At 40.1% G+C, this 111831-nt stretch overlaps 2 protein-coding genes and 1 pseudogene across 12 annotated transcripts; 1 reads left to right on the top strand and 2 right to left on the bottom strand.

The window, feature by feature from the left end:
• Window positions 1-1152: 1152 nt before the first annotated feature.
• Exd1 (exonuclease 3'-5' domain containing 1) lies at window positions 1153-59800 on the bottom strand. Of its 11 annotated transcripts, none has more exons than XM_063250263.1 (12): window positions 59654-59800; window positions 56933-57180; window positions 49434-49502; window positions 44967-45024; window positions 43873-44000; window positions 39640-39698; window positions 22008-22094; window positions 11261-11365; window positions 11098-11178; window positions 8038-8181; window positions 6752-6943; window positions 1153-2783 (listed from the first exon to the last, which is right to left on the bottom strand). In XM_063250263.1, exons 2-12 carry the CDS (start codon window positions 57063-57065, stop codon window positions 2124-2126), a joined length of 1716 nt encoding a protein of 571 aa, XP_063106333.1. In that variant the 5' UTR covers window positions 57066-57180; window positions 59654-59800; the 3' UTR covers window positions 1153-2123. The 11 variants fall into 11 exon arrangements, with proteins under 11 accessions (XP_063106333.1, XP_063106334.1, XP_003475751.1 ...); XM_063250264.1 differs by having other exon boundaries at window positions 56933-57118; XM_003475703.4 differs by having other exon boundaries at window positions 59386-59751.
• Window positions 3953-4465, bottom strand: LOC106028841 (large ribosomal subunit protein eL21-like; annotated as a pseudogene).
• A 146-nt stretch (window positions 59801-59946) lies between the features above and the next one.
• On the top strand, window positions 59947-102058 carry Chp1 (calcineurin like EF-hand protein 1). The gene is made up of 7 exons (XM_003475704.5): window positions 59947-60194; window positions 73176-73248; window positions 83704-83784; window positions 87438-87565; window positions 93562-93623; window positions 100006-100128; window positions 100258-102058. Exons 1-7 carry the CDS (start codon window positions 60128-60130, stop codon window positions 100309-100311), a joined length of 588 nt encoding a protein of 195 aa, XP_003475752.1. The 5' UTR covers window positions 59947-60127; the 3' UTR covers window positions 100312-102058.
• The last annotated feature ends 9773 nt before the right edge of the window (window positions 102059-111831 follow it).

Below are 111831 nucleotides of genomic sequence, written 5' to 3'. Positions count from 1 at the left end.
TACATTTTCAGCCTATTTTTATTTTTTATTTTGTGACAGTTTTTCTGGGCTGGGCTCAAATTTTGCAATCCTCCTATCTCAGCCTCCCATAGTGCTGAGATTACAGGTGTGTACCATCAGCCCCAGCTGAAAAATTCTTTTGATATGAAAATGCTCACATTTTGAATTGTACACACACACACACACTAAATGGTAACTTAACAGTTCCACTGATGCAGATGTACTGGTGGTACACTAATCCTAGCATTCAGGAGGCTCAGAGTTGGAGGCCAGCCTGGGCCACACAGTGAGTTCAAGGTCAGCCTGTCTTTAAAAAAAAAGTTCCACAAGATGCTAAATCAGGGGGCTGGGGATTTAGCTCAGCGGCATAAGTACCTGCCTTGCAAGCAGGCGGTTGTGAGTTCGATCCCCGGTACCGATAAAAATAAAAAGACAAAAAAAAAAAGATGCTAAATGAATGTTAAGAATTCATGCCCTTCCTAGAGTAAAACTGTATAAAGCACATTCTGAGCTCAACCTGAAAATACATTTCCCTAAGACTTCCCAGCAACCAACTTAGCCCCAGGTGTCTTTCTATACAGTAGATAACACAACTTTGAGACTCAGTCAACTGCTGTCAGGCCTTCTTTACTTCTTTGGTTGCTTGTTTTCTTTTGGAGCTAGGGGCTCTGTTATATAGCATAGACTGGCCTCGGACTTAATGCTCACCACCATTCCTAGCTGGGCCTGCCTGCATCTTTTGTTGTGTGCTTGGTTTTGTTTTTTCTTTTTCTTTCCTTTTTTTTTGAGACAGGATCTCACAATGCAACTCAAGCTGGCCTTGAACTCTTAGCAATCCCCCTGCCTCAGCCTCCCAGAGTGCTGGGATTACAGGAATGAATGCATCACTACGCCCAGCTTTGCCTACAATATTCTTAAACACAGATTGGACCCGGGTTCTGGAAAGGGAGGGTGATTCTTTAGCAGTATTTAGGACAGAAATGGCTGGTGCAGATAAGGATGTCCCTAACCACTGACTGTCCCTCAGTTTCCCCTAAGTAAGATTCTGTAACAGAGTCAAATGACAGATTTCTAAACTGGATTCTAGACACAGAAATCTAGACATATTCCAAATCTTCCTGTCAGGCCAATTAAGAAAATTAAGAAATCAAATAATGTTCAAACAGCTTTATTGGTTATAATTACACAAAAGAATGTGGGCAATTTGTAAATACACACTATGAACAAGGCTCAATACAAGTTGCCTCTTTTTTGGTCAGGGGTAAGGAGCAGGGCTGTTGATTGAATCCAGAGCCTTCACACTGAGCTACATCCCCAACCCTTTTTTTTTTTATTTTGAGACAGGCTCTTGCTAAATTGCCCCATCCTGGGCTTGAACTTGCCAGCCTCTTTCTCTCCCTGGGTACTGGGATTATAGGTGTATGCCTCCACACCTTTCTTTTATCCTAAGAACATGTATTAACTCCGAACCAATATAATGAAGTCCATTTTCAAGCTTACATAATAGGTATAATAAAAAGGAGTCCAGAGTCCTTGTTTTGTTAGTGAAATGGACTAAAAAAAAGACACATCTAACTGAAATAAATTTGAGGTACTGATTCCTGTAACATTAGCTATTGTTTTATGACTTGAGACAGACAAAACACTCAAAATTAAAGCATAAAGTTAGTATTTCTAAGGAGAAAATTACTAGTAACACTTTAGGTGCCAATTTTTTCAACTTAGGGATAACCAAGAGTCTTATGGACTCCCTGAAAGGCAACCTAAAAGCCAAAATCAGAACAAAAATTTAAAATTATAGATTCTCCCTGACATTAAGCCCTAATTTTTTCCCTCCTTAAAAACTTCCAAACCCAAATTTTGAGATATACTTTAATCTGGCCATTGGAAACATTTCTGGCACTGTGACATAATCAGAAACTTTATTCTTCCCTTATTAATGTGTTAATTTCCATCCTAATGCATGTACCATGACAGCAGGAATAAAGAAGAGGATGTAATTTTCTCTGAAGCCTGCAACTGAGGCAGAACTACACCCATGACATGAGACATTTTAGCACTGAGTAAACCCTGGATGACAGTGGAAATGTGGACCTTCTCTGGTCTCAAGCAAACTGCAAACCCTAAGGCAAATTCAGAGGTGGATTTATCCACAAGTCGATCTTCTCCAAGGCTGGACAGGGCGGGAGTGTGGAAACCCCAGTGTTCCTGAATGGATGACAGGTATCATTTGGTGACATTCTGGTTTCCTGAAGAGGAGAAGGAGATACTGAAACATCTGCTTTTGTGGACAATGAATATTCCTTTTCTTTGAGAACCAATAACTGTTCTCTCTCTTCTTTTAGAGGAAAACTTTTCTGAAACTCATGCTTGGGCAACATATAGTGTTCTTTCTGAGTTGTTCTCCCATCTTCTGATCCTTTGTGCTCAGGGCAAATAAGTCTGTTACTGAAACTGTCACTGGCTTCTCCTTTTTGTATAAAAGGTAGATATTGAGACTTTACTGTTGTTTTAAATTCTCCTTTTGGAATATTCCCATCCTCATGAAATTCATGGGATGTCAAACTTGGAGCTTTTTCTTTTCTAGAATCTTTACAATACAAGAAGCCTCTGACTTTTTCCCCTTTTCCCACTGTCACTGTCTCTGATTTCTTTGGGTTCAGCACAGTTCTTATCAGGAGTCCTTGTGCATTCATCCTATATTCTTTCACAGCTTTCTCTCTGCGCTGCTTCTGGAAGTCTTTGAGTTGAAGCAATTCTTCTGGCAGCTCCATACATGTAGGCTAAGAAAAGAAAAAGAACACAGGTTGATAATAACTTGTGAATATGCTACTTAAAAATTACTTCTATTATACCTAATGAGAGTTGGCAATCAAATGTCTAGTCAAATGTGATCATACAGCACCCTCTAGTGTATTCAACAACTGTACTATTTCTCAAGTGATTTAAATATCTTGAATCCAGTTGTGTATGTGTAACAATTGCACAGGAAAATTGTGTGTGTGTGTGTGTGTGTGTGTGTGTGTGTGTGTGTGTGTGTAAAGTGATTACACAGGAAAAGTAAGTCTCCCAACCTCGTCCCATTTGCCTTAGCAGGTACACTCTGTGCAATGTTGTTTCTTAGCAAGCACACCTATAATCCTGGTATCTGGTGGCCAAGGCAAAGGATCACTACAAGTTCAAGGTCAGCTTGGGCTACATAATGAGTTCAAGACCTACCTAAACTACATAGTGAGATCCTGTCTCAATTGCCTTATTAAATGTTTATATTTGCTAATCTGGGTTTACATTATTTTTTCAATTTTTAATTTTGATAACAAAATGTACCTAAAAACATTCTATACAAATGGTTAAAAACTGTTATATATTCACCATCATTTCTAATTTTTTAACTAAAAAAATTTTTGAGAGTGCCATTAATGGCTTTCTTTTTGATGCTTTAAACAATTTATTTAACCAAAATGGACTTCCATTTATTTAACTGAAGTGACTTCCATTTTATTTTGACACATCTTTTCCCCATTGGATCCTCAAGCCAATATAAATATTTCATAAATATTTGGCTATTTGGGATACACCTACACAATACCTCAGCAGTATCTTTAGCAAGAAAAACACTACAGAGTAAAGACCTGACACAATTAACTAGGTAGAATGAAAAGCTGCTCCAAAAATTTGTTTCTGAAGTAGAATAGAGGCACCACACCTGCCCAATTAAGAAAACCATCCTTACAATACAGGATGATTTTTCTTTTTGGGTTTTTTTTTTTTTTTTTGTCTTTTTCATTTTTATCGGTACCAGGGATCGAACTCACAACTGCCTGCTTACAAAGCAGGCGCTCATGCCGCTAAGCTAAATCCCCAGCCCCTACAGGATGATTTTTCATCCCTAAGCAGGGCCCAGAACACTTAGCCACCATTAGGTGCTGAATGGCAGAGCTCCCTCCCCAGCTTATGCCATGAGTTCATAATAGTGAATGAGTTGTGGCAACTCAGGCTCCTTCCCATTGGTCCTCACAAAGTGCGCTTCTCTGGGTGGGGCGGGCTGGCACTCTAGTTGAATCCAGGGGTACCTTTCTCTTTGGCTTCCTTCTTTTTCTGATCATTTTCCTTGACACGTTTCAGGAAGCTATCACTCTTTGAGTGTTTAATATGCTCAATACGCACATTAATCCTCTTGGCCAGGATCTTGCCCTTAACTTGCTCGTTTACAACAATGCCAACAGCATGCTGGGTGACATTGTAGACTCTTCCTGTTTTGCCATGATAACATTTGTGTGGCATTCCTTTTTGTACAGTACCCATTCCCTTGATGTCTACAATATCACCCTTTTTGTAGATTCGCATGTATGTGGCCAAAGGAACAACTCCATGTTTTCTAAAAGGCCTAGAGAACATATACCGGGTTCCCCTCCTCTTTCCCTTTGTGCTCGTCATTTTGGCAAAAACTGGAAGATGGCAGTTCTGGCTGAAAGGATTAATGGCAATTTTTTTTTTGTCTTTCCTTTTTATCGGTACCGGGGATCGAACTCAGGACTGCCTGCTTGTAAGGCAGGCGCTTATGCCTGCTGAGCTAAATCTCCAGCCCAAGGATTAATGGCATTTTTAAGGGCTGTATGGATATATAATAACTTACTCAACAAAACCCTTCTTGATGGGTATTTGTGGATATTTGATTTACTTGTAGTGTTTTGTCATGATATAAATGCTGAAATAAAGAATACAGTACATAAATAAAAGTCCACTTTGTTACACAGGGCAAGTAATTTAGTGATTTTTCTAATATGGCTTTACCTTCTGATTTCTAGGTCTGTGTGTATGTGTATGTGTGTGTGTGTATGTGTATGTGTATGTGTATGTGTGTGTGTGTGTGTGTGTGTGTATGTGTGTGTATGTGTGTGTGTGTGTGTGTGTGTGTGTGTGTGTGTGCGCGCTGGGGACTGAACCCAGCACCTATGCACTGAGATGTAGCTTCAGATCCTTTTGTTGTTGTTGTTTTGAGACATAGTCTCACATATTTGCTAAGTTGCCCAGTCCAGGCTCAAATTTGCAATGCTCTCACCTCTGCCTCCCAGAGTCAGAATGCTGTGTTTATAGGTGTGCTTCACTTTTAACATATCACAAAACAACATTGCCAGTGAGGTACCAGGTCTCACCGTGTTGCCTAGGCTGGCTTTAAACAGCGCTCAAGAGATCTTCCTGCCTTAGATTACTGAATAGCGAGCGCTACAGACACATGGCACAACACTAGGTCTTCTACAGCCTCGAAATATTTTCTTGTTACATAAAAAAACTATCTAGTGGGCATGGTGGTACATGGCTATAATCCCAGCACTCGGGAGGTTGAGAGAAGATCATTGTGAGTTTGAGGCCAGCCTGTGCCAGAGTAAATTTAAGGCTAGTTAAAAGTACATAGCTAGACGCTGTCTCAAAAAAAAAAAAAAAAAAAAAAGCCTTCTGTGTCATGGAAATTTAACTTTTGTGGTGCTGGAGAATGAACTCAAGGCCTTACATATGCTAAGCAAATACCACTAAGCTACATCCTCAGATTCTTTTTTTAAATCTTTCATTATTATATACTGGATAACCCTGGAAACTTACATTATATTTTTGGTCAGAAAACAGGAAAGCTGCCATCTCTTTGCCACATCTATAACAAATTTTTTAAACTTAAAAAAAAATTTATTAGAACACGTTTGCAATACAATCATCTTGGAGAACGGTGACATGTATATACTACAGCTTGTTTCTTTTTTTTTAATTACTTTTCCTCTTCTAATTCCTCCATTCCAATTTTCATTCTTGTTGATTTTATTAATCTTAGTTCATGTTGCATCATATAATGTTTACATTCACTGAGGTCATTAGGTTCTCGTAGATGGTGAATCTTTATTCTATTTATTTCCCTTTCCCTCTTCCTCCACCCTCACCCTTGTTCCCTTGGATCACTTCCCTATTGCAAGAGATCTGTCTTCTTGTCCCTTTCAATCCATCTCTTTATTAATCTCTTTGTACATTGTTTCTTATTCAAATAAGAAACAACATGGCCTTTAAGCTTGTGTGTCCAGTTTATTTCACTCAACATTATATTCTAGGTGATGCATTTTTCTACAAATGTCTCAAATTTGTCACTCTTTATAGCCAAGAGTATTCTCCTGTATATAGATACCAGATTTTCTTTATTCAATAATCTGTTGATGGATATACAGGCTTCTTGCAAGATCTATCTATTATGAATTGTGCTGCTACAAACATTGGCATGCATGTTTCAATGTAGTATTTCTTAAGTTCTTTAGGGAAAATTCCTAAAAGGGGAGGTTCACTTGTTCATGTTCTACAGTTCAATAAATTTGCATATTGGTTTGCATAATGGTTGTACTACTTTACATTTATACCAATAGTGAGGAAAAGTTTTTTACTACAGCCATGCCAGCATTTGTTATTGTTTGATTTTTTTAATGATGGTCATTCTTTGAACCCCTTTTATAATTGTAGAGGCCAAAAGTAACTTGTATTAATCTCACGATGTCTCAATAAATTTAGTATTAAAATATAAACAGTTTTTCTTTTCCTGGTGTATACATTTTTTGGTGGACTTTCACTTATGTGTGTTGTCACACATATATACACATGTGACATATGTATATGTGTGCCCCAAGAAAGTTGGTGAGGTTGTGAAAAATGAGTGTTACTGTACCCCGCCAGGAGAGGCAGAAACCAGCAAAAGAGGTCCTGAGACAGCCACACCTACCTCTGTGCCCACAAGCTGGTCTGCAGAGCCTTCTCGGCAGGTGTTTAGGTAGCTGCCCACTAGCATGGTGAGGTCAGACATCATCTCATCCAGAAGCACTGTGCGAAGAGGAAGCAGGTATGTTGCTTGCAGGGCCAAGATTTTCAGTAAAGAGGGTGGAAGAGGTCGGGTGAACCACACTTCTGGATTTTCCTAGACACACCAAAATATTTTTTTTCCAGTATTGGAAAATGAACCCGGGGCTTCACACATGCTATGCAAGCACTCTACCACTGAGCTGCATCCCTGGACCTTTTTAAATTTTGTATTTGTTTTATGATAGACTCTTGCTAAATTGCTTAGCTAGTTTCTGATTTGTGATCCTCCTGCTTCATCCTCCCAAGTAACTGAGATCACAGGCATGCATCACCCCACACTGGCCCAGAGAGTAGCTTTAAAACACTAATTCTTACATTATTATTACTTTAAATTTATAAGTAGTCTTCTCAGCAAACACACACACACACACACACACACACACACACACAATTACAATGTGTGGATGAAACAAGAGAAAGAGGGGGTAGGGGGTCAATCTAGATTTAGCATTTAAAATTAGAGGCAGCAGCCAGGTGTAGTAGCATGTGCCTGTAATCCCAGAACTCAGGAGGCTGGGGCAGGAAGACAATGATGAACTTAAGGCCAGCCTGAGTGAATTCAAAGCCAGTATGAATGGCATAGAGGCCCTGTCTCTAAAAAAAAAAAAAAAAAAAATCAAACAAATAAAAGAAAGTTGAAGGCAACAGACTTACATATATGACCAAGTTTGTAGACAATACAGTCATATCTCAAGTTAGGAACTAAATATATTTTTTTCTTGTTTTATTTTTGAGACAGGGTCTATGCAGTTCAGGCTGGCCTTGAACTCTCAAAGATTCTTCTGTCTCAGCCTTCTATACTGGGATTACAGGTGTGCACCACCATGCCTGGCAATAAAATTTATAACTCTTTGGGAGAAATAAATGGGATGGCTTTGGTTTCATCTCATTAATCCGAAGTATCACAAAATTTCTCCTTGTCCCAACATAGAAATTTTATTTCAGAATACTTTTTAGTTGATTATTCGCAAATCTGGATCCTAGCTTTTCACTTGAAACCACAAATTGTTCCTATCTGGCACAACTAAGATTTTGTTGATTCTTATATGCTTACATGGAAGCTATCTTTTCTTTACATAACAGGCTATTAATTCTGTTTAGGAAACACTTGAAAAAATTATTGTGAAATTAGACATCATCAACACTCACCTGAATCAATTTTTGTCTGTCTTCTAGAAAGGAGAGGTGTTTAGGGGCTACATTAAGGTGTCTTATTAAACTTTCCTGTAAAGTACTGATGCAATTTGGAAGAAAGCCACCAGTTTCTATGGAAAACTGAAAGACATCTGCTACCTGTGATAATGAAAAAAGAAACACTAGCTAATCAAATATATACAGAAAACAGCTGCGTATGGTAGCACACACCTGTAATCCTAGCACTTGAGAGGCTCAAGTAGGAGGATCACAAGTTTGGGATCAATTTGGGCTACATAGTGAGTTCAAAGCTAGCCTAAACTACATAATAAGACTGTGTCTCGAACCTCTCCCTTCCCCAAAAAATATGTATTTGTCATTGAATAAATAGAAAGAATATTTTTAAAAATGTCTTTATAGATCATTTCTCTCAAGGATCAATATGATAGACCATGCCAAGTTGTTCAGACAACTCATTTTGAAAACAAAATTTTTAAAGTAATGAAATAACCCAACATATTTGTGTCTACTTCTTTTCTACTTCTTTTGCCTGCTAAGTTACTTATTATACTTTAAGGTCTTTGGAGACTAGGAAAGGAAAATAAAATTCAATAATTATTGTACAATTTGTAAGCAATTCTGGTAAAGTTTTGGTAAGGAAAGCTAATTGTTAGGAGGTTTTTTTTTGGCACAGTTGAGACACAAAGGCAAATAAGAAAAAACTTCTATTGCCAGAGCAGGAGAGCTGCAGGCTGCCAGGACCCCCATACAGGGGAAGCTAGGGAACAGCTTTTATAAAGTTGGGCTGAGGGCAGAAACTGGATTGTGGTGTCAGGAGAGGATTGGAGGATCTTTGGTTCAAGCATGAAAAAAGAGCAGGAAGTTCATTTTGGGATTAGAAGAACACAGAAGTTTGCTTTGGCTGGCCCTGAGGTTATAGGCACCATGTTGGATCACAGCCATGGTGAGCCTAGCAGAGTCCTATATGGGTAGAACCCATCATTAATAAAATAAAAAGTACAGGAATTATTTAAATATGGTAGACTGTATAATGACCCCCCCCCCAAGAAACCCATATCCAAATCCCTGAAACCCTTAATGTTAACTGATATAGAAACCAAAGAAATAAAGATACTGTTATGACTCGTGTCTTAAAAGTGCTCCAAAAGCCTTCTGCAGTCACACGTGGGGCTTTTCAGAGGTACCTGGATCTGCAGTATGTGATGCTAGAATCAAGGGTGTGTGATTACCCACAGTCCACAGACTGGTTTATCACAGTTTGGGTAGGAATAAGGGTGCCCCATCCTGCATGTAAATACTATCCACAATGAGGGCTGGTAGTCTAGAGGGAATGTAAGGCACAGAAAGAGAGATGTTGCCTGTCACTTGCTTCTTGCTGCTTTTGCTTTTTGCCTTCCATTAACTGTTTCTCTTCTGTGATGCCACCCTGCCTTGGAGTCAGCCAATTATGAACTGAAACCTCTAAAAACTGTGAGCCAAAAGAAACCTTTCCTCCTTTAACATTGGGTGTTGGGTATTTTGTCTCAGCAATGAGAAAAATAACCAAGACAGACATATGCAGATGAGGAAATTATAAATTTTAAGAAAACTGTAGCATCAAGACACAAGGTTATCCAAGGTTACAATGCCCTTTTCACTCTTATACATATTCCCCTCCCCCCAGACTTCTCACCCCTAAATCATTGTATCTTAAAGACACAGTAAAACCCAATGAATGTAATCATTATGTATGGTACACATGTATTAATAAAGTAAACATTTTTAAAAGATACAGGAATCAGGGGGCTGGAGATTTAGCTCAGCGGCATAAGCACCTGCCTTGGAAGCAGGCGGTCGTGAGTTCAATCCCCGGTACCAACAAAAAGAAAAAGACAGGAAAAAAAAAAGACACAGGAATCAATAAATTTAGCCTGTTTTATTCTAATACTTCTAAACCCATAAATCCCAAGGACTGTTTTGGTTACTTTCCTCCTTGTTGAGATAAAATACCCAACACCCAAAGATAAAGGAGAAAAGGTTTATTTAGCTCACAGTTTGTAGAGGATTCAATCTATAGCCAGCTGGCTCCAAGGCAGGGTGACTTGGCAGAAGTGCATCAAAGAAGAGAAACAGTTCTAGTGACAGAAGACAGCAAAGGCAAGCCACAGAAGGAAGAGAGAGAAAGGAGGGATAAGCCCCTTTCTGTCCCCTTACACTGTATGCAAGCTACCCACCCTAGGGTGGGTGTAACACTCATATCCATAATCCCAGCATTGGATTGTGAATGGATCACAAACTCCAGATTCAGCTACTTCTGAAAAAGCTCCATCTAAAAGTGCATGAGGCTTTAGAGAGTTATCTAGACACAAACCATAACATACTTTCACTATGAAATAAACACTACTAGTGATATTAATTTGGTACAATATCTGCTAACAAATACATACAAATGGGTATGCATTTAAAAATGTTTTCATGCTTACAATGCCATATCAATAGATATTAATAAAGAAAATATAAAACTCACTCTTACTTCTATTAAAAAACAAAATTTCGTAACAAAATAATTAGAGGATAACAATAGTTAATACATTGCATATTTAAATCTTTTTTTTTTTTTTTTTTTGAGAGAGGGTCTCATTATGTAGTTTGGCTGGCCTTGAACTCAATATGTAGTCCAGGTTGGCCTGGAATTCACTGCTATCCTCTTGCTTCAGCTTCCTTAGTGCTGGGATTACAGGTGTACACCACCAGGCTTGGTTATATATCATAGTTTTAAAAGAACTGTTACTGGCTGTGGTGTGCACATCTATAATCACAGCACCAAGGAGGTTAAGGCACGAGGTTTGCTGTAAATTTCCCAGCCTTCCAAGTGCTGGGATTTACAGATGTGTGCCACCATGCCTGGCTCCTAAACAACTTTAACTAGCTTTTCTGCAGTTTTTCTTTATACTTTACCAAATGTTCTTACACCTTGTATGAACATGAGAAGTGGGCAGGAGGGAGACACACAGATTTCCAACACCTACAGAAGCTCCAAGCACTAGTTTGAATCCAGTGTTCCCCTTCATGTACCTGTGTGTCAAAGACATTATTCAGCATGATCCCATACTGATGAAAGAGGCAATCAGAAAGCCAGCGACAGTCATGGATAACCTAAGAAATCAGAAGATGAAGACAGAGTAATTAGGACCTCGCTGCTAATCTTACTACTAGTAGAACCTGCTTATATACTTACCTTTAAGATTCTTTTGTCTTCAAATATCATCTGAAGTCCATTGTTGAAAGCTCGACTTCCCAGAAGGAAAATGTCAAATAAGTAAACTCGGCTATTTGTGGCCACCTATGATAAATCATTTCATAGTGTAAGGAACAACGGAAGAAAAGAATCTGAGGATCAAGAATACAAGAGATTGGATAAAATATTTAACATCTGCATTGTTAAATAAACAGACATTCAGTGATTCTTAGAGAAAGCAGGTTTAAATTAAGTAAAAAAGACACAGTTGGGCTAGGATGTAACTCAATGGTAGAACTCTTGCCTAGCATACATGAAGCCCTGGATTAATCCCTAGCACTGTAAAAATAAAATAAAACAAAAGACATTATCATTATGGTTTTCAAAAAGAAAGCAAAAGATAAACTGGTTAATTAGGCTTTTTTTTTTTTGGTATGGGAATCAAACTCAGGACCTTGTGATTGCCAGTCAGGCACTTATGCCGCTCAGCTAGGTGTATCCCCAGCTACTAGGCTTTCACTATTGACCTCCCTACTTTAATTAGTTTTCTGAGCCTTGTCCATGGTTTTCTAACAGTGATATTCTGAAATAGTATTTGGCCTTCCTCTGGGTTTCCTGACATAAACGCTCTAAAATCCTTGATATCTTCACAGTGCTGTGTCCATTAGGGTAGCAAGATGAATGGTAACTGGACACTTCTAGACAGCTTTTGAATGCAGTTGAGCTTGGTCACAAGAAAAAGCAAGGCAAAACTAGAACAGTAACACATTTAGCTCCTGGGGGTGGAAAGGAGCTAGAGATTAGATTTATCATCAACTGTGTCTGCCTAACAAAGCCTACATAAAAACCCAAAAGGGCTGAGTTTGGTGGGTTCCTGGAAAGCTAAGCATGTGGCAGCTCCTGGAGGATAACATGTTCCTTCTCCAGCCCTCTGCTCTATGCCATCTCTTCCACTGGCCTGGTCATTTGCGTTCACAATATTGTTTATATTATTTGAGTAATTATAAGTGTTTCTAAGTTCTGTGAGATGTTCTAGCAAAAAAATTATATATGTTATATATATATATATATATAAAACATACATATGACATATATACATAACATATATATATCTCATACCCAGCAATTTTTTTTTTTTTTTTTTTTTGGAGACAGGGTCTCACTCAGGCAGGACTCAAACTTGGAGTCCTCCTGAATAGCTAGGATTACAGGCATGGGCCTTCCCACCCAGTCGCTCTAGAAAATTAATTGTATTTAAGGAAGGGGTCATAGGAGCCCCAAATTATAACCAGTCAGTCAGAAGCACAGGTTACATACAACCTGTGCTCGACTAGCGTTTAAAGTAGAGGCATTCAAATAGGACTGAGGCAATTATTAATTCTGTGAAGTACAAAGAAGTTGCTCAAGAAAAAAATTTCTAGTGACAACCATGTGGGACAGCAGGAGAATCAAGAAGCCAACCCATACCTTCCCATGAGCCCTGGCACACAGGGTGGGAGACAAGAAGAATAACATTGCACCCTACCCCCAACCAGCCTTTGCCATAAGCAACTGGCTGATTTGGAGGAACTCAGGCTGAGATAATAGCAAAAAGTAAAAATAACAACAACAGCAACAACAACAAATTAATGCTTGTATTGTTTGAGTTTGCAAGTCTAAAGCTGGTAATCTGAGTATCTATTTGGAAGATAACAATATGCATTATAGCAACTATGGAAGAGTTCCTTCTGTCTTGTTTTTGAAATCAAATGTTCTATTTTATTGTTTTGTTTTATTCCTGTATTTAGTAACCTGAGCAACTATTTTGAGATGACAAAATGTGATATAACAACCATTGTTAAATTCCGGTCATCTTGTTTTAAAATCTTTTTTTTTTTTTTTTTGTCTTTTTTCCTTTTTATCGGTACCGGGAATCGAATTCACGACTGAGTTTGCAAGGCAGGCGCTTATGCCGCTGAGCTAAATCCCCAGCCCCTTGTTTTAAAATCTTATATTGCTATTTTTTTTTTCATTGTTCTTGTTGCTTTGCTTTTGTTGTTGTTTTGGCTTGTTTGCTTCTTAATTTTTCTGGGTTTTTTTTCCCTCTCTTTAAAATTAAAAAAAATAAGACTTCTGTGAAGATGGTAGAGTGGTAAGCACCAGAGAAAAGAGTTTCTCTAAGAATCAGCATCCAGGGGCTGGGCATTTAGCTCAGCGGCATAAGCGCCTGCTTTGCAAGCAGGGAGCCGTGAGTTCGATCGCCTGTCTTGCAAGCATGGTTGTAACTTCAATCCCTGGTACCAAAAAAAAAAAAAAAAAAAGTAAGAACCACCATCCAGATTCTGGAATATCGCTTTGTGAGGAAAACAGGAAGAAAGAATACGAAGTGTGAATTAAAGCCCACAGAGACAGTAAAAAGAAAAACTTGAATGAAGAAGAAGGCAGTAGCCAGCAACACCTTCACCCTGAGAATAGGACTCACTACACAAGAGGAGCTGTTTGAACCTGGGGACGCACAGTCACGGTCATGGGTGAAGGCTGGCAACACTGGAGGCCTCTGCAGAGAGACACAGCAGTGGAAGGGAACAGCAGACCTGGAGGACTGCACTGGCAGAAAGTGAGGCAGAGGATTTAGTCCTCCCACAGGGAGAAAGAACAGTTAGCCAGGAGCGATTTTGGAGATGGGCCAGATAAGCGCAGAACTGCTACTGGCTTCATCCAGCCGCTCCTAGCTGGGCACAGATCCATGGAAATTGCTTGGACTGCAGCAAGCCCAGTGAGCCTGGTCTCAGGGCAGGCATTCTGAGATTATCCACTACTCTGCCATAAACCAAGCGCTGGCTTGTGGAACAGATGGGCAAGATTCGGGACTGTCTCCATGGGTTCTCTGCTAGTGAAACCAGAGAGAATCTTGGAAGTGGACTATTTGTTTTTCTTGTTCTTGTTCTTTTTCTTTTTGTTGTTGCTGGTTTTTGTGGGGTTTTTTCTTTTCTCTTTTTCCTTTATGGTTTATATATGAGTGTGAAGGTGGTTCCTAGCCTCTTTGTGGGTGTGGTTCTATTTTGTTCTTCCTTTTGATCTCTTCCATCTTTCTTTTCCTTCAGTCTTTTACACCACTTTCCCAAAGTTGGCATGATCCCCCTTTGTCCTCTAACCTTACTTCTAATATTTCTCTTCTTTCACTTCTCTATTTTCTCCTTAACCCATTTTAAATTTTTACTACAAAGGCAAAATTGACACATCTGGACTTACATATTGCATATAACAATATCTGGCTTGTTTTACATTTTTTATATAATTACAAATCTAGTTCATATGGTTAAAAGTTGCAAATTAAGCTTAGCTCAGTTTGTTGTTATCTAGGCTGTGTTTGATGCTATTGGTACCACTATACCCAAAATGGATATAATTGTTCTAAATAGCTGTTGCTCTTGATAATCCATGACTGAGATTGACTAAGGGTCACAGAAAATACTATGGCACAGTGCCAGAGAACCAGGGACTAGGCCAACAAGCAACAACTTCTCACCTCCAACAAACTGAAGATCTTCCAACAGACTCAAAACCCAAAAACTACCTATACCTGGAGGATACTTCAGAGAAACAATCATCATTTAAGGGTCCTAAATACCACCAATAAAGCAACCCATCACAGGCAACTTACAAATATCATCCCCCGAACTGAACTAAATAAAAGAGAGAAAATAAAATAAGTAGACTCTTAAGCAAAATGCAGCCTCAGACATCCAGCTCACTAAAGGCAAATCCAGGGGAAAATCAGGTGGAAATCAAAGGCCCTCCCACCAAGTCTCTCTGAAGTGGTAACAACAAAGCAATTGAATGAGACTCTGGAAAAAATTAAATCAGCAATAATCTCTCAAGATAATTACAGAGATAACCAAAATACACCATGCTTAATGACATTAGAGTATATGGAGACAAAAAAATTAGACGAACTTAAGAAAATTATGTAAGTTCAGCACAGGAAAGAAATGGAATCCATAAAGCAAATTCAAGCAGATACCCAGAACACTAAAAACTCCATCGAAAGAACTGGAAGCAGATGAGGCCAATGTGAAGACAGGATCTCAGATATTGGAAGACAGGTTTGCAGTTAGTAACCAGAAAAAGATTTCTCAAAAATAGCAAGAGACCCTGAGAAATCAGTAGCTGCTAGAGGAGACAAAGAATAATTTAAGATTAGAGTCAATAAACAAGCAGGATGTATCATAACTGACTTTTAAAAAATGTTCATGACAGAAAACTTCCCTGGTAGAGAAAAAGAATTTGAGAGTCAGGTAAGTGAGGCATACAGAACTCCATTAGCAATGATCAAAAAAATCTACAGCCAGGCATATCATAGTCAAAATTCCAGAAATTCAACATAGAATTTTTAAAGCTGATAGAGAAAAGAAACAAATCAACTATAAAGGAAAGCCCATCAGAATCACAGCTGACTTCTTAGCATAAACTCTCAAGTCAAGAGAAGTTGGAGTGAAGTACTCCAAGTTCTAAAGAAAAACAACTTGCAACCCAGATTGATGTATCCTGCAAAACTATCTTTTACAATTGATAGAGAAATAAGATACTTCCATGACAAAAGACACCTGAGGAAGTTCATAACCACAAAACCAGCGCTCCAAATGTTCTGAAGGTCATTCTAGAGAGATAATAAAGACTACAGCTCCATGAACCTTATCAGAAGGAATCCTCCAGGTAAGGCAAACTAATAGAGAGAGGGGGGAAACAGGAAGAGTCAACAACAGGAAAATAACATGACAAGGATAAGTCAATAAATATCAGTTATAACCATTAATGTTAATGGTCTCAATTCATCAGTCAAAAGACACAGACTGGCATAATGGATCAAGAAGACCCAACAATATATTGCATACAAGAAACACATTTAATTCAAAAATTCATAGACTAAAAGTCAAAGGATGGTAAACAATACTCCATGTGACAGGAATCCAGAAAAAATGCAGGGGTAGCTATTGTATTTGCAGAGAAACTGAATATCAAGCCAAAACTGATTAAGAGAGATTTTTAAAAAAAAAAGGGGTCACTACATCATCATAAATGGAACTATCCCAGAGGAAGAGATAATCATAAACATCTATGAAGCAAATACCAGTGCACTCAGCTATATAAAACAAGTACCAACAGACATGAAAAATCAAATAAGCCTTAATACACTTTCATTGGGAGACCTCAATAACCCACTGTCACAAAAAGATAGATCAACTAGATAAAAAATCAATAATGAAATATTAGAAGTCAAACTTTTGAAAAAATGGACCTAGTAGATGTCTATTGTGTTCCACGCCACATCATCAGAACATACATTCTTCTCAGCTGCACTTAAGACACTCTCCAAAACAGATCATAACTAGCTGATAGATCATGCTTAATAAATGCAAAGGAACTGAAATTATCCCATGCATACCATCAGACCACAGTGCAATGAAACTGGAAATCCATGCCAAAAGAAACTACAAGGACATCATAAACACATGGAAATTAAATAGGACCCTTCTGAACAATCGATAGGTTACAGATGAAATTAAAGAAGAAATTAGACAGTTTTACAGTTGAATGATTACAACATACTGGAACTTATGGGACACAATGAAAGCAGTCTTAAGAGGGAAATTTATAGTAGTAAATATCTATGTCAAGAAAACAGAGCAAGCACATATAAACAACTTAATACTAAACTTCTAACTTCTAGAAGGGATGCGCAGGGATGGTTCAATATACATAAATCCATAAATGTAATACATCATATTAACAGAGCCAAGGACAAAAATCATACAATAATCTCAATAGATGCAGGAAAACCTTTTGACCAAGTCCAGCACTCATTCATGATAAAAAAAAAAACCCTACAGAAAATTGGAATACATGGTTTATCTCAATCTGATAAAGCCCATCTATGACAAACGAACAGCCAACATCATACTAAAAGGACAAAAACTGAAAGCTTTCTTTCTAAAATCAGAAACAAGGCAAGGATGCCCACTGTCTCTACTCTTATTTAACATAGTCCTGGAAACTTTATCTGGAGCAATTAGACAAGCGAAAGAAATAAAAAGAATAAAGATAGGAAAGGAAGAAGCTAACTTATTGTTATTTTCAGATTACATGATAATCTACTTAGAAAACTCCACCAAAAAAAAAAAAACTCCACAAACTCCACCAAGACTTCTAGATTTAATAAGCAAATTCAGTAATGTAGCTGATTGCAAAGTCAACATTCAAAAATCAGTAACCTTACTGTACACAAATAACTCACTGAGACAATCAGGGAAACAATACCTTTCACAATAGCATCTTAAAAAATGAAATACATAGGAATCAATCTAACAGTACTCTGAAAAAGGATATTGAAGAGGATATTAGAAAATGGAAAGTGCAAATTTTCTGCTACAATCACACTGTCAGTAACACTGACAGTGCTTGATATGAATTGTGCATGATATGTGGAAAATACTACAGAGTATGCACATGAATTATCATTGATCCAGGTGACTCTGATAGCCTTAGAGACAGACTGATAAAAATTAAACTATGCAAAATTTTTCTTCAATAAAACTCACCACCACAAACATCTGCTTGGCAAGCACAAGGTCCTGAGATCAATTCTCAGTACCAAAAAAAAAAAAAAAAAACCCTCACCAGAGCTAGCAGCGTTCATGATCTCTTTTCTCATGCTCTCTCTGTTTCTTTCTTTTACCATTGACAGTCTTGCTGTGTAAATTCAGACTGACTATGTAATTCGTGGCAATCCTCCTGTCTCTGCCTTTCAAGTGCTGCGATTACAGGTGTGCACCACTACACCCAGAAGAGTTTATTTTATTTATTTAAGGTTTAACTGCAATTGGCACTTTAAGATAAATAAGTGGGTTTTAGGTTGCAGTTTGGGCACTCATCTCTAAACTTCACCATCCCTGACCTAAAGCTACCCAGACCTACACTGGTATTAATATGAAGTCCACCCTTGTGCTTTGACAGACAAAAGTTTTGGTTCATTTTAAATAATTTGTATTTGTGCTAACTTAATCTAGTCATCTAAAAGCTAAAATTTGCAGAGTACTCTAAGTGCAGGTGTTATGGTAGATACATTGTGTCAATTTGAGAAGTTTAGCAGTTTAACTGAGAGATTCAGCAGGGAGCCAGGACCCTTATGAGGTAAATATTCTCATTCTGTGCAAGAGGAGGGCAAGGAGATTTTGTGAGTGCTACATTTGCCCTGGGGGGAGAAGGGTGGCCTGCATACAATATAAGGGAGGAAAAAAGTCTTGCTCTTCCCCCTCCTTTTGCTCTGGCTGTTTTTGCTTGCTACTGCCTTGAAGTGTTGCCCCTGTGCTAAGCCACCCTGCCTTGGAGCCAGCCGATTATGGACTGAAACCACATTGAGCTAAATAAACCTTTCCTTCCTTCATTTTGGATGTGGGATAACCAAGTCAGCAGGAAACAAGAGGTCATATAATCCTTTAGCAAAACTAGGCTTCAACACCTCCATTCCCTTTCTTTGGAGAAGTTACACATTCCAGGAGGAGGAGTTGAAGAAAGCAAACTACCAGCCCTACAAAAAATACCATGGTCACACCAAGGCAGTGCTCAACTCAAGCACAGGAAACAAGGGTTGAAGATGCACTGCTGCTGTGGGGTTTGACCCAAAGGTGTTTGCTAATCCCCCAGCTAAGCCAGGCTCACTAGAAACTTCACATACTCAGGCCCTCACCTGACAGTTAAAATGGTGAAGGAGAGACCTGTGGCACACAGCTACCACCTCAGGAGGACACAGAAGAAACTACAAGTACCTCTATTGAGACAGGACAGAGCTGGGAAAGACCTCTGGCAGTCTCTGAGCAGGCAGTGACAGTTACAAAGGTAAACCTATCAGGACCTCCTTCCTTTTGAAAAGAACAAAGAACAATGGGCATTCCAAACAAGTTACAGAAAAATGACACTGGGGGGACAAAAAGAAGACAATTAAAATAATTATCAGCCAAGTTACACTACAAAGCTACAGTAACAAAACAGCAAGGCACTGGCACATATACAGACATGTAGACCAGGAACAGAACAGGAGACATAGAAACAATTCCACACACCTACAGGAATTTGATTTTTGAAAAATATATCCTTAAGAAATGGTTCTGGGCATGGTGGTGCATGTCTCTGTAAGCCCAGCACTCAGAAAGTTGAGGCAGGAGATCACCATAAGTTAGAGGACAGCCTGGGCTAGTGAGTCCAAGACTAGCCTGAATGGCATAGTGGAACCCTGTCACAAAAAGACAAAAAAGAAAGAAAAGAAGAAAAGGTGCTGGAAAAAATGAATATCCTCATGCAGAAGAATAAAATTAGATCCCTCTCTCATCCTCTACTAAAATCAAATCAAAATGGATCAAAGACCTAGATACAAATTGAGAAACTTCAGCTGAGTGTGGTAGTGTGCACTTGTACTTCCAGCACTCAGAGAGCTGAGGCAGGAGATCACCACAAATTTGAGGCCAGCCTGGGCTACAAAGTGAGTTCAAGGCCAACATGAATTACAGAGCGAGACTGAGTCAGAAAACAAAACAAAACAAACAAACCACTTTGATGCTGCTGGAAGATAATGTAGAGGAAACAGCTGGGGACATAGGCATGGACAGGCTTTTCAAACAGAACTCCAATAGTACAAAAAATAATATGAAACAGCCAAGAAAATAAAAATCAACAATCCAAGCATGGTGGCACGTGCCTATAATCCTACCACTCTGGGAGGCTGAGACAAGAGGATTGCAAATTTAACCATGACTGGGCAAAATAAGTGGTTTAGTGAGACTTTGTCTCAAAATAAAAATTTTACAAAGAGCCAAGGATGCAACTCAGCGGCAAAGACTTTGAGTTCAACACCCAGTACTATATTTTAAAAGATCAACAAATGGAACTGTATCAAATTAAAAGGCTACTAATTAAAAAATGAAAAAGAAAAAAATAAAAAACTTCTGTAAAGGAAAGGAAACAACAGAAAGAAAAGACAACCTACAAAAATGGGGGGGGGGGAATGTCAGCCACTTTTTTGTAGTACTATGGATTGAAGCCAGCACCTTTCCCCTGAGCTATTATATTTCCATCCTTTTTGAAATTTTCATTCTGAGACAGTCTTTTTATTTTTATTTTTGAACCAGGAGTTGAACTCTTGTCCTCATGCTTGCCATGCAGTCACTGGGCCACTGAGCTATATGCCTGGCCCTTAAGACAAGGTCTGTCTTGTTCATTAAGTCTCTCTAAATGACTTTGACTTGTGATCCTCTTGCCTCAGTCTCCCACAATGCAAGGATTACAGGCATGTGCCACCATACCTAGTTTGCCAGCTACTGTTGAGACAGAGAACTAATATCTAGGATAACTCAAAAAAAGTAATCTTCCAAAACCAAAGGACTCACAAAAAAAATGGGCAAGTGAACTGAGTAGACACTTCTCAAAAGAAGAAAAACAAGCTTGGTATGGGGAATACACAAGTAGTCCTAACACATGAGAGACTAAGGCAGGAGGTTCACAAGTTCGAGTTCTTACTGGGGCAACTTAATAAGACCCTGTCTCAAAAATTCCAAATTTTAAAAAGGTCTGAAAATGTAGCTGAATGATAGAGCAATTCTAGGTTATTTCCAATACTACCTCCCCTACAAAGTACAAATGGCCAATACATTCATAATCCCAGCACTCTGGGAGACAAAGGCAGGACTATCACAAAGTCCTGAGCCTGGCTTGGAAAATTTAGCCAGACCATGTGCTAAGGATGTAGCTCAACCCTTGGGTTCATTGCTTAGTACAAAAAAAAGTTCAATATATTTAGCCATAAGGGAAATGCAAATCAAAACAATTTTGTGATTTCATCTTATTTCAGAATGGCCATAATCAAGAATAAAAAAGCAATTAATGCTGATGGGGATATAGGCTAAAAGGAACCTTGACATTATTGCTGAGAATGTAAATTAGAAGTACTACTATGAAAATCAATATGCCATGCAAACTAAAAACAGAAATTCCATATGAGCCAGCTATATCTCTTTTGAGCATATTTCAAAAGAATTAAAAATAATACATTACAGTAATACATGCATATCCAGGCTTAGAGTAGTGCAATTTGCAATAGCTAAGCTTGAAAACAGCCTAATGCCTGTCAACAGATGAATGGATAAAGAAAATGTGGTCCATATATAATATTATTTAACCATAAAGAATGCAATCAGGTCATTTACAGGAAAATGGATGAAACCTGAGATTATCATGTTAAGCAAAATAAGTAAGACACAGAAAATTAAATATTGCATGGCTTCTCTTATATAAGAAACCAAAAACATAAATAAATAAGTGAATAAAATCATGGAGCACTCTCCCAGCACTTGGGAGACTGAGGCAGGAGAATTGCCATGAGTTCAAGACCAGCATGGGCTAACAAAGTGAGTTCAAGGTCAGCCTGAACTACATAGCAAGATGCTGTTTCAAAACAAAAGCAGAAAAAGATAAGAAAAAGTGGGGAAGATGCTAGGAAGCAACAAGGTAGACTTTGTGAGCTAGAGAAGACACTGGGGAGGGGAGAGGTGAGGGCATGGAAGGAAGAGGAACAAAAATGATGCCACTATGTTACATTCATGCACCAATTAGTCCCCCTAGAAAGACATCCCTATTCTCTACTGAAAATGGATACTCATAAAATGTTTCAATCACTTGAAAACATTTCTAAAGAAAAAAATGTTTAAGAATCTCTTACCTGAAGCCAACAGAGTTTCCCATGGCGACACACATTAGCCCCTTCTGCAGCCACACTCAGGACACTTTGCTTCTTGATATGGAGCATCTGGTAAGAAGAAAGACGCTGCTGGGGACACCTGGGGCATCCTAATGCCACTAACAGCACAATAGACAGAAAGCTGCTTCTCCCACACATAGGAATCACTCCTGAACACCTGATTCCTTTTCTTATTTTAGCAAAAGTTCCACAGGCAGAAGATAAGTCACTCAGACCCCAAATGCTGTTGAGAGTTAAAAACTAAGCCACTTTTGTTACTGCTGATGCTACCAAGAAAGAATTTTGGTCTTAAGGACAAGATAATGAATGCAGCTGGGTGTGGCACACACCTGTAATCCTGGCACTCAGGAGTTTGAGGCAGGAAAATTGCTGAGACTTCTAGGCCAGCCTAGGATAAATAGTGAGATGCTGTCTCAAAAAAAAAAAAAAGATCCCTTACAGATCTGTGGCCCTAACACAGGGCAATATACTACATCTGAAATAAACACAATACCTACTGTTAAGAAAGATATAAACAGTCAGGTGCGATGGTGCATGCCTGTAATCCCAACACTCAAGAGGCTGAAGCAAGAGGATCACTGCAAGTTTGAGACCAGCCTGGGTTACAAACCGAGTTCAAGGCCAGCCTGAACTGCATTGTGAGACTCTGTCTCAAAAAGACAAAAAAAAAAGACAGAAATGAGCAACAGATACCTTATTCCTCAGCTTCATTGAATTACTCAAAACCGAAACAGTGATATACTCTTGCCCTTTAGTTATCCATGACTTTATCCCTTTTCAAAATCTCATAAAATTCTAAAAGCCTTAAATGGGGCTGGGGATTTAGCTCATCGGCATAAGTGCCTGTCTTTCAAGTGCGTGGTGGTGAGTTAGATCCCCAGTACTGATTAAAAAAAATTAAAATCCTTAAATAGTTACATGACTCCATTTTACAGGTAAGTAGATAAGTTACTCAAGAATAGAAGAGTATAGTAATTTTATACAGAGACAACATCTTCCTTGAGAAAATATAAAATGTTCTACATTCTTCACCAGTAGTAAGGAAAGGGCTAGGTTTGGAGGCACACGTGTATAATTCCAGTACTCCTGAGCTGAAGCAATTACTGAGCCTGAGCAATTTAGAGGCTTAGCAAGACCCTATCTGAAGATAAATAAAATGTTTTAAAGGCTGGGTATGTAGCTTAGAAGGCCCTGAGTTCAATCCCCCAGCACCAACGGGTGGGGGAGAAACAAACAAAAAATAATAATGAAAGTGGGGACTCAGTTTCATTAAAGCTATAGAACTGGGAATTAAAACTGTTGTAACCTGGCTAAGACATCGCAATCCTGTTCTGTCAGCATCATTACCCTGACCTCTGTTTCAACTTTTGTTTCTTGTGAATTATCCCCTTCCAGAACAGCAATTTGGTCCTGAAACTGGCTGGCCCTTAGGTTGTAAAACATTTGCTGACCACTAATTGTAAAACACTCGGTCCCAGGACCAATGGCCCTGATTGTAAAACATTTAGCAAAGTGTCCTGAGTGTGGCTGCAGAAGGAGCTAACCCTTTTTGTATACGCTCCCTCCCCTTTTTTTCTTCTTTGAGCTTTTTTCTTTTAAAAATCCCCTGTAACCTAACCTGGTTACACAGCTCTGTAGATTTCAACGCAGGTTGTGTTGCTGGGTACCAGCTAAAATAAAGCACTTCTTTTTAAAGACGTCTTGCCCCATTTTTTTGAACACCTTGGGGCCTCGTCTTTGGGGTACAATACTTGGGGGCCTGCCCAGGATATTTTGAGGACCCTTCCCCAAATTATTTACAGATGGCTTAATATCTGTAAGTATGCTATTTAATTTGGGGCTTTTTGCCCATTTGGGTGCGTACATTTGTAGCAGATGAGCCAGGTGCTCCTTCTGAACCAGAAAGGGACGCTTCCTGGGGACTTTTTGCCCATTTGAATTTGTCTTTGTTACTAACTTTGGGGGCTCTCTGCCCATTTGAATGTGTCTTTGTTACTAACTTAGGGGCTCATTGCCCATTTGAACTTGTCTGTTACAGGCTCCATGTGGCTTATTGGATTCAACAGTTATAATGAAAATTGTTTCCCTTTAGGTCACCGGACTGTGGACAGAAAAGTCTTCCTGTGCGTGTTCAGTGTTTACCTTGTCTTTTGTGGTGCCTTGTCTTGTGTTTTTGTGTTTGACCAGTTATTAATAACTATGGGCCAGGTAACATCATCAGTGTCTTTATCTCCTTTAACCCTGGTCCTTAATCATTTTGGAAACTTAAGGATCGTGCCCTGGGGATACGGAGAACCCATACACCCTGGGAAACTCCGAGTATTTTCTGTGAACTTGAATGGTCCACGAGGGTTCCTAACTGGCCCCTTCGGGTCGTCTTGATTTGTCCATAGCTCAAGCCATCTTCGGTCCCCTGACCAACCCAGATCAAGTTGTGTACATTCAGGTTTGGATTGACCTCATTCATGACCTCCCCCTAAGCTTAAAAAATTTGTTAAGGCTTTCAACTGCACCAGGACAGGTCCTGTTTGCCAAGGGGAAAACCATACCTCTGAAGAGACTAGAGAGAAAAAATAAAAAAAGGGGGGGGTGAGTGTTCCCGCTGTAAAAAGCCATTTTATCTGGGAGCAAAACATGGGGCAAAAGGTTTCAGCGGAGGAGCAAAGGTATTTACAACTGCTCCAAAGCCTGCTTAAACGCTCAGGGGCTCTTGTGCCAAAGAAAGACTTAACAACAATGTTAAAAGAGGTAACCAAATATAATCCATGGTTTCCTCAAACAGGCACTATAGAGATAGATGTTTGGAAAAAAGTTGGAAAAAATATTAAAAAGAGCCCACAGGGCAGGAAAAATCATTTCCCCTGAGATGTTCTCAACTTGGAATCTGGTCAGTTTAAAGTCTGTTAAAAGAATGATTGGAACACAGAAGGAAGAGAGCTCCCTACTGAGGCATCTGCCACCAAAAAACAATCCCTAGAGGGATTGTCTCAGCAGGAGCCCAAGCCTTTATAAAAAATATCTCATAGGGCTCTATCCAGGAACTTACAGGTAGTGGGGGAAGAGGCAGCCACAAAAGGGAGCAAATAATACTCTCCCTGCTTGCTTCCCAGTTGGAATTGTAACAGATGCTAATGACCAGGAGTATTTTATTCATAAGCCTTTTAAAATACAACTGCTAAAAATCTTAAACAAAATGCAGGATTAGACCTTCCTGCTGCTCGCAGTCACTCTTACTGGAGGTGACAAGCCCACCTCAATTTCCACAGGAATTTGGTGTCCCCACCCACCTGAAGGAACACTTGGTCTTGTGCTGGGAAAGACTATCTAAATTTAGAAGAAATAACTATTGTGCCTAGTGTGAATGATGGTGATTATAGAGATAAAATACAAGCTCTTTCATGTGCTATGCACATCTGGGTTTTTGAACAGGGAGACTATGTAGCACAGTTGATTCTGTTACTGAAAGGGTTTTGGCCCAGGCAGGACACTACAGCCAATAAAGCCAAGGAGCTCTATTTCCCCCACCCCTAGGAATCTACCTCTGGCGCCAAACTAGTGCCAATGGGCTACCTGTGCATCCCTAATGCCCCCTTAGGTTTCACCCCAAACCGTGGCTACTTATGTGCCTCACTCCATGTGTTCCACAGAGAGATCGTCGACCCCAGGGTGGAGATGCCGCGCCCCAGGGGATCAGGGATGTCTCTCCCCGCATTCTCAAAATAAAGGTCATTTATATTTCATACTTCTTTTCTTTTCAGCCGCCGCCGGTCCTCCACAGTTCTATCAGTTACCTATAGAAAAACCTTCTTTCGTTATGTATAGACAGCTCAGGAGGGAACAAGACCCTCAGAACAAAACTACAAAAAAGAGAAATTTGCTTTACACAGGAAGTGACTAAAACAGGCCTATGTGTTTTATAAAAATTAATGAAAAATACCTTTGAGGGTCTGATAGATACTGGTGGGGATGTGTCTGTAATTGCTTTAGAACAATGGCCTGCCACGTGGCTGACTCAAAGGGCCCCCACATCCCTTATCAGACCGGGGACCCCTCAGCATGTTTTATAGAGTGCCTCACCTTTGCCTTATGAGGGACCAGACCAACAAAGGGTTTCTTTTTACCTTATATGGCACTTATTCCAGTTAAGTTGTGGGGAAGAGATTTATTACAAAAGTGAAGGGGCTGGGGATTTAGCTCAGTGGCATAAGCACCTGCCTTGGAAGCAGGCAGTCGTGAGTTCGATCCCTGGTACCGGTAAAAACGAAAAAGACTAAAAAAAAAAAAAACAAAAAAACAAAAGTGAAAATTAGTGCTGACTAGTGATTCTGATTTTAAAGCCGAACAAACAAGTTCCGATTTGGAAACTGAACCAATAGATTCAAATCCTAAAATTTTTTTTAAAAATTAATTATTAAAATGGGGTATCAAAAAGACAAAGGACTAAGAAGAAAACTTACAGGGAATCAAAGAGCCTGTTAAGATTATACCTAAAGATGGGGCTGGGGATTTAGTTCAGCAGAATAAGCACCTGCCTTGCAGTTGTGTGGTCGTGAGTTTGATCCCCAGTACCAATAAAAAGAAAGAAAGAAAGAAAAAGACAAAAAAAAAAAAGATTTTACCTAAAGATGACAGGCAAGGTATTGGATATCAGCATGCTTTTGACAAGGGCCATTGATGCTTCTCCCCTCAAAATAGCTCTGCCTTTATAATTGAAAACTAAAGGAACCTTTTTGGGTAGATCAATGACCCCTTAAAAAGGAGAAGTTAACGCAGTTACACAAATTAAAGAGTAGGGGCTGGGGATTTAGCTCAGTGGCATAAGCACCTGCCTTGCAAGTAGGCAGTTGTGACTTCGATCCCTGGTACCAATAAAAACAAAAAAGAACAAAAAAAAAGAGAAAAAGATGAGTAAAAAAAAAAAAGAGTAATTACAACAAGGCCATTTAGAAAGCTCAGTTAGCCCTTGGAATACTCCTGTCTTTGTTATTCCAAAGAAGTTATGCAAATGGAGGTTGTTACAGGATTAAAGAGCTGTAAATGCCTGCTTACTTCCTATACGGGCTCTACAGCCAACACTGCCAGATCCAACTGCAGTTCTTAGAGACTGGCCTCTCATCATAATTGATTTAAACGACTGTTTAACATTCTTATTTTTCCCAAGGATAGACCGAGTTTTGCCTTTTCCAGGCTTAATTTAAATGTTAAAAGATCCATACAGCTAATAACGTCGAAGCGAGGTTATGCTTGTGTCTTAACAGGTGAAAGATCCACAAGATATACACAGCATTGGTGGGAGACACAACCAATCAGCCAGAAAATCGGTTTCCAGCTCCCCCAAGAGACCAGGAGAAAAGACAAGTGATTCAATAAAATGATATTTAAGCAACAATCCATGAAGCTAGAGATATAGTCACCAAAAGGAGAATTCCACCAACCCTTGAAAATCTTTTGGTTACCTTAATGGCCCTGTTGGCAATATCTGTATATATTACACCTGTCTCAGAAGAAGAGTCATGGACTTATGTCCCTAATCCACCTTTTTCTAAGGCTCCCCAAGGCCTCATTTCTCTCATGGCCTTTTCATGGCCTTTTTCACTCATCACCCCACTTGAGATGACTGTCAGTAGCTGTTACAGGTACTGTTTACCATGGAGGAGAGGGAGTGCATTTGCACCTTGAGACAAAAATCTTCAAGATCCAGATAGAAATCCATCCTTCGATCCGGAACACCTGAACCATGTTTATCCCACCCCATTGGAGTCCTAACAGGACTGGAGGTAAGGAGGGCTCTCCAGCGGTATTGCCAGTTGTTTTAAAAGCCCTTAAGGGTGCCACCAGAAAACCCACCAATTTGTCCAAGGTTTCAGAGGTAAGATAATTGGTTAATGAGTCTCCCTTGAGGTTTCTGGAAAGAGTGCAAGAGGCCTATTGCATTAATACACGCATAGATCCAGTAGCACCTAAAGATGCAAAGGCCATTAATATTGCCTTTGTAACCCAGTCAGCCCCAAATATTAAGCGAAAACTGCAGAAGCTTGAGGGATTTGAGGGAATGCCCCTTAGCCCGTTACTAGAGATTGCTCAGAAGGTATTTGACAACTGTGAAGATTCAAAAGATCAGAAGTTGGCAAAAGTATTAGAGATTCTGACTGAGAAAGTTACCAAGCCAGATATAAAGTGTCGCCTGCCCCTAGATAAAAATCAATATGCTTATTGCAAAGAAAAGGGGCATTGGCAAAAGGAATGTCCCAAGCTCTTCTGTGGGCCTTAGATGAGCTGGGCTATAAGGTCTCTGCTAAAAAGGCCCAACTATGCCAAAAACATTTGACCTACTTAGATTACCAAGTCCATAAAGGAAAGTGGACTCTTTCCTCCTAGCAGACACAAGCCATCCAACAGATTCCAGGCCCTGTAACTAAAAAAGCAGTTGTGAAAATTTCTAGGAGCCATGGGGTATTATAGGCTTTAGATTATTAATTTTGCTGAGATAGCTCAGCCTCTTTCTGACTCATTAAGGGGAGCCACTCAGGAACCTCTAGAGTGGACAGATTCTCAAGACCAGGCTTTTAAACAGCTGAACCTGGCCTTAACTGAGGCCTTGGCACTACCAGACCTACAAAAACCTTTTTCTCTCTATGTTGATGAGCGGAGAGGGATAGCAAAATGAGTACTGACCCATAGGTCTGCAGAGGAGGAGCTGGGCAGATCTGGGGTGCCCTCACTGGCCTCTCTGCGTGTCTGGAGGACTCTGGATATCTGCGCCCAGACTGCTGGAGTTCCCTCAGGCTTCCAGGTGCAGTGAAGGGGAGAGGTGGGTTTGAGGCTTCCACATCAGCCTCCCCATTCCGGCTTCACTTGGAGACCTGCTGAGCTCCCCATAGGTGGGCTGGCCCACACTACCAGCCTAGCCCAGCCTGTTTAGCTGCCGCGCCTGGCCATTGGTCTGCAGAGGAGGAGCTGGGCAGATTTGGGGTGCCTGCATCGGCCTCTCCATGTGTCTGGAGGACTGTGGATATCTCTGCAACCAGGGAGGGTCCACAGGTTCCTAAAGCACTGCGGCCTGTGGTGAGTACCCTAACCCGGCTGCGATTGAAGAACTGTGGAGCTTCCAAGGGGCAGGTGGGCGCACAGTGTCCCTGAGGCCCAGCTTGTCTGGAACTGCGGAGTTCTGAGCAGGCAGAGGAGGGCCACTGGTTCTGTAGGCCTAATGGCTTGGGGTAGCGCGGCGCCAGAGTCTCAGTAGCGCCAAACATAGAAGGGGATTTTCAACAGATCCTGAGGAAGCTTTCAAATAACACTTGAAACACAGAAATATAGGAAAATGACAAAACGAAAGACCAAATTACAACCTCAAACCTCCAGCCCATCTCAAGAAACCCTAGGAGCGATGTATATAGAAGAAAATATATCCCATCCACCTCATGTATCGGACACAATAGCCACTGAAATTGACAAGCAACTCCAGGAAGCTTTAAAGAAATTCAAACTCGAAATAATCTCCCAGATAAAAGAAGAAATGATAAAAGAAATGAAAGAGATTCTAAATATATCTAAAGAAAACACAGATAAAAAATTGGAGGAACTAAACAAAAAGATAGAATCCCTAGACGAGCAATATAAGAAACAAACAGAATACATAATGCAGATGCACAGAGATATACAGGAAATAAAAAACTCCACTGAAAGTTGTAAAAACCGCCTTAATGAAAGTGAAGATAGAATTTCAGACCTTGAAGACAGGATTGCAGCTAGTGAACAGGAAAGGAAAGATCTTTTGAAAATAACAAGGAACCAGGAAACAACAATTCAACAACTGCAAGACGATGCAAAGAAGAATAACATAAGAATGATAGGGATTAATGAAAGAGAGGGAGACAACATGAAGGATGTCAGGAGGATATTTAGAGAAGTAATAGCTGAAAATTTCCCAAGCATGAGATCAGAAACTGACATCAGGATCAGTGAAGCATATAGAACTCCAAACAGTCATAACCAAAATAAAACTACACCCAGACATATAATAATCACCATCCCAGAAATCCAACACAAGAATAGATTATTAAAAGCTGTCAGAGAGAAAAGACAAATCACTTATAAAGGAAAACCTATCAGAATCACAGCAGACTTCTCAGCACAAACGATAAAGTCAAGAAGAGCATGGAGTGAAGTATTCCAGATCCTAAAGCAAAATGATTTCCAACCAAGACTGATATATCCTGCAAAACTATCATTCAAAATAGATGGTGCAATACGATACTTCCATGACAAAGAACAGCTGAAGAACTTCATGAACACCAAACCAACCCTGCAAAAAATATTGAAAGACAGTTTAGATACACAAAGGAAAAAAGCACTAAGCAAAGCAAATAATTAAACAGAACAGAAAGATAAAGATGCAACAGTAGAGAGATAACATTCCTACAATTAACCAGCATTTAACAGTAATAACCATTAATGTAAATGGTCTCAATGCACCAATCAAAAGAAACAGACTAGCAGAATGGATCAAGAAACAAAATCCAACCATATGCTGTTTACAGGAAACCCATCTAACCCAGAAAGATACTCACAGACTGAAAGTCAAAGGATGGAAAACAATTCTTCATGCAGCAGGAATCCAAAAAAAGGCAGGAGTAGCCATTCTGTTTGCAGACAACGTGAACTTTAAACCAACAATGACCATAAAGGACAAAGAAGGTCACTACATACTCGTAAGGGGAAAACTCCAAGAGGAAGAGATAACTATCTTAAATATATACGCACCAAACTCCAGAGCACCCAGTTATATAAAACAATTATTAACAGAAATGAAAACTCAAATTATCAGTAACACAATTGTAACAGGAGACCTTAATACACCACTGACACCAAGGGACAGATCAACCAGACAGAAAATGAGCAAAGAAATAACAGAACTGAATCACACCTGTGAACAAATGGGTTTGATAGACATATACAGAATGTTCCACCCAACAACATCAGAATACACATTCTTCTCAGCAGTACATGGATCATTTTCTAAAATAGACCATATATTAGCTCACAGAACATATTTAAGCAAATGCAAAAGAGTTGAAATCATCCCTTGCATATTATCGGATCATAGCGCTCTGAAATTAGAAATTAATGACAAAGGATACTGCAAAAATTCCGCAAACACATGGAAACTAAATAACACACTCTTGAGTAATCAGTGGGTCACAGAAGAAATTAAAGAAGAAATTAAACAATACCTAAAAGAAAATGAAAATGCAGATACAACTTACCGGAATCTGTGGGATGCAATGAAAGCCGTTCTGAGAGGAAAATTTATTGCACTGAGATCCCACATCAGGAAAACAGAACGAATACAAATAAATAACTTGATGCTACACCTCAAACAGCTAGAAAAAGAAGAGCAAGTCAAGCCCAAAGCCAAAAGAAGAGAGGAAATTATAAAAATCAGAGCAGAAATCAATGCAATAGAGACTAAGAAAACAATCCAAAGAATCAACAAATCAAAGAGTTGGTTCTTTGAAAGAATAAATAAAATCAATAAGCCCCTAGCCAACCTTATTAAAAAAAGGAAAGAAAAAGCTCAAATTCATGCAATAAGAAATGAAAAAGGAGAAATCACTACAGACCCAATAGAAATACAGAGGATCATCAACACCTATTTCGAAAACCTCTACTCTCAAAAGTTTGATAACACAGAAGAAATAGACAGATTCTTAGAAGCATATGAAGTACCAAAGCTAGATCAAGAGGATATAAAACTGTTGAATAACCCAATCTCTGCTAATGAAATTGAGAATGTAATTGGGTCCTTGCCCACCAAGAAGAGCCCAGGCCCAGATGGATTCACTGCAGAATTCTACAAGAAATATAAAGAAGACCTAATGCCGACACTCCTCAAACTATTCAATGAAATTGAAAGGGAAGCAATCCTTCCTAAGTCATTCCTGGAAGCAAATATTACTCTAGTACCAAAACCTGAGAAAGACCCAACTATAAAAGAGAACTATAGACCGATCTCCCTAATGAACACAGATGCAAAAATCATCAATAAAATATTGGCAAATAGGATCCAGCAAATCATCAAGAAGATTATACACCATGACCAAGTGGGATTCATCCCAGGAATGCAAGGATGATTCAACATACGCAAATCAATAAATGTAATCCACCATATCAATAAAGTCAAAAATAAGAATCACATGATCATCTCTATAGATGCAGAAAAAGCCTTCGATAAGGTCCAACACTTATTCATGATAAGAACTTTACAGAAAATTGGAATAAATGGTCTTTACTTCAATATAATAAAGGCCATTTATGACAAACCAACAGCCAGCATCATTCTAAATGGCCAAAAATTGAAAGCCTTTACTTTAAAATCGGGTACAAGACAAGGATGTCCTTTATCACCACTCCTATTTAATATAGTACTGGAAGTACTAGCCAGAGCAATTAGGCAAGAAAGAGAAATAAAAGGGGTAAAGATAGGAAAAGAAGAAGTTAAATTATCATTGTTTGCAGATGACATGATACTCTACATAGAAGACCCCCTAAACTCCATTGAAATACTCTTAGATACAATAAATAAATTCAGTAATGTGGCTGGATACAAAATCAATACTCAGAAATCAATAGCATTCCTATACACGAACAACAAAATTACAGAGAGGGAAATAAAAGAAACTGGACTATTCACATTAGCAAGCAAAAAAATGAAATATTTAGGAATTACTCTTACGAAAGAAGTGAAAGACTTATACAGTGAAAATTATAATACACTGAAAAAGGAAATTGAAGATGATCTCAGAAAATGGAAAGACATCCCTTGCTCATGGATAGGAAGAACAAACATTGTGAAAATGGCCATTCTCCCAAAACTGTTATACAGATTCAATGCAATCCCAATAGAAATACCATCAACATACCTTATAGATCTAGAGAAATCACTCCTAAATTTCATCTGGAACCAGAAGAGACCTAGAATCGCAAAGGCAATTCTAAGCAGCAAAGACAAAGCAGGAGGCTCACAATCCCTGACTTGAAGTTATACTACAAAGCAACAGTAGTAAAATCAACATGGTATTGGAATCAAAACAGAGCTGAAGATCAGTGGAATAGATTAGAAGATACAACCACAACTACGAACACACTCAACCACCTTATTTTTGATAAAGGAGCCAAGCAGGTTCACTGGAAGAACGACAGTCTCTTTAATAAATGGTGCTGGAAAAACTGGCTCTCCATTTGCTGAAAACTAAAGTTAGACCCATGTCTATCACCATGTACTAAATTAAAATCTAAATGGGTCAAAGATCTGAATATTAAAACAGAAACACTAAATCTATTGGAAGACAAAATAGGTAGAAACCTTGGAGACATAGGAGTAGGTAAAGAATTCATGAACAGGACTCAAACCGCACGGGAAATACTTCCCAGAATCAATAACTGGGACCACTTCTTATTAAAAAGTTTCTGCATGTCAAAAGAAATCTCCAGCATAGTGAAAAGAAAACCCACAAACTGGGAAAAGATTTTAGTGAACTCTCTCTCAGACAAGGGCCTCTTGTCTAAAACATATAAAGAATTAAAGAAACTCAGACCTCCGAAATTCAAAGATCCAATCCAAAAATGGGCATCTGAGATGAATATGCAATTCTCAGATGAAGAAATGCAAATGGCAAATAAATACATGAAAAAATGCTCATCATCATTGGTCATTAGAGAAATGCAAATTAAAACCACACTGAGATACCATCTCACTCCTGAAAGAATGGCCAGGATCAAGAAAACCGACAACAAATGCTGGAGAGGCTGTGGGGAAAAAGGAACTCTCCTGCACTGCTGGTGGGAGTGTAGACTGGTACAGCCTTTGTGGAGATCTGTCTGGAGATTTCTCAAAAAGTTGGGACTGGAAATCCCATTTATTCCAGCTATTCCACTTCTAGGCATATTCCCAGAAGAACTGAAAGCATCATACCACAGTGATATATGTGCACCTATGTTTATAGCAGCACAATTTGTAATCGCCAGATCTTGGAAACAACCCAAGTGCCCATCAACTGAGGAATGGATAAAAAAGTTGTGGTATTTCTATACAATGGAGTATTATTCAGCTATAAGAAGGATCACATTGAGATATTTATCAATAAATGGGCGCAGCTTGAGACCATACTCATTAGTGAAATAAATCAATCTCGCATGTGTGAATACCGAATAGTTTCCCTAATGTAAATAATGATTCAAATATATAAAAATATGTGGTAATCATGATTCCCCATTAGGTGGCCTTGAAGCCTTATAAAGTTTTCACTCATCAATTAGAAAGGCTTTATTCTGGGCTTCTTGATATGAAAATATTTGAAGCTAGAGTATATGAAGTTTTATCCAAATATTTCAAGGAAAAAGACACTATGGTAACTACTATTAAGTCAGGTTATAAGGTGGTGAAGTACTAGGTTGTTGAAACAGTCATGCTGTGACCTCTATTGTTATAATGTTATGTCCTGTTTTATCTCAATCTCCCCCTTATTGTTTCAAAAAAATTATTTAGTCATTTCTTATGTTTGTCTTAATTACAGAAAAAATTCAAAAAAATTAGGATATATAAATAGTAACTCTTTTCGATTTCCTATTAACTTGTTTTGAAGTCCTGTAGTACTCCCACGATCTTGTTTTGACTGACTAGACTCTGTTCCATTCTATATGATAGTATCAAGTTTGAAGACATAGGCAACTACTTTGAAGACAATAAGATTCACTAAGATACCCATTCTGGTTTGACTATTGTCTTCTTTGGAAGTCCTGTAATATTTACAATGCCTAAGTTTTATTGGTCTTGTTCTCTACTGTTTTGTCCAACTTTATAATATCTAATAAGATAGACAATTCTTTTCAAGGAAACAAGGGACAACGTTGATAACCATTGTTGATAAACTTGTACTCTGTTCTACACCATGTGCTATGTCTATCCTTGGTATTGACTGACAGCTTTGTTTTGCCATATTTGACTGTATTCTTCCCCCCCCCAAAGAAAGTAATAAGCACTAAGGAGTAATAAAATCCAAGATGTGTAAATTTTGTTGTAAAAAAGAGAGGGAAAAAAAAAGAAAAAGAGCTCTAACGGATATAACAGCAAGTGTGTTTGGGGGTGTTAAATAGCTGACTTTATCAATGTTTTTGGAACATTGAACACAGCTGTTTGCAGTCTCCCTGTTTGAATGTCCACCTTGTGTTCTTTGATACTGTGATTTGAGGAACTATTTTCAAGAAGATAGTGTGTAATCTACTAGCAGGTGATTTCTTACTGTTATGTTTTTTTGTTTTGTTTTGTTTTGTTTTGTTTTGTTTTGTTTTGTTTTGTTTTGTAGTTCTGTATTGCGTGTACCCTTACGCCGCTTTGGTTTGTTTTGTGTTTTTCTCTTTTTCCTCTTAAATAAAAAAAAAATGAGTACTGACCCAGAGTTTGGGACTGGGTCAGTCCCAAAAAAGTCCCTCTTTTGGCAGAGGCCTGTTGCCTATCTTTCCAAGAAGCTTGATAGCGTGGCAGCCGGATGGCCACCTTGTCTATGGGTGATTGCCTCAGTGAACCTCCTGGTAAAGGAGGCTCAAAAGTTGACTTCTGGACAAAAACTCTTTGTCTCCTCCCATTCACTGGAGACCATCATCAAGGCTCCGCCGGAACAGTGGCTGTCCAACTCCCAAGTTATGCACTATCAGGTGTTACTTCTGGATCAAAGAAACAGCAACTTAAAATCTTGCTACTCTGCTGCCTGATGATGACCCTTCCTTGCCCCTGCATGACTGTATTGAGGTTATTGACTACCTCATGGGTCTCTGACTGGACTTGACAGATGAGCTGCTATCCGGAGTTCCATCATACTTCTCCAATGGGAGCAGTTACATCTATCAAGGTCAGTGGGTTGTAGGAGCCACCATTACCACAGACTCTCAGATTCTATGGAAACAAATCTTGGAGCCAAAAACATCAGCCCAACAGACTGAACTCATTGCCATCACTGAGGCCCTCAAGTTGTCAGAAGGTAAAGACATAAACATTTATACTGATAGCAGATATGCATTTGCTACTGCCCATGTTCATGGGGCCATTTATCAAGAACAGGGTCTATTGAATTTTGGGGAGCAAAAGATCAAAAATGCTCCCCAAATTTTAGATTTGTTGGCTACCATTTGAATGCTGAGGAAAGTGGCTATCATCCACTGTAAGGCCCATCAAGTGGGGGATGATCCTGTTATATGGAAACAATCTGGCAGATGCCCACCGCCCAAAAGGTGGCCATAAAATCAGTGAGGATTGAGGTGGCTCCAACATTACTGCTGATTCCACCTGTTCTGTCAGAGCTCATTTACACCCAAAAGAACTTGCATCTGGTGGCTCAAGTTCAAGCAAAGCCTAATATCTCTGGGGACGGGTACCAACTGCCTGATAAGTGAGTCCTCCTCCCTGAGGCGTTGGGATGTGAACTCATCCAACAAACCCATCGGTCCACTCACCTGGGAAGGTCAAAGCTTGCTGTCCTCTTTTAAGATCATTTCTTTGCTCCCCCATTATCAAAGCTTACCCAGTCTGTGAGCCTCAGATGCCCCCAATGTCAATTGGTGAACCCAAAGCGACAGCAACAAATGAAAACCACTTGCTACCGTGGGATCATGCCTGGAGAACACTGGGAAATAGATTTTACAGAGATGGGAAAATCTGGACTTCAAGGGTATAAGAACTTACTAATAATGGTGGAAACTTTCATTGGATGGGTCAAAGCTTTTCCTACTAAGTCTAAATCAGCCCTGATAGTAATTAAAAGGCTCTTATATGAGATCATCCCTTGATTTGGCATCCCCTTATCCATGGGGTCTGACAATGGCTCAGCTTTTATAGCTCAGATGACTCAAAAACTGGCCCAAGCTTTGCAGACTGATTGGAAACTCTATTGTGCTTACCAGCCTCAAAGTTCAGGACAAGCAGAAAGGATGAACCAGACTTTAAAAACAATAATAACTAAGATGGCCTTAGAAACTGGCAAGAACTGGGTAAGTCTCCTTCCTTTTGCCCTCTTGCATGTGCGATGTACCCTCTATGTTGCTGGTATTTCCCCTTTTGAGGCTCTACATGGGAGACCTCCTCCCCTCATCCCTAAGATTTCTAAAGAAAAGTTAGCTGATCTAGCTAACCAAGATCTTATTAAGTCCCTCCAGGCCCTTCAGCCAGCTCTGACTTCCATCCATCAGTTATAACAATAACAACATCCTATGCCTACAGCTCATTCCGAGGACGAATGCCCTGCAGTGGAACCTGGAACACTAGTCCTCATCAGGAGACATCGCCAAGAATCTCTCAAACCACGGGGGAAGGCCCCTACACTGTGGTCCTCAGCACTCCAACCGCCGTCAAAGTCACTGGGAAACCTGCCTGGGTTCATCATTCCCACTTCAAGCAGGTCCTGGCCTCTGACAGCGATCAACCTGCAGATAAGTGGACTGCTATCCCCCCCCAGGGACCCCTTAAAGCTTAAGATTGCCAAATGTACCTAAATTGTCTTGTTCCTATGGGTTCCTTATGGAGACTTCAGGGGCACGTCTCATAATCCTCAGTTTGAAATTTGGAAGATAACTGATTACAATACTGGTGAGATGTTGATAACCAGCGCCACTGTCTATGAGATAATTAAACTAGTTTTGTGTGCTCTGTTAAGTAAGATCCCAGTAAAAATTAGACAAAAGAAGATAAAAACAGGACAGTATGCTATACAGTACGTCCAGCAGATTAAAGGAAGACAAACTGGGCCTTGCAAAAACCTAAACAGTCAAAAAAAGTTACAGTCCATTGGCTAGTATCTCTGCCCCCAGATACAACCACTAGCTACTGACCTTGCCAATACTGGAGTATCTAGAGATTATCATACCTGGAGGTGTTCACAGTCCTTAGAGACAAAATACTTTTGTAGATGTTGGGTGGCAGGATCAATAGTTTTAGGAGTGTCCAGCCTAGTAATTGGAGACCAAAATTTTAGGCACCTGAGTGCACTTATCAACAAAAATCTAGCCACTCTCAGTGACTCTGTCTCCAAGCTAAAAGATTCCTTGAGTTCCCTGGCTGAGATGGTTTTACAAAACCAATGGAGACTAGATTTCCTATTCTTAAAAGAGGGAGGTTTCTGTTTGGCTTTAAGAGAAAACTGCTGCCCGTATGGCAACCATTCTAGGGTCATCAGACAAAACATGGCCAGCTTTAAAAGTGATTGCAAGAACGAGAACAAGCCATGCAGGTCGAACAAAACTAGTTTGAATGTTGGTTTTCTTTTTCCCTTGGTTAACAACTTTGGTAACAACAGTCACAGAGACTTTGTTAATCCTCTGTGTAACTATTGGACCTTGTGTTATAAACAAATTAGTAAACTATGTCAAAGACCAAGTTCAAACTGTTAAATTAATGATTCTAAGGACACAAGGCTACGGACAAATGCCCCTAATTGAAGCCCCTTCCATGAGTCAAAATCACTGGCTAAAATCAGTGAGGAATGTTGTAATCTGGCTAAGGTGCCACTATTCTGTTCTGTAAGCATCATTACCCTGACCTGTGTTTCAACTCTTGTTTCTTGTGAGTTATCCCCTTCCAGAACAGCAATTTGGTCCTGAAATCGGCTGACCCTTAGGTTGTAAAACATTTGCTAACCCCTAATTATAAAACACTCAGTCCCAGGACCAACTGGCCCTGGTTGTAAAACATTTTGCAGAGATTAACTCACTTTTTGTATAAGCTCCCTCCCCTTTTCTTTGAAGTTTCTCCTTTTTAAAACCCCCTGTAACCTAACCTGGTTACATAGCTCTGCAGATTCCAACGCAGGTTGTGTCGCTGGGTACCAGCTAAAATAAAGTGCTTCTTTTTAAAGATGTCTTGCCCCGTTTTTTTGAACAATATCTCGGGGACTCATTTTTGTGGTACAACAAAAACTACACAGTATTTCTATTTTTTCCTTTTTTCTGGTTTGAGACAGTGTCTCATTGTGTAGTTCAGGTTGGCCTTGAACTCCCTGTCATCCTCCTGTGTCAGCCTCTTGAATGCTAGGATTACAATTGTTTGCTACCACACCTGGCTTCCTACCTCTCTTCTTTACTGAAGTGCTGTCATGTCAGTTTTCCTGATGCTCTTCCACACAAGTCCAGAATGCTTTAGCCTCACATCCCTTGCACCTGCTAATTCTGCCTTAAATTCTTCATCTAGATGCACATAGCTATAGTAGCTCTCCTACATTCTTCAAAGCCCTGTTCCAGCGTTAACTCTGCAGAGAAATTTCCTCTGTCCATCTCATATAAAATAGAGCCTCCCTGTCACTCATTATGTATACCTTAATAGTAGTTACTGCTAGTTGATAAACAATTGTTTATTATCTTACATTAGAAACCTAGAACTTTGCCTTGATTATTGTTTTACCCCAGATCTCGGAAAAATGGTTAGCATATAGCAAGCAACCAAAATATTTTGTTAATGAGGAAGGCATCAAAGATCTTATAATAAAAATGATAAGACATAGACATGGCACTTAAAAGAGACAAGTTGGCAGGGACAGAGGAAAATACTTACTGCAGCACCAAACTTCTGCTGGAACTGATCAATGACTGCATATGTCACCTCCTCCTCTTCTGTAAGAAAAGGATAGCATTAAATATGTTTATCTTATTTGGCAGTAGAAGAGCCTGCCCACTAATTTGAGCCATACTCATAAATTTCAATTCTATTGCAAGTCTAATGTCACAAATTCTTTCCTTACCACCTATGCTGGTCTCTCTCAGAGTGAATACTAATTACCATTCTGTTTGTCAGTTGAGAATTAAACAGGGGCCCCACCAACAATAACCTTACAAATGTCTGCTCATTTCCTGCGATAAAACAGTAGTTTCCCTCCTCATAGGTTTATGTCTTGAACATCTCAAGTAATGTATTCAAAAGTAACAGTATAATTCAAGTAACAGTTTAAAATAAATTGCCAGGCACAGTGGTACCCACCTGTAATTCCACCACTCAGGAGGCTGAGACAGGAGGATTGCCACAAGTTCAAGGCCAAATGCGGTCACAAAGTGAGTTTTTAAAGCCATCTTGGACTATACATTGAGACTTTGTCTCCAAAAAACCAACAAAATAAAGGAGTCCTGTAGATAGGCAAATGCCTGTGCTTTTAAAGTCTTCTGGGGGATGTGGTGCCAGGGAGAGAACAAGTCAGCGTCTCCTGAGAATCAACCATGTTGGAACTTGGGGGACCATCCAAGAAAGTGACACGTGATAAGTGACACGAGCCGCAGGTGCGCCAGGGAGAGAATAAGTTAGTGTCTCCCATGAGCCTACTGGCACACAGCCCAGAATCAAACGTGTCTGTGTCTCCTACCCCACTTTAGCAATTGGATGGTTTGGAGGTCACCCAGAGTTGATAGCAACTAAGGTACATAAAGCAACTAACCACTTGCATTGTCTGGTTGATTATGCTGACCTGTGGTCAGAGGTCTGAGCATCTCTTGGGAGGATGACAGTATGCATTACAATTTCCTTCTATTTTGTTTTTGAAGACCAATATTGCTTTCACTGTTTTGCTTTGTTGTGATTAAATGTTTTGCTCTATTTAATATTCACTCTTTATTTTTGGTACTAGAGATCGAACTCATGACTGCATTTCCAAGGCAGATGCTTATGCCACTGAGCTAAATCCCTGGCCCTCAATATTCTCTTTTGATTGGTTTTACAGTGTTCTGTTCTTGGTTTGATTTTTCTATACCTGACTGAATGGAAACTATTGTGAAGATAACAAGATACACTATGGTACCAATTACTGTTATCCTGGTATCCTGCTGTGAAGTTCTGTACCAATTTCACTGCATTGTCTTGACTGGCTTTGTTCTGTATTGTTTTGTTGTATTTTACTATCTTTAAAATAAATAAATAAAAGTAAAGTTTTCTGGGGGTCATGGTTAATTTTTTAAAATTACATAATTTTAAACATCGGATATATATAGGGCAGGGGATGTAGCTCAGAGACACTACATGAATGTCTGGTAAGCATAAGACCCTGAGTTCAATTCCCAGCACAAAAAAAAATTGGATATACAATACAGAGCTCCTCCTTTCTCCTCCTCCTCCTTCTCCTTCTTGCTCTTCTCTTGGTACTGGGGATTGAATCCAGGATCTTACGCTTGTCATTTTATCCCTGACTTTTTTTTTTTTAAGATCAGTACCAGGGATCGAACTCACGACTCCCTGCTTGCAAGGCAGGCGCTTATGCCATTGAGCTAAATCCCCAGCCCCCCCTAACTCCTTTTTAAATTTTATTCTGAAGCTGGGCATGATGACATTTGCCTATAATCCCAGCATTTAGTAGACTGAGGCAAGAGGAAGATCACCATGAGTTCGAGGTCAGCCTGCACTACAGAGTGAGACCTTGTCTCCCCAAAATTTAAAAAATATTTTTTAAAAATTGGGAGGCTGGGGATATAGCTCAGTGGGACAGTGCTTGCCTGGCAAGCTCAAGGTCATGAGTTTGATTCCCCAAAAACAAACAAATTTTAAGCTCAGCGCATAGTACATATCTATACTCCTAGCACTAAGGAGGCTGATGCAGGAAGATAATCTCAAATTCAAAGGCTATGTAATGAGCTCTTCTTTATTTCCCAAATACTCCACTCCATGCTCCTCTTCCTTCATCTCCATGCTCACAGTCTGGGTGACCTCATCTATTTTTAAAGTTTTAAATATCGTCTATAGAGTGACCCCTGAATTTCTTTCTTCATCTCAGACATCTCTCCTTTTATTTGAATTTAAAATTGATCAAAACTGAACTAATCAGCTTCCCAAAACCTTTCCCATGCATAGTCTTTCCCATCTCAGCTTAAAAGCAACTCCATACTTTCAGTGCTCAGCCCAAACCCCCAAAGTGATCCTGAATTCCCTTCTCTTACACCTGCATTCGGCAGCATACACCATGGGCTCCCATCTCCAACACTTCCTATCTGTTCTATGGGTAACACCAGGGGCCAATTCACAGTGCCCACCGAGCCCGGATTATCCCAATAGCTTCTTCATTAGTGTCTGTACTCTTTCCTTTGCCTCATTTTCAATACCCACACAGCACACAGATTGATCTATTTTTTTCTTGGACTATCTTGAGAAGATTGATCTAATTTAAAAAGTCAGATCATGTTATTCCTCTAGGCAAAATCTTGTAGTAGAAAATTGAAGTTAAACAATGTAATTTATATCCAGGTGTGGAGGCACATGCTTGTATTCCCAGTAATCTGAAATGTTCAGATAGGAGAAACTCAGCCTGGAAAACCTGGAAGCTTAGAAAGACTCTGTTTCAAAATAAAAAAAATTAAAAATGCTTGAGGATATAGTTCAGTGTCAAGGTCCTAGGTTCAAATCCTAGTATTGCAAAAAAAAAAAGTATAGTAGGATAAGATATGAAACACTTAGGGATAAATATGACAAAAGATATGAAAGACATATTTTAAGAACTATAAAACATGATAAGAAATAAGAGATTACATGGTATGCCTGCAATCCCAACACTCAGGAGGCTGAGGCAGAAGGATCACCTGGAGTTTAAGGCCAGCCTGGGCTACACAGTGAGTTCAAGGCCAGTCTGAACTTCATAGCAAGACTATTTCAAACAAAAACAATAACAATGGAAAAAAAAAAAAGACAGAGAGATAAGACATGCAGATAGAAAGAAATAAAGACAGAAAAAAGGGCAGGCAGGCTATACCACATGCCCATAATCCCAGCCACACAGGAGGATGAGGTAGTAGGATCACAAATTTGAGGCCAACCTGGTTAACTTGGGGAGACCCTCTCTTGAAATAAAATAAAAAAGCCTGGGGATGAACTCAGTTACAGAGTGATTGCTTAGCATGTACAAGGCCTCAGGTTCAATCCCTGGTACTTCAAAAAAAGGAAAAAAATGGGCAAAAAGTATTAAAAGACACATCATCAAAGATGTTCAGAAGCCAAATTTGCACATAAAGATGACTTAATTATTAGGGAAATACCAATTAAAACTATAAAGAGACACTACTACATATCTATTAGAATGCCTAAAGTTGTTATTTGTTGTTGTTTTTAGCATCAGGAGTTGAACTCAGGACTTTGCACTTACCAGGCAGGTGCCTGTTAAAAGGGTTTATGTTGTTTTTAAACACAAAAACAAGAAGCTCTGCAATGGCTTCTCTTCTCACTTCAGAGTAGACCCATATTCCTTCAAGAGTCTACTCAGTCATCTGTGATCGGCCAGCCAGTTTCCTTGATTGTTTTTCCTGGCAGTTCCTGCCTCAGGGGTTTGTTCTTCCTTTAGCTGAACTTATGCTCCTCCCAGGGCAGCCATGCCACCTTCACAGGGCCAGTCCTAGACATCATAAAATTGTAGAACGGCCTATCCACATCTTATCTTCCTTCTGTTTTTCCCGCTCAATCTTTGTTACTCCAGTACTGTCATATATATTTTATTCATTTATATTACTTGGCATCTAGTTCCTCCTATCACAGTTCCATAGGGGTGGTATCCCCAATATGCATTTGCACATCTAGTAAATGGATCAAGATAATGTGTTTATCTCTTTAAAAAAAAAACACTTAAAAAAAAGTCAGGTCTCACTATGTTGGAAGCAGTCCTTGAACTTGCAGTGATCCTCCTGCCTCAACCTCCCGAGTCCTGGGATTATAGGTGTGTGCTACAATGCCTTGTTCATACAGAATCTTGATTCAGGTTACCCCAACTCCATAGAATCCTAAACCACGAAGACAACAGTCTGCAAAGTTCAGAGTCCCCACACTTACCTAGTGGGTTGTACTTGAGGTCATTCAGCAAAGAGGTAACTGGTGGTTCAGGGGTAGGTGAGGCAGGCTCACATACATTTAGATCTTCATCTTTCATTTTATCTATACTAGCTCTTTCCGTAGTTAGACTATCCTTACCAAAAAACAAAAGCAAACAAGTAAAAACACCACTCAGATGAACTTGTTCTTGGTTATTGGTGCCATATGAAAAATTTGCCACACATTTAGAGTAAAGACTGTCAGATGGGTATGGTGGTACATACCTTTAACTTTAGCACTTGGGAAGCAGGGACAGGAATATTGTTAGGAGTTTGAGGCCAACCTAGGCTATATAATGAGTTCAAGATTAGCCTGAACTATGCAGCAGTCCCTGTCTAAAAAAGAAAACAAAAAAACACATAAAGACTGCACTGGGCATGGTGGTACAATCCCAGCACTCAAAAGGCTGAGGCATGAGGATTGTTATGAATTTGAGGCCAGCCTTGGCTACATACTGAATTCAAAGTCAATCTGATTTACAAAGCATGAGGCTGTCTCAAAAACTGAAAAATTAATTATTTAAAGATTAAAGACTGTGATTCTCCGTGGCTATTCATGCATTGCTGACGTGAGGCTGAAGATGCTATCTAAAGATGGATCCACGGATGACTGAGAGAGGAGGATTGCCACTGAGTCTGAGGCCAGCAGCCTAAACTACATAGTAAGACCATGGCAGGGAGAGAGAGAGAGAGAGAGAAAGAGAGAGAGAGAGAGAGAAAGAGAGAGAGAGAGAGAGAGAGAGAGAGAGAGAGAGAGAGAGAGACAGAGACAGAGACAGAGAGACAGAGAGACAGAGAGACAGAGAGACAGAAGAGAAGAGGACAGAATAGGGGAGGGGAGGGGAGGGGAAAAAAGAGAGAAGGTGGGGAGAGAAAGGAGGGCAGAGTGGGCAAGGGAGGATGGAGAGGTGGATAGACAGATAGGGCAGGGCCCAGGGTTTAGCTCAGTGGCACCAGAACCTGCATGCCAGAAGCTACTGGATTAGAGTTAAGTCTTTCTACCCTGATGTATGCATTTGAGAAAGCCTCAAACTGAAGACAATTATCCCATCATACCTAACAGATGATGTTTTCTCTCTCACAGACCTTTGTTCCACCTCATCCAGTGGTTCCACTAGGAAAAAAAAGATTTTCACCAGTTTACAATCAGAAAGAAATTAATCACCCCACTCTCATATACCAAATTTGACAATGATTACAAAAAATATCTGGAAATGAAATGTTAGTCTACAGGCCTTCATTAGACAGCAATGAATAGGGTAGAAAAAGTATTCACAGTAGTACTGATTCCCAATTTTATGTCCTCAGCTTCTTGGTTCCTCTGTGGGGTTAGGAATCTCTGTTTCCTTAACCCTTTTTCCTCCGTGTGCCCCTGTGGTTGCTTATACCAGTTCTATGGAGAGAGAAGGAGAGAGATAGAGACAGAGACTTTCAGACCTTGATGACAGGTGTGCAGCTTGTGATTGTGAAAGGAAAAATCTCTTAAAAATAATAAGGAACCAGAAAATAACAACAACTGCAAGATGACATAAAGCAAAATAACTTAATAATAATAGGTGTCAGTGAAAAAGCAGGGGTCAACACAAATGACATTAAAATTCTATTTACAAAAGTAATAGCACAAAACTTCCCAAACATGGGGAAAGAACGTAATATACAGATAAATGACACATACAGAACTCCAGCTAGCCATAACCAAAATAAATCTACACCTAGATATATAATAATCAAGATTCTAGAAATTCAACACAAGAACAGAATATTAAAAGCTGTTAGGGAAAAGAAATACATCACCTATAAAGGAAAACCTATCAGAATCATGACACACATCTTAATACAAACCATCTAGCCTAGAAGAGCTTGGCACCAGGGATTTAGCTCAGTGGCATAAGCACCTGTCTGGCAAGCACAAGGTTGTAAATTCAATCTCTGGTACAAAAAAAAAAAAAAAAAAGAAACAAAATGCAAATTCTTTGGGGCTGGGGATTTAGCTCAGTGGCATAAGTGCCTGCCTGGCAAACACAAGGTCATGAGTTCAATCCCCGGTACCAAAAAAAAAAAAGACCTTGGAGTAAAGTATTTCAAGTCCTGAAAGAAAACAACTTCCAGCCCAGATTGATGTACCCTTCATCTTTCAAAATTAATGGAGAAACAAGATACTTCCATGACAAAGAACAACTGAAGGAATTCATGACCACCAAAATAACCTTACAAATACTGAAGGACATTCTAGAGAGAGAGTTAAAAAAAAAAAAACACCATGGTTCCAGGAAAAGCAGCAGAGGGGGATCACCGAGGGGGCAGACAACTTAATGGAGGGGAAAAGTAGGGAGCCAATGGGAGGAAAGCAGCACAACAGAGATAAGCCAGGGCATGTTGACCGTAACCGTTAATGTAAATGGCCTCAATTCACCAATAAAAAGACACACAGGTAGAGTGGATCAGGAGACAAGATCCACCAATATGCTTTATTCAAGAAACATATTTAACTCAAAAGGAAATTCATAGAATGAAAGTCAAAGGAGAGAAAACAATGCTTTATGTGACAAGGAATCAGAAAAAAAAAGTACAGATAGCATGCCTATCAATTGCAGAATGGAAAAGAAAGATACAGCATTTCTGTACAATGGAAAGCTACTCAGCTCTATGGAAAGATAACCTCAAGGCTCTGGTAGGTAAATGGATGTAACTTGAGATGCTTATAGGGGAAATGGTTCAGTCACATGGGTGAACATCATGTTGTCTCCCTAGCATAAAAAACTAAAGGAGTTAGTGGGATCCAAAATGCACAGTAGATGTGAAGGTGAAAGGGGAAGAGATGTCTACAGGGGGAAGGCAATGCCATTGTTAATCTATATCCTTTTTTGTTTGTTTTTTTGTTTTTTATCGGTACCAGAGATTGAACTCACGACCACCTGCTTGCAAGGCAGATGCTTATGCCGCTGAGCTAAATCCCCAGTCCCTATTATCCTGTTTTGAAACCCTTTATTGTTTTCATTGTTCTGTTTAGTTTGGTTTTATTCATTTTCTTTTATTTGATTTTATCATATTTGGTGGCATGGACAGCTATTTCTTTTTTTTTTTTTTTTTTTTTTTTTTTTTTTTTTTTGTCTTTTTACCAGGGATCGAGCTCACAACTTTTTTTTTTTTTTTTTGTCTAATGGACAGCTATTTCAAAAATAACAAAATGCATTATAGTAGTAACCCTTATTGATTTCCAATTATCTTATTTTGAAGATCTGTATTGCTTTACTTGTTTTCTTTTGATTTTTTTTCTTGATTTCTTGTTGGGTTTTTTTTTGTTTGATTTTATTATGCCTGATGGTATAAGCAGCTACTTTGAAGATAACAAGAAGCATTATGGGAGCCACTGTTGTATTCCTACTGTCTTGTTTTGAAGTCCTGTATTGCTTTCATTGTTTTGTTTTGATGGGTTTTGTTCTGTTCTGTTTTGTTTGATTTTATTGTGCCTGATGGTATAGGAAGTTATTTTGAAGATAGCAATAGGTATCATGGTAGCCACTGTTGGTTTCCTTTTATCTTGTTTTGAAGTCAAGTATCACACTCATTGTTTTGTTTTGATTTCCTCTATTCTGTTTTTCTTTCACTTTTATTCTCTTCAAAATAAAAAAAAAGAAAAAGATAAAAGTACAATGAAGACATGTTGATGGAAAAAAAGAGACAGAATAAGGGAGATAGAAAAAAGCTGCGAGAGCCAGGTGGTGGAGGGCCATGCCTGTAATTCTAACACTGTGGGAGGCTGAGAGAGGAGAATCACAAGTTTGAGTCTACTCTGAGCAAATTAGTGATTTACGGAGACTCTGTGTCAAAATAAAAAATAAAAGGGCTGAGGATGTCAGTGGAAAGGCCTTGGGTTTGATCCGAGAGTAGCAGGGGAATGAAGTAATTCTACTTTTACGCCATCTCTAACATTATAAAAAGATGTTCAGGGTACAAAGAACATTTCTCAGTGGCACATTAATTTGGTGACATTTTGCATCCCCTTCTATTTTCTCACAAAGCAATCTTCCTAGCAGTAGGAAACTTTTTTTTTTTTTTTTTGTACTGGGGGTTGAGGGAACTTTTTGTGTATGTGAGAGACTCTCACTATGTACTTCACGCTGGCTTTGAACTAGCTAGGTAGCCCACGATGGCCTGGAACTAGAATCAAGTGATCCTCCTCCCTCAGCCTTCTGTGTACTGGGATTACAGGTGTGTGCCACCATGTTAGGCTACAGAAACTCTTATACACAGGAAGCTTTTCTTCTTTCCTTCACATCTTCCCTTGAGTGGGAATGTCAAGCCCTGAAAGGTCCTAGGAGTTCCACTGCTCTGTCCCTCCACCCTGAACGGATCTTTACTCTTCCCTGATGGACAGGAGGGAGAAGCTTTTGAATTCTTATTTGCAACCCCTACTCTCATCCTCTTTGACTTGTCTGAAGGGCACCGATCAGATGAGCTTATATCACTACTCTATCAAACAACTGGACCTACTCCTGAAAAAATAAGAACACACTGCTTCCTGTAATCTCAAAATCCAAAAAGTTTTGAAAACCAAAATCATCTAAGCCTTCTGGGCAAAACCTGACCTATGTGCCGGGGATTTAGCTCAGCGACATCAGTGCCTGCCTGGCAAGCACAAGGTTGTGAGTTCAATCCCTGTACCAAAAAAAAAAAACAAAAAACCTGACCTAACAAATTATTTATAGTCCTACTTTATTCCACCTTGTATGATTATCCACGTTTCTTCTTGGAAATATGTTGTACTGTAGGGAGTTTCCTGACTCACTTGAGGTGGTACATAACATACACGATATACCCCAGAGGTGGCAAACCAATGCACACATACTGCAGTTAGCACACAGAGCCCTCATGGTCAGCATGTGAACCAAATTGCCCCAGCAGCCAAGTATCAGAAAACAATGCACCTAGGGGTTACACATATTGGAGTAAAAGATGACCTGAGTGCTGCATGTATTTATTTTAAACTAATAAGTATGAGCCAAGGTTTGACAAATTATCAGCATGCATACAATAGCAAAGATCACATTAACTGTGCAAAAGCACACCAAGAGCCAGGTGACCATGCCTATGATCCCAGCACTCAAGCTGAGACAGGACTGCCACGAGTTTGAGTCCACCCTGAGCTACATAATGAGTTTAAGGCCGGCCTGAATTACAGAGTGAGTGTGACCTTGAACTAGTAATGCATCATTTCTGATCCCCATTGCCTGTCTCATGTTCCTGGAGAACTGAACACAAGCAAGTAGCAGGATGCCTGGCTTGGCCTAAGTGCTCAGCGTGGCAACTCTAGGTAATTAGTAAGAAGAAAACTAAGTATATAGTAATGTTTTGTAAGCCAAAAAAGAAAGGAGAGAGTAATACTGCCTAAGGTCGTGCAAGAGGGGTCACTGAGGAAGGATTGTGCAGGATCTCACTGTGTAGTCCAGGCTGGCCTTCAACTCACAGTGATACTCCTACCTTAGCCCCAATATCAGTATTTGGGAAACACAAAATACTTACCATTCACAATCTCATGTCCAAAAAACATCTTCACTCCTGGGATATTCTGGCCTGTCTCCACATTCTTCACTGTCAGAGAAAACAATTTGCTTGGTTAATAAAAACTGTATTTTCCTAAAATTGTAAGAAAACACTACATTTCTTTAAGCTGCCAAAACATGAATTTTTATAAAAATCTCCAAATTATTTTTCCTGAAGAGTCAATAGTAAATTACAAAGCTACAGCCTTGAAATAAGTAATATCAAGAACAAAGTACACCTTGGAAAGTTTCCAGAAAAAATTTTTAAAAGGGGTAGTAGAAGCATGGTACATTTGCAGTTCTTCTAAGGCTATTCTAAGACCTTACATCTAAGGAATACTTAATGTATTTCTATTCCTTTTTACTCCATCTAGTTCCAGAAAAAAAATGAAGACACCTGACTACTCCTGGATCCACTCACTTCATGTCATGTTACACACTCAAAAATATCAGGAACTGTGCAACTCCTGTCTCTTCTAGAAGGGCATTAGGGGAAGTTTAGGTATGTCTATAAATGCGGTCCTTTCTCTAGATGGGAGGAATCATCAAATGTCTTCCAGCAATCTAAGTAACTAAGTTCCATTCTCACATTTTCACAGGATATATTCTGAGGTTAAAGATCACTAATTGCCTGTTCATCAAATCCAAACCAATTACTGCAGTCTTGTCTCATTTGACTCCTGCACGACCTTAAGCAGTATTACTCTCTCCTTTCTTTTTTGGCTTACAAAACATTACTATATACTTAGTTTTCTTCTTACTAATTACCTAGAGTTGCCACGCTGAGCACTTAGGCCAAGCCAGGCATCCTGCTACTTGCTTGCGTTCAGTTCTCCAGGAACATGAGACAGGCAATGGGGATCAGAAATGATGCATTACTAGTTCAAGGTCACACTACTACCAGGAGTAAAAACACAGTTGGGATTTAAACATGGATCTCAGTCTTGTTTTGCAGTGCTGAGGGTAGAATCCAAGTCCTAGGCAAGTGCTGTACCACTACTGAGCTACCTTCCCAGCCCTTTTTATTATTTTAAATTTTGAGACAGAGTATCATTAAGTTGCCTAGGTTACACTTGAATTTGTGAGCCTTCTGTGCTATCCTACCCAGCTGGCTTCCAGATTTTCTCCTTCTAGTCTCCTTTACTGTCTCTACCATCTATTTGCCCCTTACATTTCATGGTTCCTATGGTTATATCTCCCTTTTTCCTTCTTTCTCCTTGAATGATCTTATCCACCTTCTGAAAGTTGTCCCTCAAACCATTATTCCTCCTGAGTGGATTATTCCTCTGAGTTCTACTCACATTTTTAGCTAATAGCTGACTTACTGTAAGACTTTCAAACTGAATCATCTTTACCAACCAAACACTTGCTTGTCTTCCCATTTCTATCAGTGAGGAACAGCACTGTATACCTAATATCCTGAGTCATAAACACAGGAATCATTTTCCACTGTTTTTTGCTTATTACCTTAGTGACCACTAGGTCATTTACCTCATCTGCTAAATTTCATCTTTAGAATCTATCTCTATTATTTGCCATGAATTGGTTCAGATCATATCCCTTCACTGTGTCCCGACTGTCTGAATAATCCCAGTCTCATCTCCCATCTCTAGTTACTATACCTTACTTCTATTCTTCCCTCACGCTGCTGTTATAGTGATGTCATTGCCTACTTTGTCCAAATAGTGCATAAAATTAATAAGAAACTAGAGAGAAATATATTCAACCTCTTTAGGAATTTTCCTTTTTTTTTTTTTTTTTTTTGGTATTGGGGATCAAATTTATGACCTCGCACTTGCTAGGCAGGTGCTATGACGCTGAGCTAAATCCCTGGTCCTTTTAGGAATATTTTTACGGTGTAGCAAAGCTAAATATTACTTCTGTCTATAAAAAGAACAAAAAATGAAGGAAAGATACAACTTTTTAAGAACCCAGTGCTAAGTTGGGCAGGATGGTACACATATACAACCTCAGCACTCTATGAGGTTGGGGCAAGATTGTAAATCTGATTCCAGCCTGGGGAATACAGCAATTTAGTGAGACCCTGTCTCCAGTTTTAAAAAAGGGTGGGGGATATAGTTCAGGGCAAAGGGCCTGGGTTCCAAAATTAGCACAGGGGAAAAAATAATCCAATGCTATATTATTTATTGTAATTCATGCACTACTACTACATTTTCCCAAAAATAAGACCATGTCTGATATTTTTCTCTGAAAGGCTCAATAGGCTTATTTTTGTGTTATCTTTTTCATGTGCTTGCTCTAATTTGTTCATGTATAACAATCCATATTTATTCAAATACAGCCATGTCATTTTCTTCTGGAACATCATCATTTTAACACTCCAAACCCTGAATTCATCTTGAATTTCTTGCAACTCCATTTCCTGCAGAATCCTTGGTCCCAATTTCTCCTGTTCAGCAGCAGAGCTCTCCTTAAATGAGCGATTCCTGCTGTGTTGCCTGCTCCTAGTGCGTTGGCAGCACAGCTGTCAGTGGTTTTATCCCATGCATTCTGCACCCAAGTCACGACCTCTTACAGACTGGGCTTTGCAGACTTCCCATTAAATCGAGTGTTAATTGAAAACTTAAGAGACAGGAGTGGTGACAAAAATGATGACACTTAAGAATGATGGGCCACACAAAAGCAACAAAAACTTGCAGACACCAAAGTTCAGAAAACACTTATTTCACACAAATGCATTAAGTATGTTCATTACAACATACAACATACGGAACTGTGAAGGTTTACATCAGACACAAGTGTGTCCATTTTTATCCAGTGCACCTTACTCCTGCATTCTGTACCTACTGCAGTTGATCATTCAGCAATAAGTCTCCAGTTCATCTATTTACATAGGTGTCCACTTGAGAATTTACAAATACTTTAAGTATTAATGTCAATATTTATTTTTAATTACATATATATTTTTTTAATTCAATAGTCTGTTGTGTGTTGCACCAGACATACTAAATGTATCCATCTGGCTGACAATTTTCACTAGGGCTTATTTTTGGATAAGGCTTAGAAGCATCCTGAAAAATCATGCTAGGGATTATTTTCCAGTAGGTTGAAGAAATACTGTAGTAGCAAACTAAAAAGCTATTAATTCTTTTGAAAGTTATTTACAGATAGGCATCAAAAACATTTAAAACTAGGCATGGTGATGTACTCTGGGAGGTTGAGGCAGGAGGATTACAAATTTAAGCCCAGCCTAAAGACTTATGGAGAACCCTTTCTGGTATTCGTGTGTGTGTGTGTGTGTGTGTGTGTGTGTGTGTACGATATTCGGGGCTGGATCCAATACCTTCACAGTGAACTGTATTTCCAGTTCTAAATTCTTTTAAAATCCTGAGACAGGGTCCAAGTCTTCACACAAGCCAAATTGGGCTCAAACTTACAAGTCCTCCTGCCTCAGCCTCCCAGGGTTCTGGGATTACAGGGGTATACCATTATGCCTGGTTTAAGAAAATTTCAAAAAGCCAGGGATGGTGGTACATGCCTATAATCCCAGCACTTGGGAGGCTGAGGCAGGAGGATCATTCTGAGTTTGAGGTCAGCTTGAACTATGTATCAAAACCCTGTCTCAACCCCCACCATGAAAAAAGATCTTTTTCTTAAAAAATTAAAATACTAGACTAGGGCTGGGGATTTAGCTTAGTGGCATAAGCATCTGCTTAGTAAGCGCAAGGTCATGAGTTCAACCTGGGGTACCAAAAAAAAAAAAATACTAGACTGGAGGATGTAGTTAAGTGGTGGAGTCCTTGCATAACATGCATGAAGCCCTGGGTTTGATCCCCAGGATCATGGAAAAAAAATACTTAAAATATCTATGACTTTTACCTAGTTATTTCCTTTGTAGCAATTATTTCTGAGAAAATAATTATAAGTGCAAGAATTAAAACAGTTTAAAAAGTGGACATGGAGTACATGCCTGGAATCTCAGCATTTGGAAGGATGATGCAGGAGAAACATTGAAAAGTCTGAGGCCAACCTGTACTACACAGAAAGACTCTGTTTCAAAGAACCAAAAAAAAAAAAAAAAAAAAACTGAACTACATAGCAAAAAGCTGTCTCAAAGAACCTAAAAAAAAAAGTGTTTTTAAAATGTTTTGCTTTAAAATATTCAGTCATTGGGGCCAGGGACATAGCTTGGAGGCACAAGCACCTGTCTGGCAAATATAAAGTGCTGAGTTTGATTGTCAGTACCAAAAAATAAATAAATAATAAAGTAAAATACTCATTACATTGAAGATTTAAGTAGAAGAGAATATACATGTTTTGGTTTTGTTTTTGGCAGTGAGGACTGAACCCAGGGAGCAGTGAGCTAGATTCCCAACTCTTTATATATTTTAAGATGGGCTCCTGTGAATTTGTCCATAGTAGTCTTAAACTTAAGTGTTCTCCTGCCACAGCTTTCTAAATACTGTACTGAGATTACAAAGGTATGCTAGCATACCTGGTGAGAATACACTCATCAGATTAACATAATTAGCCTAAAAATAAAGGCTTACAGTGGTGGCACATGCCTATAATCCAGTACTTAGGAGGCTGAGACAGGAGGGTTACTCCAAGTTTGAGGACAGTATGGGCTACACAGTGAGCTCAAAGTCAGCCTTAACTACACAGCAAGACTGTCTCAAAAACCAAAAAAAAGGGGGGGGGGGGCAGGGATTTAGCTTAGTGGCATAAACGCCTGCTTGGCAAGTGCAAGGTCAAGAGTTTGATCCCCAGTACCAAAAATTAATGTTGCCTGTTGCAGTGGTGCCCGCTTGTAGTTCCAGCTATACAGGAGGCTGAGGTGGGAGACTCTCACTAGGCCGGCTTGAGCAATAGCTCAGGACCACTGTTCATACAAATTTTAAAATATAGTATTTATCATACACTTGTCAACTATATAAAATCTATGTAATTAAAGTTTAAACCCAAAAACACCAAACTATCTCACTTGGGCTGAATACTGTAGCAAACAAGCTGCTTATCTACTCAATTTACTCACATGGGCAGCTGGCCCAGTGCCCCCTGCAGATAGCTGGCCTGCTGGACAGGTAAGACATGGTTTCAAGGGGATGGACTAGCTGGAAGGAGCACTCTTCTTCCCAGTTCTTTGTTCTGTAGCCTGTAACTCCATCAGCTGTCACAGGACCTACAGCTTTGAAACTTGTGTATGTGCTAAGAAGAGGGGGAGAAAGATGAAGAGTCTGGGACCCCTGCTGACACTGGGAGCACTGCAGCAGCCCACTTTCTTTTGTATGAGAAATAAACTCATTTGTTTAAGCCATTGCAGTAACTCTCCAGGTTCACTCTAGCAGCTGAGAGGTCTGGTCCTGGCAGAGCATGAAGCTTTGTTGGTGACCAACCTGGAAATTCATGCTTCCCACTTCAGGAGTCTTTCAGATCCTTCCTCTGATTTCAGTGTAGTGTCCAAACCCTAAATATGTGAGGTCCTTCTGCTCTGTTCCCTGTTACATCTCTAGACTCACCTCTCTTAACATCTTCATGTGGAAATCTAAGATTTCTAAAGGTGCCAAGTTTCCAGGTCTCTGCATATTTGGACATTCTATCACTTTTACTCAAAACAATGATCCTTGTAAAATGTGGCTCGAAAGCCCAGCATCACAGGAAAATTTGCTATAAATGCAAACACTTAGGCCCATCCAGACTTGAGAATGAAACTGGAAGCAGGGGCCAGCACAATGTTTAAAGTGTGCTCTTGAGGCCAGGGATTTAGCTCAATGGCTCAAGCCGCTTGTCTGGTAAATGTGAGGTTGTCAGTTCAATCCCTGGTACCCAAAATAAAAATAAAGTGTGCTCCAGGTGATTCTGCTGTACAGGTGGAATTTACTGATCATGTGCTTAAATCAACCTTCCTCTCTGCCACTGTGAATTCCTATGTACCAGGATACAGTTCTCTGTCAATTCCTTTTGGAGTCTCCTCCAGGAGCATCCTCACCCGAGCACTGCCAGATGTAAATGTGCAGGACTCTTTCCAAAGCACCTGACTTCTATCAGAGATGATCAAGGTCTGTTAGACTTACCTATACATTTGTCTCCTTACAAAGTTTTCTGAGACTGACACCATGTTATTCTGATCTGTATTCTTGGTTCCAAGCATAGTATTTGGGGTATACAACAACCAATAACATGTTAATGAATTAATACTGTAAAAGCCTGATGTAGTCCCCAGTCCAATAGCCCATGAAAGCCTATTTTAACTCAAAATATAGCCTAACAGCAAAACTAATCTTTCAAACACCATTATAATTTGTTTCCATTGTAAACTTGAAATTTATCATGCTGCAGTGGTGTAAGTGCCTGCTTGACAAGTGCAAAGTTGTGAGTTCAATCCTCAGTACCCCCCCCCAAAAAAAGAAATTTATCATGAAAGGAAAACAACTACCCAGCAAGTTAAAATTCTAGGTGAGTAGAAACTTTTTTTGGTGGTGGTGGAGAGGTCATTTTGAGACAAGGATTCCCTATGCAGTTCAGGCTGGCCTTAAACTTTTAGCAATCTTCCTGCCTCAGCCTCCTGAGTGCTGGATTACAGGCATGTGCTACTAAGCCCATCAAGAAAGTTTATTTGGAAAAAAAAGAAACTTTATACATTTGAACTTCCAAGGCAATGAACACCTCCATGTGCAGGGAGGCTGGTAGACCAGGGAATAAGTGGAAGGGCTGCATCCCTCCCCAGTATCCTTATGCATCTCTTCCAGTTCTCTGTTCCTCAGTTGTCTCATTTTTTTAAAGTTGATTTGTGACAGGAGCTCACAATGTAGGTCAGGCTGATCTTAAACTATGTACTCCAGGCCAGCTGGCTTCAAACTTGCAGTAATCCTCCTGCTTCAGCCTCCTAAATGCTAGGATTATAGGCAGGCTACAACACCTGGACAGTTGTCTCCTGAGAAACCAGAAATGAAACAAATACCCTGTGACCCATGAAAGATGGTCACTGAAGTGGCAGAGCAAGAGAGTAATACTGCAGCCACCACTTTTCTAGCCACTGAACTGCTCAGCAACTTACCTTAAGAGAAAAATTAACTATCCTTGTGCTTTGCCTATTGAAGCAAAGAGCAATTTTAACAGAGTAATTACTTTTAATTTCAAGACGCATAGGTCGAGAACTTAACAAAAGTACCCAACTGAAAATGTCTACTATCAAGTCAGTAAAAGTAAAGAAATGGGCCAGGTATAGTGGCACACAACTGTAATCCCAGCACTCAGGAGGCTGAGGCAGAAAGATTATGGTTTCAAGGTCAGCCCAGGCTACATAGCAAGACCGTATCTCAATTAAAGAAAGAAAAAGAAATGAGAACCAACCAGCATATGCGGATACACTGCTCTATTACAGAAAACAGTAATTTTCCTGTAACCTTTCCCCTAAAATAGAAATAGCACTCTTTCAATTGCATGAGCCCAAAATCATCACTCACACTGTCATTAGCCTCTTAAAAGAGACAAAAAAGTAGGAAAATTGAACAAGACCTTTCTTCAGGACAACAATCTTATTAGGGTCCACATGCTGGAGCACGCCTTCGAAGACGCCAGAAACTATAGTGAGTTTCACTCTTCTCCACAAAATCTGATTGAGGAAATGGTAGTCACTGCTGGGATCCATGTTCTTTGATTCCAAAAGCAGTTTTCAAATAATCTTCTGTAAACATCCAAACACTTCAAAATTAATAAAAAGATCTGTGATTTGGGGAATATGGTTACTGTCCCTTTCCCCATATCTGTAAGATAAGAATAAAAATACAAATAATTGAGTTTTTTCATCTTTTCAGAATGCTGATGAGAAAAGGTCCACTGCAAGCACCAACTGAAGACAGTTAAGACTTTAGGCAAAACAGACTTAGTTTATCTATAAAATAAGTATAGTATCCCCTCTCTTTCTGTAGCCAAATGTAACAAGCTGAACATTTGGAGGCTTTTTAATGACACGTAAATGTCTTTTTTTTTTGAGACAGGGTCTCATATGCAATTTATGCTGTCCTTAAACTCTGGGTGATTCTACTGCTTCAACCTCCTGAATTCTGGGACTACAGGTGAACATCACTATGCCCAGTCCACGTATGTCATTTTTAATAAGAACGAAAACCACTGAAAACAAAACTGATATTCAGCAAAAATATCTGGCAACACATGCTGCAATAAACAAAATGTTTGGGTTGTAAACGCTCCTGGATCTAGGCTCTTTTGGGTTAATAACATTTCCAGAGTTCAATGCTTTTACTAACAAAATGAAAAGTAACTTAGAACTATAAATTTATGCATTACCAACCGGCCTACCATGTTACTCTGCAAGTAGTATTCCACACCACCCCAACCTCAGCCCTAGAACTAGGTTGTTGTGGTTCCATCAACCAATCCTGTGTAGCCTGACAGATCAACCACCATATACCATACACTCAAATCTTCTTGGGAAGTGAAAATGTAGCATGCTTATGTTAAAAAATTACAAGACAGACACAATGGTGCACATCTGTAATCCCAGCTACTCCAGAGGTTGAGGCATGAGGATCTCAGGTTCAAGGCCAGACTGTGTCTCTCAAAAAATAAAAAAGGCATTGGAAATATAGCTCAGTGATAAATATTTGCCTGTTATTTGTGAGGCCCTGGGTTTAATGCCACGAAAATCAAATCAGTTAATTAATAAGGGCTGGGAATGAAGTGCTGTGAAAAGCAACCCTGCCTGGGGAAGATTACAATCACAGTGCAAGATTTACAAAGAGGTGTTACATTTTTACTTCCTCATAAAAGTAACTATCATTTAGACTTTCTTTAACATCTTTAGCGCTACTGTAATTTAAAAAACTAATCCTTTCTTTTTTAAGTATCTTAGTAAGCAATTTTGTTATTTGGATATTCTTGTACTTAGAGCCCTAGAAAAATGTTTAACTGTGCTTTAAATTGAAAAGCTGCTTGTTTTGCCACACTAGGAAAACCCAACCAGTTAATATTGCAATTTAAGTAAAATATAGTGATGAAATAACTGGAGACTAATTCTACTAGGAAAGTGAAACATTACATAGCTTTTTTTTAATATTATAACCTTAAGTCTATTTTAAGATCAAATGCTTTCACAATTACTTATTACCTGCAACAACTGCAACCTAAACATCAAAGTCAGAGGGTTTAGAGATTTACAACACCTGCCCAAAGTCACCTAATGGAACCTAAATAAAAACATGCCCCTCCTGGAGGATGTCTGTGGTCTAATGTAAGACAAAGCATTGTACAGCCAGAAGGTACAAGAGAAGGAATAACTAGAGCCTGAGAAACTAGTTTGTTCAAGTAAATCCAGGCTGGGGATTTAGCTCAGTGGCATAAGCACCTGCCTTGTAAACAGGTGGTCGTGAGTTCAATACCTGGTACCAATTAAAAAAAAATTTTTTTAATGTCTTCAAGTAAACCCAACGGGAAAAGGGAGGCTTTTTTTTTTTTTTAACAAAAACAAAGAAGGACATAAAACAGGAAAAGCCCCTAATAGATATACTTTCATAGAAACAAAATAGCAGGTGGAAAAATATATTGATTTGAAAAGATGCCCAAGAAAGTTTATAAAATGCCCGAAAAAATACTGGCTCACGTGACAGGGTACTGATTTAACAGGTGGTTGTCAACTTTTTGTTTTTGAGACAGGGTCTCGCTAGATAGTTCAGGCTGTTTTTTTAAAACTCATTTCGTTGTCATGGCTGGCCTGGAACTTGCAGCAATTCTCTTGCCTCAGCCTCCCAAATCCTGGAATTACAGTCGTACGCCACCAAATCCCGTGGTTTTCAATTTTTTCATCAAGATTATGTCAGAATACGTAACAAAATGCAAAATTCCTCATTATTAAGACAAACTCCAAATAACGACGGGGCGGTCTTTCGGGCTGTCACTCTTCTCCACCCGTATTTTGGTAACCCTCCCCCGGAAATTTGGGACGTCCGGACCTTAATTTCAGTCAGAGGACGCGTTCTGTGAACTGAAAGAAGAGCTTCGGTTAGTAGCAAATCTCCGGGCGCTCGGGGCCACCCAGTGGCGGTTATCAAATAACGGTGCGGCGGCGCGCAGGCTACAGGGCGAGCCCGCGGGGCCGAACGTCCAGACGCAACTCCGGAGCAGCCAATCGGCATGCGGGCCCCAGGCCGGCTCCCCAGCGACCCCTGCGGCCAGGCGGAGAGAGCGCTAGCTAGCAGAAGGAGCACGACTTCAGCGTACCGTTCTCCACGCGAAGTTTTGTGTTTTTATTGTTTCTCTCCCACCTGTAGAGTGGGACTCCGGTGTTAGAGTCTGTGACAAGCCGCTTGGCTACGCCATCGGACTGCCAGTCAGCGTGCGGTAAAACTGTGCCTAAATGGAGTTGCCCTTTTAATGGGTAGAGCCACAGTGGCGTTGCTGTTTTAAGGCCGGCGCTAGCCGCGGTTCCGGAGGCGGGGCTGGCGCTGGGCTGGTTGTGTGAGGGGCTGGAGCTCCGCGGGTAGACGTCTGCTCTGGCGCAGGCCGCAGCCTCGCTCCTGATTGGCTGGTCTCTGAGCCGCCTCCCTCACGCACCGCCCCTGGGTTCCCTCCCAGGTCCGCAACGAAGCGCTGCTTTTTCCCTTCTTGACCCCTAGCCCTTTCTTTCCTCTTTCCCTCCCTCCTGCCACCGTCGCTTCTGGCACCGCTGCTCCCGGAGGAGCTCCTGGCACGGTAATGGGGTCTCGGGCCTCCACGTTACTGCGGGACGAAGAGCTCGAGGAGATCAAGAAGGAGACAGGCTGTGAGTTGGGCTTGACGGGTGGGAACGCGGCCCGGCGCCTTTGGCCGGCCTCGGGACCGACCGCAGTTGTCGCCGAGGTCTGGACTTGGGGTGCCTTAGCATTGAGGGGTCTTGGGGCAGCCTCAGGCGTCGGAGACCAAGGGCTGGAAGACCTGTCCATTCTGCTGTAGCTCGCGGTAGCGGGACTGCGGCTCCTGTGGGACTGTCCTTTCCCTAAAGTTGGGAGTCTCCATCCACTCCCTGCCCATGAAAGTCGTCGAACTCCCTGCATCTTCCATCCGACAAATCTTCCTTATGAAGAGACATCTTGACTCATAAGTAAAGCCCAAGTAACGAATTCAGGAACTTTGAATGGGTCTTGCAGAAAACAATCTGTTTCTGTAACGTTTCTAGGCAGGGGCTTAAAACCACTGATAACTGTAAGGAAATCACAAATTCTTGTCACAAACTGGAAAAATAAACTCATAAAGCGAGATCGTAAGGTAGGGATTTGAGAGCCGTGATCCGGTGACTGCAGAGCCTTAGACAGTCAGGGGTCTAAGAAAAAACCAGGGTACTACGACCAACCAACACCGAGCATACTTGCTGTCCTAAATTCACAGATTGATTTTTACTGTCCTACTGCATAAGGCAGTCGCTATTGAAACTGGATGTACTCCAAAAATCTCAGAGTAAATTTGTACTAGAAATTGATTTTTTGTGGTATAATCTCTTCCTAACCAGAACAAAGGAGCAACAGGGCGTTGGAATTGAGACGCTCCATGAAACACCATTATACTTTGAATAACCCTTTACAATGCAGTATATGGTGCAACCTTTTTGATGCATATAGTATTTCCTCACAAATCTTAATGATTTGTCGAGTTAAGAGTTCTGCATGCTATGTCTTTTATGATACTTGTATTTGATAATGACATATCGAATAATTCGGTGGCCCATGAGCAGTACTGCGAAGTCCTAGGGAAGCTACAGAAAGATTCAGGAAGTAGTGACCTCCAATAAATCAAAAGTTATCCTGTGGTTTCTAACAAATTCCACTTTTTTTTCTTTTCCTTTCAAGATAGGGTCTTAATGCGGAGTTCAAACTAGCTTTGAACTCGCTGTGTACTCCAGGCTGGCCTGGAACTGTTCCTGATCCTCCTACCTCAGCCTAGTGTGTATGATTACATTCATCATGGGAATTTGGAACCTGTACATAGTGTCTTAATTCCCTACTCAGTATGTTCGTCTCCTCTTCCTCCTCCCTCCCTCCATTTCTTGGAAGAGATGGTATCTATTCCCACCTCTTATCAGATGGGTTTACTTCCATCATCATTCCCTCATGCAAGAGCATAAGTCTCACACAAGAGCATAAAGACCTTTAGCCATGATGAAGCCACTACCTAAGAAATCCATTTCACAATTTTGAATGAATGTTGGAAAGTGGTTAGCTAATTATAATTTGCAGTACTTGTTTAACCACATAACCTTATGGTCATTTTATCACTCATTCTGACTCCAGGACTAAAAATATAATCAATTTGGAATCAGCAAGCATTTTATTACATTTTGTCACCATGACCTCTGGTCATACTTGTAAATATAATAACTACTTTAGGTCTAGGGTGACACCTGAATTAAAGCATTTGTGCTTAAAATAGAGTCACATAATGAAGTGTAAATCGTACGATGGTGAAAGCTGCTTTTTTCCTCAGATTGAAGGGGGCAGTAATCCCCTTCTGGTATATTTACATTTGACCAAATGAAAGGACCTCCATTCCTATAGAACGCTGGGTTATTTTACCATGAGACTTGTGGACAAACAGAACCAAGTACTTGTAGAAGAGCTGTTTTCCTGATTGGCAGAGTGACTCATGCATGAGGGTGGTTCTCAGCCAGAGTCAATGCAAATGCATGTATGAAGCCCAAAAACCTTGAGAAACAAGGACTTACTGAATTTTTGCAGTCTCTGTGTTCAGTATTTAGTATACTGGGTATTCAGAGCAGATGGTGACAAAAAACACCCACATCCTGCTGGGGAGAAAAACCTGAGAGATTTCTGATTAGCATCATGACATAAGGAAGCTAAAATTCTGTGGCACCCACTTCCATTGGCAAGATTGATTGGGTGGAAGACGAAGGAAAGTCTGTGTGCTGGCCATGTGAAAGACAGGAACTGGGCCTTGGTGTATTGAGAACAGGTTAGATTTGAATAAAGTAACCTAGGGTATTTTGAGAGTGGCTTCCAGAAAGTCACCCCCAACCTGCTGCAAAGTTGCTACTCTACCCTGGGAGTTGAGCCATCAGTTTATCCACTTTGTCCATATCAGAGTTGTTTCTTAAAGCCTTAATTTAGCTTGATACAGAATATTTAGAAAAATTGAAAACAGAGGCTGGGGGATTTAGCTCAGCGGCATAAGCGCCTGCCTTGCAAACAGGCAGTCGTGAGTTCGATCCCTGGTACCGATAAAAAGGAAAAAGACACACACAAAAAAAAGAAAAATTGAAAACAACACATACCTTTAGCGTTGTTTAGACAGGTGAAATTTGTTTTATTTAGGGAACAAGCAGTTGGAAACACAGTAACAACAAATGTTAGACATTTTACTACTCCCTTTATCAATTAGAAAATGTATCATTGAGGAGAACCAACTTTGTATTCATTATGAAAGCTTTGCATTAGAATTGATGATTATATTTAAGTTTCTCATAAATTTATTTGTTTAGAATTCATTTGGTTAGTTGAAGAGCCACTGAATATTTGGCAAAGTACCCCTAGATTACCTATGAGCCTCATTTTCTTTCTTTCTTTTTTTTTTTTTTAATTGGTACCAAGGATTGAACTCACAATCGTCACGCTTGCAAGGCAGGTGCTTTGCAGCTGAGCTAAATACCCAGCCCCATGAGCCTCATTTTTATCATTGGAAAATGAGAATAGTAGTAGTACCTATAGGATTCTTTTTTTTTTTTTTTTTTTTGCTGGTTAAATTGTTCTATTTAATTTTTAAATACATATCCATAGTACATATCCATAGGCTTTTTTTTTTTTTTGCTAGTTAAATTGTTTTATTTTAATTTTTTACTTTTTTCAAATCTATTTTTCCCCCCCTTCGGGGTTCCAAGAATCAAACTTATGACCTCAAGCTTGCCAGGCAAGTGCTTGTGTCATTAAGCTAAATTCTCAGCTCCTCAAATCCATTTCATTCAAGGATAAAAAGAAAGAATAAGAAAAAATCTGCAACAAAATGTCAAAACACATCAATCGGGGTAACAAAGGTACATATATTGTACATCATCATCCCCAAATCATTCACCCAGAGCACAAGACATTTGCATTTAATTATCCAAACAATACCAACACAAAGCTTTCTCTTCAATGAATTCAGAGAAATCAGTACTATAAATATCTTAACAATTTCTTATATAAATATACACATATACATGTTTTTTCTTTCAGCTTGTCACACTAATGAAACAATACGATATTTACACGGTTTTAATTTACCTGCATTGTTTCTGTATCTTCTAATCTGTTCCATTAATCTTCGGGTCTGTTTTTTTGCCAGTACCACACTTTTTTTATCACAGTAGCTTTATGGTATAATTTCAAGTGAGGGATTGTGATGCTCCCTGACTTGTCTTTCTTGCCCAGGATCTTTATAGGATTCTTATGCCTATATGTGACATAAATTATGTAAACCATTTAGAATAGTGTTAGATATAAGTGCCATGTAGATGTTAGTATTTACTTATTTATTTATTTTTGGCAGCACTGAGGTTTAACCCCAGTGCCTTGGCACTGAGCTACATTTTCACCCTTTTTCTTTCTTTCTTTTTTTTTCCTGTAGTAGATTTTGAACCCAGGACCTTTGGATTGAGCTATACCCTAACCCCTCTACTCTTAAAAAATGTTTTCAAGGCTGGGCATGGTGATACATGCCTGTAATCCCACCGTTGGGAGACTGAGACAGGAGGATCACTATGAGTTTGAGGCCAGCCTGGGCTACATAGTTCAAGGCCATCCTGATCTACATAAGGAGACCCTGCCTCAATAACAAACAAACATAAACTTTTTTTGAGGTAGGGCTAAATCCCTAAATTTCCCAGGCTGAATTCAAACTTTGAGTCTTCCTACCTTAACCTCCAAGAGTGCTGGGATTACATGTATAAACCACCATACCACGCTGGATGTTACAGTTTTGAACCAAGGAGAGCATTCATCGTTTTTTGGAAAATACAGTTATATGTACTAGCTATAAACACTGTGTTTAAGCCAGTTGGGAGGCTGAGGCAAGAGGATCATTTGAGTCTAGGAGTTCAAAGCCAGTTTTGGTGAGTTCAGATAGAGTCTTGCTCCAGTTCAGGCAGCAAGACCCTGTCTCAAAAACAAACAAAAACTGTGTTTAGAGCATATATTTGGGGAGGTGTAACATTTTATGTTTTTCCTGTTTCAGTAGGCAGTAGGAATCAAGTATACATGCTGTTTTCTCAGTCCTATGGAAGTAAATAAAATAGAAAGCCTGATATTTCTCACAGGTAAGAAATACTTTGTAAGCCTGATGTGGTGGTGTGCGCCTATAATCTCAGCACTTGGCAGGAGGATCTGTGAGTTCGAGACCAGCCTGGGTTACAAAGTGAGCTCAAAGCCAGCCTGAACTGCATAGAGATCCTCTCTCTCTCTCTCTCTCTCTTTCTCTCTCTCTCTCTCTTTCTCTTTCTCTGTCTCTCTTTCTCTCTCTTGATCTTTTTTTTGAGGCAGGGTCTCTCTCTCTGCAGTTCAGGCTGGCCTTGAGCTCACTTTGTAACCTAGGCTGGTCTCAAACTCGCAGTGATCCTCCTGCCTCAGCCTCCTGAATGCTGGGATTTACAGGCATGAGCCACCATGCCCAGCTTACCCTGTCACAAAGAAAAAAAAAAATTGCTAGATTGTCTTCTGCTGCTTTGCACTTCTTTTATTTTTTGGTACTGGGATTTGAATTTATTTGTTTCCTTATCAATGGTGGGGCTTTACCGCTGAGCTATAGGTTTTAGGGTTTGAACCTAGGGTTTGCATTGAGCTACATCCCCATTTCATCTTTTTTTTTCTTTTCTTTTCTTTTCTTTTTTTTTTTTTTTTTTTGAGACCAAGTCTCTCTCAGTCTCTGAGTTGCTCAAATTGAGTTCAAACTTATGATCCTCCTGCTTTCGCCCCAGAGTGTACTGGGATTACAAACATTGCCCCATGGCTAGCTGACATGTCTACTTTTTTGTTTGTTTTTATTTTCATTTTTGTTTTCTCAGGGCAAGTTCTCACTATGTAGTTCAGGCTGGCCTTGAACTTACTGTGTAGTCCAGGCTGCCCTCAAGCTCTCAGCAGTCCTCCTGCCTGTCTCCAGTAAGCTGGAGGCATGGGCCGCCAGGGATGGCTCTACTTTTTTTTTTTAAAGGACTGGAGAGCACCTGCAGGTCGAACCACCCGACCTATGGAAGCCACTGGCCCAAGTGATTAAGCAGGACTGATCAAAGGAACCACTGAGCTAAAGCCAGCCCTTTTTTTTTTTTTCCTTTTTGAGACATGGATTTGCCACATAGCTCAGGCTGGCCTCAAAATCACAGTGATCCTCCTGCCTCAGCCTCCCAAGTGCTGAGATTACAGGCATGTGCCATCATACCCATCAGCTCTACATCTTTATAAAGTTCATTTGAATAACAGATGTAATTGGAGGAGGGTCATAAATGTTTTGGGAGTGTCTATAATCTCCACCCTTAGTTCTGAACTGTAATAACGGTGAATTGCTTTTAAAACCTTAATTATGAGAAACAGTTTGTACCAAATAAATCCTGATGAATGCAGATTGATTTAGTTTTAGTTTCTACATTCTGGTTTGAGTCATTGTTTTGGGGGAGGGTGTTGAACAGGTTTAGGAAGTAAAATGTACTGGCTGATGAGGTTCTGTTTGTTTGAAAGGGTGTAGTGATGATATGAAGGGTGTAGGTTTCTCTGTACTTGAGCAAAGAACACAAGCCTGGCAAAAGCAGTCACTTGAGAACAATTTCCTGGAACCCAATTTCTGGCTACTTTTGCCTCCAAATGGAGGATCCCTTGCTGTTTTACCCTGCCCATACCTTACTGTCTGAAGGTTCTGTCACCATAGAAGACCCTGCTGTCCTGTGTCCAGTGAAATACAAGTGCTAATATATTTAGCTGGTTTGGGGTTAAGTGGTTTTTTTGGTTTTTGGTTTTTGGTTTTTTTGGTACCAGGGATCAAACTCATGACCTCGCGCTTGCCAGGCAGGTGCTTGTGCTATTGAGCACAGTCCCTGGCCCTAGATGTTAAGTAGTTTTTAAAGCGCTTTGTTTTTGTAGTTCTAGTTCAGAGTTTTCTTCCCATTTGTTACCAGAAAGTCTTAAGAAGTAACCACGTGCCACTAAATCCCTATGGACATTTTTTGATTTTTTTTGGTAGAAGAAGTCCACAGTGTAGAATACTTGACAGTTTGATGTTCCCTCTTTCTTTTCTTTCCTTTTTTTTTTTTTTTTTTTTGGTTTGTTTGTTTGTTTGAGACAATAGCTTGCTTTGCAGTCCAGACTGGTCTTGAACTCACTGTGTAGCCCAGGCTGGTTTTGAACTATGGTGACCTACCACGCCCGGCTAGTGTAGTCACTCAGAGGATAATTGGCCCCAGCAGCAGTTGCAAAGGCATAAACTGAGTCTCTGCCCTTTTATTTTTTATTTTATTTGGGTGTTGTCCTTGGGATCGAAAATAGAGCCACCCTGACGTGTGTTCCCAGACCTTTCTGTTTTATTTTGAGACAAGGTCCTGCCAAGTTGCTAAGCTTTTCAAGCTGGGTTTGAACTTCCCTTCTTCTTGCCTCAGCCACCAAGTCTATGTTTAACAGGACAGAAAAATTACAAAATTCTATACAATAAAAGAGTGGTAGGGGCTACGGATTTAGCTCAGTGGTATAAGCACCTGTTCGGCAAGGGTGAGGTTATGAGTTCAATCCCTGATACCCCCCCTCAAAAAAAGTGGTAAGTACATTATAGGCACTGCTGTTATGGAAGAGAAAATTGCATTGAGAAGGAAAGCTTACCCTGAACTGAATTTATTAGATTTGTCTAAATGTTTTTTTCTTTCTTTTGTGTGTCTGTGTTTGTGTATGTGGTTGCACTGGGAACCCAGGACCTCATTCATGCTAAACATGCACTCTATTGCTGAATTACACCCATAGCCCTAAGTTATGGACTTTTCTGGTCAACAATTTGAACACTGCAGCTATAAAACCCCTTCATCCCTATTTCTGTGTGCATCTCCTTAGAAAAGGACTTTTTTTTTTTTTTTTTTTTGTCTTTTTCCTTTTTATCGGTACCAGGGATCGAACTCACAACTGCCTGCTTGCCAGGCAGGCGCTTATGCCGCTGAGCAAAATCCCCAGGCCCAGAAAAGGACTTTCTTACATACACTATTATCACACCTGAAAACACTAATAATAATTCTATAAATTTCCCCAATTATAAGAAAATAAGTCTTTTTGTTTGTTTTGTAAAATATGTCATGAAGCCCTGCTGTCAAGGGGAATGTTTGGGTATGCAGTGTTCAGGAGGAATGATTAGGAGTACAAGCTTTAACTCAATCGGCGTTTACCCTGTTAACCCTCAACTACACTCCTATGCATTACCTTATTGTCTTTTGTGTTAAGATTTTGAATAGGCTGAGCATAGTGGCCTGTGCCTGTAATCCCAGCACTCTGGAGGCTGAGGCAGGAAGATCACACTGAGTTTAACCCAGCACTCTGGAGGCTGAGGCAGGAGGATCACACTGAGTTTAAGGCTAGCCTGGGCTACAAAGTGAGTTCAAGGCAAACCTGAACCATATAGTGAAACCCTGCCTCAAAAAAAGAAAAATTAAGATAAAAACAAGGACAAAATAACTGTTCTTCATTGTCACTCTCCCCTGCTGAGTACTAGCTGGTGCTTGAGCCCAAGTACTGAGCAGTGCTTTTTTATTTATGTGCTGTTGTTATAGGCATGTGCCAACACACCCGGCTTCCTTTTCCATCGTCCCCTTTCATTCCACTTTGCAATTTGGCACTTCTGTGCAGTGCCTTCCTGCTCTGAGCATAAGGCAATGATAATAGAGAAAAGGTCTATTGTCAGAAGTTAGCAGGGTCCTTTAAATAATCTTCAACAGTATAAAGTAATTATCTGCCCATCAGTGGGGAGAAAGTATAGCTTCATTCAAGGTACGTCTGTGTGCAGTATTTTCTGAGTATCTGGCAACTCCTGAGCCGCCTTTGGATTACCAAGATATTTGGGGCACCCTGTCTGGCTACTGTGAATGAGTTACTGGAAACATATCCTGCCTCATTTGTGCAGTTCTAAAACCTTTCTGCACATAGGTTTTGTACCTCCTTTAAAAGTGGGTTGGGCTGCCAGCATGGTGGCACATGCCTGTAATCTCAGCCCTAGGGAAGCTGAAGCGCAGGGAATTTACTGTGAGTTCAAGGCCAGCCTGGTTATATAGTGAGTTCAAGGCCAACCTGAACTACAAAGCAACATCCTGTGGAGAGAGAGGTGAGAAAAGAAAGGAAAAAAAGGCAAGAGAGAAGAAAGAAAGATGGATGGAGGCTGAGGCAGCAGAATCCCTTAAATCCACAGATTTTGAGATCAGTCTGGGCAACATAAAAACAAGTGATTTAAAGTTGTTCTAAAGTTGTTCTGTACCTTAGAACAGTGATGGCAAACCCTTGAGAGCATTTAAGAATACAGTCTGCGGGGCTGGGGATTTAGCTCAGCGGCATAAGCGCCTGCCTTGCAAGCAGGCAGTCGTGAGTTCGATCCCCGGTACCGATAAAAAGGAAAAAGAAAAAAAAAAAAGAAAGAATACAGTCTGCTAAAAAAAAAAAAAAAAAAAATACAGTCTGCTATAGCAGACATGCCGTAGGTTGCGTATATTAGAGATTGCTTAATATTCTTTGTCATGGTCAATTTAACACCTAAACTAGCTTTCTCTCCTTTTTGTTACAAAGGCTTTTTTAAATGATATTATAAAATTAGTTCTGGGGGCTGGGGATTTAGCTCAGCAGCATAAGCGCTTGCCTTGCAAGCAGGCAGTCGTGAGTTCGATCCCTGGTACCGATAAAAAGGAAAAAAGACCAAAAAAAATAAATAAATAAAATTAGTTCTGAAATGTAGAAAGTTGGTTCAGACCATATTGAGTAATGTTAAAAGCTGACATCTAAAGCCGGACGTGGTGGCTCACGCCTGTAATCCCAACACGGGAGGCAAAGGTGGGAGGATCGTTGCGAGTTTGAGACCAGCCTTTGGCTACAAAGTGAACTCAAGGCCAGCCTGAACTGCATAGCAAGACCCTGCCTCAAAAAAGACAAAAAAAAAAAAAAAGCTGACATCTGGAGCTAGAGATGTGGCTCTGTGTAGAGCACTTGCTTATTAGTGCTGAAAGCCCTGCGTTTCAACTCTGTCCTCCCCCCTAAAAAAGGATATTTGGTTATACATTCCTCTGCTGATTTCTATATAGCCTAGTTTATCCTGAAAGATAGCAGTTCCATGATTGTTTGAAGTACTTATGTACATATTTTTGTGAACATACATAAATTATGAATTCAAACAGCCATAGATAGATTCCACCCTCCCCCAACAAAAAGGGTTATAAAGACACACTAAAATTTACTAAGGAAGTTTTAAAAAGTCATACTATCAGAAGCTTCTGTGATCCATTCTTTTGGATGATGATCTACATTAGAAAGGTGCTTAATAGTCATTTATTTAACAATTGGATTAGGGTGCATCATAACACTCCTATCAATTTTAAAGTTGTAAAAAATTGTTGTATATATACTTGGGGGATTTCTAGAGAGACCTAAGGGCCAAGGATATAGCTCAGCAGCATAGGGTCTGCCTAACAAGCAGGAGGTCATGAGTTTGATTCCCAGTACCAAAAAAAAAAGAGAGAGAGACAATTTGTATCTAGAAAGACTCAAAAGCAACTGGTAACAGTGTTTGCCTATGGCTCAGGGCAATAAATGATGAACCTTTTAGAGCTTTAATTGATACAAGCAGCCCTCTGTGGCAGGAGTGCTATAGGTTCACCACCACTGCTCTAGGAAAATGGAGAATCTGAGTACTAGAGAAAGTATTCATTGTGTATTCTTTTGTACATTTGGATTTTTATCTTGTGCATGGAGTAAAATGAATATAAAAAATACAATTTGATTGCTTTCGTTAAAATCTAAAATACAGAATCACAGAAAGAATTAAGTTCATGAACCAAGGTACTAGGGTATATAACACTCCAAACTGAAGTCTGATCCAATGGACTAAATGAAGTTATTAAAACTAGTCTAAGGTAATACAGAAAAAGTTATGAGTTGCCAAATGAAAAGTAAGCTATTATAGTGATATAAAGTACGCAGATGACTGGATACTACATGGTATAAACCAAAATGAAAACAGCAGTGTTGGAACTGTAAACAAACACTGTTTTTTCAAAAAATCTTTTAGGAAACTTAATAGTAATTCTTTGACTGGCTTATTTTGCTAAACTGAAGGCAACTTTAGTACAAGGGTAGGTAGGTTTTGAGGCTTGAGGCCAGTCCAGAGTGAACTGGTCGGGCTCTTACAGCACAGGGTTGTGCCTGACAGAGGAGGAAGGGGGAGAGTAATAAGCATAGCAATGAGGTCATAGCTTTAGGCTCACCTAGTCGGGACGATGAGGTAACTAACCTACAGTGCCAGGCCAGCATCGCCTTTCATCCTCTGCACGCAGCCCTCTTTACTCCTAGCCTTAAGCAGGGATGTTAGGAACGGAGTCAGAATCTGTGACCCTGACCTTCGCCACAGTGTATGCTCTTCACAGAGTACTGTTCACACCTGCCTGGCTGTCAGAACTGGCTGCCTCTGCTTCCCTTGTGGCTGGACCCCTGCTGCTCTGCCTTGGATGGCAATGGGAATGATTCTTCTTTCTGTCTCTGTCTCTGTCTCTCTCTCTCTCTCTTTCTCTGTCTCTCTGTTCTCTGCTCACCCTAGAGCCTAGTGCAGAACAGAGCACCTCTTCAAAGGTGAAACCTAATGCTGCAGTAGTCACAGTGCCCTCCTAGTGTTCTTCCCAGTCCTGGGCCACTTGTTTCCTGCCCTCCCCCTCTCCCAGCCCTTGTTTGCTTTGTTCCATTGTTCCTAACACTTGGAGTCTATGTGAGCTCAGGGAGGAGTACAACTACCAGAGCTACTCATGCCACCCCTTAAGGTGCAAGCTAGGACAAAGTCCAACTTTGTTCAAAACCCTTTTTGGCTGCGATCTCTTCACCTATGACCATTCTCCCAATTGGAGGAGTGTGTATGTTTGACACAGTGTCTTACTATGTAGGTTGAACTCTATGTAGCCCAAACTGACCTCTGCCACTGTCCTCCTACCTCAGCCTCCCAAGTGCTGTCTAGGTTTTGGGGGTTTTTTGGGGAAGAGGGGGTCCCCCTCTTTCCACGGTGCCAGGAGACTAAACTTATTCCTAGAAATGCTTTTTTTTTTTCTTCAAAGTTTTATTGGGCTGGGGATATAGCTCAGTAGTCAGCACCTGCCTTGCAAGCATGAGATCCTGAGTTTGAATCCCTGTACCAAAAGAAAAAAAAAAGTTATGTTGGATACCTGCTAATATTAGCTGATTTTAATTGTCTACTGAAAGGATTTTGCCCCAGATAGGACACTGTACCGGGTGGAAGGCTGGGAGGCGGAACCAAGGGTCTCTATCTTGAAGTCACCTACCTGTGACACGAATACCAGTGGGCTACCTGTGCATCACTAATGCCCCTTAGGCACCACCCCAAACCTAAGCTACATGTACATTCCCACACCACTTGTCTGGCGGAGAGAATGCCAGACCCTAGAGGGTCAGGCACTCTCTCTCCACATTCTTAAAATAAAGGCCGCTTTTATTTCATACTTGTTATCTTTTTAGCCGCGCCGAAAATTCTATCAGATGGTTCCCTTCTGCGCTGAAAATTCTATCATCTACTTGTGTCTGAATTTACAGAGGTAGTCCAAACAGAAGAATAAAATCACTTTCTTGCAGATGACATCTATTGTAGCAGGACCACTTTGTAAATTGCCTGTTTGCCTCTTTGAAGCCAGTTCCTTTCTTGGGAACTCGGTGGAGCTTATGCACTCATAGCAAAGAAGCCAGTACCAAGATGTGGTGATCTTTTATCTATAGGGTTAGTCCTAAGGGGAGAGATAAAACCTCTGGTATTTAGTGCAGACTAGATTTTCATAATAGAATCTGTTCACTGTTCCCCAGTCTTTAATTCAGTTCAGGTTATCTAACCAGCAATGCCAGCCTGAAACAAAAGCTGATTTAATAGGTAGGAGTTTTTAAACAAAGCATGTATTTTTATAGCCTCTAACTTGGCATTGAAATGTAAAAGTCTCACAATTTCTTTTTAAACTAAATTTGGCTTTTTAAAATATTAACCATGGTTGGTCCGATGGCAGTTGGTTATCAGAACTTATTAACATTAGTGTCACTAAAGTTGGTATACCACCCCCCCCACTGCTAAATTTGACTGGCTTAAAAAAAAATATTAACCATTTCACATTTAATACATTTGTGGGGTGGTGTTGGGGGTCAGGCCCAGGGCCTTGCTTATGCCAAGCACACACATAACTGAGCTACATCCCCAGTCCCTAACACGTTCTTGATTAAGCCTAGACACCATTCCTGAGACTCAGGGGGTTTTTTTTGGTACTGGAGATCAAACTCACGATCTTGAGCTTGCCAGGCAGGCACTTATGTCCTTGAGCCAAATCCCTGGCCCCATGAAACTTAGTTTTGATTGCTCTTGATTTGCTAAGTCCTTCTGTGCTTCAATGTGTAAGCTTTTTGCTTTCACAGTGTGGAGATGACTGAGAATAGCAATACCTCCCCATGTCTCGTGCCCAGAAGCATGTGGGTTGAGTGCAGTGTGAATGGAGACCTCCTTCCCTAGCTCAGACTAATTGTGCCCTCTTTAGTTTCTCACAGTCAGATCACTCGCCTCTACAGCCGATTCACCAGCCTGGACAAAGGAGAAAATGGAACTCTCAGGTAAGCAGTTTTTTTCTTTATCTCTTTGTTCCCCTTACAAAAACTAGAAACTAGAAACTGACAATGCTTGAATGGCTCCCTTTATCCTAAAGGCAGATACTATTGTTTTGGTACTGAGGATTAAACTCAGGGTCTTGAGCATGGTAGGTAAGGTCTCTGCCACTGAGGTACATTTCCCCAGCCCTTTTTATTTTAAGATAGTCTCACTAAGTTGCTAGACTGGGCTTGAACTTGTGATCCTCCTGCCTTGGCACCTCCCAAGAGCTGGGACCATGGGTGTGCACCACTGTGCCCAGCTATTTTGTTTTTACATAGGTTTCACTGACCTGCTGAGTAGCTGAGATTAGAATTCTAGGTGTCCAGCACCTGGCTTTTCTTTTAATTATGGCAAAACAAATATAGCATAAACAAGTCAGTGGCATTAGGCACATTCACAGTGTTGTGCAGCCATCTCCACCACCCAGTTCCAGAACAGATTCATTATCCCAAATGGAACTCCTGGACCCACTGAAACATCACATACTGAGCCCATCACATGGCCCCACTTTTCCCCAAAGCTGTTTCTCTGTAGACATTTCACATAAATGCATCATGCAGTAAGTGTCCTTCTTGACAGTGGGTTCTTTGACTTAACAAGATATTTCAAGACTCATTCATGTTATGGTGTGTGTCATTACCCTACCCCTTGGTACTGGGGATGAGACCGAGGAAGTGCTCACAGACTTCACACTGGCTGAGGTTCCTGACAATACCATCTCAGCCTCAGGCCACATTGTAGTCAGATTGCCTTAACCCCTGTTCCAAACCGTTTCTGCTTCTAGCCTCTCCAACCTTACAGATGGTAGTTGGAAACCCTAAATTCTTCTGCAGTACAGAGCAGTGCTGCTCTCTCTAGCCTTTACTGCCAGACTCAGTACAAGACTCTGTCCTGACCTTTCTAGAGCTCCTTAGGTTGCTCAGATGAATACTAGTGGCTTCCAATCTTTTGTTACCAGAAACCTGTACCACTTTCTTAAAAACACAGGATTGTTAGAAAAAATACTTCTATCTATTTTATTTAGAGATAGGGTTTCTCAGTGTTGCCCAGCATAATCTCAAAACTCTTGGCTCAAGAAGTCATCCTGCCTGTACTTCCTGAGTACTTGGAACCACAGATGTGTACCACTGCACCCAGTTTTTCTAGTTTTTTGTAAGCTGTCTTCCCTAACAGTCCACCTCTGGGGGCTGCCTGAAGCCAGATTTGCAGAGGCTATAGTGTACACCTTGCATTCCTCATTTCTTTTTTTTTTTTTTTTTTTTTTAAGAGAAAAAAGAGAAAAACACAAAACAAACCAAAGCGGTGTAAGGGTACACGTAATAGAGAACTACAAAACAAAACAAAACAAAACAAAAAAAACAAAACAAACAAACAAAAAAAAAACATAACAGTAAGAAATCACCTGTTAGTATATTACATATTATCATCTTGAAAATAGTTCCTCAAATCACAGTATCAAAGAATACAAGGTGGACATTCAAACAGGTAGACTGCAAACAGCTGTGTTCAATGATCCAAAAACATTGATACAGTCAGCTATTTAACACCCCTAATCACACTTGCTGTTATATCCGTTAGAGCTCTTTTTCTTTTTCTTTTTTTTTTTTTTTCCCTCTCTTTTTTACAACAAAATTCACACACTTTAGATTTCATTACTCCTTAGTGCTTATTACTTTTTTGGGGGGGGAGGGGGGAAGAATACAGTCAAATATGGCAAAACAAAGCTGTCAGTCAATACCAAGGATAGACATAGCACATGGTGTAGAACAGAGTACAAGTTTATCAACAATGGTTATCAACGTTGTCCCTTGTTTCCTTAAAAAGAATTGTCTATCTCATTAGATATTATAAAGTTGGACAAAACAGTAGAGAACAAGACCAATAAAACTTAGGCATTGTAAACATTACAGGACTTCCAAAAAAGACAATAGTCAAACCAGAATGGGTATCTTAGTGAATCTTATTGTCTTCAAAGTAGTTGCCTATGTCTTCAAACTTGATACTACCATATAGAATGGAACAGAGTCTAATCAGTCAAAACAAGATTGTGGGAGTACTACAGGACTTCAAAACAAGTTAATAGGAAATCAAAAAGAGTTACTATTTATATATCCTAATTTTTTGAATTTTTTCTTTAATTAAGACAAACATAAGAAATGACTAAATAATTTTTTTTAAAACAATAAGGGGGAGATTGAGATAAAACAGGACATAACAATATAACAATAGAGGTCCCAGCATGACTGTTTCAACAACCTAGTACTTCACCACCATATAACCTGACTTAATAGTAGTTACCATAGTGTCTTTTTCCTTGAAATATTTGAATAAAACTTCATATACTCTAGCTTCAAATATTTTCAAATCAAGAAGCCCAGAATAAAGCCTTTCTAATTAATGAGTGAAAACTTTATAAGGCTCCAAGGCCACCTAATGGGGAATCATGATTACCACATATTTTTATATATTTGATTCATTACTTACATTAGGGAAACTATTCGGTATTCACACATGCAAGATTGATTTATTTCACTTATGAGTATGGTCTCAAGCTGCGCCCATTTATTGATAAATATCTCAATGTGATCCTTCTTTATAGCTGAATAATACTCCATTGTATAGAAATACCACAACTTTTTTATCCATTCCTCAGTTGATGGACACTTGGGTTGTTTCCAAGATCTGGCGATTACAAATTGTGCTGCTATAAACATAGGTGCACATATATCACTGTGGTATGATGCTTTCAGTTCTTCTGGGAATATGCCTAGAAGTGGAATAGCTGGAATAAATGGGATTTCCAGTCCCAACTTTTTGAGAAATCTCCAGACAGATCTCCACAAAGGCTGTACCAGTCTACACTCCCACCAGCAGTGCAGGAGAGTTCCTTTTTCCCCACAGCCTCTCCAGCATTTGTTGTCGGTTTTCTTGATCCTGGCCATTCTTTCAGGAGTGAGATGGTATCTCAGTGTGGTTTTAATTTGCATTTCTCTAATGACCAATGATGATGAGCATTTTTTCATGTATTTATTTGCCATTTGCATTTCTTCATCTGAGAATTGCGTATTCATCTCAGATGCCCATTTTTGGATTGGATCTTTGAATTTTGGAGGTCTGAGTTTCTTTAATTCTTTATATGTTTTAGACAAGAGGCCCTTGTCTGAGAGAGAGTTCACTAAAATCTTTTCCCAGTTTGTGGGTTTTCTTTTCACTATGCTGGAGATTTGCATTCCTCATTTCTTTATAGTGATTATCCCCAGTGAGAACATAAAGGAGGATCTGCAGAAGGCCTTAGGTGTAAGGCCTCATAGTGCTCTCAGAGAATCATTGTAATGTATGTTCTATAAAGCAATAAGAGAGATTTAAAATGTTGAAGGAGAGACCAGCAGCAAAATACAGCTTCTCCTGAATTCGGAATTGACTCTTGGAAAACAACAACATAGTGAAATGAGAAAGAAATAAATCTCTACAATGGAATATTACTCAGATAAAAAAGAGAAAAAAGAAATAAATCTCTGGGAATCAAGAGAGGCAACAGGAGGCAGGTACACACCTGTAATTCCAGCACTCAGGAGATTAAGCCAGGAAGATTGCCATGAATTCAGGAACATTCTGGGCTACATACTGAGCTTAGGACTAGCCTAAGCTGTAGAGCCAGAGCTGTCTCAAAAGGAAAGGGAAGGGCAAAACCAAGCCCATAGGAAAACTAGAAACTATGGAAAAATTGGGGAAACTGAACAGAATGTAGAGAAGAGAATGAAGCAGTAGGAACACTGACCCTGGCTCTGGGGAGGAGGACATGTCTGTTAACACATGACTATCAAAGAATAATGGTTCATCAACAAAACCCATCTTCCATTTTCTCCTTTTAATTAGGCCCAGTGAGACTTCTGATCTCTGGCTAGGCACCCCTAGCCTGAAGCAAGTTATAAGAAGATGGACCTTTAGCCCCCTGTACGCCTTAAGAATAAAGATTAAAGTCTGGGGAAGGGGAATGAGATAAGACAAAAAGAAATAAACATAGGTAGAAAGGAGACAAAGACAATTTTATATATGTATATATATGTATATTTTTTAAATTGTACTCTTAAGAAGACCGCAACAGACTTACTCAAGCATATCCATGTCAGCATTGTGTGGTTAAATTATGCTTCCTTCCTTCCAGACCTGTTACACCCAGAATCCTTAAGGCTACTCTAAGTCCATAAGTTAGCTAGTTGAGGAAGTAAAGAGCAAAAACCTGATCTTAAAGAAACGTGTTGAGAATTCAAAGAATGCTTGAGTTCTGATATTGAGTTCCTCAGGATAGCCTACCCTGTGTCCTGCACAGTGTACTTTTGTCATATTTCTCTTTTACTTGGCCCAAATGCTCTGCAGAGCCAATTTCTTTCTCATTCTTCGCTTTTACATTTTCACATTTTGCTACTGCTTTTAAAAATAAAAAACAAAAACAAAGAATGCTTAAATGACCCATCTTTTTTTTTTTTAACCTTTTTTTTTTTTTTTTTTTTTTTGGCTTTTTTTCATTTTTATCGGTACCAGGGATCGAACTCACAACTGTCTGTTTGCAAGGCAGGTACTTATGCCACTGAGCTAAATCCCCAGCCCCAAATGACCCATCTTAAAAACAAAAAAGGGCCTGTACCTGTAAAATGGGCCATTATTCTTCTGAGAGGTGGGCCATCTCTCCCACAGGTTTCTATCCCCTCAAGAGAACTTTTAAGTGTTCCTGGGTCCAGAACAAAATACACTCATCTTGAGGACCTACACTAATTCTTTGAGTGTGTACTTTTAAAGTTCTATCTAACAAATCCCTCAATTTCTCTTGAAAAAAGAGAGCAATGTATTTCTTGGTCTATTAATAGACATATTTAAAATGAAAGAAAGGGGCCAGGGATTTAGTTCAGTGTACGCATACAGTGTACTTTATTTAGATGCCATTGTCGTTGGTTTTGGTATCTCTTTTATAGGTTCCTGCACCAGTGGGAAGTAACTTCTTCTCTTTTTTTGTACTGGGGATTAAAACCAGAGCCCTTTTTTATTTTATATTTTGGGGTAGGATCTCACTAAGTTGCCCAGGCTAGGCTCAAACTTGAGACACTACTGCTTTAGCCTCCCAAAGTGCTGGGATTACAGGAATGTGATATTATGCCTAGCTGGCCTATTCTTTTCTTGTTTTGTTTTAGGTGGACAGGACTTAGGATTTACTGATGGGCATGAGTAAAGAGGTGGCAGCGCCATGCAACTTTCAGGAGTACAGGGCTTGATATGAGCAGAAAAATGACAGATTCCAAAAATTTTAAAAAGCACTTTATTAGCTGAGCTCAGCAGCAACACTGTCCTTCACAGAAAGCAGCCAGGGAAGTGCACACAGCAAGGGGCTGCAGGGAGTTACAAAGCAGCAAACCGCAAGGCAGGGGTCAGGGTCTTAGGATCAGTTTGTCCCCATAAAAGGTAATTTGATTTAGCTTTACAGGAACCAGGGAGGCAAGGAGGAGTTACATGGTAGGTAAACTGGCAATTACACAAGTTTTTCAGGAAGACAACAAGTTATAATAAGTACAGCTCATGCTGGGTTTTTGAGCTTATAACAGGGCTCACCACTTGTCCAGGAGACATGGTTAGGTTTGCATAGATTTGACCCCACAGCTATCTGATGTGAGCCTCTTCTGGAACACCATGATTCGTCCACATTAAACCCCGTAAATCCTCCTCCAAGCTTTGTGGCTTCTGGTGGACAGAGAACTTGAACCTGGCTCTGTGTAGGTTCTTAATTACATGCTGTCTGATCTGCAGCTTAAGGTACATGGTCATGAATTGGTCATGACTTGACCCTGGCCAAGTGCCCTAGGGACAGCATGACATCAGCCACATGAACTTCCACTGGAAAGAGTTGTCTCCAAAGTCCCAAAAACAATCTGTACAAGCAACAGGCACTGTTCACTGTGGATGAAGCTGCTGTTAGCAGTCATTGACCCTGAGGCCCCTGGAGTCCATTCTTTAAAAGGTCCTTTAATTAATTACTTGTAAGTGCTGCTTTCCTTACATGTTGGCTGACTGTGTGGTGCCTCACTGTGATTCTGCAGAATGACTCAGCTCTGCTCAGTCACTGCAGAGAGCAAAAAGAGGGAGAGGACTTCCATAGTGAAGGAGATGAATGTAGAGGGATGGAAAATGAGGATGTGATAGTGCCGGCTTGGGATCCCAGACAGCCTGAACAACTTACCAAGCCTTGTCACAAAATATTTTAAAAATCTGGTGCCAAGCACAGTGGCACATGCTTGTAAATCCTAGTACTCTGGGAGGCTGATGGAGGAGGATTGTAAGTTTGAACCCAATCTGGGCAGTTTAGACACTGAGCAAGATCCTGACTCAGAAAAAAAACAAAAGGGCTGGGAATTTCGTTCACAGTGCAAAGGCCCTGGGTTCATACCTGAGAGCTGGAGAGGAGAAGAGGGAGTCCTGGTGCTGTATTTATTTCAGTCAGTGATGTATCATTTGGCTAACATGTGTGAGCCCCTGAGTTCAATCCCAGGGGGCCACGTCTACCTATCAGCATTCTCTCAAGGTCTGTTTTTTCAGAGCATCCCTGTTCACTTGAATGTCTGGAAAACCATTTTTCACTTACAATGTCCTGCCTACAAAAAAATGCTGTTACACATGGTTATAATCTTAGACTTGCCTACTGTCAGTAGTTGAATTTTACAGCAGACCACTTTAAAGTGTTTTTTCCCTGTTGGAGGTATGATGGTTCACAAATTTGAGAAGCTAACAATTGTTTAACAGTTGAAAAACTATTCTTCTATTTAAATTTTGGTATTTTCAGTAGTATTTCCCTTGGTCTGGTGACTAGAACTGCATTGTATATACTACCTAAGACTAGAATTAAATAATATCAAAGGGCAGGGTTTAGGTCCTCAATTGAATTAATCAGAAATCGAAATCTGGATCCCATTATTGTGATAGTCAGGTCAGGTTTTTGCACCCACCACTTAATATGAGACGTGGTATTAAATTGTGTCTTTTCTCAGCCAAAGTTACTTAATCTTATTTGCCCTTGAACTGCAATAGGTAGCCATGAATTCAAATCAGCCTTAGTTATCATTTTTAAAAAATCCTTGGGCCAGGGCTGGGGATTTAGCTCAGTGGTTCAAGTGCTTGCCTGGTAAGCGTGAAGTCGTGAGTTTGATCTCTGGTACCAAGAATAAAAATTTAAAAATCTTTGGGCCAGCAGTCTAGCTCAGTGGCACAGCACCTACCTGGAAAGCATAGGGTCCTGAGTTTTGATTCCTGGTACCAAAAAAAAAAAATGTTAGTATTACATGTTGATAGTACATAAACATATTACGGTCATTGTGGAGATTGCACATCTTAATTCTTATTACATCTGCCTTCCCTTCATCCTCCCTCAGCCTTGGGCATCATTTAAAAGAGTATTGTTTCTTTCATTCTTTTTTTTTTTTTTTAAACCAGGGGTCAAACTCCCAACCATGTGCTTGCCAGGCAGGCACTTAATGCTGCTGAGGTAAATCCTGGGAGAGTATTGTTTCTTAACCTCTGTCAAAGAACAGGAGGTATATTTTGGTGATAATTTAGATTTTGCATTACAGAAAAATTATGTAAAAACTGAGTACATTTTGTACAATAAATTTAGAAATCTCAGCAATATTCATTGTCTTTTATTAATGTACTAAACAATCCAGTTATCCTTCAGTTTACCCATTGTTATAAAATTATTACTCTCAATGTCTAGAAGATTAAATCTAAAGCCTGTGCCTTCCAAGGCTTTTTGCTCAATCTGGGAGGTCAGTTTCTACCTGGCACCAGATGTCGTGAAGAGCTGGTTAAATTAAGCACTGTGTAAACATTAAGCCACCAGAAGAAAAAAGTGTGCAGACTTCTGGATGAAACAGGCGTGTTTTATGATCTTCCATCTGGGTTGGGGTTCTGCAAGCAAAGGGGAAATAAAGGGTCTCGCACACTAACGGTCAGCAAAATGGCTGCCACCCGGCCAGCCTAAACAAGTAGGCTTTATTGAGATAAAGAACAAAGAAACTCAAATTGTGCATGCTCAGATTATATAACTTGTTTACTTCTTGACCTTACAGGACCTCATGTTTTTACCTTGGGGTGGGGATGATGTTTCAAGGCCTGCACTTTTCCCATAACATTGTTGACCGGATGTGTCCGGGACAAAATGGAGTCAGTATGGCCTCTCTACCTCCATCTTCATTAACTTTTGGTATTTTTTGTCTTCTGTTAGTAAACTTTTTGGAGGGAGAAATCAGAGTTATTCAAGTTTACGTTTTTTCTTTTTCTATGGAATTAAGTTTCAAATGTACAGAACATTTGTGCAGGAATCATACAAAGAACTTTCATGTACCTGATACACAGATTGTCCAGTTATTAACATTTTGTCACATGCTTCCAAGTATATTTCCTGTAGCAAGGACATTTTCAGATCAAAATCAAAAAATTTGAATGCAGCATTGTTGTGTAATAGTCCATGTTCAATATGATTCATCTTTCATTCTTTGCTATCATCCTCTAATGTGTTTTATGGCAATTTTTTCCTAGTCCAAGATCATACAAGATAACTGTTGTTAGTTACCTCTGATGTGAAACACTCTTATGCCTTTCTTTTTGTCTCTTTGGTGCTGGGGATAAACCCAGGGTCTCACACATCCTAGGCAAGCATTCTACATTCCTATCCCTTTTGTTTATTTATTACAATTATGCAATTAAAGATATACAGCTGGTGTGATGGTAGTGTTTTTGAAGACCATACCATGAACTAGTGGCAGTGATGCACACCTGTAATCCCCGCTATCCAAATGCTCAGACAGAGCCTCGTAGGTCCGTGGCCAGCCCACACAACTTACTGAGACCCTGCCTCAAAATAAAAAAGCGCAGGGGTCCAGCCCAGTAGTAGAGCACTTAGCCTCTATAAGGTCCTAACATGTTACACTTTCTTTTCATTTTTTGGCTGAGGTGTGAACCCAGAGTTTCACACACACTAGGTAAGTGCTCTCCCACTGAGCTATATCCCCAGATAGGTTTTTAGACTGCTTTGTATCCTTGACACACAGCATCAACCAAAGAATTTTTTCAAAAATTACCTAGTGGTGGACCAGAGATATATTTCAGTGGTACAGTTCCTGCATGGCAGCACAAGGTCTGGAGTTTGATTCCCGGTACCAAAAGAGAAAATCGGGTCTGGGGATTTAGCTCAGTGGCGTAAGCACCTGCCTTGCAAGCAGGCAGTCATGAGTTCAATTCCTGGTACCGGAAAAAAGAAAAAAAAAAAAAGGAAATTACCTATAGGCCTGGGGTTGTAATTCAGGCAGCATACTCACTTAGCATGCTCAAGGCCCTAGGTTGAGTCTCTGGTGTGCAGACAAAACAAACAAAAGTCTGGTTTTTGTTTTTTTGTTTTTTTTTTTTCTCTTGTGATGCTGGGGATTGAATCTTGGGCCTTGAACATGCTTAGAAAAGTATGCAACCCCAGCCCTATTGAATATCTTTGATAAAACAACTTCCTTTCACAGAATTTAATATGGAGAAGACATGATTTTTTAGAAAGAGCATGTTCAAACTTAACACTTGGATCACATTTCTGCCACACAGTAGTTGTGGCAAGGCCAAGTTACATCATCTCACTGACTCAGTTTCTTTGGCTCTGAAAGGATGGAGGACAAAGCACTGGCATGAATGAAGAGAGGAAGTATTGTGTGGGAGTAGAGCAGCACAGAGTACAACACCACCCATTCCAGAAGGGAGCCTTCCCAGTCTCCATTGAGGATTAAGGAGTTGGTAGAAGGGAATGGCTAAAACCTGAAAATAAGGAAATATTTGGTGATAACACCAATCTCTTAGGTCAGATAATCACCCAAGAACTTTGTAGGAAACTACATTCCAATACTTTTTGTTTTGAGATAGTCCAGATAAGTTACTCAATTGTCCAAGCTGTCTCATGCTTTCCCTGTCTCAGCCTCCCAAAGTACTGAGATTATAGATGTGTACCACCATACCCAGCTTTGAAATCTTAAAGATGTGGTATTTGGTATCTCATTAGCTATTTGATTTCCACACTTAATAACTAAGTATAAAATGGTAATGTTCAAGGAATCATTTACTAAGGGATAGCTTAGTGTTTGTGTGTCTTTTGGCTTATTGAGGTAACCTGTGTGCTGAATCACTGGAATGCAGCATAATCAAATTTGGCTTCTTCCATCCCTGAGTTGGTACAAGACACTCTTGGCAGCTAATGAAGTGCTATTCTTTGCTATTACTTGGTATAATTGCCACAGAAGTAAATTCCATGAAATGATATTTTTGCTAGGTTGCTCCCTGTTTCAGACTAAAGAAATTCATGGTAAAGGCCAGCAGTCTCTAACTAGAAGTGATTGTCTTGGCAGCCGGGAAGACTTCCAGAGAATTCCAGAGCTTGCCATCAACCCACTGGGGGACCGGATCATTAATGCCTTCTTTCCAGAGGGGTGAGTTGGGGTACTAGTTTGACCTCCATCCTTTGGCTGTTTCAGCCCAAATTCATTGCTAATCTGGAATAAAGATATTGGTTGGATTATTTCAGACCTCCTCTCCATCATTATTATAAGAGACATCTCTAATTTGTCATATCTAGATTATCTCTTTTTTTGTACTCTTCTCCCTGTTGTTTGGTTTGGGTTGGGGTTTTTTGTTTTTGAGACCTTGCTATATATGTCAGGCTGGCTTTGAACTCCCTATGTAGCCCAGACTGGCCTTGAACTTGGCAATTCTCCTGCTTCAGCCTCCTAAGTGCTAGAATTATAGATGTATGCTACCATACTCAGCTCTTCCTCCATTTTAAGCTTCAGTATCTATATAATATAAGTATATCTTCAAAATTCTGTCTTTAATATCAGTTTACCTTTGGCATATAAGAACTTTAAAAAAACATATTTGGAAATAATTTCAAATTTGCAGAGAAATTGAAAAAAGCGTTTACATTTTATCATTATATTACTTTATCATTTAAAAATTGAAATCAATGTTTAAATTATATATACAGCATGTATGAAGTCAGATTAAGTTTGTTTTCAGTGCTTACAGCTCCTTAGGACTAGAGGCTATGCAGTTGAACAGTGTAGTTCCACCTCTGCTAGCCACCCCTCCCCACTTCTCTGCTCCCCACTCTCACCACACACTTTCCTGTCTTCTTTTGTCTGTCTCTCTCTCTGTGCACATGTGTATACATGAGTATATACACATATATTCTCACATACTTTTTCTGTGTGTGTTCACATAATTGTATTCCTGAACCATGAATTTGTCAGTAAGGTACATAGTCATGGCCACGACTCTTGACTCTTGACCTCTGAACACTCTGGCCTGTGTTAGCTAAGTAGGGATAGTCTTTTATACAGCGATAGTACACTTTCCAGTTTCAGGATGTTTGTTTTCATAGTACTGGGGATGGAACCTAGGGTCTCATTTCATGCTAGGCCAATGCTCTACCAATGAGCTATATCTCCTAGTTCTACACTTCTATAAGCTTAACATTGATAAAATATTTCTGTATTACTCTTATATTTATTTATCATCTAGTATCCTGATCTGTTTTTCTCTCTAGTCAGACTTATGATCTGTTATTTATACTCCATCAACTCACCTAGTGATCCTCTTCTTAGTGCTTACCCCTCCAATGTAAGATCTAGTCTGGGTCATCTGTCCCATCTTTTTAACCTCCTTTAATTTGGAACATTTCAAAGCTTTAATTTTACTTATATGATATTTACTAAAAATACATTTCCTTTCCACTCAGCACACCTACTTTTTAAAGTACAGTAGTGTAGATTGTTCCTTAACTTGGCTTTGTCTAGTGTAGCACTAGACTTTGTGGGGGCAGTGCTAGGGATTGAACCCAGGGTCTTATGTGTTCTAAGCAAAATGTTCTACCACTGAACTGCATCTTCAACCCACCTTCCCTTCCCTTCTTTTCCCTTTTCTTTTCATTTCTTTTCGCAACAGAGTCTTACTGCTCAGGATAGCCTCCAGTTTACAATACTCCTACCTCAGTCTTCCAGTAGCTGGGTTATAGACATGTGCCACTATGCCTGGTTTATAGCTAGACCTCTGATGTGCTTTGCTTCCTAGCACACTATCTTTAGAGTACTGAGTAAATAATTTAGTAAGCTTATCATATGGTCTATTTTTTTTTCTTCTTGGTCTTTTTTGAGGCAGGATTATATGGTTCAGGCTGGCCTTGAATTCACTTTATAGCAGAGGCCAGCTTTCAAGTCCTGCTTTAGCCTCTCAAGTGCTGAGATTACCCTGCACACCAGCACTTAGTTTTTATAAAGACTAATGTCTGTTCTTTTCAAATTCATGTTGAGCCATACTCACCTCATTCCTCTCTCATTTTCCCTAAACTGCCTGGATCACTTTAGGTGTGGTTTCTGTGCTAAATTCTTCCATTCTTCTGTTTCCTCATCTCATACCTGCAGAACATTCACTCCTGTTCAGACATAATGCTCACAGGCACACTTTGTTCCCAGACCTTTTACAGTGGGCAGTAAACCCAGAGAATCACTTTGCCAAGTTGTTTTTTTGTTGTTGTTGTTTATTTGTTTGTTTTTTTCCTACATTTCCTAGTCACCCTGGTTACTTGAAGAAGCAGCCCAGGAAAAGCTGATACACTTTTTACCTGCCATCCACTCCCCCAGTCTCTGCAAGGAGCCTAAGTGGGGTGCCCATGAGGAAGCAGCAGGCAGAACTGCCTGGGGGTGGAGGGGCACTCTGGACAGCCTTGTGCCTCTGCTTCTTGCTTCACTAATCAGACTACTGGCCCCTGGGCTTTCATTTCTAGTCTTACATGGGGATCATTTTTCTTTTGTTCTTTTAAGTTTGGGATTTGATAATAAACCATTTTAATTACCTCCTTGACATTTAGAGATGTTATGGTAAGTCATCTGTGTATTCATTAACCTTTTTTATCCTGGCATCTGACTCAAATCTTACTCCATATTACTAGATTCCTCAGGTCTTACCTTTTTTGACCAGGTACTGTTTCATTAGTCATAGAACAGCTATCTGGAAGAACTAAAGGTCATTCTTCTAAGTACAGTATAGTAAGCTCATAAGCTGGCTTCTGAACTGTGCCAGTGGAAGGTCAGAATTGTGTGTCTACCTGACACATAAGAGACCTAGACACCTTGTCTTTTCAGAAGGATGGGCAAAGACCAGAACTTTTTTTGAAGTAATTACAGGAATCAGATCACCTTTTTGTTCCGTGACTGTTTTAGATAAATAATTTATTAATGGATAAAGAAAGAATGTCACATGGGCATTCTTCTTTTTTTTTAGCCAAGAATTGTACTCTGGACCTTGTGCTTGCTGGGCCCACACTTACACCACTGAGCTATGTCCCCAGCCCTCTTTCTTTAATATTAAAGAACATTCTTTTTGCTTTTTGAGTTAGGGCCTTGCTAACTAGTTCAGGCTGGCCTTGCTCTCAAACTCACAGTGAGCCTCATGTCTCAGCCTCCAAGTCCTGGGATTACAGGTATACATCACCATGGCCAGTTTAAGGCATTCATTTGTTCAAAAAAAATTTTTTTTTGAGACAGGGTTTCTCTATGTTAGGCTCGCCTTGAACTCATTTTCTAGCAGTCTGACCATGAATTTGAGGGAATCCACCTGCCTCAGCCTCCTGAGTGCTGAGATCACAGGCAGATGATTTGTTCAGATTTTAGAATTATTTCTCTTAGGGTTGTGGATTAGCCTGCGGTACAATAAAAAGACTTTTTTCTAGTCAGGCATGGTGGTGCACGCCTGTAACCCAGCACTCAGGAAGCTAAAGCAGAAGGATTGCGAAGAGTTAAAGGCCAGCCTGGACTGTGTAATGAGTTAGGCCAGCCTAACCTACATAGTGAGGCCCTGTCTATAAATAAATAAATAAATAAAAGTTTTAAGAGTTCAAGAGACAAAATTACCTATACAAAATATTTGTAATTACCCAGAAAGCAAAGAAAAAGTAATGAAAGGAAGTGTATTCATATTTGACTTGGATGTAGCTCTGGGTTCTATCCCCAGTACCACAGGAAAAAATAATAATAATAAGCCCCACCCTGATTGACACAGTTTTCTGTTTTTAATATTTTCTGACCAGAGAGGACCAGGTAAATTTCCGTGGATTCATGAGAACTTTGGCTCATTTCCGACCCATTGAGGATAATGAAAAGAGCAAAGATGTGAACGGACCAGAACCACTCAACAGCAGAAGCAACAAACTACACTGTAAGGAGCTGGAGTCACCTGGTTTAAAATACTTGCTTTTCATTATCTTATAAATCATGTATTTCACAACATTTGCACAAGCAGAGTATGTAAGTGCTCAGACCCTGGGGTTATACTGGCTGAGTTTGAATCCCAGCTGTACCACTTTTTGGCTACAGAATTTTGGGTACATTACTTAAGATCTCTATCTTCAGTTTCCTTTTCTGAAAAGTGATTTATTAAGGGATTCTATAGGAGATTATCATAAAGATTAAATGAGGTTTTATTGGTTGGTTGGTTGGTTTTTTGTTTTTGGGGGGGTGGTTATCAGAAATCTTAACTCAGGCCCTCACGCTTGCCAGGCAGGCACTGCCACTGTGCTGTATCCCTGGTCTGTTTTTTGTTTTGTTTTTTTGAGACAGTCTCACTACTTTACAACTCAGGCTGGCCTTAAACTCATAATGATCCTTCTGCCTCAGCCTCCCAGGTACTGAGTGAGTTAGAGGCATGAGCCACCATACCTGGCAGATTAAAAATACAAAAAGTATGCTAAGTGCTTCAAATAGTACCTTATATAAAATAATTACTCAACGAGTATCACCTGCTTTTTTCTTTTGTTGTTCTCACTATGTAGTTTAACCTGGCCCTGAACTCACTTTACAGCCTGGGCTGGCCCTGAACTCTTAGCCGTCTTTCTGCCTCCGCCTTCCAAGTGCAAGGATTACAGGCATGTGTGTCACTACACCCAAACACCTGCTATTATTATTATAATTTGTTGTGTGCCTGATGAATCCCACAGACTATTTTAAGTACTAAAGTGATAGTAGCAAAGAAGGTCCTATCCCCATCCCTAACGGATATCCATACTGGGAGTCCTCTATTTGTCTCAGAATTTGTTTGCTTGGGATGTTACTAAGTAGGGCCAGACAGCGGGCTTAGTGTGGCACTGAATTGTTGGCCACATGCCACTTGCCTCCTGTATCTAGATACCAAATAAATTTCACTTGTACCCTGATAGTTTATGTGATATTGCCTGGTTCCTTCTAACACTTTTCCAGGAAGTTGAAATTGAATTTCTCTTCTCTTTCAACACAAGTTGAACGTGATGTTCTATGAAACTGATTAGGCCCAAGCCTCTGTTACAAGCATGCATAGTAACACAAAGATTTTGAAGCCAAAGAATAAATGCAGCCCCTCAAGTTTCCTTGATTATTTAAAGAAAACTAAAAGATTTTACACAGTGAATTTTACACAGTAAAAATACAAATAAAGTAACAGAATATAATGCTAAGACTTAGTTTTAGGCTGTGGCCCCAGATCTTCCCAGGTGTAGAATTTTTTTTTTTTTCGTACCAGAGATCAAACTCAGGACCTACTACTTGCCAGACAGGTGCTTATGCCACTGAGCTATATCCCTCATCCCCAGGTGTAGAAATTTAAGTTCACTCCCCATGTCATAATGTTAAGTATTGAGTTCAAGAAGTACTGAAGTAAACATTATTATTTAAGACAAGGTTTTTTTTTTTTTTTATTGGTACGGGGGATCAAACTCATGACCTGCCTGCTTGAAAGGCAGGTGCTTATGCCACTGAGCTAAATCTCCAGCCCCAAAGATGTTTTTAAGTAAAAATAATATAATATTGTTCATTCTTACCATAAGATCGTTGCTTTAAGAAGAGCAGAAAACGTAAGTACAAACAAAACTGAGTATAAAAGAAAAAGGCAGTGTATTCTCAATTTTTTTGGATTCTTCATGTTTCCTAATGAATTCCAATTTCTTGTTTCAAGTCTTAACTACTATTTGAAGCCAAGTGTAGAGACACATGTCTGAGGTTCCAGCACTTGGAAAGCCAAGGCAAGAGGACACTTTAAGTTCAAGACCAACTTAAGGGGCTGGGGATCAATACTATCACTTCAGAATTGAAAATTTCAGCTACAACGCAAAATCACAGAAAAGGATATATGCTTTAGCATTTTATTTTACTTTACAGCACATTCACTTGCGAGTGTTTTGATGTAGCACCACACAGTGTTTTGACTAATGTAAGTCAGTCAAAGGTATGTGTGACTCTTGTCCAGAGCACATGTACATGCATAATCTTAGGTTTCTAGCTCGCGTCTTTTCCAGTGTTGGGGAGCAAACTCCAGACTTTGGTCATGGCAGGTAAATACTCTATACAGAGCTATAACCTCTTAGCTGTGATTCATAGGAAAATACTGCTTGTGTTTCTTGTCTTTCTTTTTCAGTGCTGAGGTTCTAGTGATCAAACCCAGGCCCTTGTGCCCATACTAAGTATCTGTTTTACTACTGAGCTACACCCCCAGGCCCTTCCTTTATTTTTCTACAGTTATCAAGTTTACTTTAGCAATAGGTTTAATCCAGTTACTTAACTTTGAATCTTCCAAAATCAGTCTGATTTCCATAGACAATAGTTTTTTCATATTCTTGCTTCATTTATTTCAAATGATACAGTTTTTATTAAATGTGCAAATTGCAAAAAGTTTCAGGACAGTGATACATCTGGCTATTGGATGGACAAAATTAGTAAGTGGCATAAATACTTGAAATCCTTTAACAAACTATTAAAATAACTTTGATAACCAGGTGTGGTGGCACATGCCTACAATCCCAGATCTGGGGAAGGCTGAGCCAAGAGGATCACCATGAATTCGAGGCTAGCCTGAACTACAATACATAATGAGACCCTGGCTCAAAACAAACAAAATTTTAATGTATGTGCCTATTCATTATATATGAAATAATGAGATGTGACATTAGGTCAAAGAACTACATTGATTTTTTTTTTTTTTTCATTTTTGGGTGGCATGGGATTTGAGACAGGGTTTCAATATGTACCAGGCTGGCCTTGAACTCCTAGTGATCCTCCTACTTCAGCCTCCCAAGTGCTGGTATTACACGTGTGCACCACCATGCCAGTTACTATATGGATTTTGAAACAATAATAAACACAAATGATAAATTGAGATGCCAGCAATAGCTACCATGTGAAATAAACATGTCTCTTTTATATTGGTGGTGTCAGAATCACCAATATACTGTACCAAACATTGCTGTTCACTGTGGTTTATTGCCAAATTTATGAAATGAAGGAAATACCAATTTCAGTAGAGATTTTGAGAAAAAGTCTATTTTCTGTTCCATATTCATGTTCTCCTACCAGGTCCTTTCTGTTCCTGAACAAAGAGTTACTCCTTTATTTCTAAGGGAGCTCTACCTATACACTGAATTTTTTTTTTTTTTAAATACACTGATTTCTTTAAAAATCTTTCTTCTGGTCAGGCACCTGTAATTCTGGCTACTCAGGAGGCTGAGGCAGAAGAACTGCTTGAACCCAGGAACTCAAGACCAGCCCAGGAAATATGACTCATCTCAAAAAAAGTTATTTTTCCTGTTGACTTGAAATAGCCCCATGATCTCCATTGCATAAATTTTCTACCTGACAGACTTTCATGTATTTGAAGATAAATCTCTGTCCTGAACTTTTTTCTAGCTTTATGCCAGTTCTTTCAAAATCTTCCTGGCGGGTGGGGAAGAGAAGTTTCTTCATACAGAATTTCAGATTTATGAATTGAAAAAGTTGTGGAGATTGTTTTCCCAACAATATGAACATACTTGCTTGTATTTTATTATGAGTTTAAAAATGATTAAGATGGAATTGTTTGTTTTTCCATTAGAGATTAGGCTCAGAGACTTGGTGTTGAGCTATCAGCCCTTTTTGGATTTTGAGACAATAATTTGGTTGATTGTTTTTGTTTTTGTTTTGAGACAGAGTCCCACTGTGTAGTTCAGGCTGGCCTTGAACTCACTATTGATGATTTCAGTTCCCTTAGACTTAAAATTGCTGCTTGCTTTTTTTTTTTTTTTTTTTTTTTTGAAACTATGTATCAACCATGTTTTTAGCTTTCTTAGGAGAGGTATGTGTTGTATTGGGGTTCAAACCACAGAGCCACATCCCCTACCTTTTATAAAATTTATTTTATAAAGCAAGAGGATTGCTGTGAGTTCATGAACAGCCTGAATCACATGGTTAAGACCCTGTCTCAAAAATACCAAACCAAACCAGAAAAACCATAACCCAAAAAAGAATAACAGAGCCAGGGATATAGGTCAGTGGCATAGCACCTGCCTGCCAAGCATGAGGTCATGAGCTCCATTCCTGATACCAAAAAAAAAAGAGTGACAAAGTCATTTTAATCTCTAAACTTTTTTAGTATTATGACCCTGAAAACTTACACATTTATTTATTTTTTTAACACCAAGTACATTTATTTAAAAAAGAAAATTGTGAAATACCCTCATATCTTTCCTTAAGAAATTAGAAATAAAAGACAAAATAAAGCCAAAAACAAATAGAAGAAAATAAAGATCAGAAAATACAGTCCCTTATCAAAATGCCATCATCTTTTTTTCTTTTTCTTTTTTTTTTTGGTACTGGGGATCGAACTCATGACTGTACACTTGCTACACAGGTGTTTATGCTGCCGAGAAAAATCCACAGCCCATCATCATTTCTCATAAATAAATTAACATTTTGATTCTTACATTTCTGTAGAAATACAAAAGACTCAAAATAGTCTAAACAACTCTGATAAAGGAAAAAAATTAGAGTTCCAACCCTTCCCAATCCCGTGACTTATCACAGTTATATCAATCATGACAAAATAGCATTGATAACAGGATAGACAAACTTCCAAGGTACCAAGATGAAGTCCCAAAATAGATACCTACATAACAGACAAATGATTTCTAGCAAAGATACAAAAGCAGTTAAGTGGAGAAAAGATTGTACCTTCAATAAATGCACTGCAACAACTGGATATCCACAGGCAGAAAACCCAAACCTTATTTCACATCAAAAATAAAGACATCCAAAAGTCAACACGAAATGCCTCACAGTGGGTTAAAGCAAAGGCAGATGTCACCTGAGTCGGTTCTCTGGCTGAGGTCATTCTCTAGGAGAAGGTGTAGAAGGCAAGGCAGAACTGACAGAGTTGTTCAGTGAAGGGAAGCATTGAATTTGCTTCTGAACAGGCCATGTGGATGATAAAGGAGGTCATTATGCTTGGGGTTTTTTGTTTTTTGGTATGGGAGATCAAACTCATGACCTTGTACTTGCCAGGCAGGTGCTTATGCTGCTGAGCTAAATCCCTGGCTTTTTTTTTAAAGCTATCTTAACTTTTTTTATATACATGAGCATACACATGTTTTTTTCTTTCAGCTTCACACCAGTGAAACAATACGATGTTTACACAATTTACCCATTTAAAAACTAGTAGCTAAGATGGCTGTGGTGGCACATCCTTGCCTGTTATTCGAGCATTCTGGGAGGCTGAGGTAGGAGGATCTCAAGTTCATGCCACTTAGCAACTTCCCAACACCTTGTCTCAAAAAATAAAAAAGGGCTGGAGATGTAGTTTTCAGAGTATCTTAGAGTTCTATATTCAGTGCTAAGGAAAAAAAGAAGAAAGCATTTCAGCTAATTAAGTTGAAAGAAAATTTTTAGAAAAGTCTCTCTTAGCTATTTTTGTGCTATGTAATTCTGCTACATACTTTACAGAGAGTAGAGTTTCCTAATTTTTAAAACAATTATTCCAAATATTTACTTCAGCTTTAAGTGACATCACCCTAGAATGAGATGGTGTCTTGCTGTGTAGCTTAGTCTGGACTTTTTGGTAGGGTGTTTTTTGTTTTGTTTTGTTTTCATTTTTTTGAGTTAGATTCTCACTGTGTAGTTCAGGCTGGCTTTGAACTCATAGCCATCCTCCTCCCTCAGCTCCTGAGTGCTGGAATTACAGGCATAGTAATTATCACCATGCCTGGCATAGTCTCCATCTCTTAGATGTTACAGTGTCTTTAAAAGCCCTATGAGTCATGGCAGTTGTCTTAGAAAACCTGTTAGCTGGCTATCAGTGCTCTATATGGTGTCTGTCCTTTAGTTCGTTGAGAAGGGGACAAACACTACAAGGGTTCACTAACTCTAATTTTTCCCTACCAGTTGCCTTCCGGCTGTATGATTTGGATAAAGATGACAAGATCTCCCGTGACGAACTGTTACAGGTATGTGGGAGCACTCTGGGGAGACTTGTTTTGGGGGCTTATTTTTGTGGGCAGGAATTGTTCTTTCTCTCACCAAGCATTTATTTAACACCTACTGTGTTCAGGTCCTATCCTGGATAAAAGGCAGAGCATACTTACCTCCTGGGAAAACTTGGAAAGGCTCATTGAGTCATCCCAAATGTCTCCACAGTATAAAAGCGGACTAACAGATGAAATGTGTGATGTGGGTTTACATTACAACAGGTGTCTTAACTGTTTGGCTTGCCTGGGCAAGGTCAAGGGAATTATCTTGGACCACCTATAAAATACATAATGCAGTTAAGGTATATAAGTAAAGTATGTAATGTATATAAGTAACAAAAACTTCTTTTTGTATTCATTCATTTATAGTTATTTTTATTTGTAGCACAAGAGATTAAATCTCAGACCTTTGGGGGCTGGGGATTTAGATCAGTGGCATAAGTGCCTGCCTTGCAAGCAGGCAGTCATGAGTTCAATCCCCGGTACCGATAAAAACGAAAAAGATTAAAAAAAAAAAAAAAAAAACTCAGACCTTTGGACTGAGCTACATACATCCCCAGCCCTTTTTTATTTTGAACCAGGATCTCCAAGTTGCCCAAGCTAGACTAGAACTCGCTGTCCTGCCTCAGCCTCTCAGAGTACTGGGATAATAAGTGTGCAGCCCTACACCCCACTATGTCAAAAAATTATTGACCTAATTTTAGTCTTCATATGTCTTACCCTTGAAAATAGTTATTCAAGCCAGGCATGGTGGCACATACCTATAATCCCAGAATTTTGAGAGGCTGAGGCAGGCCTCAGTCACAGAGTGAGCTCAAGGCCAACCTGAACTGCATAGCAGGACCCTGTCTCAAAAAATCAAAAAAGAAAGAAAGAGAAGAAAAGAAAAGAAAATAGTTCTCAGACGTCTGTGTTGCCAACAAGTTCAGGCTCTTCCAAGGCAATTTAGTGACATAGGGAGACCCTGTCTTAAAATTTAAAGAAACAGCTACTCCAGTGAAAAGGGTTTACAATATATAAGGTTTGCTGTGCATGGGCTCTTGAGGTCTGGAGAGGAGAGGGCAGTCGCTCTGCAATGCACATTTTTATCCTCTGGCCCAGCTTTGGTTGCTAAGAAGATGGTGTGGGTGTGGAGGACTGACTTAGTCTCTATCATGAGGATAAGGGAGGCCCACAAGCAGGAGTGGGAGAGACTGTGTGACATGGTGCCAATCAATGGCACCTCAGTGTTCTAGTCCAGAATGACTGGGGAAAATATGCCCCTAGGCTATTGAGATGCCAAATTACTAGTTCTATCCAAACACAAAGAAGATAGGAATATTTTGCCAAAGTGAGAGAAAGAACGAAGTCTGTGTTTCTAGATGCTGCAGTTTCTAAAGCATTTGGTAATTTCTAGTTCTTAGTGTCTCAGTGGATATTGAAAAGTGTGGGCAAGTTTGTCCTAAGAACAGATCATGTTTTACTTTGTTTTGTTTTTTAAATTTTCTTTATTTTAAGGAGAATAAAACTCAACAGTACAAAACAAAATAAAGCCAATCAAAACACAGCAGTGGAGCCAGATATTTAGCTCAGTAGTGTAAGTGCCCACCTGGCAAGTATGAGGTCAAGGGTTCAATCCCCATTACCGAAACAAAAACAAAGCAGTAAAAGTGGCACATAGCTTAAAAATAGGACACTAGGTCATCAACAATGGCCTCCATAATATATCTTGTTATCTTCACAATAGTCCATTTCCTTAGACAAAGTAATGTTAAATAAAACAAACAGATCAACACAGAACATTGAGTAAAACAAAAAATCAGAACAAAACACAGAATAATACTGGATTTCTAAAACAAGGCAGAAGGAAACACCCCGTATTTGCTGTATTGCACACTGTCCTCCTCCTAATAATTGCTATCTTAGTTACTTTTAACTCATCACTGAGACAAAATACCTGGTGACCAAAGTTGGGAAAGGAAAGGTTTATTTCTTAACAGTTTTTGGAGGTTTCAGTCCATACTCAGTTGGTTCCAAGGCAGGGTGACATGGCGGGGCTGCAGTTCATGGCGGCTGCAAACAGCAAGTCAGAAACTGCCAAGAGAGAGACACACCTTCTTCCTGCCATTAAATCACAGCCTATATGGGTGGCTAGTGTAGTACTCACACCCCCAATCCAAGCACTAGACAATGAACCAATCACAAATGCATAATGCAAATGCATGAGGCCTGGAGGCCACCATCATAAACCATGACAGTTGCTTAGACTACTGGCCTTAGTCCTGCAAAGTCCATCGAACAATACTAATATTTAGTTATTTTTGTACCTTAGTTGCTATCAACTCAGCCTGTCCTCCCAAACGGCCGGGTGCTGGTAGGGGTGATTGATTCTCAGCCTGTGTGCTGATTAGTTGGCACACAGGAAAAACAGTCTGTCTTCTCTCTTCCTAGACCCCATTTGATTCGCACAGCTTATGGGAAAATCAAACTAGCTTCTTGATGTGCTCTTCCCAGACCCAGCATGGCCTCTGCCGACTCAGGGAACAGCGGACTAGCTTCTTTTTTCCTAGGCCCCACATGGTCTGCACAGTTTGCAGGAAAGGCAATCTGGCTTCCTGTTTTGTGTTTTTGAGACAGGATCTTGTGGTGTGTTTCAGGGTGGCCTTGAACTCAGTATGTAGTCCAAGCTGGCCTTAAACTTGCAACAATCCTCCTGCCTCAGCCTCCCGAGTGTTGAGACTACAGGTGTGTGCCACCATGCCCAGCAGTTCGTGTTTTCTTAATATGATTCTTATAAAATATCCTGGTTGGACTTTTGGAAGGTTGATTTTCTTTTTGGGGTGCTGTTATGTATCATTTATACTTCAATAAATGTATTGCTCTAGCCATAGTGCCACATGTCTGTAATACCAGCACTCAGGAGTTTGAGGCAGAAGGATCATTGCGAGTTCGAGACCAGCTTGTGCTACAAAGTGAGCTCAAGGCCAACCTGAACTGCATAGCAAGATCCTGTGTCAATAAAAGACCAAAAAAAAAAAAAAGATAGTCCCTAACTCATTTTATAAGACTAGTATAACCATAATATGAAAACCTTATAAAGATACTACAAGGAAAAAAACCAACTTCTCTTATTTAAAAGCTGCCCGGCAAGCTCAAGGTTATGAGTTATGAGTTCAATCCCTGGTACCAAAAAAATAAATAAAACAAAAGCTGGGTTCTATGGCACATGCCTATAATCCCTTGTTACACAAGAGGCAGGAAGATCATGAGTTTGAGGCCAGCCTGCACAATTTAGTGACATTAGTGATAACCTATCTCCAAAAAAAAATTTTTTTTTTAATTTTTTGGTGCCAGGAATTGAACTCATGACCTCACGATTACAAAGCAGGCACTTATGTTGCTGAGCTAAATCCCTGGCTTTTTTTGTATTTTTTGAGACAACATCTCACTATGTCGCCCAATCTGACCTCAAACTCAGTGATCTCCTGCCTCAGCCCCCTGAGTGCTGGGATTATGCACCCCCACAGCTGGCCTGTGTCAAAAATTTAAAAAACTGACAACATAGCTCAGTGGGTAGAACATCCCTGAGTTTGTTAACCAGTACCTCCCCCTGCCAAATAAAAGATCATAAGAGAAAACATTGCTGAGCATGGTGGTACACATCTGTAATCCTACACTTGGGAAGCTGAGGCAGGAGTATTGCCAAAAATTTGAGGCCAGCCTGGGCAACCTAGCAAGACCCTGTCTCAAAATAAATAAATAAATAAATAAATAAAGGAAGGAAGGAAGGCATTGATTATAGTAACACATAAAATAAGGAAAAAATACTGGTCTTGTCCACTGAAAAAAGTATTTCTTTTTTTTTTTTTTTTTTTTGGTCTTTTTCCTTTTTATCAGTACCAGGGATCGAACAACTCACGACTGCCTGCTTGCAAGGCAGGCGCTTATGCTGCTGAGCTAAATCCCCAGCCCCGAAAAAAGTATTTCTTAAAAAAAAAAAAAAAAGTATTTCTTAATTTTTAGAAACTCTTATAAAACCAGAAATGGAACTTTTCTTAAATTGACAATAAGTATGTACGAAAACCCTCACCAAGCCAGGTATAATCATGCACGCCTATAATCCCAGCACTTGGGCGGCTGAGACAGGAGGATCACTATAAGTTCAGGGACAACCTGGGCCACACAGTGAGTTCCAGTCCATCCTGTACTTCATAACAAGACCCTGTCTCAAAAAAACAAAACAAAACGGAAAGCTGCTCACCAACCAGGCACAGTGGGGTGGCATAGGCCTTTAGTATCAGCACTCAAGAGGCTGAGTTCCCTTGAGGCTGAGCTCCCTTCTTGCTAACAGCTTTCCCAATGGAACAGTGACTAACAGGATGAACAGAGGAGCACCAGGCTGGGAATGGAGACCTATACTGCTCCTGCCCTGGGACTTGGCTCACACCCAATCCTGGGTCCTCAAGTCATTAATAGACCAGATGCAGTGATGTTTAAGATGCACCACAACTATCCCACGCTTGCTGCTTGCCATACAACCTGTATATACATAACCCAGTTCTGAGGTTCTAAAAATAAAATACTTAGAAAATAATGGGACTGAAACCTGAAGAGACTGCAGTGTAAGGATGGATTCATCTGATCAGTCAGGGAAGACAGTGGCTTAGCCCAAGTGGTCTTTGTTAGATCTTCCCTTTTTTATTGATCTTTCAGTTGCACATTTTGTACCTAAAATATACAAGCTCAGCTTTCAAAAGCTAGTTTGTAGCTGAGTATGGTGACATGTACAAATTAATAGCAACTACGTGGGAGGCTGAGACAAGGAGATCACAAGTCCAGGAGCTGGAGGCCAGCCTGGGCGGCATAGTGAGACCTCCATCTTAAAAAACAAAACAGAGGACTAGGAATACGATGCAGCATTTGCCTAGTGTGCACAGGCCCTGAGGTCAAACCCCAGGACTACTTTTTTTTTTTTTTTTTTTTTTTTTTGTCTTTTTCCTTTTTATCGGTACCGGGGATTGAATTCACAACCGCCTGCTTGCAAGGCAGGCGCTTATGCTGCTGAGCTAAACCTCCAGCCCCATCCAAGACTACTTTTAAAAATAAAGCTGGCCAAGTTCCTAGTTATCCTGCACCACTTCCTGAGACCTCATCTTGAAATAACATTTTTTTAAAAGGACTAGGGATGTGGAGCTGGCGATTTAGCTCAGTGGCATAAGCATCTGCCTTGCAAGCAGGCAGTGAGTTCAATCCTTGGTACCGATATAAAGTTGAAAAAAAAAAAAAGGTTCAATTCCAGTGGTGAAAACCAAAAAGACTTGTGAATGAGGTTCTTTGTTGTGTTTGTTTGATACATTTAGTGAAATAGTGTTAAATTCTCTTTACTCAGGGGCTGGGGATTTAGCTCAGCGGCATAAGCACCTGCCTTGCAAGCACGTGGTTATGAGTTCGATCCCTGGTACCCATAAAAAGTTAAAAAAAAAAAAAAATTTCACTTTACTCAATTCTGAAAGTCCTTTAAACATGCTTATTATTAGCCAGGTGTGGTGGCTCATGCCTATAATCCCAGCACTCAGGAGGCTGAGGTAGAAGGATTGTTGCGAGTCTGAGCCTGGGCTACAAAGTGAGTTCAAGGCCAGTCTGAACTGCATAGCGAGACCCCATCTCAAAAAAGACAAAAAAAAAAAAATGTGCTTATTATTGCTGGGCGTGGTGGCACATGCTTGTAATCCCAGCACTAGAGAGGCTGAAGAGGATCACAAGATGGAAGATTACTTGGGCTTTTCAGGCAATTTCAAGGCCAGCATGGGCTACACAGCAATATCCTGTCTCAAAGGAAAAAAAAAGTGCTTATTGATTTTCTAAGAGGAAGACTTGGCATGTACAGTAACCCTTAAAGAGTTAACCCTTTATGTTTCTTGGAGCATAGCCAGACTTCATGCACCTTCTCAAAAGGGGACTTAATTGGGACAAGATTCCAGAAAGTCCCATCAGTCCCAACTGAACTTGTTGAAGTAGAAGTCTGCATAGATTGTCTAGGGTGAACAGTAACTAAATAATACCCAGAATGGTACAGTAACTAAATAATACCCAGATGCCTCCTACAATCCAGGATGCTGCCAGATGCCATATCTGCATCCTGTGCAGGAAGAATGGGGGCCAGTAAATTGCAAAGGACTCTCCCTTAGTGAGGTTTTACCTTCCTGTTCAGTGACTTGGCTCACGTCACTGTCTAGAACAGTCTAGATGAGAAGAAGCTAGAGGCTAGCTGTTAAATGTAAGCGTGTTAGAGGAAAGGCAGTTGGGGCAGCTTTCACTATAGTCCTAGTAAAGTCCTTCTGGTTCTCAGGTTCCCAGCAATGCCTGACTCTTGGTCTTGTAGGTGCTACGCATGATGGTTGGCGTGAATATCTCAGATGAGCAGCTAGGCAGCATTGCAGACAGGACCATCCAGGAGGCTGACCAGGATGGGGACAGTGCCATATCCTTCACAGAGTTTGTTAAGGTCAGTTACCTCTTGCTTTGAAAAGTTAAATTATACTGCACAGGAAGGAGGAGAAGTTGTTATTTGGGAACATATTTGAGATGGTTTTGTTCTTCCTAACTGTAATTGGGTTTGGTTTTCTTACTCCAGGTTTTGGAGAAGGTGGATGTAGAACAGAAAATGAGCATCCGGTTTCTTCACTAAAGAACACAGACCAAACCATTCCTTAAGTATTTAAGAACTGGAACTTCAATAGTCCTCCTGTCCACCTGCCCCACCTTCACCCCATCGTGCCCTTTCTCCTGAAGTACCACTGCTGTTGCATGATGACCCCACACGTCTGCCCATCCAGACTCTCCTTGTGTATAAACCTGCCTTACCAAAGGGTACTTCCAGTATCTTTCTGCTCAGTAGCTATGTCTCTTTCCCTCTTCTGCTACGAAGCACCTCATGTCCATTCAGTCCGAGGAGGTGAAGAGTCAATTCCGGAGTGGGCCTGCAAAGCTTTTGCTGGGTGGAGGTGTAGCCATGCTGCCTTCCCTGCAGCAAGGTTCTGGCATTTTCCTGTGACCTTGTATGCATCCTTGGCTTTTCATTGCCTGTCACCTAGCCTGCTTATAGCCTCCTGGCTTTTTACTGAGCCTCACAATTCCCCCTGTTCTACCTGGCAGCCTACACTATTTCTGTTAAATCTCTTTCTGACTTGGCAGGACGGTTCAGTGGTCTGGTGGCTTTTATCTATCTTCCCTCTTAAATGGGTCTCTGGGACGCTGCCTTTCTAGGAGCTTTCAGGAACCAACACTTCTCTTGGAAGAATGTGATTGTTCATCAAAGGGCTTCTGGGTAGAAATGTCCTTGAAAGGTCACTTTGGTGGCTTGCCCAGGTCGCTCTACCTCTGGCTTTTGATTTTCAGCTTCTCTTGAGAGTGCTGTGCTATAAGTACTCAGAAAATAGTCATAGTCTGCAGATCTGCTTAGCTTTGGGTCACTGTCTTCACCAGAATGATGCAGATAGTTGCTGGGACTTCTTCATGGCTCTTTGAGCAAGGAAACCAGGAGCCCCTGCACCTCCTGCACCCACACCACAGCAAGGCATGTGCCTCAGTGTGACGACACCAGAAGGTTTCTGCCTTTGCATTTCCAAGTAGAGCGACTAGTGTCACAGAAGTGCCTAACTTACTTCAGTCCAAGAGAATTAAAGATTAGCTTCAGTGTCCTGAATTTCTGCACAGAATTCTTTATGAGTTTTCCATTTGGCAGTTACTAATGCAGAAGCCATAGTCAGCTCCTGCTACAGCCCAAAGCATTGAATGTATTGTCTTAGCTGCCTGGCTTCATGACCTCCCTAGCTCCTTTCTGGAGTACTGCTATCTATTTGGGAACAAGGGGTTTGGCACTAGTGGCAGTGAGGTCACTCAGTGAGCCAGAGCACCTTCCCTGCCAAAGCCAGCTTAGACCCCATTGCATCGGGCTGTTGCTGTCTTCTGTCTTGTGAGTCCCTTTGTCCATGTATCTGTCCTGGGCTGTCTTTCTGTGGTGTGGCTGGCTGCTTACTTGCTTGTTCTCTTGTTCTCCAAGATGTGCAGACAGTTCTTTAGGAAAAAAAACTGCTAAAAAAATAACAGTGCAAAGGGCTGGACAAAGGTGAGGAACAGGAACGGCCAGGTTGGATGGCATTAGTGTAAATGCATGAGAAATTCTTCATGAGGTATCAATCTGGCTTCATGATCAAAGTGAAGTAATAGAAGAATTATAGAAAAGGGAAGAACTGTCTGATAGTGACCTGTTAAGAGAGGAGTCAAGAGCTCCTTACTTTGCATATTTAAAGTTTCTAAGATTACGGCTTTTTCCCCTTTTGGCTATAGAGCAAACTGTTTTAATCCACAGTTGTGCCTTACTGTCCCATTAAATTGTATTGTTCAATCTGTCAATAAATACAGTTAAAACACAATGACTTAGGGGTTTTTTTTCTGTGTCTTTTACAAGAATTTGGTGTAACATGGTCTCCTTCAGGCTGAATTCATGAACAGTGTCTGCCCAGCTCAGGTTTGTGTCTCTGTACCATGCAGCGCAGGGGTCTCTGCTATTCCCAATTCACCTGGCGGCTCACAGTGTCTCTAAGGCTGAGTTTTGTAGCCTTCCTCACTTCTGCTCACTCCTGGTAAAATTTAACTTCTTTTCTTGACTTCCTGGGACCACAAAGGGAATTTTACAAAGGAGGAGATGTTAAGAAAAACCAGATAGGGGCTGGGAGTTTAGCTCAGCAGCATAAGCGCCTGCCTTGCAAGTGTGCAGTCGTGAGTTTGATCCCTGGTACTGATAAAAAGGAAAAAGACAAAAAAAAAAAAAAAAGAAAAACCAGATAGCCCCACAGATTTTCTGTAGATTAATCTAAGCAGCCTGTTAACTCTGAAGGGTTTGTAAAACAAGTCTGTAAGACTTCAAGTCCTCCAGGTCTAAAGTGTGCTAGAGCTGAGGAAGGGAGAAGGGAACATAAAAAGAATTAGGATGTATTATGTGCATGTACTACTTCCTCCCCGTGATGAATGTAATTGTGTACTGCAGATGTACTAATAAAAATTAAAATAATAAAGTGTGCTGTTGCTTATAGATTAAGCTTCAGTATAATGAAAATTATATAAATGAAACATGCCTGAAAATAAGAAAAAACTAAATGTGTTGCATGTATTTCACGCAGTGCCTGGATCTTTGTTGCTCTATATTGTGTGACCTGATTGAGCTCAGTGACCTGGTTTGTACAGATGTCATATCTTCATTATCTTGGAAACAAACAATTGTGGCATAGAAAAGATCCATGATTCAGAGTCTGTTCTTTGAAAGGATGGAAAGGGTGGGGAAAGGGAGGGAAACAATAATAAAAGGATCTTCATGTGATACATGATGTACCAGTTCTCCCACTGTGCATGTATGTACTGTGCATCAAAAATACAAAAGTTTGGGGCTGGGGATTTAGCTCAGCAGTGTAAGCACCTGCCTTGCAAGTGCGTGGTTGTGAGTTCACCCACAGCATGATGGTACACTCCTGTAATCTCAGCACTTGAGAGGCTGAGGCAGGAGGATTGTTGTAAGTTCAAGACCAGCCTGAGCCCAAGGCCAGCCTGAACTGCATAGTGAGACCCTGTCTAAAAATGACAAAATTAAGTTTGAGGAAGAGCTAGGGATACAGCTCAGCAGCATAAGCACCTATCTGGCAAGCACAAGGTTCTGAGTACAATTCTCGGTACAAAAAAAAAGTTTGAGGAAGAAACTAGAAATAGTTTTAGTCAGGTGGTTCAGTGGCTCATAATTTGATAACAGACTTATGGACTGAAGAGAAGCATTGTCACAATACTGAATTTCTTGAGGATAGGAGCTGCCAACCTTTTGGGGGGAGGGGTTGTCTTTTTTTTTCCAGTAATAGTGATTGAACCTAAAAACCACAGTCACCTCCCAAGCCTTTTTATTAAGTAATATTTTATTTTGAGATGGTCTCACTTAGCTGCTAAATGATTTGAGGATCACTGAGATGCTGAAGTAGGCCACATTGCTGTTCCTCTCAAGGATTCGAAGTCTTCAAATTTGTATTCCTATGCCTGCTAAGTGTGAGGTTGTGAGTTTGATCCCCAGAACCAAAAAAATTGTACATCTGGGCATTGATACGGGCACACAGTTACTGATGTCAGCAAAGCATATATTTGAGTCTCTCATAGTCTGTATGTAACTACAGTGGGAGGAACTTAAGTGGGAGTAAAGTTGATGTGTTTTTAAGATGAGTAACTACACATCAAGAATCAAGATGATCAGGGCCAGGGATTTAGCTCAGTGGCTAAATGCCTGCTTGGCAAACGCGAGGTCATGACTTTGACGCCCAGTACCAAAAAAAAAAAGAATCTAGATCATCAGAGTCCCGCAAAAAACAGAATTGAAGGAATCATTTCCCAATTTTTTTTTAATTTTTCATTTTTTATCAGTACCTGGGATCGAACTCCTGACCACCTGCTTGCAAGGCAGGCACTTAAGCCACTGAGCTAAATCCCCAGCCCCCCCCCTTTTTTTAAATTTCATTTCCCAATTTGAAAATTTGTTTACTACAAAGCTAATCAAGACATTGTGGTATTGGTATAAGGACAGATATATATCCATCCCATAATGACTGTAAGCATTATGTATACCAATAAAAAATTTTTAGGAAAGATAGCTAAATAAACCAAGATGTGAGCATGAAAATAAACCCTCACATTTCACATTTATTTTCAACTGATTTGATGCAGGTGCCAGAGCAATTCAGCAGGATGCAGAGTAGTCTTTTGGTACCACTGAAGCAATTGGCTCTCCCTGTGCAGAAGAATAAAGTTGGGAGCCAAGCATGGTGGCATACGCCTGTAACCCTAACACTGGGAGGAGGATCGTGAATTCAAGCCCCACCTGTACAATTTAATAATATCCAGTCTCAAAAAAAAACACAAAAAGACTCCTTAGCTTAAATTTAATGTAAACATAAAAGCTAACATAAAATTTAAAAGGAAACATAGACATTAAATCTTTATGACCTTAGGAGAGGCAGTATTTTCTGGATTATAATACCCAAGAGCAAACTAAAAACTATTAGATAAACTGGACCTCATCAAAATTAACACCATCAATAATGTAAAAAGCCATTTTAATGAGAAAATGCTTGTACATCATACATCTGATAGGGGACTTATATCTAGAATATAGAGAGAACTACAACCTAGATATGGAAAGACAACCCAGTATGGGTCTGAGTACACTACTGGTGAGAATGTTAAGCTGGTGCTGTGGAAAACAGTTTGGTAGTTCCCCAGAAAGTTGCAAGAAAAAAAATTTGCCAGATGTGATGATACAAACCTGGATTTCCAGTACTCAGGAGGCTGAAGCAGGAGGATTGCCATGAGTTCAAGGCTAGCTGGGGCTACATGGTAAGTTCAAGACCAGGCTGAACTACATAGCGTGGATATGATCAAACCATGCAGGCACAAAAGCATATTGGAAGTCAGTACTTTGTAAAATAGGCACTAAATATACTTTAAGCCACTTGTTGTACGTTCCTGCAATCCCAGAGCTTGGAAGTCTGAGGCAGGAGATTGCTGTGAGTTCAAGAACTGCATAAGTGAAAAAGCATCATGTATTGTATGGAGTACTCGCGCAGCTCTTGACCTTCGTGGGGATAAGGACTGCAAGAGGCTGGGGGGAAAAATACACAAACTGAGGTCAGGAGGAGCCTTCTCTCCTGATGGGAGAAAAGGAATAGCTCAATGACTTTAGCCCACTTTATATATATATCCTGGAGGAGGATGTTAATTTCAACCCCTCTGCTTAGCAATTTGTCTGGCTGGCCGAGGCCCCTTGCCTTTTCTAAGCTGGCACAGTTTGTTGACGTGGCTCGCTTTGGACTCTAGGTCTTCTCAGGGCTGACCTTGCTTTGGGCCCCGATGTGTGATGTGTGATAGATCTCCAGCTTCAGTCATTCCCTACCAAAAAAAAAAAAAAATTTGCAGATCATTTCTTTTTTCCTTTCTCCTTATTTTCTTCTCTTACTTTTCTCAGTAAATGTTAAACTGTTTCATTAGTTTTTCTCTGTCCAATTCTTTTTTTTTTTTTTTTTTTTTTTTGTCTTTTTCATTTTTATCAGTACCAGGGATCGAACTCTCGACTGCCTGCTTGCAAGGCAGGCGCTTGTGCCGCTGAGCTAAATCCCCAGCCCCCTCTGTCCAATTCTTTGAACAGGACAAGAACCTAGCCCGGTGAAGCTGTCAGACCAGACGGGCACAGAACCTCTGTGGGTGGCCCTCAGCTGGGGTCCTGCTACAGAGCCAGGGTGAGAGTCAGCCTCAGGTGGTGCAGCCATTGGGCTGGGCACTAAGTGGCTCAGAGCTGAGCTGGGGCTGAACATGGTGCTGGACTGTTGCACCCTCCATGCTTCTGTGGGGAAGGGGCGCTAGCAGGAAGGCTCAGCCTCCACCCATGGGACTGCAACCACCCTGTAAGGCCTGTAGCTGGGGCGACAGGCAGCAAACCTGGGTCCCGGCACTACTGAATGAGACAGTTACCGTGGCAGGCAGGTACCCACAGGGCTGAAGCCTCAAGTTCTCTTAGTGCAGCCTGGCCCATTCCTGTCACAATCCCCTGAACCTGAAGAGGCCACTGGGGCGGCGCGGGCAGTGTGGAGCTGCCAGCATGGGTCAGGTGGAAAGCCAGCAGTGTCTGAGATACCATGGCCACCACCTCGAGGCCAGTTGTCTGTACCATACTTCCCTGGAGCCCAGGCTGGGGTGTCTGACAGCACAACCAAGCTAGTAGTGCAAGCCTTCTCCTTTCTCCCCCTCACCCCATGGAGCTCCTGCTCAGGTGACTCCTTTCTTCCTGCTGGGATGCACCCAGCTGGGCACTCTAATGCCCTAGTGCTCCTGTCTGTCATCACGAAAGCTTCCAGGTGTTTGGCTGAGGAATGGGAAAATGACTTTGTAACCTTTTGCTGTTCTTCCTCCTTTGGCCGGCAGAGGGGGAGGTTGCGCTTCCACTGGCTCACCAGTGAAACCACTCAGATAGGTAACTGGCAGCTTGCCCAATTTTCCTCTTGAACGGGTTTGTTTTGAGCATATGGTGATTCAGGTTATTTGTTCTCTTTCCTGTTTCTTTTGATAGGACTGGAAACAGCAATTACAAATAATGGTGACTGTTTTATTGCATTTATTTCTTTTTTTGGAGTCTCTTGTAGTTCAGGCTAAACTGGAACTCATTATAGGCCAGGCTGATTTCCAGTTTATGGCAATCCTCCTGCCTCAGCCTCCTGAGAACTGGAATTACAGACATGCACCACCATACTATGACTTTAAAAACAAAAATATTAACTTTTAAAAGTCCTTCCCTGTAGATTTTTTTTTTCCTTTCATGATCAACCTAAAGTCATTTTTTTAGGGAGAATGAGACAGGGTCTTACCATGGTTCAGCCTGGCCTTAAACTCTCACTATGTACCCCAGGCTGGCCTCCAATTCACAGCACTCCTCCTGCCTCAGTCTCCCAAGTGCTGGGAATCACAGGAGTGCATCACCATGTCTGGCTCTGAGGTCATTCATATAGCACTCTGATTTCAGTGCAGATGTTTGTAGTAAGAGTCTTTCTTCAGGGGCTGGGGATTTAGCTCAGCGGCATAAGCGCCTGCCTTGCAAGCAGGCAGTCGTGAGTTCGATCCCTGGTACCGATAAAAACGAAAAAGACAAAAAAAAAAAAAAAAAAGAGTCTTTCTTTAGAAAATCCTATACATGACTTTTACAATTCCTTATTCCTGCTTCATAAAGGAATTTTTGGAATTCTCACCAGAGATCATTCTTTGGGATGACAAATAATATCAGTTGTGGAAAAGTCATCTGTAATTTTATACCCACCTTTGAAAGCTGCCAGTGATGGGCTGGGGATTTAGCTCAGCAGCATAAACGCCTGCCTTGCAAGCACATGGTTGTGAGTTCAATCCCCAGCCCCCCCCCAAAGAAAAGAATTTCTAAAAAAAGAAAGCTGTCAGTGAGCCTAGCATAGTGGCTCACACCTATAACCCTAACACTCAGGAAGCTGAGGTAGAAGGATCACTTTGAGTTCAAGATCAGCCTGTGCTACATAGTGAGTTCAAGGCTGGTCTAGACTACATAGTGAGATTTTGTTGGCATCCTCGAGAGCTCTCTGAAATTCCTGGGGGAAGAATGAAGAGAGGACGAAGAAAATACAGAGACAGAAAGCTGGGGTCAGGTGGAGCCCTTCTCTAGATGGGCAGAAGAGACTGCTGAACCACCACAATGCATTTATTTATACACATGTCACACCATGCCCCTTTGGTTAACTAGCTCACTTCTTACCCGTGTTCTCAGGGCTGGAACACTTGTTTACCTCCAGCACTTCATGCCCTCAGGGCATTGCTCGGGTGCTCGTGCCCTCAGGGCACTCCTGTTAGGCACGTGTGCTTTCAGCTCTACACGCGTGAAGGATCACTGGTTCAGACTTTGTCTCCAAAAAAAAGAGCAAACAAGCTGTCAGTGAACAAAAGGAATTCTTAGGAGATGATGACACACTCTCTTTTTATCTTTGGAAATTTTCTCTTCAGAAATTACAGGATATCCAGGCATGGTGGCACACCTTTAGTCCTCGCAGTTGAGAGACTGAGGCAGGAAAACCACCGTGAATTCAAGACCAGACGGGGCTCCATACTGAGTTCAAGACCAGCCTAAACTACATAGCAATACCTGGTCTCAAAAAAATAAATAAATAAAATAAAATAAAAAAGAAAGAAAAAATGAAACAAAATAAGGAAGCGCAGGATATATTGTGGGCTAGGCAGGCAGATTCCACGTGGGAACCTGCATCTGAGGATCTGCCTCTATTTGGCGTCTGCATGTCTGACTCAGTGCACATATCCACAGCAGGTGTACTGCTCCGTGCCAACTCCAAATACGCTTTTTGTTTGTCCCATTGGTTAAAGCTGTCCCTGTTTTATATTCTCACTTTTTTCTCTTTCTCTCTCTCTCTCTCTCTCTCTTTTTGTTTTTGTTTTTGGGGGAATTTTTGGTACTGGAGATCAAACTCACAATCTTGTGCACGCCAAGCAGGCACTTATGCTGCTGAGCCATATCCCCGGCCCCTTTTTCTCTGTTCTTGGACTGCAGTGAACTGTGGAGTTGCCTCAGAGTCAGGATTATGCAGTCAACATGTCAGACTCTGCTAAGTGTCAGCACCAGAAGGTAAACTACAAATACCTCTTCCAAGATACCTGTTCTGTAATAACCAGACATGATGAGAAGATATAATTGGAAACCACAGAGCAGATTATTTTCTCTTTCCTTAAGGAACTTTTTGTTATCATCATATAATCTTCCCTCACTCATTCATACCAGGTTCTTCTCATGTTGAATTATACCACACCTGGATTATGAGGCCCTTCTGTTTAGACTTGAGAGGTTTTTGGTTTTTTTTACCTAAAATGTGCAAAAAAAAAAAAAAAAAAACATGATTGACCATAACAGTTAATGTTCTCTTCAACTCAAACTTCAGTTTATTCCTGACTACAGGCTCTTGACTCCCTACTTTAGAAAACTTGCTATTCTAAGTTTTTTCCTGCCCCTTTTGAGATGTAAATCTTCTTCAGTCCAAAAATGTCTTCCTCATAAACCTGGAAACCACACATCCCTGCCTTTTTTTTTTTTTGGTACCAGGGATTGAACTCATTAACCTAGTACTTGCCAGGCGCTTATGCCGCTAAACTAAATCCCAGGCCAGGGAGTTACCTTTTTACAAATGCCTGTAACCCCAACATTCCTGAGGCTGAGACACAAAGATGAAAGGCAGTTTGAGTCCAGCCTGGGCTACATAATGAGTTGAAGTACAGCCTGATCCTGGATTAAAGAAACAAAAAATAAGGGGCTGGGGATTTAGCTCAGCGGCATAAGCACCTGCCTTGCAAGCAGGCAGTTGTGAGTTCGATCCCCGGTACCAATAAAAAAGGAAAAAGACATAAATAAATAAATAAATAAATAAATAAATAAAATGTACTCCTAAGAAGATGGTCCACTTCCTCAGCACCCCATAAAGAATTATAGGGGTTTGTGTCTCTTAGGAGAAAATGAAATGGGAGATTTGAGAATGGCAAATCAGGTTAGGCTACTGCAAATGACTGTCAATCATGGAGAGTTGTCAAATCACAGCTCAGATGCAAACACAAAGCAGCTTTGGAGTCCTGTATAGGACAACCTAGATCTAACATCAAAAGAACATATAAGAGATGGAGCCTTGGGGCTGGGGATTTAGCTCAGCAGCATAAGTGCCTGCTTTGCAAGCAGGCAGTTGTGAGTTCAATCCCTGGTACTGATAAAAAGGAAAAAGACAAAAAAAAAAGAGATGGAGGCTTTGGACCTCCTGGCCACTTCTCCCTTTGTTTTTTGGTAGCAGTCCTACATGCAAGACATACAGTATCTCCTTTTTTTCTTTCTTCTTTTCCTCTCCTTTTCTTCTTCTTTTTCTCTCATTTTTCTCAATAATAAACAATTTTTCTCAAATTGTTTGAGTGGAACAAGCTGGAACCACTGAACACACCATCTGTCAACATTTCCTCCTTTGCCTCTCCTGGAACTGTTCTCGAAGGGAGGTTCTCAACACCTACAGCTAGTTGTTGGAAACAAAAAACTGTGTATTATTACAGTTGGTCATTTAGCAAAAATGTCCTCAAAAGTGACAAGTCCTGTCTTCCAATATTGACCCCCAACTGTCAACAACAAGCCAGTGTTCCAGCCCCTTGAAAGGCTAAATGGGTCAACATCAGACTGAAATCATTAACAGAGCATATAGCATATTTTTTGTCATAAAAGCCCATAAATATGGGTATGTCAAACCCATGTTTATTCTTCAGAATATTTCTATTGGTGACTTATTAATTTTGTGAGTTATATTTAAACAAAGTTCTTAACAGGAAAAAATCATAAGTATAAAGTATTGCATTTTTAATATTTATTACCTATTTAAAAAGCAACAACATCAACTAGTTTTTGGTATATGAAGTCTGAAAAAAAGAGTCATAGAAATAAATTCCTATATGAATGACAAAATACCAGCAGCAATGTCTTAGTTACTTTTCTTGTTGCTGGGACAAAATACCTAACACCCAAAGTTAAGGAAGGAAAAGTTTATTTAGCTCACAGTTTGTGAAGGTTTCAGTCCATAATCACCTGGCTCCAAAGCTTTGGCAGAAAAGGCCAAAGCAACAAGTGCAAAAGTGTGGAAGCAAACCTCTTTTTCATATATATATATATATATATATATATATATATATATATATACACTTTTTTTTGTCTTTTTCCTTTTTACCGGTACCGGGGATCAGACTCACAACTGCCTGCTTGCAAGGCAGGTGCTTATGCTGCTGAGCTAAATCCCCAGCCCCCTTCTCCCTTATATTTTGCAGGCTACCACCTTTCTCGTGAGGTCCTGAGTTCAATCCCCAGTACCAAAAACAAAAACAAAAAAAAACCTATATGAAGTACAATAAAAATACCAATACCAATATAAATCTACAAAAAAAAAATTTGCTTCAACTGTCACAGCCAAGGCAGTCTTCATACATGAAACTGCATGTTCCATATACAAGTATTGTTTACACTGATAGCATGTATGTTTTGTTTTCCTGTTCTTTCTTGTAGGGCACAATTGACATCTTTCTGGTTTTCCTGTTGTAGTAGATCTTTGGGATGGTGGCTCTACCTGTTCACCTTCAGCTTGCCCGTGTGGTCTAAAATTTTTTTGCATAGCAAAAAAATGGGCAGATATATTGTGTTTTTCCACTGCTGTAAATGGTCTCTTATGACTTCCAATCCCAGTCTTCTAAGAAAATTACATTCATTATTTTCTTTATAAACGATCAAACTATGCTGCACATGTTTAGGATCAAGTAGAGCATAATTGTTAGCCAACACTTTGTGTTTGAGTGGTATCATAGTTGCTGCATAACTCATCAACAAACATCTACTTTGTCTTTGGTTGTGTTGTAGAAATTTTTCATCTCATTCTTCTGTTTTGTCAAGGTTTTCCTTCCATCATGGTGCAATACTGACATCAGCTGTACCAGTTTGCTTTTTTTTTTCCTTACACAAGGGAATGCTATATCTTTCTGAAATCCAAAGATTGTATTATACAGTTCTCTGTTTTGAAATTGCAACATTTCATTTTGA

This window comes from Cavia porcellus, unplaced genomic scaffold (assembly GCF_034190915.1).
Source record: "Cavia porcellus strain 051 isolate PalLab524CR breed Dunkin Hartley unplaced genomic scaffold, mCavPor4.1 scaffold_6, whole genome shotgun sequence".
NCBI classification, from domain to species: domain Eukaryota; kingdom Metazoa; phylum Chordata; class Mammalia; order Rodentia; family Caviidae; genus Cavia; species Cavia porcellus.
The sequence above is the reverse complement of the archived record's forward strand: the minus strand, read 5'-3'. Positions and strand labels throughout refer to the sequence as shown.

Coding starts and splice junctions, on each gene's coding strand:
- Exd1 (XM_063250263.1), bottom strand. CDS start 57,065: ATGGATCCCAGCAGTGACTACCATTTCCTCAATCAGATTTTGTGGAGA. Junction 49,503..56,932: donor GATTGTTGTCCTGAAGAAAG/GTCTTGTTCAAT, acceptor TTTCTCTGACAG/TGAAGAATGTGGAGACAGGC. Junction 2,784..6,751: donor ACCAGCTTGTGGGCACAGAG/GTAGGTGTGGCT, acceptor TTCTTTTCTTAG/CCTACATGTATGGAGCTGCC.
- Chp1 (XM_003475704.5), top strand. CDS start 60,128: ATGGGGTCTCGGGCCTCCACGTTACTGCGGGACGAAGAGCTCGAGGAG. Junction 83,785..87,437: donor AATGCCTTCTTTCCAGAGGG/GTGAGTTGGGGT, acceptor TTTTCTGACCAG/AGAGGACCAGGTAAATTTCC. Junction 93,624..100,005: donor CCCGTGACGAACTGTTACAG/GTATGTGGGAGC, acceptor TTGGTCTTGTAG/GTGCTACGCATGATGGTTGG.